The sequence below is a fragment of the Mesoplodon mirus genome (assembly GCF_964341445.2).
Source record: "Mesoplodon mirus genome assembly, contig: HAP1_SCAFFOLD_248, whole genome shotgun sequence".
NCBI lineage: Eukaryota > Metazoa > Chordata > Mammalia > Artiodactyla > Ziphiidae > Mesoplodon > Mesoplodon mirus.
In genome coordinates this window covers 666,256-810,434 of record NW_028295662.1, presented here as the reverse complement: position 1 = coordinate 810,434, position 144,179 = coordinate 666,256, and the positions used below count along the sequence as shown (strand labels likewise).

The window sequence follows — 144,179 nt, the reverse complement described above, 5'->3', positions numbered from 1 at the left end:
GTCAGTTGATATTCAAAATCATTGCAGGCCTGTAAATGACACCTGCCCTGAAAACAAATCCTGGGGTCACATATCGACCAAAATATTCAAAGGACGTCCATATTTCAAAACGACCGTTTCAAAAGGCATATTTTACGCACATTAGTGTTCTGCTTCTTTTCCTTTCTTTCCTTTTTTGTTCAAAAAACACGGGAATGGAAAAAGGCATCCCTCAGAATGGGCGAAAATCGTTGCAGACGAATCAATGGACAGAGGTTTAATCTCCAATATATATAAACAGCTCATGCAGCTTAATATTAAAAAAAACAAACAACCCAAAAAAATGGCCAGAAGATCTAAAGAGACGTTTCTTCAAAGGAGACACAGAGATGGCCAAGACGCACATGAAAAGCTGCTCAACAGCACTAATTATCAGAGAAATGCAAATCAAAACTACAATGAGGTTTCACCTCACACCTGTTAGAATCGGCATCATCAGAAAATCTACAAACAACCAATTCTGGGGAGGGTGTGGACAAAAGGAGCCCTCTTCCACTATTGGTGGGAATGTAAATTGATACAGTCACTATGGAGAACAGTATGGAGTTTCCTTAAAAAAACTAGAAATAGAATTACCATCTGATCCAGCAATCCCACTTCTGGGCATATACCCAGAGAAAACCGTACATCAAAAAGGCACATTCACCACAATGTTCATTGCAGCACTATTTACAATAGCCAGGTAATGGAAGCAACCTAAATGCCCACAGACAGATGAATGGATAAAGATGTGGTACATATATGAAATGGAATATTACTCGGCCATAAAAAGGAATGAAACTGGGTCATTTGTAGAGACATCGATGGATCGAGAGACTGTCATACAGAATGAAGTAAGTCAGAAAGAGGAAAACAAATATTGTATATTAATGCATATATGTGGAGCCTAGAAATGGTACAGATGAACTGGTTTGCAGGGAAGGAATAGAGACACAGAGGTAGAGAACAAACGTATGGACACCAAGTGTGGGAAGCCATGGGGTGGTGGTGGTGGGATGAGTTGGGAGTTTGGGATTGACCTGTGTACATGTATATGCATAAAATACATAACTAATAATAACGTGCTATATAAAAAAAATAAATAAAATTAAATTTCAAAATTTTAAAAAATAAAATTTAAAATAAAACAGAAAAAAGTTCTTCCCGTCACACAGATGTATTTATAGGAATGAATTATTTCCATGCTTATATCTATAAATACATAAAAGAGGAATAAAATCTAACTTGAACCATAAAAGAAAAGAAAACCTGAACCCACGAGTTATACAGAGGAAAACCCTATCAGGGCACTTGCTCCAGTGGTAAACAATTCTGAAATTGGTCAAAGGTGGGGAACCATCTCCCATACAGCCATCAACCCACCCCCCACGCAAGGAGCGTCCTCATTGCAAAGCTGGGGGACCGTGCCGAGGTTCTCTGAGTAAACGTGAGCTGAGCCCCAGGCCAGCTGCTGCTGAACTGTTCCCACCCTTTCCAGGTAAAACACCTGAATATGTACAAGGGCTTGAAAGCCTAGAGGAAGGACCGTGGAGCCACACCAGCGACAGCACGCAGGCCAACTTGGTGCCTGCAGGCCAGCCAGGGTGGTCCTGGCCCCGGGCGCTCTTCCAGAAGCTTTCCATTGTCCTGCCTGAGATACCCCTCCTGTCCCGGCCCCCACTGCTTTTTTCCTTCCTCACCTCTGTCCGGAGAGAAATTCCAGCGGAAGGTATGGGTGACACAACCTCTTCTTTACAGGCGGCAGCCTGGCAACTCCTGCAGAAAGGCCAGCAGAACCCCACTCACACCGGGCCACCCACAAAGCTGTGGCCCCTCACTCCCTCCCACCAGCACAGCCCCGAGACTGCTGACGGGGCAGAGAATATGGAGTCAGGCACAGCTTCAGGGGCTATTGCTGCCTGGAGCGCTGTTTATATTGACCTCAACGAGGCACACCTGGGGAGGGCGGGCCGGCAGGGTAAGGCTGCCCAGGTCAGCTAATCCACAACCCTCAGGGAATCACATTGTTGAAAATGGACCCCGCTAAGGCAGAAGAGAAGCCAAGGGAAAAAAGGACACAATGCCATTTGCAGCACCGTAGATGAGTCTAGAAGTAATCACGTGACTTGTAGTAAGTCAGAAAGTGAAAGACACATATCATATCATATCACTTATAGGTGTTACCTAAAAATGGATACCAGGGCAGATATTTCCACGGAGAAGGGCAATCACAGATTCATTAAACAAACTTATGGTTCACCAAAGGAAAGGTGTGAGGATTGGTTTCATTACGATATCGGGGTTAACAGACATCTACAAACACAGGTGACATATATAATCACCAAAGACCTACAGAATACCAAGAGAGGACTACTCAACATTCTGTCATAACGTACATGGGAAAAGGATCCCAGGAAGAACAGACATGTGTATATGTGTAAAAGAACCACATCTTCCACACCTACAACAAGCCAAACATTGTAATCAAACTTGCTGTAAGAAAAAATAAAAAATTAAATTAAAAACACGAACAAGAAGTAGTGAGACAAACGTGAGGGGCTTTCTCCTGGCACATTCCATTCTAAACTCCAATCTAGAACACCACTTCCACTGAGGCTCTCTTGCCCTAGTAACCAGATTTGGTAAGGGTGAACTGCTGCCACCTTGTGGCCGTTTCACACAACAGCAGCTTTAATCCCAACGCTAATGGTCAGTTGATATTCAAAATCATTGCAGGCCTGTAAATGACACCTGCCCTGAAAACAAATCCTGGGGTCACATATCGACCAAAATATTCAAAGGACGTCCATATTTCAAAACGACCGTTTCAAAAGGCATATTTTACGCACATTAGTGTTCTGCTTCTTTTCCTTTCTTTCCTTTTTTGTTCAAAAAACACGGGAATGGAAAAAGGCATCCCTCAGAATGGGCGAAAATCGTTGCAGACGAATCAATGGACAGAGGTTTAATCTCCAATATATATAAACAGCTCATGCAGCTTAATATTAAAAAAAACAAACAACCCAAAAAAATGGCCAGAAGATCTAAAGAGACGTTTCTTCAAAGGAGACACAGAGATGGCCAAGACGCACATGAAAAGCTGCTCAACAGCACTAATTATCAGAGAAATGCAAATCAAAACTACAATGAGGTTTCACCTCACACCTGTTAGAATCGGCATCATCAGAAAATCTACAAACAACCAATTCTGGGGAGGGTGTGGACAAAAGGAGCCCTCTTCCACTATTGGTGGGAATGTAAATTGATACAGTCACTATGGAGAACAGTATGGAGTTTCCTTAAAAAAACTAGAAATAGAATTACCATCTGATCCAGCAATCCCACTTCTGGGCATATACCCAGAGAAAACCGTACATCAAAAAGGCACATTCACCACAATGTTCATTGCAGCACTATTTACAATAGCCAGGTAATGGAAGCAACCTAAATGCCCACAGACAGATGAATGGATAAAGATGTGGTACATATATGAAATGGAATATTACTCGGCCATAAAAAGGAATGAAACTGGGTCATTTGTAGAGACATCGATGGATCGAGAGACTGTCATACAGAATGAAGTAAGTCAGAAAGAGGAAAACAAATATTGTATATTAATGCATATATGTGGAGCCTAGAAATGGTACAGATGAACTGGTTTGCAGGGAAGAAATAGAGACACAGAGGTAGAGAACAAACGTATGGACACCAAGTGTGGGAAGCCATGGGGTGGTGGTGGTGGGATGAGTTGGGAGTTTGGGATTGACCTGTGTACATGTATATGCATAAAATACATAACTAATAATAACGTGCTATATAAAAAAAACTAAATAAAATTAAATTTCAAAATTTTAAAAAATAAAATTTAAAATAAAACAGAAAAAAGTTCTTCCCGTCACACAGATGTATTTATAGGAATGAATTATTTCCATGCTTATATCTATAAATACATAAAAGAGGAATAAAATCTAACTTGAACCATAAAAGAAAAGAAAACCTGAACCCACGAGTTATACAGAGGAAAACCCTATCAGGGCACTTGCTCCAGTGGTAAACAATTCTGAAATTGGTCAGAGGTGGGGAACCATCTCCCATACAGCCATCAACCCACCCCCCACGCAAGGAGCGTCCTCATTGCAAAGCTGGGGGACCGTGCCGAGGCATCTCTGAGTAAACGTGAGCTGAGCCCCAGGCCAGCTGCTGCTGAACTGTTCCCACCCTTTCCAGGTAAAACACCTGAATATGTACAAGGGCTTGAAAGCCTAGAGGAAGGACCGTGGAGCCACACCAGCGACAGCACGCAGGCCAACTTGGTGCCTGCAGGCCAGCCAGGGTGGTCCTGGCCCCGGGCGCTCTTCCAGAAGCTTTCCATTGCCCTGCCTGAGATACCCCTCCTGTCCCGGCCCCCACTGCTTTTTTCCTTCCTCACCTCTGTCCGGAGAGAAATTCCAGCGGAAGGTATGGGTGACACAACCTCTTCTTTACAGGCGGCAGCCTGGCAACTCCTGCAGAAAGGCCAGCAGAACCCCACTCACACCGGGCCACCCACAAAGCTGTGGCCCCTCACTCCCTCCCACCAGCACAGCCCCGAGACTGCTGACGGGGCAGAGAATATGGAGTCAGGCACAGCTTCAGGGGCTATTGCTGCCTGGAGCGCTGTTTATATTGACCTCAACGAGGCACACCTGGGGAGGGCGGGCCGGCAGGGTAAGGCTGCCCAGGTCAGCTAATCCACAACCCTCAGGGAATCACATTGTTGAAAATGGACCCCGCTAAGGCAGAAGAGAAGCCAAGGGAAAAAAGGACACAATGCCATTTGCAGCACCGTAGATGAGTCTAGAAGTAATCACGTGACTTGTAGTAAGTCAGAAAGTGAAAGACACATATCATATCATATCACTTATAGGTGTTACCTAAAAATGGATACCAGGGCAGATATTTCCACGGAGAAGGGCAATCACAGATTCATTAAACAAACTTATGGTTCACCAAAGGAAAGGTGTGAGGATTGGTTTCATTACGATATCGGGGTTAACAGACATCTACAAACACAGGTGACATATATAATCACCAAAGACCTACAGAATACCAAGAGAGGACTACTCAACATTCTGTCATAACGTACATGGGAAAAGGATCCCAGGAAGAACAGACATGTGTATATGTGTAAAAGAACCACATCTTCCACACCTACAACAAGCCAAACATTGTAATCAAACTTGCTGTAAGAAAAAATAAAAAATTAAATTAAAAACACGAACAAGAAGTAGTGAGACAAACGTGAGGGGCTTTCTCCTGGCACATTCCATTCTAAACTCCAATCTAGAACACCACTTCCACTGAGGCTCTCTTGCCCTAGTAACCAGATTTGGTAAGGGTGAACTGCTGCCACCTTGTGGCCGTTTCACACAACAGCAGCTTTAATCCCAACGCTAATGGTCAGTTGATATTCAAAATCATTGCAGGCCTGTAAATGACACCTGCCCTGAAAACAAATCCTGGGGTCACATATCGACCAAAATATTCAAAGGACGTCCATATTTCAAAACGACCGTTTCAAAAGGCATATTTTACGCACATTAGTGTTCTGCTTCTTTTCCTTTCTTTCCTTTTTTGTTCAAAAAACACGGGAATGGAAAAAGGCATCCCTCAGAATGGGCGAAAATCGTTGCAGACGAATCAATGGACAGAGGTTTAATCTCCAATATATATAAACAGCTCATGCAGCTTAATATTAAAAAAAACAAACAACCCAAAAAAATGGCCAGAAGATCTAAAGAGACGTTTCTTCAAAGGAGACACAGAGATGGCCAAGACGCACATGAAAAGCTGCTCAACAGCACTAATTATCAGAGAAATGCAAATCAAAACTACAATGAGGTTTCACCTCACACCTGTTAGAATCGGCATCATCAGAAAATCTACAAACAACCAATTCTGGGGAGGGTGTGGACAAAAGGAGCCCTCTTCCACTATTGGTGGGAATGTAAATTGATACAGTCACTATGGAGAACAGTATGGAGTTTCCTTAAAAAAACTAGAAATAGAATTACCATCTGATCCAGCAATCCCACTTCTGGGCATATACCCAGAGAAAACCGTACATCAAAAAGGCACACTCACCACAATGTTCATTGCAGCACTATTTACAATAGCCAGGTAATGGAAGCAACCTAAATGCCCACAGACAGATGAATGGATAAAGATGTGGTACATATATGAAATGGAATATTACTCGGCCATAAAAAGGAATGAAACAGGGTCATTTGTAGAGACATCGATGGATCGAGAGACTGCCATACAGAATGAAGTAAGTCAGAAAGAGGAAAACAAATATTGTATATTAATGCATATATGTGGAGCCTAGAAATGGTACAGATGAACTGGTTTGCAGGGAAGAAATAGAGACACAGAGGTAGAGAACAAACGTATGGACACCAAGTGTGGGAAGCCATGGGGTGGTGGTGGTGGGATGAGTTGGGAGTTTGGGATTGACCTGTGTACATGTATATGCATAAAATACATAACTAATAATAACGTGCTATATAAAAAAGTAAATAAAATTAAATTTCAAAATTTTAAAAAATAAAATTTAAAATAAAACAGAAAAAAGTTCTTCACGTCACACAGATGTATTTATAGGAATGAATTATTTCCATGCTTATATCTATAAATACATAAAAGAGGAATAAAATCTAACTTGAACCATAAAAGAAAAGAAAACCTGAACCCACGAGTTATACAGAGGAAAACCCTATCAGGGCACTTGCTCCAGTGGTAAACAATTCTGAAATTGGTCAGAGGTGGGGAACCATCTCCCATACAGCCATCAACCCACCCCCCACGCAAGGAGCGTCCTCATTGCAAAGCTGGGGGACCGTGCCGAGGCATCTCTGAGTAAACGTGAGCTGAGCCCCAGGCCAGCTGCTGCTGAACTGTTCCCACCCTTTCCAGGTAAAACACCTGAATATGTACAAGGGCTTGAAAGCCTAGAGGAAGGACCGTGGAACCACACCAGCGACAGCACGCAGGCCAACTTGGTGCCTGCAGGCCAGCCAGGGTGGTCCTGGCCCCGGGCGCTCTTCCAGAAACTTTCCATTGTCCTGCCTGAGATACCCCTCCTGTCCCGGCCCCCACTGCTTTTTTCCTTCCTCACCTCTGTCCGGAGAGAAATTCCAGCGGAAGGTATGGGTGACACAACCTCTTCTTTACAGGCGGCAGCCTGGCAACTCCTGCAGAAAGGCCAGCAGAACCCCACTCACACCGGGCCACCCACAAAGCTGTGGCCCCTCACTCCCTCCCACCAGCACAGCCCCGAGACTGCTGACGGGGCAGAGAATATGGAGTCAGGCACAGCTTCAGGGGCTATTGCTGCCTGGAGCGCTGTTTATATTGACCTCAACGAGGCACACCTGGGGAGGGCGGGCCGGCAGGGTAAGGCTGCCCAGGTCAGCTAATCCACAACCCTCAGGGAATCACATTGTTGAAAATGGACCCCGCTAAGGCAGAAGAGAAGCCAAGGGAAAAAAGGACACAATGCCATTTGCAGCACCGTAGATGAGTCTAGAAGTAATCACGTGACTTGTAGTAAGTCAGAAAGTGAAAGACACATATCATATCATATCACTTATAGGTGTTACCTAAAAATGGATACCAGGGCAGATATTTCCACGGAGAAGGGCAATCACAGATTCATTAAACAAACTTATGGTTCACCAAAGGAAAGGTGTGAGGATTGGTTTCATTACGATATCGGGGTTAACAGACATCTACAAACACAGGTGACATATATAATCACCAAAGACCTACAGAATACCAAGAGAGGACTACTCAACATTCTGTCATAACGTACATGGGAAAAGGATCCCAGGAAGAACAGACATGTGTATATGTGTAAAAGAACCACATCTTCCACACCTACAACAAGCCAAACATTGTAATCAAACTTGCTGTAAGAAAAAATAAAAAAATTAAATTAAAAACACGAACAAGAAGTAGTGAGACAAACGTGAGTGGCTTTCTCCTGGCACATTCCATTCTAAACTCCAATCTAGAACACCACTTCCACTGAGGCTCTCTTGCCCTAGTAACCAGATTTGGTAAGGGTGAACTGCTGCCACCTTGTGGCCGTTTCACACAACAGCAGCTTTAATCCCAACGCTAATGGTCAGTTGATATTCAAAATCATTGCAGGCCTGTAAATGACACCTGCCCTGAAAACAAATCCTGGGGTCACATATCGACCAAAATATTCAAAGGACGTCCATATTTCAAAACGACCGTTTCAAAAGGCATATTTTACGCACATTAGTGTTCTGCTTCTTTTCCTTTCTTTCCTTTTTTGTTCAAAAAACACGGGAATGGAAAAAGGCATCCCTCAGAATGGGCGAAAATCGTTGCAGACGAATCAATGGACAGAGGTTTAATCTCCAATATATATAAACAGCTCATGCAGCTTAATATTAAAAAAAACAAACAACCCAAAAAAATGGCCAGAAGATCTAAAGAGACGTTTCTTCAAAGGAGACACAGAGATGGCCAAGACGCACATGAAAAGCTGCTCAACAGCACTAATTATCAGAGAAATGCAAATCAAAACTACAATGAGGTTTCACCTCACACCTGTTAGAATCGGCATCATCAGAAAATCTACAAACAACCAATTCTGGGGAGGGTGTGGACAAAAGGAGCCCTCTTCCACTATTGGTGGGAATGTAAATTGATACAGTCACTATGGAGAACAGTATGGAGTTTCCTTAAAAAAACTAGAAATAGAATTACCATCTGATCCAGCAATCCCACTTCTGGGCATATACCCAGAGAAAACCGTACATCAAAAAGGCACATTCACCACAATGTTCATTGCAGCACTATTTACAATAGCCAGGTAATGGAAGCAACCTAAATGCCCACAGACAGATGAATGGATAAAGATGTGGTACATATATGAAATGGAATATTACTCGGCCATAAAAAGGAATGAAACAGGGTCATTTGTAGAGACATCGATGGATCGAGAGACTGCCATACAGAATGAAGTAAGTCAGAAAGAGGAAAACAAATATTGTATATTAATGCATATATGTGGAGCCTAGAAATGGTACAGATGAACTGGTTTGCAGGGAAGAAATAGAGACACAGAGGTAGAGAACAAACGTATGGACACCAAGTGTGGGAAGCCATGGGGTGGTGGTGGTGGGATGAGTTGGGAGTTTGGGATTGACCTGTGTACATGTATATGCATAAAATACATAACTAATAATAACGTGCTATATAAAAAAATAAATAAAATTAAATTTCAAAATTTTAAAAAATAAAATTTAAAATAAAACAGAAAAAAGTTCTTCCCGTCACACAGATGTATTTATAGGAATGAATTATTTCCATGCTTATATCTGTAAATACATAAAAGAGGAATAAAATCTAACTTGAACCATAAAAGAAAAGAAAACCTGAACCCACGAGTTATACAGAGGAAAACCCTATCAGGGCACTTGCTCCAGTGGTAAACAATTCTGAAATTGGTCAGAGGTGGGGAACCATCTCCCATACAGCCATCAACCCACCCCCCACGCAAGGAGCGTCCTCATTGCAAAGCTGGGGGACCGTGCCGAGGCATCTCTGAGTAAACGTGAGCTGAGCCCCAGGCCAGCTGCTGCTGAACTGTTCCCACCCTTTCCAGGTAAAACACCTGAATATGTACAAGGGCTTGAAAGCCTAGAGGAAGGACCGTGGAGCCACACCAGCGACAGCACGCAGGCCAACTTGGTGCCTGCAGGCCAGCCAGGGTGGTCCTGGCCCCGGGCGCTCTTCCAGAAGCTTTCCATTGTCCTGCCTGAGATACCCCTCCTGTCCCGGCCCCCACTGCTTTTTTCCTTCCTCACCTCTGTCCGGAGAGAAATTCCAGCGGAAGGTATGGGTGACACAACCTCTTCTTTACAGGCGGCAGCCTGGCAACTCCTGCAGAAAGGCCAGCAGAACCCCACTCACACCGGGCCACCCACAAAGCTGTGGCCCCTCACTCCCTCCCACCAGCACAGCCCCGAGACTGCTGACGGGGCAGAGAATATGGAGTCAGGCACAGCTTCAGGGGCTATTGCTGCCTGGAGCGCTGTTTATATTGACCTCAACGAGGCACACCTGGGGAGGGCGGGCCGGCAGGGTAAGGCTGCCCAGGTCAGCTAATCCACAACCCTCAGGGAATCACATTGTTGAAAATGGACCCCGCTAAGGCAGAAGAGAAGCCAAGGGAAAAAAGGACACAATGCCATTTGCAGCACCGTAGATGAGTCTAGAAGTAATCACGTGACTTGTAGTAAGTCAGAAAGTGAAAGACACATATCATATCATATCACTTATAGGTGTTACCTAAAAATGGATACCAGGGCAGATATTTCCACGGAGAAGGGCAATCACAGATTCACTAAACAAACTTATGGTTCACCAAAGGAAAGGTGTGAGGATTGGTTTCATTACGATATCGGGGTTAACAGACATCTACAAACACAGGTGACATATATAATCACCAAAGACCTACAGAATACCAAGAGAGGACTACTCAACATTCTGTCATAACGTACATGGGAAAAGGATCCCAGGAAGAACAGACATGTGTATATGTGTAAAAGAACCACATCTTCCACACCTACAACAAGCCAAACATTGTAATCAAACTTGCTGTAAGAAAAAATAAAAAATTAAATTAAAAACACGAACAAGAAGTAGTGAGACAAACGTGAGGGGCTTTCTCCTGGCACATTCCATTCTAAACTCCAATCTAGAACACCACTTCCACTGAGGCTCTCTTGCCCTAGTAACCAGATTTGGTAAGGGTGAACTGCTGCCACCTTGTGGCCGTTTCACACAACAGCAGCTTTAATCCCAACGCTAATGGTCAGTTGATATTCAAAATCATTGCAGGCCTGTAAATGACACCTGCCCTGAAAACAAATCCTGGGGTCACATATCGACCAAAATATTCAAAGGACGTCCATATTTCAAAACGACCGTTTCAAAAGGCATATTTTACGCACATTAGTGTTCTGCTTCTTTTCCTTTCTTTCCTTTTTTGTTCAAAAAACACGGGAATGGAAAAAGGCATCCCTCAGAATGGGCGAAAATCGTTGCAGATGAATCAATGGACAGAGGTTTAATCTCCAATATATATAAACAGCTCATGCAGCTTAATATTAAAAAAAACAAACAACCCAAAAAAATGGCCAGAAGATCTAAAGAGACGTTTCTTCAAAGGAGACACAGAGATGGCCAAGACGCACATGAAAAGCTGCTCAACAGCACTAATTATCAGAGAAATGCAAATCAAAACTACAATGAGGTTTCACCTCACACCTGTTAGAATCGGCATCATCAGAAAATCTACAAACAACCAATTCTGGGGAGGGTGTGGACAAAAGGAGCCCTCTTCCACTATTGGTGGGAATGTAAATTGATACAGTCACTATGGAGAACAGTATGGAGTTTCCTTAAAAAAACTAGAAATAGAATTACCATCTGATCCAGCAATCCCACTTCTGGGCATATACCCAGAGAAAACCGTACATCAAAAAGGCACATTCACCACAATGTTCATTGCAGCACTATTTACAATAGCCAGATAATGGAAGCAACCTAAATGCCCACAGACAGATGAATGGATAAAGATGTGGTACATATATGAAATGGAATATTACTCGGCCATAAAAAGGAATGAAACTGGGTCATTTGTAGAGACATCGATGGATCGAGAGACTGTCATACAGAATGAAGTAAGTCAGAAACAAGAAAACAAATATTGCATATTAATGCATATATGTGGAGCCTAGAAATGGTACAGATGAACTGGTTTGCAGGGAAGAAATAGAGACACAGAGGTAGAGAACAAACGTATGGACACCAAGTGTGGGAAGCCATGGGGTGGTGGTGGTGGGATGAGTTGGGAGTTTGGGATTGACCTGTGTACATGTATATGCATAAAATACATAACTAATAATAACGTGCTATATAAAAAATAAATAAAATTAAATTTCAAAATTTTAAAAAATAAAATTTAAAATAAAACAGAAAAAAGTTCTTCCCGTCACACAGATGTATTTATAGGAATGAATTATTTCCATGCTTATATCTATAAATACATAAAAGAGGAATAAAATCTAACTTGAACCATAAAAGAAAAGAAAACCTGAACCCACGAGTTATACAGAGGAATACGCTATTACGGCACTTGCTCCAGCGGTAAACAATTCTGAAATTGGTCAGAGGTGGGGAACCATCTCCCATACATCCAGCAACCCACCCCCCACGCAAGGAGCATCCTCATTGCAAAGCTGGGGGACCGTGCCGAGGCATCTGTGAGTAAACGTGAGCTGAGCCCCAGGCCAGCTGCTGCTGAACTGTTCCCACCCTTTCCAGGTAAAACACCTGAATATGTACAAGGGCTTGAAAGCCTAGAGGAAGGACCTTAGAGCCACACCAGCGACAGCACGCAGGCCAACTTGGTGCCTGCAGGCTAGCCAGGGTGGTCCTGGCCCCAGGCGCACTTCCAGAAGCTTTCCACTGCCCTGCCTGAGATACCCCTCCTGTCCCGGCCCCCACTGCTTTTTTCCTTCCTCACCTCTGTCCGGAGAGAAATTCCAGCGGAAGGTATGCGTGACACCTGCTCTTCTTTACAGGCGGCAGCCTGGCAACTCCTGCAGAAAGGCCAGCAGAACCCCACTCACACCGGGCCACCCACAAAGCTGTGGCCCCTCACTCCCTCCCACCAGCACAGCCCCGAGACTGCTGACGGGGCAGAGAATATGGAGTCAGGCACAGCTTCAGGGGCTATTGCTGCCTGGAGCTCTGTTTATATTGACCTCAACGAGGCACACCTGGGGAGGGCGGGCCGGCAGGGTAAGGCTGCCCAGGTCAGCTAATCCACAACCCTCAGGGAATCACATTGTTGAAAATGGACCCCGCTAAGGCAGAAGAGAAGCCAAGGAAAAAAAGGACACAATGCCATTTGCAGCACCGTAGATGAGTCTAGAAGTAATCACGTGACTTGTAGTAAGTCAGAAAGTGAAAGACACATATCCTATCATATCACTTATAGGTGTTACCTAAAAATGGATACCAGGGCAGATATTTCCATGGAGAAGGGCAATCACAGATTCATTAAACAAACTTATGGTTCACCAATGGAAAGGTTTGAGGATTGGTTTCATTACGATATCGGCATTAACAGACATATACAAACACAGGTGACATATATAATCACCAAAGTCCTACAGAATACCAAGAGAGGACTACTCAACATTCTGTCATAACGTACATGGGAAAAGGATCCCAGGAAGAACAGACATCTGTATATGTTTAAAAGAACCACATCTTCCACACCTACAACAAGCCAAACATTGTAATCAAACTTGCTGTAATAAAAAATAAAAAATTAAATTAAAAACACGAACAAGAAGTAGTGAGACAAACGTGAGGGGCTTTCTCCTGGCACATTCCATTCTAAACTCCAATCTAGAACACGACATCCACTGAGGCTCTCTTGACCTAGTAACCATATTTGGTAAGGGAGAACTGCTGCCACCTTGTGGCCGTTTCACACAACAGCAGCTTTAATCCCAGCGCTAATGGTCAGTTGATATTCAAAATCATTGCAGGCCTGTAAATGACACCTGCCCTGAAAACAAATCCTGGGGTCACATATCGACCAAAAAATTCAAAGGACGTCCATATTTCAAAACGACCGTTTCAAAAGGCATATTTTACGCCCATTAGTGTTCTGCTTCTTTTCCTTTCTTTCCTTTTTTGTTAAAAAACACGGGAATGGAAAAAGGCATCCCTCAGAATGGGCCAAAATCGTTGCAGACGAATCAATGGACAGAGGTTTAATCTCCAATATATATAAACAACACATGCAGCTTAATATTAAAAAAACAAACAACCCAATACAAAAATGGGCAGATGATCTAAAGAGACGTTTCTTCAAAGAAGGCACAGAGATGGCCAAGACACACATGAAAAGCTGCTCAACAGCACTAATTATTAGAGAAATGCAAATCAAAACTACAATGAGGTATCACCTCACACCTGTTAGAATCGGCATCATCAGAAAATCTACAAAGAACCAATTCTGGGGAGGGTGTGGACAAAAGGAGCCCTCTTCCACTATTGGTGGGAATGGAAATTGATACAGTCACTATGGAGAACAGTATGGAGTTTCCTTAAAAAAACTAGAAATAGAATTACCATCTGATCCAGCAATCCCACTTCTGGGCATATACCCAGAGAAAACCGTATTTCAAAAAGGCACATTCACCACAATGTTCGTTGCAGCACTATTTACAATAGCCAGGTAATGGAAGCAACCTAAATGCCCACAGACAGATGAATCGATAAAGATGTGGTACATATATAAAATGGAATATTACTCGGCCATTAAAAGGAATGAAACTGGGTCATTTGTAGAGACATCGATGGATCGAGAGACTGTCATACAGAATGAAGTAAGTCAGAAAGAGGAAAACAAATATTGTATATTAACGCATATATGTGGAGCCTAAAAATGGTACAGATGAACTGGTTTGCAGGGAAGAAATAGAGACACAGAGGCAGAGAACAAACGTATGGACACCAAGTGTGGGAAGCCATGGGGTGGTGGTGGTGGGATGAGTTGGGAGTTTGGGATTGACCTGTATACATGTATATGCATAAAATACATAACTAATAATAACGTGCTGTATAAAAAAAAAATAAAACTAAATTTCAACATTTTAAAAAATAAAACTTAAAAATAAAACAGAAAAAAGTTCTTCCAGTCACACAGATGTATCTATAGCAATGAATTATTTCCATGCTTATATCTATAAATACATAAAAGAGGAATAAAATCTAACTTGAACCATAAAAGAAAAAAAAATCCTGAACCCACGAGTTATACAGAGGAAAACCCTATCAGGGCACTTGCTCCAGTGGTAAACAATTCTGAAATAGGTCAGAGGTGGGGAATCATCTCCCATACAGCCAGCAACCCACACCCCACGCAAGGAGCGTCCTCATTGCAAAGCTGGGGGACCGTGCCGAGGCATCTGTGAGTAAACGTGAGCTGAGCCCCAGGCCAGCTGCTGCTGAACTGTTCCCACCCTTTCCAGGTAAAACACCTGAATATGTACAAGGGCTTGAAAGCCTAGAGGAAGGACCGTGGAGCCACACCAGCAACAGCACGCAGGCCAACTTGGTGCCTGCAGGCCAGCCAGGGTGGTCCTGGACCCTGGCGCTCTTCCAGAAGCTTTCCATTGCCCTGCCTGAGATACCCCTCCTGTCCCGGCCCCCACTGCTTTTTTCCTTCCTCACCTCTGTCCGGAGAGAAATTCCAGCGGAAGGTATGGGTGACACATCCTCTTCTTTATAGGCGGCAGCCTGGCAACTCCTGCAGAAAGGCCAGCAGAACCCCACTCACACCGGGCCACCCACAAAGCTGTGGCCCCTCACTCCCTCCCACCAGCACAGCCCCGAGACTGCTGACGGGGCAGAGAATATGGAGTCAGGCACAGCTTCAGGGGCTATTGCTGCCTGGAGCGCTGTTTATATTGACCTCAATGAGGCACACGTGGGGAGGGCCGGCTGGCAGGGTAAGGCTGCCCAGGTCAGCTAATCCACAACCCTCAGGGAATCACATTGTTGAAAATGGACCCCGCTAAGGTAGAAGAGAAGCCAAGGAAAAAAAGGACACAATGCCATTTGCAGCACCGTAGATGAGTCTAGAAGTAATCACGTGACTTGTAGTAAGTCAGAAAGTGAAAGACACATATCCTATCATATCACTTATAGGTGTTACCTAAAAATGGATACCAGGGCAGATATTTCCACGGAGAAGGGCAATCACAGATTCATTAAACAAACTTATGGTTCACCAATGGAAAGGTGTGAGGATTGGTTTCATTATGATATCGGGGTTAACAGACATATACAAACACAGGTGACATATTTAATCACCAAAGACCTACAGAATACCAAGAGAGGACTACTCAACATTCTGTCATAACATACATGGGAAAACGATCCCAGGAAAACAGACATCTGGATATGTGTAAAAGAACCACATCTTCCACACCTACAACAAGCCATATATTGTAATCAAACTTGCTGTAATAAAAAATAAAAAATTAAATTAAAAACACGAACAAGAAGTAGTGAGACAAACGTGAGGGGCTTTCTCCTGGCACATTCCATATTAAACTCCAATCTAGAACACCACTTCCCATGAGGCTCTCTTGCCCTAGTAAGCAGATTTGGTAAGGGTGAACTGCTGCCACCTTGTGGCCGTTTCACACAACAGCAGCTTTAATCCCAACGCTAATGGTCAGTTAATATTCAAAATCATTGCAGGCCTGTAAATGACACCTGCCCTGAAAACAAATCCTGGGGTAACATATCGACCAAAAAATTCAAAGGACGTCCATATTTCAAAAGGACCGTTTCAAAAGGCATATTTTAGGCACATTAGTGTTCTGCTTCTTTTCCTTTCTTTCCTTTTTTGTTAAAAAAAAACGGGAATGGAAAAAAGCATCCCTCACAATGGGCGAAAATCGTTGCAGACGAATCAATGGACAGAGGTTTAATCTCCAATATATATAAACAGCTCATGCAGCTTAATATTAAAAATACAAACAACCCCCTAAAAAATGGGCAGAAGATCTAAAGAGACGTTTCTTCAAAGGAGACACAGAGATGGCCAAGACGCACATGAAAAGCTGCTCAACAGCACTAATTATTAGAGAAATGCAAATCAAAACTACAATGAGGTTTCACCTCAAACCTGTTAGAATCGGCATCATCAGAAAATCTACAAACAACCAATTCTGGGGAGGGTGTGGACAAAAGGAGCCCTCTTCCACTATTGGTGGGAATGTAAATTGATACAGTCACTATGGAGAACAGTATGGAGTTTCCTTAAAAAAACTAGAAATAGAATTACCATCTGATCCAGCAATCCCACTTTTGGGCATATACACAGAGAAAACCGTATTTCAAGAAGGCACATTCACCACAATGTTCGTTGCAGCACTATTTACAATAGCCAGGTAATGGAAGCAACCTAAATGCCCACAGACAGATGAATCGATAAAGATGTGGTACATATATGAAATGGAATATTCCTCGGCCATAAAAAGGAATGAAACTGGGTCATTTGTAGAGACATCGATGGATCGAGAGACTGTCATACAGAATGTAGTAAGTCAGAAACAGGAAAACAAATATTGTATATTAATGCATATATGTGGAACCTAAAAAAATGGTACAGATGAACTGGTTTGCAGGGAAGAAATAGAGACACAGAGGTAGAGAACAAACGTATGGACACCAAGTGTGGGAAGCCATGGGTTGGTGGTGGTGTGATGATTTGGGAGTTTGGGATTGACCTGTGTACATGTATATGCATAAAATACATAACTAATAATAACCTGCTGTATAAAAACATAAATAAAATTAAATTTCAAAATTTTAAAAAATAAAATTTAAAAATTAAACAGAAAATATTCTTGCCGTCACACAGATGTATTTATAGGAATGAATTATTTCCATGCTTATATTTATAAATACATAAAAGAGGAATAAAATCTAACGTGAACCATAAAAGAAAAAAAAAGTGAACCCACGAGTTATACAGAGGAAAACCCTATCACGGCACTTGCTCCAGCGGTAAACAATTCTGAAATTGGTCAGAGGTGGGGAACCATCTCCCATACAGCCATCAACCCACCCCCCACGCAAGGAGCATCCTCATTGCAAAGCTGGGGGACCGTGCCGAGGCATCTGTGAGTAAACGTGAGCTGAGCCTCAGGCCAGCTGCTGCTGAACTGTTCCCACCCTTTCCAGGTAAAACACCTGAATATGTACAAGGGCTTGAAAGCCTAGAGGAAGGACCGTGGAGCCACACCAGCAACAGCACGCAGGCCAACTTGGTGCCTGCAGGCCAGCCAGGGTGGTCTTGGTCCCTGGCGCTCTTCCAGAAGCTTTCCATTGCCCTGCCTGAGATACCCCTCCTGTCCCGGCCCCCACTGCTTTTTTCCTTCCTCACCTCTGTCCGGACAGAAATTCCAGCGGAAGGTATGGGTGACACATCCTCTTCTTTACAGGCGGCAGCCTGGCAACTCCTGCAGAAAGGCCAGCAGAACCCCACTCACACCGGGCCACCCACAAAGCTGTGGCCCCTCACTCCCTCCCACCAGCACAGCCCCGAGACTGCTGACGGGGCAGAGAATATGGAGTCAGGCACAGCTTCAGGGGCTATTGCTGCCTGGAGCGCTGTTTATATTGACCTCAACGAGGCACACCTGGGGAGGGCGGGCCGGCAGGGTAAGGCTGCCCAGGTCAGCTAATCCACAACCCTCAGGGAATCACATTGTTGAAAATGGACCCCGCTAAGGCAGAAGAGAAGCCAAGGAAAAAAAGGACACAATGCCATTTGCAGCACCGAGATGAGGCTAGAAGTAATCACGTGACTTGTAGTAAGTCAGAAAGTGAAAGACACATATCATATCATATCACTTATAGGTGTTACCTAAAAATGGATACCAGGGCAGATATTTCCACGGAGAAGGGCAATCACAGATTCATTAAACAAACTTATGGTTCACCAATGGAAAGGTGTGAGGATTGGTTTCATTACGATATCGGGGTTAAGAGACATATACAAACACAGGTGACATATATAATCACCAAAGACCTACAGAATACCAGGAGAGGACTACTCAACATTCTGTCATAACGTACATGGGAAAAGGATCCCAGGAAGAACAGACATCTGTATATGTTTAAAAGAACCACATCTTCCACACCTACAACAAGCCAAACATTGTAATCAAACTTGCTGTAATAAAAAATAAAAAATTAAATTAAAAACACGAACAAGAAGTAGTGAGACAAACGTGAGGGGCTTTCTCCTGGCACATTCCATTCTAAACTCCAATCTAGAACACCACTTCCACCAAGGCTCTCTTGCCCTAATAACCAGATTTGGTAAGGGTGAACTGCTGCCACCTTGTGGCCGTTACACACAACAGCAGCTTTAATCCCAAAGCTAATGGTCAGTTGATATTCAAAATCATTGCAGGCCTGTAAAAGACACCTGCCCTGAAAACAAATCCTGGGGTCACATATCGACCAAAAAATTCAAAAGACGTCCATATTTCAAAACGACCGTTTCAAAAGGCATATTTTACGCACATTAGAGTTCTGCTTCTTTTCCTTTCTTTCCTTTTTTGTTAAAAAACACGGGAATGGAAAAAGGCATCCCTCAGAATGGGTGAAAATCGTTGCAAATGAATCAATGGACAGAGGTTTAATCTCCAATATATATAAACAGCACATGCAGCTTAATATTAAAAAAACAAACAACCCCCCCAAAAATGGGCAGAAGATCTAAAGAGACGTTTCTTCAAAGGAGACACAGAGATGGCCAAGACACACATGAAAAGCTGCTCAACAGCACTAATTATTAGAGAAATGCAAATCAAAACTACAATGAGGTTTCACCTCACACCAGTTAGAATCGGCATCATCAGAAAATCTACAAACAACCAATTCTGGGGAGGGCGTGGACAAAAGGAGCCCTCTTCCACTACTGGTGGGAATGTAAATTGATACAGTCACTATGGAGAACAGTATGGAGTTTCCTTAAAAAAACTAGAAATAGAATTACCATCTGATCCAGCAATCCCACTTCTGGGCATATACCCAGAGAAAACCGTATTTCAAAAAGGCACATTCACCACAATGTTCGTTGCAGCACTATTTACAATAGCCAGGTAATGGAAGCAACCTAAATGCCCACAGACAGATGAATGGATAATGATGTGGTACATATATAAAATGGAATATTTCTCGGCCATAAAAAGGAATGAAACTGGGTCATTTGTAGAGACATCGATGGATCGAGAGACTGTCATACAGAATGAAGTAAGTCAGAAAGAGGAAAACAAATATTGTATATTAATGCATATATGTGGAGCCTAAAAATGGTACAGATGAACTGGTTTGAAGGGAAGAAATAGAGACACAGAGGTAGAGAACAAACGTATGGACACCAAGTGTGGGAAGCCATGGGGTGGTGGTGGTGGGATGAGTTGGGAGTTTGGGATTGACCTCTATACATGTATATGCATAAAATACATAACTAATAATAACCTGCAGTATAAAAAATATAAATAAAACTAAATTTCAAAATTTTAAAAAATAAAATTTAAAAATAAAACAGAAAAAATTCTTCCCGTCACACAGATGTATTTATAGGAATGAATTATTTCCATGCTTATATTTATAAATACATAAAAGAGGAATAAAATCTAAATTGAACCATAAAAGAAAAAAAAATTGAACCCACGAGTTATACAAAGGAATACGCTATTACGGCACTTGCTCCAGCGGTAAACAATTCTGAAATTGGTCAGAGGTGGGGAACCATCTCCCATACATCCAGCAACCCACCCCCCACGCAAGGAGCATCCTCATTGCAAAGCTGGGGGACCGTGCCGAGGCATCTGTGAGTAAACGTGAGCTGAGCCCCAGGCCAGCTGCTGCTGAACTGTTCCCACCCTTTCCAGGTAAAACACCTGAATATGTACAAGGGCTTGAAAGCCTAGAGGAAGGACAATGGAGCCACACCAGCGACAGCACGCAGGCCAACTTGGTGCCTGCAGGCTAGCCAGGGTGGTCCTGGCCCCAGGCGCACTTCCAGAAGCTTTCCACTGCCCTGCCTGAGATACCCCTCCTGTCCCGGCCCCCACTGCTTTTTTCCTTCCTCACCTCTGTCCGGAGAGAAATTCCAGCGGAAGGTATGCGTGACACCTGCTCTTCTTTACAGGCGGCAGCCTGGCAACTCCTGCAGAAAGGCCAGCAGAACCCCACTCACACCGGGCCACCCACAAAGCTGTGGCCCCTCACTCCCTCCCACCAGCACAGCCCCGAGACTGCTGACGGGGCAGAGAATATGGAGTCAGGCACAGCTTCAGGGGCTATTGCTGCCTGGAGCTCTGTTTATATTGACCTCAACGAGGCACACCTGGGGAGGGCGGGCCGGCAGGGTAAGGCTGCCCAGGTCAGCTAATCCACAACCCTCAGGGAATCACATTGTTGAAAATGGACCCCGCTAAGGCAGAAGAGAAGCCAAGGAAAAAAAGGACACAATGCCATTTGCAGCACCGTAGATGAGTCTAGAAGTAATCACGTGACTTGTAGTAAGTCAGAAAGTGAAAGACACATATCCTATCATATCACTTATAGGTGTTACCTAAAAATGGATACCAGGGCAGATATTTCCATGGAGAAGGGCAATCACAGATTCATTAAACAAACTTATGGTTCACCAATGGAAAGGTGTGAGGATTGGTTTCATTACGATATCGGCATTAACAGACATATACAAACACAGGTGACATATATAATCACCAAAGTCCTACAGAATACCAAGAGAGGACTACTCAACATTCTGTCATAACGTACATGGGAAAAGGATCCCAGGAAGAACAGACATCTGTATATGTGTAAAAGAACCACATCTTCCGCACCTACAACAAGCCAAACATTGTAATCAAACTTGCTGTAATAAAAAATAAAAAATTAAATTAAAAACACGAACAAGAAGTAGTGAGACAAACGTGAGGGGCTTTCTCCTGGCACATTCCATTCTAAACTCCAATCTAGAACACGACTTCCACTGAGGCTCTCTTGCCCTAGTAACCATATTTGGTAAGGGAGAACTGCTGCCACCTTGTGGCCGTTTCACACAACAGCAGCTTTAATCCCAGCGCTAATGGTCAGTTGATATTCAAAATCATTGCAGGCCTGTAAATGACACCTGCCCTGAAAACAAATCCTGGGGTCACATATCGACCAAAAAATTCAAAGGACGTCCATATTTCAAAACGACCGTTTCAAAAGGCATATTTTACGCCCATTAGTGTTCTGCTTCTTTTCCTTTCTTTCCTTTTTTGTTAAAAAACACGGGAATGGAAAAAGGCATCCCTCAGAATGGGCCAAAATCGTTGCAGACGAATCAATGGACAGAGGTTTAATCTCCAATATATATAAACAACACATGCAGCTTAATATTAAAAAAACAAACAACCCAATACAAAAATGGGCAGATGATCTAAAGAGACGTTTCTTCAAAGAAGGCACAGAGATGGCCAAGACACACATGAAAAGCTGCTCAACAGCACTAATTATTAGAGAAATGCAAATCAAAACTACAATGAGGTATCACCTCACACCTGTTAGAATCGGCATCATCAGAAAATCTACAAACAACCAATTCTGGGGAGGGTGTGGACAAAAGGAGCCCTCTTCCACTATTGGTGGGAATGGAAATTGATACAGTCACTATGGAGAACAGTATGGAGTTTCCTTAAAAAAACTAGAAATAGAATTACCATCTGATCCAGCAATCCCACTTCTGGGCATATACCCAGAGAAAACCGTATTTCAAAAAGGCACATTCACCACAATGTTCGTTGCAGCACTATTTACAATAGCCAGGTAATGGAAGCAACCTAAATGCCCACAGACAGATGAATGGATAAAGATGTGGTACATATATAAAATGGAATATTACTCGGCCATAAAAAGGAATGAAACTGGGTCATTTGTAGAGACATCGATGGATCGAGAGACTATCATACAGAATGAAGTAAGTCAGAAAGAGGAAAACAAATATTGTATATTAATGCATATATGTGGAGCCTAAAAATGGTACAGATGAACTGGTTTGCAGGGAAGAAATAGAGACACAGAGGTAGAGAACAAACGTATGGACACCAAGTGTGGGAAGCCATGGGGTGGTGGTGGTGGGATGAGTTGGGAGTTTGGGATTGACCTGTATACATGTATATGCATAAAATACATAACTAATAATAACGTGCTGTATAAAAAAATAAATAAAACTAAATTTCAAAATTTTAAAAAATAAAATTTAAAAATAAAACAGAAAAAAGTTCTTCCTGTCACACAGATGTATTTATAGGAATGAATTATTTCCATGCTTATATCTATAAATACATAAAAGAGGAATAAAATCTAACTTGAACCATAAAAGAAAAAAAAAACCTGAACCCACCAGTTATACACAGGAAAACCCTATCAGGGCACTTGCTCCAGTGGTAAACAATTCTGAAATTGTTCAGAGGTGGGGAATCATCTCCCATACAGCCAGCAACACCCCCCCATGCAAGGAGCGTCCTCATTGCAAAGCTGGGGGACCATGCCGAGGCATCTGTGAGTAAACGTGAGCTGAGCCCCAGGCCAGCTGCTGCTGAACTGTTCCCACCCTTTCCAGGTAAAACACCTGAATATGTACAAGGGCTTGAAAGCCTAGAGGAAGGACCGTGGAGCCACACCAGCGACAGCACGAAGGCCAACTTGGTGCCTGCAGGCCAGCCAGGGTGGTCCTGGCCCCGGGCGCTCTTCCAGAAGCTTTCCATTGCCCTGCCTGAGATACCCCTCCTGTCCCGGCCCCCACTGCTTTTTTTCCTTCCTCACCTCTGTCCGGAGAGAAATTCCAGCGGAAGGTATGGGTGACACAACCTCTTCTTTACAGGCGGCAGCCTGGCAACGCCTGCAGAAAGGCCAGCAGAACCCCACTCACACCGGGCCACCCACAAAGCTGTGTCCCCTCACTCCCTCCCACCAGCACAGCCCCGAGACTGCTGACGGGGCAGAGAATATGGAGTCAGGCACAGCTTCAGGGGCTATTGCTGCCTGGAGCGCTGATTATATTGACCTCAATGAGGCACACCATGGGAGGGCGGGCCGGCAGGGTAAGGCTGCCCAGGTCAGCTAATCCACAACCCTCAGGGAATCACATTGTTGAAAATGGACCCCGCTAAGGCAGAAGAGAAGCCAAGGAAAAAAAGGACACAATGCCATTTGCAGCAGCGTAGATGAGTCTAGAAGTAATCACGTGACTTGTAGTAAGTCAGAAAGTGAAAGACACATATCCTATCATATCACTTATAGGTGTTACCTAAAAATGGATACCAGGGCAGATATTTCCACGGAGAAGGGCAATCACAGATTCATTAAACAAACTTATGGTTCACCAATGGAAAGGTGTGAGGATTGGTTTCATTACTATATCGGGGTTAACAGACATATACAAACACAGGTGACATATATAATCACCAAAGACCTACAGAATACCAAGAGAGGACTACTCAACATTCTGTCATAACGTACATGGGAAAAGGATCCCAGGAAGAACAGACATCTGTATATGTTTAAAAGAACCACATCTTCCACACCTACAACAAGCCAAACATTGTAATCAAACTTGCTGTAATAAAAAATAAAAAAAAATTAAATTAAAAACACGAACAAGAAGTAGTGAGACAAACGTGAGGGGCTTTCTCCTGGCACATTCCATTCTAAATTCCAATCTAGAACACGACTTCCACTGAGGCTCTCTTTCCCTAATAACCAGATTTGGTAAGGGTGAACTGCTGCCACCTTGTGGCCGTTTCACACAACAGCAGCTTTAATCCCAGCGCTAATGGTCAGTTGATATTCAAAATCATTGCAGGCCTGTAAATGACACCTGCCCTGAAAACAAATCCTGGGGTCACATATCGACCAAAAAATTCAAAGGACGTCCATATTTCAAAACGACCGTTTCAAAAGGCATATTTTACGCCCATTAGTGTTCTGCTTCTTTTCCTTTCTTTCCTTTTTTGTTAAAAAACACGGGAATGGAAAAAGGCATCCCTCAGAATGGGCCAAAATCGTTGCAGACGAATCAATGGACAGAGGTTTAATATCCAATATATATAAACAGCTCATGCAGCTTAATATTAAAAAAAACAAACAACCCCAAAAAAATGGGCAGAAGATCTAAAGAGACGTTTCTTCAAAGGAGACACAGAGATGGCCAAGACGCACATGAAAAGCTGCTCAACAGCACTAATTATTAGAGAAATGCAAATCAAAACTACAATGAGGTTTCACCTCACACCTGATAGAATCGGCATCATCAGAAAATCTAAAAACAAACAATTCTGGGGAGGGTGTGGACAAAAGGAGCCCTCTTCCACTATTGGTGGTAATGTAAATTGATACAGTCACTATGGAGAACAGTATGGAGTTTCCTTAAAAAAACTAGAAATAGAATTACCATCTGATCCAGCAATCCCACTTCTGGGCATATACCCAGAGAAAACCGTATTTCAAAAAGGCACTTTCACCACAATGTTCGTTGCAGCACTATTTACAATAGCCAGGTAATGGAAGCAACCTACATGCCCACAGACAGATGAATGGATAAAGATGTGGTACATATATAAAATGGAATATTACTCGGCCATTAAAAGGAATGAAACTGGGTCATTTGTAGAGACATCGATGGATCGAGAGACTGTCATACAGAATGAAGTAAGTCAGAAAGAGGAAAACAAATATTGTATATTAATGCATATATGTGGAGCCTATAAATGGTACAGATGAACTGGTTTGCAGGGAAGAAATAGAGACACAGAGGTAGAGAACAAACGTATGGACACCAAGTGTGGGAAGCCATGGGGTGGTGGTGGTGGGATGAGTTGGGAGTTTGGGATTGACCTGTGTACATGTATATGCATAAAATACATAACTAATAATAACGTGCTGTATGAAAAAAATAAATAAAATTAAATTTCAAAATTTTAAAAAATAAAATTTAAAAATAAAACAGAAAAAAGTTCTTCCCGTCACACAGATGTATTTATAGGAATGAATTATTTCCATGCTTATATTTATAAATACATAAAAGAGGAATAAAATCTAACTTGAACCATAAAAGAAAAAAAAAACCTGAACCCACGAGTTATACAGAGGAAAACCCTATCAGGGCACTTGCTCCAGTGGTAAACAATTCTGAAATTGGTCAGAGGTGGGGAACCATCTCCCATACAGCCATCAACCCACCCCCCACGCAAGGAGCGTCCTCATTGCAAAGCTGGGGGACCGTGCCGAGGCATCTGTGAGTAAACGTGAGCTGAGCCCCAGGCCAGCTGCTGCTGAACTGTTCCCACCCTTTCCAGGTAAAACACCTGAATATGTACAAGGGCTTGAAAGCCTAGAGGAAGGCCCGTGGAGCCACACCAGCGACAGCACGCAGGCCAACTTGGTGCCTGCAGGCCAGCCAGGGTGGTCCTGGGGCCTGGCGCTCTTCCAGAAGCTTTCCATTGCCCTGCCTGAGATACCCCTCCTGTCCCGGCCCCCACTGCTTTTTTCCTTCCTCACCTCTGTCCGGAGAGAAATTCCAGTGGAAGTTATGGGTGACACAACCTCTTCTTTACAGGCGGCAGCCTGGCAACTCCTGCAGAAAGGCCAGCAGAACCCCACTCACACCGGGCCACCCACAAAGCTGTGGCCCCTCACTCCCTCCCACCAGCACAGCCCCGAGACTGCTGACGGGGCAGAGAATATGGAGTCAGGCACAGCTTCAGGGGCTATTGCTGCCTGGAGCGCTGTTTATATTGACCTCAATGAGGCACACCTGGGGAGGGCTGGCTGGCAGGGTAAGGCTGCCCAGGTCAGCTAATCCACAACCCTCAGGGAATCACATTGTTGAAAATGGACCCCGCTAAGGCAGAAGAGAAGCCAAGGGAAAAAAGGACACAATGCCATTTGCAGCACCGTAGATGAGTCTAGAAGTAATCACGTGACTTGTAGTAAGTCAGAAAGTGAAAGACACATATCCTATCATATCACTTATAGGTGTTACCTAAAAATGGACACCAGGGCAGATATTTCCACGGAGAAGGGCAATCACAGATTCATTAAACAAACTTATGGTTCACCAATGGAAAGGTGTGAGGATTGGTTTCATTATGATATCGGGGTTAACAGACATATACAAACACAGGTGACATATATAATCACCAAAGACCTACAGAATACCAAGAGAGGACTACTCAACATTCTGTCATAACATACATGGGAAAAGGATCCCAGGAAGAACAGACATCTGGATATGTGTAAAAGAACCACATCTTCCACACGTACAACAAGCCAAACATTGTAATCAAACTTGCTGTAATAAAAAATAAAAAATTAAATTAAAAACACGAACAAGAAGTAGTGAGACAAACGTGAGGGGCTTTCTCCTGGCACATTCCATATTAAACTCCAATCTAGAACACCACTTCCACTGAGGCTCTCTTGCCCTAGTAACCAGATTTGGTAAGGGTGAACTGCTGCCACCTTGTGGCCGTTTCACACAACAGCAGCTTTAATCCCAACGCTAATGGTCAGTTGATATTCAAAATCATTGCAGGCCTGTAAATGACACCTGCCCTGAAAACAAATCCTGGGGTCACATATCGACCAAAAAATTCAAAGGACGTCCATATTTCAAAACGAACGTTTCAAAAGGCATATTTTACGCACATTAGTGTTCTGCTTCTTTTCCTTTCTTTCCTTTTTTGTTAAAAAACACGGGAATGGAAAAAGGCATCCCTCAGAATGGGCGAAAATCGTTGCAGACGAATCAATGGACAGAGGTTTAATCTCCAATATATATAAACAGCTCATGCAGCTTAATATTAAAAAAACAAACAACCCCCCAAAAATGGGCAGAAGATCTAAAGAGACGTTTCTTCAAAGGAGACACAGAGATGGCCAAGACGCACATGAAAAGCTGCTCAACAGCACTAAATATTAGAGAAATGCAAATCAAAACTACAATGAGGTATCACCTCACACCTGTTAGAATCGGCATCATCAGAAAATCTACAAACAACCAATTCTGGGGAGGGTGTGGACAAAAGGAGCCCTCTTCCACTATTGGTGGGAATGTAAATTGATACAGTCACTATGGAGAACAGTATGGAGTTTCCTTTAAAAAACTAGAAATAGAGTTACCATCTGATCCAGCAATCCCACTTCTGGGCATATACCCAGAGAAAACCGTATTTCAAAAAGGCACATTCACCACAATGTTCGTTGCAGCACTATTTACAATAGCCAGGTAATGGAAGCAACCTACATGCCCACAGACAGATGAATGGATAAAGATGTGGTACATATATAAAATGGAATATTACTCGGCCATTAAAAGGAATGAAACTGGGTCATTTGTAGAGACATCGATGGATCGAGAGACTGTCATACAGAATGAAGTAAGTCAGAAAGAGGAAAACAAATATTGTATATTAATGCATATATGTGGAGCCTATAAATGGTACAGATGAACTGGTTTGCAGGGAAGAAATAGAGACACAGAGGTAGAGAACAAACGTATGGACACCAAGTGTGGGAAGCCATGGGGTGGTGGTGGTGGGATGAGTTGGGAGTTTGGGATTGACCTGTGCACATGTATATGCATAAAATACATAACTAATAATAACGTGCTGTATAAAAAAAATAAATAAAATTAAATTTCAAAATTTTAAAAAATAAAATTTAAAAATAAAACAGAAAAAAGTTCTTCCCGTCACACAGATGTATTTATAGGAATGAATTATTTCCATGCTTATATCTATAAATACATAAAAGAGGAATAAAATCTAACTTGAACCATAAAAGAAAAAAAAACCTGAACCCACGAGTTTTACAGAGGAAAACCCTATCAGGGCACTTGCTCCAGTGGTAAACAATTCTGAAATTGGTCAGAGGTGGGGAACCATCTCCCATACAGCCATCAACCCACCCCCCACACAAGGAGCGTCCTCATTGCAAAGCTGGGGGACCGTGCCGAGGCATCTGTGAGTAAACGTGAGCTGAGCCCCAGGCCAGCTGCTGCTGAACTGTTCCCACCCTTTCCAGGTAAAACACCTGAATATGTACAAGGGCTTGAAAGCCTAGAGGAAGGACCGTGGAGCCACACCAGCGACAGCACGCAGGCCAACTTGGTGCCTGCAGGCCAGCCAGGGTGGTCCTGGCCCCGGGCGCTCTTCCAGAAGCTTTCCATTGCCCTGCCTGAGATACCCCTCCTGTCCCGGCCCCCACTGCTTTTTTCCTTCCTCACCTCTGTCCGGAGAGAAATTCCAGCGGAAGGTATGGGTGACACAACCTCTTCTTTACAGGCGGCAGCCTGGCAACTCCTGCAGAAAGGCCAGCAGAACCCCACTCACACCGGGCCACCCACAAAGCTGTGGCCCCTCACTCCCTCCCACCAGCACAGCCCCGAGACTGCTGACGGGGCAGAGAATATGGAGTCAGGCACAGCTTCAGGGGCTATTGCTGCCTGGAGCGCTGTTTATATTGACCTCAACGAGGCACACCTGGGGAGGGCGGGCCGGCAGGGTAAGGCTGCCCAGGTCAGCTAATCCACAACCCTCAGGGAATCACATTGTTGAAAATGGACCCCGCTAAGGCAGAAGAGAAGCCAAGGGAAAAAAGGACACAATGCCATTTGCAGCAGCGTAGATGAGTCTAGAAGTAATCACGTGACTTGTAGTAAGTCAGAAAGTGAAAGACACATATCCTATCATATCACTTATAGGTGTTACCTAAAAATGGATACCAGGGCAGATATTTACACGGAGAAGGGCAATCACAGATTCATTAAACAAAGTTATGGTTCACCAATGGAAAGGTGTGAGGATTGGTTTCATTACGATATCGGGGTTAACAGACATATACAAACACAGGTGACATATATAATCACCAAAGACCTACAGAATACCAAGAGAGGACTACTCAACATTCTGTCATAACGTACATGGGAAAAGGATCCCAGGAAGAACAGACATGTGTATATGTGTAAAAGAACCACATCTTCCACACCTACAACAAGCCAAACATTGTAATCAAACTTGCTATAATAAAAAATAAAAATAAATAAATTAAAAACACGAACAAGATGGAGTGAGACAAACTTGAGGGGCTTTCTCCTGGCACATTCCATTCTAAATTCCAATCTAGAACAGGAATTCCATTGAGGCTCTGTTGCCCTCTTAACCAGATTTGGTAAGGGAGATCTGCTGCCACCTTGTGGCCGTTTCACACAACAGCAGCTTTAATCCCAGCGCTAATGGTCCATTGATATTCAAAATCATTGCAGGCCTGTAAATCACACCTGCCCTGAAAACAAATCCTGGGGTGACATATCAACCAAAAAATTCAAAGGACGTTCCTATTTCAAAACGACCATTTCAAAAGGCATATTTTACGCACATTAGTGTTCTGCTTCTTTTCCTTTCTTTCCTTTTTTGTTAAAAAACACGGGAATGGAAAAAGGCATCCCTCAGAATGGGCGAAAATCGTTGCAGACGAATCAATGGACAGAGGTTTAATCTCCAATATATATAAACAGCTCATGCAGCTTAATATTAAAAAAACAAACAACCCCCCAAAAATGGGCAGAAGATCTAAAGAGACGTTTCTTCAAAGGAGACACAGAGATGGCCAAGACGCACATGAAAAGCTGCTCAACAGCACTAATTATGAGAGAAATGCAAATCAAAACTACAATGAGGTTTCACCTCACACCTGTTAGAATCGGCATCATCAGAAAATCTACAAACAACCAATTCTGGGGAGGGTGTGGACAAAAGGAGCCCTCTTCCACTATTGGTGGGAATGTAAATTGATACAGTCACTATGGAGAACAGTATGGAGTTTCCTTAAAAAAACTAGAAATAGAATTACCATCTGATCCAGCAATCCCACTTCTGGGCATATGCCCAGAGAAAACCGTATTTCAAAAAGGCACATTCACCACAATGTTCGTTGCAGGACTATTTACAATAGCCAGGTAATGGAAGCAACCTAAATGCCCACAGACAGATGAATGGATAAAGATGTGGTACATGTATAAAATGGAATATTACTCGGCCATAAAATGAAATAAAATGAAACAGGGTCATTTGTAGAGACATCGATGGATCAAGAGACTGTCACACAGAATGAAGTAAGTCAGAAAGAGGAAAACAAATATTGTATATTAATGCATATATGTGGAGCCTAAAAATGGTACAGATGAACTGGTTTGCAGGGAAGAAATAGAGACACAGAGGTAGAGAACAAACGTATGGACACCAAGTGTGGGAAGCCATGGGGTGGTGGTGGTGGGATGAGTTGGGAGTTTGGGATTGACCTGTGTACATGTATATGCATAAAATACATAACTAATAATAACGTGCTGTATAAAAAAATAAATAAAATTAAATTTCAAAATTTTAAAAAATAAAATTTAAAAATAAAACAGAAAAAAGTTCTTCCCGTCACACAGATGTATTTATAGGAATGAATTATTTCCATGCTTATATCTATAAATATATAAAAGAGGAATAAAATCTAACTTGAACCATCTAGAGAAAAAAAAACCTGAACCCACGAGTTATACAGAGGAAAACCCTATCAGGGCACTTTCTCCAGTGGTAAACAATTCTGAAATTGGTCAGAGGTGGGGAAGCATCTCCCATACAGCCATCAACCCACCCCCCACGCAAGGAGCGTCCTCATTGCAAAGCTGGGGGACCGTGCCGAGGCATCTGTGAGTAAACGTGAGCTGAGCCCCAGGCCAGATGCTGATGAACTGTTCCCACCCTTTCCAGGTAAAACACCTGAATATGTACAAGGGCTTGAAAGCCTAGAGGAAGGACTGTGGAGCCACACCAGCGACAGCACACAGGCCAACTTGGTGCCTGCAGGCCAGCCAGGGTGGTCCTGTCCCCGGGCGCTCTTCCAGAAGATTACCATTGCCCTGCCTGAGATACCCCTCCTGTCCCGGCCCCCACTGCTTTTTTCCTTCCTCACCCCTGTCCGGAGAGAAATTCCAGCGGAAGGTATGGGTGACACAACCTCTTCTTTACAGGCGGCAGCCTGGCAACTCCTGCAGAAAGGCCAGCAGTACCCCACTCACACCGGGCCACCCACAAAGCTGTGGCCCCTCATTCCCTCCCACCAGCACAGCCCCGAGACTGCTGACGGGGCAGAGAATATGGAGTCAGGCACAGCTTCAGGGGCTATTGCTGCCTGAAGCGCTGTTTATATTGACCTCAAAGAGGCACACCTGGGGAGGGCGGGCTGGCAGGGTAAGGCTGCCCAGGTCAGCTAATCCACAACCCTCAGGGAATCACATTGTTGAAAATGGACCCCGCTAAGGCAGAAGAGAAGCCAAGGGAAAAAAGGACACAATGCCATTTGCAGCACCGTAGATGAGTCTAGAAGTAATCACGTGACTTGTAGTAAGTCAGAAAGTGAAAGACACATATCCTATCATATCACTTATAGGTGTTACCTAAAAATGGATACCAGGGCAGATATTTCCACGGAGAAGGGCAATCACAGATTCATTAAACAAAGTTATGGTTCACCAATGGAAAGGTGTGAGGATTGGTTTCATTACGATATCGGGGTTAACAGACATATACAAACACAGGTGACATATATAATCACCAAAGACCTACAGAATACCAAGAGAGGACTACTCAACATTCTGTCATAACGTACATGGGAAAAGGATCCAAGGAAGAACAGACATGTGTATATGTGTAAAAGAACCACATCTTCCACACCTACAACAAGCCAAACATTGTAATCAAACTTGCTATAATAAAAAATAAAAATAAATAAATTAAAAACACGAACAAGATGTAGTGAGACAAACTTGAGGGGCTTTCTCCTGGCACATTCCATTCTAAATTCCAATCTAGAACAGGAATTCCATTGAGGCTCTGTTGCCCTCTTAACCAGATTTGGTAAGGGAGAACTGCTGCCACCTTGTGGCCGTTTCACACAACAGCAGCTTTAATCCCAGCGCTAATGGTCCATTGATATTCAAAATCATTGCAGGCCTGTAAATCACACCTGCCCTGAAAACAAATCCTGGGGTGACATATCAACCAAAAAATTCAACAGACGTTCCTATTTCAAAGCGACCGTTTCAAAAGGCATATTTTACACACATTAGTATTCTGCTTCTTTTCCTTTCTTTCCTTTTTTCTTAAAAAACACGGGAATGGAAAAAGGCATCCCTCAGAATGGGCGAAAATCGTTGCAGACGAATCAATGGACAGAGGTTTAATCTCCAATATATATAAACAGCTCATGCAGCTTAATATTAAAAAAACAAACAACCCCCAAAAAATGGGCAGAAGATCTAAAGAGACGTTTCTTCAAAGGAGACACAGAGATGGCCAAGACCCACATGAAAAGCTGCTCAACAGCACTAATTATTAGAGAAATGCAAATCAAAACTACAATGAGGTTTCACCTCACACCTGTTAGAATCGGCATCATCAGAAAATCTACAAACAACCAATTCTGGGGAGGGTGTGGACAAAAGGAGCCCTCTTCCACTATTGGTGGGAATGTAAATTGATACAGTCACTATGGAGAACAGTATGGAGTTTCCTTAAAAAAACTAGAAATAGAATTACCATCTGATCCAGCAATCCCACTTCTGGGCATATACCCAGAGAAAACCGTATTTCAAAAAGGCACATTCACCACAATGTTCGTTGCAGGACTATTTACAATAGCCAGGTAATGGAAGCAACCTAAATGCCCACAGACAGATGAATGGATAAAGATGTGGTACATATATAAAATGGAATATTACTCGGCCATAAAATGAAATAAAATGAAACAGGGTCATTTGTAGAGACATCGATGGATCGAGAGACTGTCATACAGAATGAAGTAAGTCAGAAAGAGGAAAACAAATATTGTATATTAATGCATATATGTGGAGCCTAAAAATGGTACAGATGAACTGGTTTGCAGGGAAGAAATAGAGACACAGAGGTAGAGAACAAACGTATGGACACCAAGTGTGGGAAGCCATGGGGTGGTGGTGGTGGGATGAGTTGGGAGTTTGGGATTGACCTGTGTACATGTATATGCATAAAATACATAACTAATAATAACGTGCTGTATAAAAAAAATAAATAAAATTAAATTTCAAAATTTTAAAAAATAAAATTTAAAAATGAAACAGAAAAAAGTTCTTCCCGTCACACAGATGTATTTATAGGAATGAATTATTTCCATGCTTATATCTATAAATACATAAAAGAGGAATAAAATCTAACTTGAACCATAAAAGAAAAAAAAACCTGAACCCACGAGTTATACAGAGGAAAACCCTATCAGGGCACTTGCTCCAGTGGTAAACAATTCTGAAATTGGTCAGAGGTGGGGAAGCATCTCCCATACAGCCATCAAACCACCCCCACGCAAGGAGCGTCCTCATTGCAAAGCAGGGGGACCGTGCCGAGGCATCTGTGAGTAAACGTGAGCTGAGCCCCAGGCCAGCTGCTGCTGAACTGTTCCCACCCTTTCCAGGTAAAACACCTGAATATGTACAAGGGCTTGAAAGCCTAGAGGAAGGACCGTGGAGCCACACCAGCGACAGCACGCAGGCCAACTTGGTGCCTGCAGGCCAGCCAGGGTGGTCCTGGCCCCGGGCGCTCTTCCAGAAGCTTTCCATTGCCCTGCCTGAGATACCCCTCCTGTCCCGGCCCCCACTGCTTTTTTCCTTCCTCACCTCTGTCCGGAGAGAAATTCCAGCGGAAGGTATGGGTGACACAACCTCTTCTTTACAGGCGGCAGCCTGGCAACTCCTGCAGAAAGGCCAGCAGAACCCCACTCACACCGGGCCACCCACAAAGCTGTGGCCCCTCACTCCCTCCCACCACCACAGCCCCGAGACTGCTGATGGGGCAGAGAATATGGAGTCAGGCACAGCTTCAGGGTCTATTGCTGCCTGGAGTGCTGTTTATATTGACCTCAACGAGGCACACCTGGGGAGGGCGGGCCGGCAGAGTAAGGCTGCCCAGGTCAGCTAATCCACAACCCTCAGGGAATCACATTGTTGAAAATGGACCCCGCTAAGGCAGAAGAGAAGCCAAGGGAAAAAAGGACACAATGCCATTTGCAGCACCGTAGATGAGTCTAGAAGTAATCACGTGACTTGTAGTAAGTCAGAAAGTGAAAGACACATATCCTATCATATCACTTATAGGTGTTACCTAAAAATGGATACCAGGGCAGATATTTCCACGGAGAAGGGCAATCACAGATTCATTAAACAAACTTATGGTTCACCAATGGAAAGGTGTGAGGATTGGTTTCATTACTATATCGGGGTTAACAGACATATACAAACACAGGTGACATATATAATCACCAAAGACCTACAGAATACCAAGAGAGGACTACTCAACATTCTGTCATAACGTACATGGGAAAAGGATCCCAGGAAGAACAGACATCTGTATATGTTTAAAAGAACCACATCTTCCACACCTACAACAAGCCAAACATTGTAATCAAACTTGCTGTAATAAAAAATAAAAAAAATTAAATTAAAAACACGAACAAGAAGTAGTGAGACAAACGTGAGGGGCTTTCTCCTGGCACATTCCATTCTAAATTCCAATCTAGAACACGACTTCCACTGAGGCTCTCTTGCCCTAATAACCAGATTTGGTAAGGGTGAACTGCTGCCACCTTGTGGCCGTTTCACACAACAGCAGCTTTAATCCCAGCGCTAATGGTCAGTTGATATTCAAAATCATTGCAGGCCTGTAAATGACACCTGCCCTGAAAACATATCCTGGGGTCACATATCGACCAAAAAATTCAAAGGACGTCCATATTTCAAAACGACCGTTTCAAAAGGCATATTTTACGCATATTAGTGTTCTGCTTCTTTTCCTTTCTTTCCTTTTTTGTTAAAAAACACGGGAATGGAAAAAGGCATCCCTCAGAATGGGCCAAAATCGTTGCAGACGAATCAATGGACAGAGGTTTAATCTCCAATATATATAAACAACTCATGCAGCTTAATATTAAAAAAACAATCAACCCAATACAAAAATGGGCAGAAGATCTAAAGAGACGTTTCTTCAAAGAAGGCACAGAGATGGCCAAGACGCACATGAAAAGCTGCTCAACAGCACTAATTATTAGAGAAATGCAAATCAAAACTACAATGAGGTATCACCTCACACCTGTTAGAATCGGCATCATCAGAAAATCTACAAACAACCAATTCTGGGGAGGGTGTGGACAAAAGGAGCCCTCTTCCACTATTGGGGGGAATGTAAATTGATACAGTCACTATGGAGAACAGTATGGAGTTTCCTTAAAAAAACTAGAAATAGAATTACCATCTGATCCAGCAATCCCACTTCTGGGCATATACCCAGAGAAAACCGTATTTCAAAAAGGCACATTCACCACAATGTTCGTTGCAGAACTATTTACAATAGCCAGGTAATGGAAGCAACCTAAATGCCCACAGACAGATGAATGGATAAAGATGTGGTACATATATAAAATGGAATATTACTCGGCCATAAAAAGGAATGAAACTGGGTCATTTGTAGAGACATCGATGGATCGAGAGACTGTCATACAGAATGAAGTAAGTCAGAATGTGGAAAACAAATATTGTATATTAACGCATATATGTGGAGCCTAAAAATGGTACAGATGAACTGGTTTGCAGGGAAGAAATAGAGACACAGAGGTAGAGAACAAACGTATGGACACCAAGTGTGGGAAGCCATGGGGTGGTGGTGGTGGGATGAGTTGGGAGTTTGGGATTGACCTGTATACATGTATATGCATAAAATACATAACTAATAATAACGTGCTGTATAAAAAAATAAATAAAATTAAATTTCAACATTTTAAAAAATAAAATTTAAAAATAAAACAGAAAAAAGTTCTTCCAGTCACACAGAAGTATCTATAGCAATGAATTATTTCCATGCTTATATCTATAAATACATAAAAGAGGAATAAAAGCTAACTTGAACCATAAAAGAAAAAAAAATCCTGAACCCACGAGTTATACAGAGAAAAACCCTATCAGGGCACTTGCTCCAGTGGTAAACAATTCTGAAATAGGTCAGAGGTGGGGAATCATCTCCCATACAGCCAGCAACCCACCCCCCACGCAAGGAGCGTCCTCATTGCAAAGCTGGGGGACCGTGCCGAGGCATCTGTGAGTAAACGTGAGCTGAGCCCCAGGCCAGCTGCTGCTGAACTGTTCCCACCCTTTCCAGGTAAAACACCTGAATATGTACAAGGGCTTGAAAGCCTAGAGGAAGGACTGTGGAGCCACACCAGCAACAGCACGCAGGCCATCTTGGTGCCTGCAGGCCAGCCAGGGTGGTCCTGGACCCTGGCGCTCTTCCAGAAGCTTTCCATTGCCCTGCCTGAGATACCCCTCCTGTCCCGGCCCCCACTGCTATTTTCCTTCCTCACCTCTGTCCGGACAGATATTCCAGCGGAAGGTATGGGTGACACATCCTCTTCTTTATAGGCGGCAGCCTGGCAACTCCTGCAGAAATGCCAGCAGCACCCCACTCACACCGGGCCACCCACAAAGCTGTGGCCCCTCACTCCCTCCCACCAGCACAGCCCCGAGACTGCTGACGGGGCAGAGAATATGGAGTCAGGCACAGCTTCATGGGCTATTTCTGCCTGGAGCACTGTTTATATTGACCTCAATGAGGCACACCTGGGGAGGGCGGGCTGGCAGGGTAAGGCTGCCCAGGTCAGCTAATCCACAACCCTCAGGGAATCACATTGTTGAAAATGGACCCCGCTAAGGCAGAAGAGAAGCCATGGGAAAAAAGGACACAATGCCATTTGCAGCACCGTAGATGAGTCTAGAAGTAATCACGTGACTTGTAGTAAGTCAGAAAGTGAAAGACACATATCCTATCATATCACTTATAGGTGTTACCTAAAAATGGACACCAGGGCAGATATTTCCACGGAGAAGGGAAATCACAGATTCATTAAACAAACTTATGGTTCACCAATGGAAAGGTGTGAAGATTGGTTTCATTATGATATCGGGGTTAACAGACATATACAAACACAGGTGACATATATAATCACCAAAGACCTACAGAATACCAAGAGAGGACTACTTAACATTCTGTCATAACATACATGGGAAAACGATCCCAGGAAGAACAGACATCTGGATATGTGTAAAAGAACCACATCTTCCACACCTACAACAAGCCAAACATTGTAATCAAACTTGCTGTAATAAAAAATAAAAAATTAAATTAAAAACACGAACAAGAAGTAGTGAGACAAACGTGAGGGGCTTTCTCCTGGAACATTCCATATTAAACTCCAATCTAGAACACCACTTCCACTGAGGCTCTCTTGCCCTAGTAAGCAGATTTGTAAGGGTGAACTGCTGCCACCTTGTGGCCGTTTCACACAACAGCAGCTTTAATCCCAGCGCTAATGGTCAGTTGATATTCAAAATCATTGCAGGCCTGTAAATGACACCTGCCCTGAAAACAAATCCTCGGGTCACATATCGACCAAAAATTTCAAAAGACGTCCATATTTCAAAACGCCCGTTTCAAAAGGCATATTTTACGCACATTAGTGTTCTGCTTCTTTTCCTTTCTTTCCTTTTTTCTTAAAAAACACGGGAATGGAAAAAGGCATCCCTCAGAATGGGTGAAAATCGTTGCAAACGAATCAATGGACAGAGGTTTAATCTCCAATATATATAAACAGCTCATGCAGCTTAATATTAAAAAAACAAACAACCCCCCAAAAAATGTGCAGAAGATCTAAAGACAGGTTTCTTCAAAGGAGACACAGAGATGGCCAAGACGCACATGAAAAGCTGCTCAACAACACTAATTATTAGAGAAATGCAAATCAAATCTACAATGAGGTATCACCTCACACATCTTAGAATCGGCATCATCAGAAAATCTACAAACAACCAATTCTGGGGAGGGTGTGGACAAAAGGAGCCCTCTTCCACTATTGGTGGGAATGTAAATTGATACAGTCACTATGGAGAACAGTATGGAGTTTCCTTAAAAAAACTAGAAATAGAATTACCATCTGATCCAGCAATCCCACTTCTGGGCATATACCCAGAGAAAACCGTATTTCAAAAAGGCACATTCACCACAATGTTCGTTGCAGCACTATTTACAATAGCCAGGTAATGGAAACAACCTAAATGCCCACAGACAGATGAATGGATAAAGATGTGGTACATATATAAAATGGAATATTACTCTGCCATAAAAAGGAATGAAACTGGGTCATTTGTAGAGACATCGATGGATCGAGAGACTGTCATACAGAATGAAGTAAGTCAGAAAGAGGAAAACAAATATTGTATATTAATGCATATATGTGGAGCCTAAAAATGGTACAGATGAACTGGTTTGCAGGGAAGAAATAGAGACACAGAGGTAGAGAACAAACGTATGGACACCGAGTGTGGGAAGCCATGGGGTGGTGGTGGTGGGATGAGTTGGGAGATTGGGATTGACCTGTATACATGTATATGCATAAAATACATAACTAATAATAACCTGCAGTATAAAAAAAATAAATAAAACTAAATTTCAAAATTTTAAAAAATAAAATTTAAAAATAAAACAGAAAAAATTCTTCCCGTCACACAGATGTATATATAGGAATGAATTATTTCCATGCTTATATTTATAAATACATAAAAGAGGAATAAAACCTAAATTGAACCATAAAAGAAAAAAAAAGTGAACCCACGAGTTATACAGAGGAATACGCTATTACGGCACTTGCTCCAGCGGTAAACAATTCTGAAATTGGTCAGAGGTGGGGAACCATCTCCCATACATCCAGCAACCCACCCCCCACGCAAGGAGCGTCCTCATTGCAAAGCTGTGGGACCGTGCCGAGGCATCTGTGAGTAAACGTGAGCTGAGCCCCAGGCCAGCTGCTGCTGAACTGTTCCCACCCTTTCCAGGTAAAACACCTGAATATGTACAAGGGCTTGAAAGCCTAGAGGAAGGACAGTGGAGCCACACCAGCGACAGCACGCAGGCCAACTTGGTGCCTACAGGGTAGCCAGGGTGGTCCTGGCCCCGGGCGCACTTCCAGAAGCTTTCCACTGCCCTGCCTGAGATACCCCTCCTGTCCCGGCCCCCACTGCTTTTTTCCTTCCTCACCTCTGTCCGGAGAGAAATTCCAGCGGAAGTTATGGGTGACACATCCTCTTCTTTACAGGCGGCAGCCTGGCAACTCCTGCAGAAAGGGCAGCAGAACCCCACTCACACCGGGCCACCCACAAAGCTGTGGCCCCTCACTCCCTCCCACCAGCACAGCCCCGAGACTGCTGACGGGGCAGAGAATATGGAGTCAGGCACAGCTTCAGGGGCTATTGCTGCCTGGAGCGCTGTTTATATTGACCTCAACGAGGCACACCTTGGGAGGGCGGGCCGGCAGGGTAAGGCTGCCCAGGTCAGCTAATCCACAACCCTCAGGGAATCACATTGTTGAAAATGGACCCCGCTAAGGCAGAAGAGAAGCCAAGGGAAAAAAGGACACAATGCCATTTGCAGCACCGAGATGAGACTAGAAGTAATCACGTGACTTGTAGTAAGTCAGAAAGTGAAAGACACATATCATATCATATCACTTATAGGTGTTACCTAAAAATGGATACCAGGGCAGATATTTCCACGGAGAAGGGCAATCACAGATTCATTAAACAAACTTATGGTTCACCAATGGAAAGGTGTGAGGATTGGTTTCATTACGATATCGGGGTTAAGAGACATATACAAACACAGGTGACATATATAATCACCAAAGACCTACAGAATACCAAGAGAGGACTACTCAACATTCTGTCATAACGTACATGGGAAAAGGATCCCAGGAAGAACAGACATCTGTATATGTGTAAAAGAACCACATCTTCCACACCTACAACAAGCCAAACATTGTAATCAAACTTGCTGTAATAAAAAATAAAAAAATTAAATTAAAAACACGAACAAGAAGTAGTGAGACAAACGTGAGGGGCTTTCTCCTGGCACATTCCATATTAAACTCCAATCTAGAACACCACTTCCACTGAGGCTCTCTTGCCCTAGTAAGCAGATTTGGTAAGGGTGAACTGCTGCCACCTTGTGGCCGTTTCACACAACAGCAGCTTTAATCCCAGCGCTAATGGTCAGTTGATATTCAAAATCATTGCAGGCCTGTAAATGACACCTGCCCTGAAAACAAATCCTGGGGTCACATATCGACCAAAAAATTAAAAGGACGTCCATATTTCAAAACGACCGTTTCAAAAGGTATATTTTTCGCACATTAGTGTTCTTCATCTTAACCTTTCTTTCCTTTTTTGTTAAAAAACACGGGAATGGAAAAAGGCATCCCTCAGAATGGGCGAAAATCGTTGTAGACGAATCAATGGACAGAGGTTTAATCTCCAATATATATAAACAACTCATGCAGCTCAATATTAAAAAAAAACAAACAACCCAATACAAAAATGAGCAGAAGATCTAAAGAGACGTTTCTTCAAAGGAGACACAGAGATGGCCAAGACGCACATGAAAAGCTGCTCAACAGCACTAATTGTTAGAGAAATGCAAATCAAAACTACAATGAGGTATCACCTCACACATGTTAGAATCGGCATCATCAGAAAATCTACAAACAACCAATTCTGGGGAGGGTGTGGACAAAAGGAGCCCTCTTCCACTATGGTGGGAATGGAAATTGATACAGTCACTATGGAGAACAGTATGGAGTTTCCTTAAAAAAACTAGAAATAGAATTACCATCTGATCCAGCAGTCCCACTTCTGGGCATATACCCAGAGAAAACCGTAAATCAAAAAGGCACATTCACCACAATGTTCATTGCAGCACTATTTACAATAGCCAGGTAATGGAAGCAACCTAAATGCCCACAGACAGATGAATGGATAAAGAAGTGGTACATATATAAAATGGAATATTACTCGGCCATAAAAAGGAATGAAACTGGGTCATTTGTAGAGACATCGATGGATAGAGAGACTGTCATACAGAATGAAGTAAGTCAGAAAGAGGAAAACAAATATTGTATATTAATGCATATATGTGGAGCCTAAAAATGGTACAGATGAACTGGTTTGCAGGGAAGAAATAGAGACACAGAGATAGAGAACAAACGTATGGACACCAAGTGTGGGAAGCCATGGGGTGGTGGTGGTGGGATGAGTTGGGAGTTTGGGATTGACCTGTGTACATGTATATGCATAAAATACATAACTAATAATAACGTGCTGTATAAAAAAAATAAATAAAACTAAATTTCAAAATTTTAAAAAATAAAATTTAAAAATAAAACAGAAAAAAGTTTTTCCTGTCACACAGATGTATTTATAGGAATGAATTATTTCCATGCTTATATCTATAAATACATAAAAGAGGAATAAAATCTAACTTGAACCATAAAAGAAAAAAAAAATCCTGAACCCACGAGATATACACAGGAAAACCCTAGCAGGGCACTTGCTCCAGTGGTAAACAATTCTGAAATTGGTCAGAGGTGGGGAATCATCTCCCATACAGCCAGCAACACACCCCCCACGCAAGGAGCGTCCTCATTGCAAACCTGGGGGACCATGCCGAGGCATCTGTGAGTAAACGTGAGCTGAGCCCCAGGCCAGCTGCTGCTGAACTGTTCCCACCCTTTCCAGGTAAAACACCTGAATATGTACAAGGGCTTGAAAGCCTAGAGGAAGGACCGTGGAGCCACACCAGCGACAGCACGCAGGCCAACTTGGTGCCTGCAGGCCAGCCAGGGTGGTCCTGGGCCCTGGCCCTCTTCCAGAAGCTTTCCATTGCCCTGCCTGAGATACCCCTCCTGTCCCGGCCCCCACTGCTTTTTTCCTTCCTCACCTCTGTCCGGAGAGAAATTCCAGCGGAAGGTATGGGTGACACAACCTCTTCTTTACAGGCGGCAGCCTGGCAACTCCTGCAGAAAGGCCAGCAGAACCCCACTCACACCGGGCCACCCACAAAGCTGTGGCCCTTCACTCCCTCCCACCAGCACAGCCCCGAGACTGCTGACGGGGCAGAGAATATGGAGTCAGGCACAGCTTCAGGGGCTATTGCTGCCTGGAGCGCTGTTTATATTGACCTCAATTAGGCACACCTGGGGAGGGCGGGCTGGCAGGGTAAGGCTGCCCAGGTCAGCTAATCCACAACCCTCAGGGAATCACATTGTTGAAAATGGACCCCGCTAAGGCAGAAGAGAAGCCAAGGGAAAAAAGGACACAATGCCATTTGCAGCACCGTAGATGAGTCTAGAAGTAATCACGTGACTTGTAGTAAGTCAGAAAGTGAAAGACACATATCCTATCATATCACTTATAGGTGTTACCTAAAAATGGATACCAGGGCAGATATTTCCACGGAGAAGGGCAATCACAGATTCATTAAACAAAGTTATGGTTCACCAATGGAAAGGTGTGAGGATTGGTTTCATTATGATATCGGGGTTAACAGACATATACAAACACAGGTGACATATATAATCACCAAAGACCTACAGAATACCAAGAGAGGACTACTCAACATTCTGTCATAACATACATGGGAAAAGGATCCCAGGAAGAACAGGCATCTGGATATGTGTAAAAGAACCACATCTTCCACACCTACAACAAGCCAAACATTTTAATCAAACTTGCTGTAATAAAAAATAAAATATTAAATTAAAAACACGAACAAGAAGTAGTGAGACAAACGTGAGGGGCTTTCTCCTGGCACATTCCATATTAAACTCCAATCTAGAACACCACTTCCACTGAGGCTCTCTTGCCCTAGTAACCAGATTTGGTAAGGGTGAACTGCTGCCACCTTGTGGCCGTTTCACACAACAGCAGCTTTAATCCCAACGCTAATGGTCAGTTGATATTCAAAATCATTGCAGGCCTGTAAATGACACCTGCCCTGAAAACAAATCCTGGGGTCACATATCAACCAAAAAATTCAAAGGACGTCCATATTTCAAAATGACCGTTTCAAAAGGCATATTTTAGGCCCATTAGTGTTCTGCTTCTTTTCCTTTCTTCCCTTTTTTGTTAAAAAAACGGGAATGGAAAAAGGAATCCCTCACAATGGGCGAAAATCGTTGCAGACGAATCAATGGACAGAGGTTTAATCTCAAATATATATGAACAGCTCATGCAGCTTAATATTAAAAAAACAAACAACCCCAAAAAAATGGGCAGAAGATCTAAAGAGACGTTTCTTCAAAGGAGACACAGAGATGGCCAAGACGCACATGAAAAGCTGCTCAATAGCACTAATTATTAGAGAAATGCAAATCAAAACTACAATGAGGTTTCACCTCACACCTGTTAGAATCGGCATCATCAGAAAATCTACAAACAACCAATTCTGGGGAGGGTGTGGACAAAAGGAGCACTCTTCCACTATTGGTGGGAATGTAAATTGATACAGTCACTATGGAGAACAGTATGGAGTTTCTTTAAAAAAAAACTAGAAATAGAATTACCATCTGATCCAGCAATCCCACTTTTGGGCATATACACAGAGAAAACCGTATTTCAAAAAGGCACATTCACCACAATATTCGTTGCAGCACTATTTACAATAGCCAGGTAATGGAAGCAACCTAAATGCCCACAGACAGATGAATGGATAAAGATGTGGTACATATATGAAATGGAATATTCCTTGGCCATAAAAAGGAATGAAACTGGGTCATTTGTAGAGACATCGATGGATCAAGAGACTGTCATACAGAATGAAGTAAGTCAGAAACAGAAAAACAAATATTGTATATTAATGCATATATGTGGAGCCTAAAAATGGTACAGATGAACTGGTTTGCAGGGAAGAAATAGAGACACAGAGGTAGAGAACAAACGTATGGACACCAAGTGTGGGAAGCCATGGGGTGGTGGTGGTGGGATGATTTGGGAGTTTGGGATTGACCTGTGTACATGTATATGCATAAAATACATAACTAATAATAACCTGCTGTATAAAAACATAAATAAAATTAAATTTCAAAATTTTAAAAAATAAAATTTAAAAATAAAACAGAAAATATTCTTCCCGTCACACAGATGTATTTATAGGAATGAATTATTTCCATGCTTATATTTATAAATACATAAAAGAGGAATAAAATCTAACTTGAACCATAAAAGAAAAAAAAAGTGAACCCACGAGTTATACAGAGCAAAACCCTATCACGGCACTTGCTCCAGCGGTAAACAATTCTGAAATTGGTCAGAGGTGGGGAACCATCTCCCATACAGCCAGCAACCCACCCCCCACGCAAGGAGCGTCCTCATTGCAAAGCTGGGGGACCGTGCCGAGGCATCTGTGAGTAAACGTGAGCTGAGCCTCAGGCCAGCTGCTGCTGAGCTGTTCCCACCCTTTCCAGGTAAAACACCTGAATATGTACAAGGGCTTGAAAGCCTAGAGGAAGGACCGTGGAGCCACACCAGCGACAGCACGCAGGCCATCTTGGTGCCTGCAGGCCAGCCAGGGTGGTTCTGAGCCCTGCCGCTCTTCCAGAAGCTTTCCATTGACCTGCCTGAGATACCCCTCCTGTCCCGGCCCCCACTGCTTTTTTCCTTCCTCACCTCTGTCCGGAGAGAAATTCCAGCGGAAGGTATGGGTGACACAACCTCTTCTTTACAGGCGGCAGCCTGGCAACTCCGGCAGAAAGGCCAGCAGAACCCCATTCACACCGGGCCACCCACAAAACTGTGGCCTCTCACTCCCTCCCACCAGCACAGCCCCGAGACTGCTGACGGGGCAGAGAATATGGAGTCAGGCACAGCTTCAGGGGCTATTGCTGCCTGGAGCGCTGTTTATATTGACCTCAATGAGGCACACCTGGGGAGGGCGTGCCGGCAGGGTAAGGCTGCCCAGGTCAGCTAATCCACAACCCTCAGGGAATCACATTGTTGAAAATGGACCTCGCTAAGGCAGAATAGAAGCCAAGGGAAAAAAGGACACAATGCCATTTGCAGCACCGTAGATGAGTCTAGAAGTAATCACGTGACTTGTAGTAAGTCAGCAAGTGAAAGACACATATCATATCATATCACTTATAGGTGTTACCTAAAAATGGATACAGGGCAGATATTTCCACGGAGAAGGGCAATCACAGATTCATTAAACAAAGTTATGGTTCACCAATGGAAAGGTGTGAGGATTGGTTTCATTACGATATCGGGGTTAACAGACATATACAAACACTGGTGACATATATAATCACCAAAGACCTACAGAATACCAAGAGAGGACTACTCAACATTCTGTCATAACGTACATGGGAAAAGGATCCCAGGAAGAACAGACATCTGTATATGTGTAAAAGAACCACATCTTCCACACCTACAACAAGCCAAACATTGTAATCAAACTTGCTGTAATAAAAAATAAAAAAATAAATTAAAAACACGAACAAGAAGTAGTGAGACAAACGTGAGGGGCTTTCTCCTGGCACATTCCATTCTAAATTCCAATGTAGAACACCACTTCCACTGTGGCTCTCTTGCCCTATTAACCAGATTTGGTAAGGGTGAACTGCTGCCACCTTGTGGCCGTTTCACACAACAGCAGCTTTAATCCCAGCGCTAATGGTCAGTTGATATTCAAAATCATTGCAGGCCTGTAAATGACACCTGCCCTGAAAACAAATCCTGGGGTCACATATCAACCAAAAAATTCAAAGGACGTCCATATTTCAAAATGACCGTTTCAAAAGGCATATTTTAGGCCCATTAGTGTTCTGCTTCTTTTCCTTTCTTCCCTTTTTTGTTAAAAAAACGGGAATGGAAAAAGGAATCCCTCACAATGGGCGAAAATCGTTGCAGACGAATCAATGGACAGAGGTTTAATCTCAAATATATATGAACAGCTCATGCAGCTTAATATTAAAAAAACAAACAACCCCAAAAAAATGGGCAGAAGATCTAAAGAGACGTTTCTTCAAAGGAGACACAGAGATGGCCAAGACGCACATGAAAAGCTGCTCAACAGCACTAATTATTAGAGAAATGCAAATCAAAACTACAATGAGGTTTCACCTCACACCTGTTAGAATCGGCATCATCAGAAAATCTACAAACAACCAATTCTGGGGAGGGTGTGGACAAAAGGAGCACTCTTCCACTATTGGTGGGAATGTAAATTGATACAGTCACTATGGAGAACAGTATGGAGTTTCTTTAAAAAAAAACTAGAAATAGAATTACCATCTGATCCAGCAATCCCACTTTTGGGCATATACACAGAGAAAACCGTATTTCAAAAAGGCACATTCACCACAATATTCGTTGCAGCACTATTTACAATAGCCAGGTAATGGAAGCAACCTAAATGCCCACAGACAGATGAATGGATAAAGATGTGGTACATATATGAAATGGAATATTCCTTGGCCATAAAAAGGAATGAAACTGGGTCATTTGTAGAGACATCGATGGATCAAGATACTGTCATACAGAATGAAGTAAGTCAGAAACAGGAAAACAAATATTGTATATTAATGCATATATGTGGAGCCTAAAAATGGTACAGATGAACTGGTTTGCAGGGAAGAAATAGAGACACAGACGTAGAGAACAAACGTATGGACACCAAGTGTGGGAAGCCATGGGGTGGTGGTGGTGGGATGATTTGGGAGTTTGGGATTCACCTGTGTACATGTATATGCATAAAATACATAACTAATAATAACCTGCTGTATAAAAACATAAATAAAATTAAATTTCAAAATTTTAAAAAATAAAATTTAAAAATAAAACAGAAAATATTCTTCCCGTCACACAGATGTATTTATAGGGATGAATAATTTCCATTCTTATATCTATAAATACATAAAAGAGGAATAAAATCTAAATTGAACCATAAAAGAAAAAAAAAGTGAACCCACGAGTTATACAGAGGAATACGCTATTACGGCACTTGCTCCAGCGGTAAACAATTCTGAAATTGGTCAGAGGTGGGGAACCATCTCCCATACAGCCAGCAACCCAACCCCCACGCAAGGAGCGTCCTCATTGCAAAGCTGGTGGACACTGCCGAGGCATCTGTGAGTAAACGTGAGCTGAGCCCCAGGCCAGCTGCTGCTGAACTGTTCCCACCCTTTCCAGGTAAAACACCTGAATATGTACAAGGGCTTGAAAGCCTAGAGGAAGGACCGTGGAGCCACACCAGCGACAGCACGCAGGCCAACTTGGTGCCTGCAGGCCAGCCAGGGTGGTCCTGGCCCTGGGCGCTCTTCCAGAAGCTTTCCATTGCCCTGCCTAAGATACCCCTCCTGTCCCGGCCCCCACTGCTTTTTTCCTTCCTCACCTCTGTCCGGAGAGAAATTCCAGCGGAAGGTATGGGTGACACATCCTCTTCTTTACAGGCGGCAGCCTGGAAACTCCTGCAGAAAGGCCAGCAGAACCCCACTCACACCGGGCCACCCACAAAGCTGTGGCCCCTCACTCCCTCCCACAAGCACAGCCCCGAGACTTCTGACGAGGCAGAGAATATGGATTCAGGCACAGCTTCAGGGGCTATTGCTGCCTGGAGCGCTGTTTATATTGACCTCAAAGAGGCACACCTGGTGAGGGCGGGCCGGCAGGGTAAGGCTGCCCAGGTCAGCTAATCCACAACCCTCAGGGAATCACATTGTTGAAAATGGACCCCGCTAAGGCAGAAGAGAAGCCAAGGGAAAAAAGGACACAATGCCATTTGCAGCACCGTAGATGAGTCTAGAAGTAATCACGTGACTTGTAGTAAGTCAGAAAGTGAAAGACACATATCATATCATATCACTTATAGGTGTTACCTAAAAATGGATACCAGGGCAGATATTTCCACGGAGAAGGGCAATCACAGATTCATTAAACAAACTTATTGTTCACCAATGGAAAGGTGTGAGGATTGGTTTCATTACGATATCGGGGTTAACAGACATATACAAACACAGGTGACATATATAATCACCAAAGACCTACAGAATACCAAGAGATAACTACTCAACATTCTGTTATAACGTACATGGGAAAAGGATCCCAGGAAGAACAGACATCTGTATATGTGTAAAAGAACCACATCTTCCACACCTACAACAAGCCAAACATTGTAATCAAACTTGCTGTAATAAAAAATAAAAAAATTAAATTAAAAACTAGAACAAGAAGTAGTGAGACAAACGTGAGGGGCTTTCTCCTGGCACATCCCATTCTAAACTCCAATCTAGAACACCACTTCCACTGAGGCTCTCTTGCCCTAGTAACCAGATTTGGTAAGGGTGAACTGCTGCCACCTTGTGGCCGTTTCACACAACAGCAGCTTTAATCCCAACGCTAATGGTCAGTTGATATTCAAAATCATTGCAGGCCTGTAAATGACACCTGCCCTGAAAACAAATCCTGGGGTCACATATCGACCAAAAAATTCAAAGGACGTCCATATTTCAAAACGAACGTTTCAAAAGGCATATTTTAGGCACATTAGTGTTCTGCTTCTTTTCCTTTCTTTCCTTTTTTGTTAAAAAACACGGGAATGGAAAAAGGCATCCCTCAGAATGGGCGAAAATCGTTGCAGACGAATCAATGGACAGAGGTTTAATCTCCAATATATATAATCAGCTCATGCAGCTTAATATTAAAAAAACAAACAACCCAAAAAAAATGGGCAGAAGATCTAAAGAGACGTTTCTTCAAAGGAGACACAGAGATGGGCAAGACGCACATGAAAAGCTGCTCAACAGCACTAATTATTGGAGAAATGCAAATCAAAACTACAATGAGGTATCACCTCACACCTGTTAGAATCGGCATCATCAGAAAATCTACAAACAACCAATTCTGGGGAGGGTGTGGACAAAAGGAGCCCTCTTCCAATATTGGTGGGAATGTAAATTGATACAGTCACTATGGAGAACAGTATGGAGTTTCCTTAAAAAAACTAGAAATAGAATTACCATCTGATCCAGCAATCCCACTTCTGGGCATATACCCAGAGAAAACCGTATTTCAAAAAGGCACATTCACCACAATGTTCGTTGCAGCACTATTTACAATAGCCAGGTAATGGAAGCAACCTAAATGCCCACAGACAGATGAATGGATAAAGATGTGTAACATATATAAATTGGAATATTACTCGGCCATAAAAGGGAATGAAACTGGGTCATTTGTAGAGACATCGAAGGATCGAGAGACTATCATACAGAATGAAGTAAGTCAGAAAGGGGAAAACAAATATTGTATATTAATGCATATATGTGGAGCCTAAAAATGGTACAGATGAACTGGTTTGCAGGGAAGAAATAGAGACACAGGGGTAGAGAACAATCGTATGGACACCAAGTGTGGGAAGCCATGGGGTGGTGGTGATGGGATGAGTTGGGAGATTGGGATTGACCTGTATACATGTATATGCATAAAATACATAACTAATAATAATGTGCTGTATAAAAAAATAAATAAAATTAAATTTCAAAATTTTAAAAAATAAAATTTAAAAATAAAACAGAAAAAAGTTCTTCCCGTCACACAGATGTATTTATAGGAATGAATTATTTCCATGCTTATATCTATAAATACATAAAAGAGGAATAAAATCTAACTTGAACCATAAAATAAAAAAAAAACCTGAACCCACGAGTTATACAGAGGAAAACCCTATCAGGGCACTTTCTCCAGTGGTAAACAATTCTGAAATTGGTCAGGGGTGGGGAACCATCTCCCATACAGCCAGCAACCCAACCCCCACGCAAGGAGCGTCCTCATTGCAAAGCTGGTGGACCCTGCCGAGGCATCTGTGAGTAAACGTGAGCTGAGCCCCAGGCCAGCTGCTGCTGAACTGTTCCCACCCTTTCCAGGTAAAACACCTGAATATGTACAAGGGCTTGAAAGCCTAGAGGAAGGACCGTGGAGCCACACCAGCGACAGCACGCAGGCCAACTTGGTGCCTGAAGGCCAGCCAGCGTGGGCCTGGCCCCAGGCGCTCTTCCAGAAGCTTTCCATTGCCCTGCCTGAGATACCCCTCCTGTCCCGGCCCCCACTGCTTTTTTCCTTCCTCACCTCTGTCCGGAGAGAAATTCCAGCGGAAGGTATGGGTGACACATCCTCTTCTTTACAGGCGGCAGCCTGGCAACTCCTGCAGAAAGGCCAGCAGAACCCCACTCACAACGGGCCACCCACAAAGCTGTGGCCCCTCACTCCCTCCCACCAGCACAGCCCCGAGACTGCTGACGAGGCAGAGAATATGGATTCAGGCACAGCTTCAGGGGCTATTGCTGCCTGGAGCGCTGTTTATATTGACCTCAAAGAGGCACACCTGGTGAGGGCGGGCCGGCAGGGTAAGGCTGCCCAGGTCAGCTAATCCACAACCCTCAGGGAATCACATTGTTGAAAATGGACCCCGCTAAGGCAGAAGAGAAGCCAAGGGAAAAAAGGACACAATGCCATTTGCAGCACCGTAGATGAGTCTAGAAGTAATCACGTGACTTGTAGTAAGTCAGAAAGTGAAAGACACATATCATATCATATCACTTATAGGTGTTACCTAAAAATGGATACCAGGGCAGATATTTCTACAGAGAAGGGCAATCACAGATTCATTAAACAAACTTATTGTTCACCAATGGAAAGGTGTGAGGATTGTTTTCATTATGATATCGGGGTTAACAGACATATACAAACACAGGTGACATATATAATCACCAAAGACCTACAGAATACCAAGAGAGGACTACTCAACTTTCTGTCATAACGTACATGGGAAAAGGATCCCAGGAAGAACAGACATCTGTATATGTGTAAAAGAACCACATCTTCCACACCTACAACAAGCCAAACATTGTAATCAAACTTGCTGTAATAAAAAATAAAAAATTAAATTAAAAACACGAACAAGAAGCAGTGAGACAAACGTGAGGGGATTTCTCCTGGCACATTCCATTCTAAACTCCAATCTAGAACACCACTTCCACTGAGGCTCTCTTGCCCTAGTAACCAGATTTGGTAAGGGTGAACTGCTGCCACCTTGTGGCCGTTTCACACAACAGCAGCTTTAATCCCAATGCTAATGGTCAGTTGATATTCAAAATCATTGCAGGCCTGTAAATGACACCTGCCCTGAAAACAAATCCTGGGGTCACATATCGACCAAAAAATTCAAAGGACCTCCATATTTCAAAACGACCATTTCAAAAGGCATATTTTACACACATTAGTGCTCTGCTTCTTTTCCTTTCTTTCCTTTTTTGTTAAAAAACACAGGAATGGAAAAAGGCATCCCTCAGAATGGGCGAAAATCGTTGCAGACGAATCAATGGACAGAGGTTTAATCTCCAATATATATAAACAGCTCATGCAGCTTAATATTAAAAAAACAAACAACCCAAAAAAAATGGGCAGAAGATCTAAAGAGACGTTTCTTCAAAGGAGACACAGAGATGGCCAAGACGCACATGAAAAGCTGCTCAACAGCACTAATTATTGGAGAAATGCAAATCAAAACTACAATGAGGTATCACGTCACACCTGTTAGAATCAGCATCAACAGAAAATCTACAAACAACCAATTCTGGGGAGGGTGGGGACAAAAGGAGCCCTCTTCCACTATTGGGGGGAATGTAAATTGATACAGTCACTATGGAGAACAGTATGGAGTTTCCTTAAAAAAACTAGAAATAGAATTACCATCTGATCCAGCAATCCCACTTCTGGGCATATACCCAGAGAAAACCGTATTTCAAAAAGGCACATTCACCACAATGTTCGTTGCAGCACTATTTACAATAGCCAGGTAATGAAAGCAACCTAAATGCCCACAGACAGATGAATGGATAAAGATGAGGTACATATATAAAATGGAATATTATTCGGCCATAAAAAGGTATGAAACTGGGTCATTTGTAGAGACATCGATGGATCGAGAGACTGTCATACAGAATGAAGTAAGTCAGAAAGAGGAAAACAAATATTGTATATTAATGCATATATGTGGAGCCTAAAAATGGTACAGATGAACTGGTTTGCAGGGAAGAAATAGAGACACAGAGATAGAGAACAAACGTATGGACACCAAGTGTGGGAAGCCATGGGGTGGTGGTGGTGGGATGAGTTGGGAGTTTGGGATTGACCTGTATACATGTATATGCAAACAATACATAACTAATAATAACGTGCTGTATAAAAAAATAAATAAAATTAAATTTCAAAATTTTAAAAAATAAAATTTAAAAATAAAACAGAAAAAAGTTCTTCCCCTCACACAGATGTATTTATAGGAATGAATTATTTCCATGCTTATATCTATAAATACATAAAAGGGGAATAAAATCTAACTTGAACCATAAAAGAAAAAAAAAACCTGAACCCACGAGTTATACAGAGCAAATCCCTATCAGGGCACTTGCTCCAGTGTTAAACAATTCTGAAATTGGTCAGAGGTGGGGAACCATCTCCCATACAGCCAGCAACCAACCCCCCACGCAAGGAGCGTCCTCATTGCAAAGCTGGTGGACCCTGCCGAGGCATCTGTGAGTAAACGTGAGCTGAGCCCCAGGCCAGCTGCTGCTGAACTGTTCCCACCCTTTCCAGGTAAAACACCTGAATATGTACAAGGGCTTGAAAGCCTAGAGGAAGGACCGTGGAGCCACACCAGCGACAGCACGCAGGGCAACTTGGTGCCTGCAGGCCAGCCAGGGTGGTCCTGGCCCTGGGCGCTCTTCCAGAAGCTTTCCATTGCCCTGCCTGAGATACCCCTCCTGTCCCGGCCCCCACTGCATTTTTCCTTCCTCACCTCTGTCCGGAGAGAAATTCCAGCGGAAGGTATGGGTGACACATCCTCTTCTTTACAGGCGGCAGCCTGGCAACTCCTGCAGAAAGGCCAGCAGAACCCCACTCACACCGGGCCACCCACAAAGCTGTGGCCCCTCACTCCCTCCCACCAGCACAGCCCCGAGACTGCTGACGAGGCAGAGCATATGGATTCAGGCACAGCTTCAGGGGCTATTGCTGCCTGGAGCGCTGTTTATATTGACTTCAAAGAGGCACACCTGGGGAGGGCGGGCCGGCAGGGTAAGGCTGCCCAGGTCAGCTAATCCACAACCCTCAGGGAATCACATTGTTGAAAATGGACCCCGCTAAGGCAGAAGAGAAGCCAAGGGAAAAAAGGACACAATGCCATTTGCAGCACCGTAGATGAGTCTAGAAGTAATCACGTGACTTGTAGTAAGTCAGAAAGTGAAAGACACATATCATATCATATCACTTATAGGTGTTACCTAAAAATGGATACCAGGGCAGATATTTCCACAGAGAAGGGCAATCACAGATTCATTAAACAAACTTATTGTTCACCAATGGAAAGGTGTGAGGATTGGTTTCATTATGATATCGGGGTTAACAGACATATACAAACACAGGTGACATATATAATCACCAAAGACCTACAGAATACCAAGAGAGGACTACTCAACATTCTGTCATAACGTACATGGGAAAAGGATCCCAGGAAGAACAGACATCTGTATATGTGTAAAAGAACCACATCTTCCACACCTACAACAAGCCAAACATTGTAATCAAACTTGCTGTAATAAAAAATAAAAAAATAAATTAAAAACACGAACAAGAAGCAGTGAGACAAACGTGAGGGGCTTTCTCCTGGCACATTCCATTCTAAACTCCAATCTAGAACACCACTTCCACTGAGGCTCTCTTGCCCTAGTAACCAGATTTGGTAAGGGTGAACTGCTGCCACCTTGTGGCCGTTTCACACAACAGCAGCTTTAATCCCAACGCTAATGGTCAGTTGATATTCAAAATCATTGCAGGCCTGTAAATGACACCTGCCCTGAAAACAAATCCTGGGGTCACATATCGACCAAAAAATTCAAAGGACCTCCATATTTCAAAACGACCGTTTCAAAAGGCATATTTTACACACATTAGTGCTCTGCTTCTTTTCCTTTCTTTCCTTTTTTGTTAAAAAACACAGGAATGGAAAAAGGCATCCCTCAGAATGGGCGAAAATCGTTGCAGACGAATCAATGGACAGAGGTTTAATCTCCAATATATATAAACAGCTCATGCAGCTTAATATTAAAAAAACAAACAACCCCAAAAAAAATGGGCAGAAGATCTAAAGAGACGTTTCTTCAAAGGAGACACAGAGATGGCCAAGACGCACATGAAAAGCTGCTCAACAGCACTAATTATTGGAGAAATGCAAATCAAAACTACAATGAGGTATCACGTCACACCTGTTAGAATCAGCATCAACATAAAATCTACAAACAACCAATTCTGGGGAGGGTGTGGACAAAAGGAGCCCTCTTCCACTATTGGGGGGAATGTAAATTGATACAGTCACTATGGAGAACAGTATGGAGTTTCCTTAAAAAAACTAGAAATAGAATTACCATCTGATCCAGCAATCCCACTTCTGGGCATATACCCAGAGAAAACCGTATTTCAAAAAGGCACATTCACAACAATGTTCGTTGCAGCACTATTTACAATAGCCAGGTAATGAAAGCAACCTAAATGCCCACAGACAGATGAATGGATAAAGATGAGGTACATATATAAAATGGAATATTATTCGGCCATAAAAAGGAATGAAACTGGGTCATTTGTAGAGACATCGATGGATCGAGAGACTGTCATACAGAATGAAGTAAGTCAGAAAGAGGAAAACAAATATTGTATATTAATGCATATATGTGGAGCCTAAAAATGGTACAGATGAACTGGTTTGCAGGGAAGAAATAGAGACACAGAGGTAGAGAACAAACGTATGGACACCAAGTGTGGGAAGCCATGGGGTGGTGGTGGTGGGATGAGTTGGGAGTTTGGGATTGACCTGTATACATGTATATGCAAACAATACATAACTAATAATAACGTGCTGTATAAAAAAATAAATAAAATTAAATTTCAAAATTTTAAAAAATAAAATTTAAAAATAAAACAGAAAAAAGTTCTTCCCGTCACACAGATGTATTTATAGGAATGAATTATTTCCATGCTTATATCTATAAATACATAAAAGGGGAATAAAATCTAACTTGAACCATAAAAGAAAAAAAAAAACCTGAACCCACGAGTTATACAGAGCAAATCACTATCAGGGCACTTGCTCCAGTGTTAAACAATTCTGAAATTGGTCAGAGGTGGGGAACCATCTCCCATACAGCCAGCAACCCAACCCCCACGCAAGGAGCGTCCTCATTGCAAAGCTGGTGGACCCTGCCGAGGCATCTGTGAGTAAACGTGAGCTGAGCCCCAGGCCAGCTGCTGCTGAACTGTTCCCACCCTTTCCAGGTAAAACACCTGAATATGTACAAGGGCTTGAAAGCCTAGAGGAAGGACCTTAGAGCCACACCAGCGAAAGCACGCAGGCCAACTTGGTGCATGCAGGCCTGTCAGGGATTTCCTGGCCCCGGGTGCTCTTCCAGAATCTTTCCATTGCCCTGCCTGAGATACCCCTCCTGTCCCGGCCCCCACTGCTTTTTTCCTTCCTCACCTCTGTCCGGAGAGAAATTCCAGGGGAAGGTATGGGTGACACAACCTCTTCTTTACAGGCGGCAGCCGGGCAACTCCTGCAGAAAGGCCAGCAGAACCCCACTCACACCGGGACACCCACAAAGCTGTGGCCCCTCACTCCCTCCCACCAGCACAGCCCCGAGACTGCTGACGGGGCAGAGAATATGGTGTCAGACACAGCTTCAGGGGCTATTGCTGCCTGGAGCGCTGTTTATATTGACCTCAACGAGGCACACCTGGTGAGGGCGGGCCGGCAGGGTAAGGCTGCCCAGGTCAGCTAATCCACAACCCTCAGGGAATCACATTGTTGAAAATGGACCCCGCTAAGGCAGAAGAGAAGCCAAGGGAAAAAAGGACACAATGCCATTTGCAGCAGCGTAGATGAGTCTAGAAGTAATCACGTGACTTGTAGTAAGTCAGAAAGTGAAAGACACATATCCTATCATATCACTTATAGGTGTTACCTAAAAATGGATACCAGGGCAGATATTTCCACGGAGAAGGGCAATCACAGATTCATTAAACAAACTTATGGTTCACCAATGGAAAGGTGTGAGGATTGGTTTCATTACAATATCGGGGTTAACACACATATACAAACACAGGTGACATATATAATCACCAAAGACCTATGGAATACCAAGAGAGGACTACTCAACATTCTGTCATAACGTACATGGGAAAAGGATCCCAGGAAGAACAGACATCTGTATATGTGTAAAAGAACCACATCTTCCACACCTACAACAAGCCAAACATTGTAATCAAACTTGCTGTAATAAAAAATAAAAAAAATTAAATTAAAAACACGAACAAGAAATAGTGAGACAAACGTGAGGGGCTTTCTCCTGGCATATTCCATTCTAAACTCCAATCTAGAACAGGACTTCCACTGAGGCTCTCTTGCCCTAGTAACCAGATTTGGTAAGGGTGAACTGCTGCCACCTTGTGGCCGTTTCACACAACAGCAGCTTTAATCCCAACGCTAATGGTCAGTTGATATTCAAAATCATTGCAGGCCTGTAAATGACACCTGCCCTGAAAACAAATCCTGGGGTCACATATCGAACAAAAAATTCAAAGGACGTCCATATTTCAAAACGACCGTTTCAAAAGGCATATTTTACGCACATTAGTGTTCTGCTTCTTTTCCTTTCTTTCCTTTTTTGTTAAAAAACACGGGAATGGAAAAAGGCATCCCTCAGAATGGGCGAAAATCGTTGCAGACGAATCAATGGACAGAGGTTTAATCTCCAATATATATAAACAGCTCATGCAGCTTAATATTTAAAAAAACAAACAACCCAAAAAAATGGGCAGAAGATCTAAAGAGACGTTTCTTCAAAGAGACACAAAGATGGCCAAGACGCACATGAAAAGCTGCTCAACAGCACTAATTATTGGAGAAATGCAAATCAAAACTAAAATGAGGTATCACCTCACACCTGTTAGAATCGGCATCATCAGAAAATCTACAAACAACCAATTCTGGGGAGGGTGTGGACAAAAGGAGCCCTCTTCCACTATTGGTGGGAATGTAAATTGATACAGTCACTATGGAGAACAGTATGGAGTTTCCTTAAAAAAATTAGAAATAGAATTACCATCTGATCCAGCAATCCCACTTCTGGGCATATACCCAGAGAAAACCGTATTTCAAAAAGGCACATTCACCACAATGTTCGTTGCAGCACTATTTACAATAGCCATGTAATGGAAGCAACCTAAATGCCCACAGACAGATGAATGGATAAAGATGTGGTACATATATAAATTGGAACATTACTCGGCCATAAAAAGGAATGAATCTGGGTCTTTTGTAGAGACATCGATGGATCGAGAGACTGTCATACAGAATGAAGTAAGTCAGAAAGAGGAAAACAAATATTGTATATTAATGCATATATGTGGAGCCTAAAAATGGTACAGATGAACTGGTTTGCAGGGAAGAAATAGAGACACAGAGTTAGAGAACAAACGTATGGACACCAAGTGTGGGAAGCCATGGGGTGGTGGTGGTTGGATGAGTTGGGAGTTTGGGATTGACCTGTATACATGTATATGCCTAAAATACATAACTAATAATAACGTGCTGTATAAAAAAATAAATAAAATTAAATTTCAAAATTTTAAAAAATAAAATTTAAAAATAAAACAGAAAAATGTTCTTCCCGTCACACAGATGTATTTATAGGAATGAATTATTTCCATGCTTATATCTATAAATACATAAAAGAGGAATAATATCTAACTTGAACCATAAAATAAAAAAAAACCTGAACCCACGAGTTATACAGAGGAAAACCCTATTAGGGCACTTTCTCCAGTGGTAAACAATTCTGAAATTGGTCAGAGGTGGGGAACCATCTCCCATACAGCCATCAACCCACCCCCCACGCAAGGAGCGTCCTCATTGCAAAGCTGGGGGACCGTGCCGAGGCATCTGTGAGTAAACGTGAGCTGAGCCCCAGGCCAGCTGCTGCTGAACTGTTCCCACCCTTTCCAGGTAAAACACCTGAATATGTACAAGGGCTTGAAAGCCTAGAGGAAGGACCGTGGAGCCACACCAGCGACAGCACGCAGGCCAACTTGGTGCCTGCAGGCCAGCCAGGGTGGTCCTGGCCCTGGGCGCTCTTCCAGAAGCTTTCCATTGCCCTGCCTGAGATACCCCTCCTGTCCCGGCCCCCACTGCTTTTTTCCTTCCTCACCTCTGTCCGGAGAGAAATTCCAGCGGAAGGTATGGGTGACACATCCTCTTCTTTACAGGCGGCAGCCTGGCAACTCCTGCAGAAAGGCCAGCAGAACCCCACTCACACTGGGCCACCCACAAAGCTGAGGCCCCTCACTCCCTCCCACCAGCAAAGCCCCGAGACTGCTGACGAGGCAGAGCATATGGAGTCAGGCACAGCTTCAGGGGCTATTGCTGCCTGGAGCTCTGTTTATATTGACCTCAACGAGGCACACCTGGGGAGGGCGGGCCGGCAGGGTAAGGCTGCCCAGGTCAGCTAATCCACAACCCTCAGGGAATCACATTGTTGAAAATGGACCCCGCTAAGGCAGAAGAGAAGCCAAGGGAAAAAAGGACACAATGCCATTTGCAGCACCGTAGATGAGTCTAGAAGTAATCACGTGACTTGTAGTAAGTCAGAAAGTGAAAGACACATATCCTATCATATAACTTATAGGTGTTACCTAAAAATGGATACCAGGGCAGATATTTCAATGGAGAAGGGCAATCTCCGATTCATTAAACAAACTTATGTTTCACCAATGGAAAGGTGTGAGGATTGGTTTCATTACGATATCGGCGTTAACAGACATATACAAACACAGGTGACATATATAATCACCAAAGACCTACAGAATACCAAGAGAGGACTACTCAACATTCTGTCATAACGTACATGGGAAAAGGATCCCAGGAAGAACAGACATCTGTATATGTGTAAAAGAACCACATCTTCCACACCTACAACAAGCCAAACATTGTAATCAAACTTGCTGTAATAAAAAATAAAAAATTAAATTAAAAACACGAACAAGAAGTAGTGAGACAAACGTGAGGGGCTTTCTCCTGGCACATTCCATTCTAAACTCCAATCTAGAACACGACTTCCACTGAGGCTCTCTTGCCCTAATAACCAGATTTGGTAAGGGTGAACTGCTGCCACCTTGTGGCCGTTTCACACAACAGCAGCTTTAATCCCAGCGCTAATGGTCAGTTGATACTCAAAATCATTGCAGGCCTGTAAATGACACCTGCCCTGAAAACAAATCCTGGGGTCACATATCGACCAAAAAATTCAAAGGACGTCCATATTTCAAAACGACCGTTTCAAAAGGCATATTTTACGCCCATTAGTGTTCTGCTTCTTTTCCTTTCTATCCTTTTTTGTTAAAAAACACGGGAATGGAAAAAGGCATCCCTCAGAATGGGCCAAAATCGTTGCAGACGAATCAATGGACAGAGGTTTAATCTCCAATATATATAAACAACTCATGCAGCTTAATATTAAAAAAACAAACAGCCCAATACAAAAATGGGCAGAAGATCTAAAGAGACGTTTCTTCAAAGAACGCACAGAGATGGCCAAGACGCACATGAAAAGCTGCTCAACAGCACTAATTATTAGAGAAATGCAAATCAAAACTACAATGAGGTATCACCTCACACCTGTTAGAATCGGCATCATCAGAAAATCTACAAACAACCAATTCTGGGGAGGGTGTGGACAAAAGGAGCCCTCTTCCACTATTGGTGGGAATGTAAATTGATACAGTCACTATGGAGAACAGTATGGAGTTTCCTTAAAAAAACTAGAAATAGAATTACCATCTGATCCAGCAATCCCACTTCTGGGCATATACCCAGAGAAAACCGTATTACAAAAAGGCACATTCACCACAGTGTTCGTTGCAGCACTATTTACAATAGCCAGGTAATGGAAGCAACCTAAATGCCCACAGACAGATGAATCGATAAAGATGTGGTACATATATAAAATGAAATATTACTCGGCCATAAAAAGGAATGAAACTGGGTCATTTGTAGAGACATCGATGGATCGAGAGACTGTCATACAGAATGAAGTAAGTCAGAAAGAGGAAAACAAATATTGTATATTAACGCATATATGTGGAGCCTAAAAATGGTACAGATGAACTGGTTTGCAGGGAAGAAATAGAGACACAGAGGCAGAGAAAAAACGTATGGACACCAAGTGTGGGAAGCCATGGGGTGGTGGTGGTGGGATGAGTTGGGAGTTTGGGATTGACCTGTATACATGTATATGCATAAAATACATAACTAATAATAACGTGCTGTATAAAAAAATAAATAAAACTAAATTTCAACATTTTAAAAAATAAAACTTAAAAATAAAACAGAAAAAAGTTCTTCCAGTCACACAGATGTATCTATAGCAATGAATTATTTCCATGCTTATATATATAAATACATAAAAGAGGAATAAAATCTAACTTGAACCATAAAAGAAAAAAAAATCCTGAACCCACGAGTTATACAGAGGAAAACCCTATCAGGGCACTTGCTCCAGTGGTAAACAATTCTGAAATTGTTCAGAGGTGGGGAATCATCTCCCATACAGCCAGCAACACACCCCCCATGCAAGGAGCGTCCTCATTGCAAAGCTGGGGGACCATGCCGAGGCATCTGTGAGTAAACGTGAGCTGAGCCCCAGGCCAGCTGCTGCTGAACTGTTCCCACCCTTTCCAGGTAAAACACCTGAATATGTACAAGGGCTTGAAAGCCTAGAGGAAGGACCGTGGAGCCACACCAGCAACAGCACGCAGGCCAACTTGTTGCCTGCAGGCCAGCCAGGGTGGTCCTGGACCCTGGCGCTCTTCCAGAAGCTTTCCATTGCCCTGCCTGAGATACCCCTCCTGTCCCGGCCCCCACTGCTTTTTTCCTTCCTCACCTCTGTCCGGAGAGAAATTCCAGCGGAAGGTATGGGTGACACATCCTCTTCTTTATAGGCGGCAGCCTGGCAACTCCTGCAGAAAGGCCAGCAGAACCCCACTCACACCGGGCCACCCACAAAGCTGTGGCCCCTCACTCCCTCCCACCAGCACAGCCCCGAGACTGCTGACGGGGCAGAGAATATGGAGTCAGGCACAGCTTCAGGGGCTATTGCTGCCTGGAGCGCTGTTTATATTGACCTCAATGAGGCACACGTGGGGAGGGCCGGCTGGCAGGGTAAGGCTGCCCAGGTCAGCTAATCCACAACCCTCAGGGAATCACATTGTTGAAAATGGACCCCGCTAAGGCAGAAGAGAAGCCAAGGAAAAAAAGGACACAATGCCATTTGCAGCACCGTAGATGAGTCTAGAAGTAATCACGTGACTTGTAGTAAGTCAGAAAGTGAAAGACACATATCCTATCATATCACTTATAGGTGTTACCTAAAAATGGATACCAGGGCAGATATTTCCACGGAGAAGGGCAATCACAGATTCATTAAACAAACTTATGGTTCACCAATGGAAAGGTGTGAGGATTGGTTTCATTATGATATCGGGGTTAACAGACATATACAAACACAGGTGACATATTTAATCACCAAAGACCTACAGAATACCAAGAGAGGACTACTCAACATTCTGTCATAACATACATGGGAAAACGATCCCAGGAAAACAGACATCTGGATATGTGTAAAAGAACCACATCTTCCACACCTACAACAAGCCATACATTGTAATCAAACTTGCTGTAATAAAAAATAAAAAATTAAATTAAAAACACGAACAAGAAGTAGTGAGACAAACGTGAGGGGCTTTCTCCTGGCACATTCCATATTAAACTCAAATCTAGAACACCACTTCCCATGAGGCTCTCTTGCCCTAGTAAGCAGATTTGGTAAGGGTGAACTGCTGCCACCTTGTGGCCGTTTCACACAACAGCAGCTTTAATCCCAACGCTAATGGTCAGTTAATATTCAAAATCATTGCAGGCCTGTAAATGACACCTGCCCTGAAAACAAATCCTGGGGTAACATATCGACCAAAAAATTCAAAGGACGTCCATATTTCAAAAGGACCGTTTCAAAAGGCATATTTTAGGCACATTAGTGTTCTGCTTCTTTTCCTTTCTTCCCTTTTTTGTTAAAAAAAAACGGGAATGGAAAAAAGCATCCCTCACAATGGGCGAAAATCGTTGCAGACGAATCAATGGACAGAGGTTTAATCTCCAATATATATAAACAGCTCATGCAGCTTAATATTAAAAATACAAACAACCCCCCAAAAAATGGGCAGAAGATCTAAAGAGACGTTTCTTCAAAGGAGACACAGAGATGGCCAAGACGCACATGAAAAGCTGCTCAACAGCACTAATTATTAGAGAAATGCAAATCAAAACTACAATGAGGTTTCACCTCAAACCTGTTAGAATCGGCATCATCAGAAAATCTACAAACAACCAATTCTGGGGAGGGTGTGGACAAAAGGAGCCCTCTTCCACTATTGGTGGGAATGGAAATTGATACAGTCACTATGGAGAACAGTATGGAGTTTCCTTAAAAAAACTAGAAATAGAATTACCATCTGATCCAGCAATCCCACTTTTGGGCATATACACAGAGAAAACCGTATTTCAAGAAGGCACATTCACCACAATGTTCGTTGCAGCACTATTTACAATAGCCAGGTAATGGAAGCAACCTAAATGCCCACAGACAGATGAATCGATAAAGATGTGGTACATATATGAAATGGAATATTCCTCGGCCATAAAAAGGAATGAAACTGGGTCATTTGTAGAGACATCGATGGATCGAGAGACTGTCATACAGAATGTAGTAAGTCAGAAACAGGAAAACAAATATTGTATATTAATGCATATATGTGGAACCTAAAAAAATGGTACAGATGAACTGGTTTGCAGGGAAGAAATAGAGACACAGAGGTAGAGAACAAACGTATGGACACCAAGTGTGGGAAGCCATGGGTTGGTGGTGGTGTGATGATTTGGGAGTTTGGGATTGACCTGTGTACATGTATATGCATAAAATACATAACTAATAATAACCTGCTGTATAAAAACATAAATAAAATTAAATTTCAAAATTTTAAAAAATAAAATTTAAAAATTAAACAGAAAATATTCTTGCCGTCACACAGATGTATTTATAGGAATGAATTATTTCCATGCTTATATTTATAAATACATAAAAGAGGAATAAAATCTAACTTGAAACATAAAAGAAAAATAAAGTGAACCCACGAGTTATACAGAGGAAAACCCTATCACGGCACTTGCTCCAGCGGTAAACAATTCTGAAATTGGTCAGAGGTGGGGAACCATCTCCCATACAGCCATCAACCCACCCCCCACGCAAGGAGTGTCCTCATTGCAAAGCTGGGGGACCGTGCCGAGGCATCTGTGAGTAAACGTGAGCTGAGCCTCAGGCCAGCTGCTGCTGAACTGTTCCCACCCTTTCCAGGTAAAACACCTGAATATGTACAAGGGCTTGAAAGCCTAGAGGAAGGACCGTGGAGCCACACCAGCAACAGCACGCAGGCCAACTTGGTGCCTGCAGGCCAGCCAGGGTGGTCTTGGTCCCTGGCGCTCTTCCAGAAGCTTTCCATTGCCCTGCCTGAGATACCCCTCCTGTCCCGGCCCCCACTGCTTTTTTCCTTCCTCACCTCTGTCCGGACAGAAATTCCAGCGGAAGGTATGTGTGACACATCCTCTTCTTTACAGGCGGCAGCCTGGCAACTCCTGCAGAAAGGGCAGCAGAACCCCACTCACACCGGGCCACCCACAAAGCTGTGGCCCCTCACTCCCTCCCACCAGCACAGCCCCGAGACTGCTGACGGGGCAGAGAATATGGAGTCAGGCACAGCTTCAGGGGCTATTGCTGCCTGGAGCGCTGTTTATATTGACCTCAACGAGGCACACCTGGGGAGGGCGGGCCGGCAGGGTAAGGCTGCCCAGGTCAGCTAATCCACAACCCTCAGGGAATCACATTGTTGAAAATGGACCCCGCTAAGGCAGAAGAGAAGCCAAGGAAAAAAAGGACACAATGCCATTTGCAGCACCGAGATGAGTCTAGAAGTAATCACGTGACTTGTAGTAAGTCAGAAAGTGAAAGACACATATCCTATCATATCACTTATAGGTGTTACCTAAAAATGGATACCAGGGCAGATATTTCCACGGAGAAGGGCAATCACAGATTCATTAAACAAACTTATGGTTCACCAATGGAAAGGTGTGAGGATTGGTTTCATTACGATATCGGGGTTAAGAGACATATACAAACACAGGTGACATATATAATCACCAAAGACCTACAGAATACCAAGAGAGGACTACTCAACATTCTGTCATAACGTACATGGGAAAAGGATCCCAGGAAGAACAGACATGTGTATATGTGTAAAAGAACCACATCTTCCACACCTACAACAAGCCAAACATTGTAATCAAACTTGCTGTAAGAAAAAATAAAAAATTAAATTAAAAACACGAACAAGAAGTAGTGAGACAAACGTGAGGGGCTTTCTCCTGGCACATTCCATTCTAAACTCCAATCTAGAACACCACTTCCACCAAGGCTCTCTTGCCCTAGTAACCAGATTTGGTAAGGGTGAACTGCTGCCACCTTGTGGCCGTTACACACAACAGCAGCTTTAATCCCAAAGCTAATGGTCAGTTGATATTCAAAATCATTGCAGGCCTGTAAAAGACACCTGCCCTGAAAACAAATCCTGGGGTCACATATCGACCAAAAAATTCAAAAGACGTCCATATTTCAAAACGACCGTTTCAAAAGGCATATTTTACGCCCATTAGTGTTCTGCTTCTTTTCCTTTCTTTCCTTTTTTGTTAAAAAACACGGGAATGGAAAAAGGCATCCCTCAGAATGGGCCAAAATCGTTGCAGACGAATCAATGGACAGAGGTTTAATCTCCAATATATATAAACAACACATGCAGCTTAATATTAAAAAAACAAACAACCCAATACAAAAATGGACAGATGATCTAAAGAGACGTTTCTTCAAAGAAGGCACAGAGATGGCCAAGACACACATGAAAAGCTGCTCAACAGCACTAATTATTAGAGAAATGCAAATCAAAACTACAATGAGGTATCACCTCACACCTGTTAGAATCGGCATCATCAGAAAATCTACAAACAACCAAATCTGGGGAGGGTGTGGACAAAAGGAGCCCTCTTCCACTATTGGTGGGAATGGAAATTGATACAGTCACTATGGAGAACAGTATGGAGTTTCCTTAAAAAAACTAGAAATAGAATTACCATCTGATCCAGCAATCCCACTTCTGGGCATATACCCAGAGAAAACCGTATTTCAAAAAGGCACATTCACCACAATGTTCGTTGCAGCACTATTTACAATAGCCAGGTAATGGAAGCAACCTAAATGCCCACAGACAGATGAATCGATAAAGATGTGGTACATATATAAAATGGAATATTACTCGGCCATAAAAAGGAATGAAACTGGGTCATTTGTAGAGACATCGATGGATCGAGAGACTGTCATACAGAATGAAGTAAGTCAGAAAGAGGAAAACAAATATTGTATATTAATGCATATATGTGGAGCCTAAAAATGGTACAGATGAACTGGTTTGCAGGGAAGAAATAGAGACACAGAGGTAGAGAACAAACGTATGGACACCAAGTGTGGGAAGCCATGGGGTGGTGGTGGTGGGATGAGTTGGGAGTTTGGGATTGACCTGTATACATGTATATGCATAAAATACATAACTAATAATAACGTGCTGTATAAAAAAATAAATAAAACTAAATTTCAAAATTTTAAAAAATAAAATTTAAAAATAAAACAGAAAAAAGTTCTTCCTGTCACACAGATGTATTTATAGGAATGAATTATTTCCATGCTTATATCTATAAATACATAAAAGAGGAATAAAATCTAACTTGAACCATAAAAGAAAAAAAAAACCTGAACCCACCAGTTATACACAGGAAAACCCTAGCAGGGCACTTGCTCCAGTGGTAAACAATTCTGAAATTGTTCAGAGGTGGGGAATCATCTCCCATACAGCCAGCAACACACCCCCCATGCAAGGAGCGTCCTCATTGCAAAGCTGGGGGACCATGCCGAGGCATCTGTGAGTAAACGTGAGCTGAGCCCCAGGCCAGCTGCTGCTGAACTGTTCCCACCCTTTCCAGGTAAAACACCTGAATATGTACAAGGGCTTGAAAGCCTAGAGGAAGGACCGTGGAGCCACACCAGCGACAGCACGAAGGCCAACTTGGTGCCTGCAGGCCAGCCAGGGTGGTCCTGGCCCCGGGCGCTCTTCCAGAAGCTTTCCATTGCCCTGCCTGAGATACCCCTCCTGTCCCGGCCCCCACTGCTTTTTTTCCTTCCTCACCTCTGTCCGGAGAGAAATTCCAGCGGAAGGTATGGGTGACACAACCTCTTCTTTACAGGTGGCAGCCTGGCAACGCCTGCAGAAAGGCCAGCAGAACCCCACTCACACCGGGCCACCCACAAAGCTGTGTCCCCTCACTCCCTCCCACCAGCACAGCCCCGAGACTGCTGACGGGGCAGAGAATATGGAGTCAGGCACAGCTTCAGGGGCTATTGCTGCCTGGAGCGCTGATTATATTGACCTCAATGAGGCACACCATGGGAGGGCGGGCCGGCAGGGTAAGGCTGCCCAGGTCAGCTAATCCACAACCCTCAGGGAATCACATTGTTGAAAATGGACCCCGCTAAGGCAGAAGAGAAGCCAAGGAAAAAAAGGACACAATGCCATTTGCAGCAGCGTAGATGAGTCTAGAAGTAATCACGTGACTTGTAGTAAGTCAGAAAGTGAAAGACACATATCCTATCATATCACTTATAGGTGTTACCTAAAAATGGATACCAGGGCAGATATTTCCACGGAGAAGGGCAATCACAGATTCATTAAACAAACTTATGGTTCACCAATGGAAAGGTGTGAGGATTGGTTTCATTACTATATCGGGGTTAACAGACATATACAAACACAGGTGACATATATAATCACCAAAGACCTACAGAATACCAAGAGAGGACTACTCAACATTCTGTCATAACGTACATGGGAAAAGGATCCCAGGAAGAACAGACATCTGTATATGTTTAAAAGAACCACATCTTCCACACCTACAACAAGCCAAACATTGTAATCAAACTTGCTGTAATAAAAAATAAAAAAAAATTAAATTAAAAACACGAACAAGAAGTAGTGAGACAAACGTGAGGGGCTTTCTCCTGGCACATTCCATTCTAAATTCCAATCTAGAACACGACTTCCACTGAGGCTCTCTTTCCCTAATAACCAGATTTGGTAAGGGTGAACTGCTGCCACCTTGTGGCCGTTTCACACAACAGCAGCTTTAATCCCAGCGCTAATGGTCAGTTGATATTCAAAATCATTGCAGGCCTGTAAATGACACCTGCCCTGAAAACAAATCCTGGGGTCACATATCGACCAAAAAATTCAAAGGACGTCCATATTTCAAAACGACCGTTTCAAAAGGCATATTTTACGCCCATTAGTGTTCTGCTTCTTTTCCTTTCTTTCCTTTTTTGTTAAAAAACACGGGAATGGAAAAAGGCATCCCTCAGAATGGGCCAAAATCGTTGCAGACGAATCAATGGACAGAGGTTTAATATCCAATATATATAAACAGCTCATGCAGCTTAATATTAAAAAAAACAAACAACCCCAAAAAAATGGGCAGAAGATCTAAAGAGACGTTTCTTCAAAGGAGACACAGAGATGGCCAAGACGCACATGAAAAGCTGCTCAACAGCACTAATTATTAGAGAAATGCAAATCAAAACTACAATGAGGTTTCACCTCACACCTGATAGAATCGGCATCATCAGAAAATCTAAAAACAAACAATTCTGGGGAGGGTGTGGACAAAAGGAGCCCTCTTCCACTATTGGTGGTAATGTAAATTGATACAGTCACTATGGAGAACAGTATGGAGTTTCCTTAAAAAAACTAGAAATAGAATTACCATCTGATCCAGCAATCCCACTTCTGGGCATATACCCAGAGAAAACCGTATTTCAAAAAGGCACTTTCACCACAATGTTCGTTGCAGCACTATTTACAATAGCCAGGTAATGGAAGCAACCTAAATGCCCACAGACAGATGAATGGATAAAGATGTGGTACATATATAAAATGGAATATTACTCGGCCATTAAAAGGAATGAAACTGGGTCATTTGTAGAGACATCGATGGATCGAGAGACTGTCATACAGAATGAAGTAAGTCAGAAAGAGGAAAACAAATATTGTATATTAATGCATATATGTGGAGCCTATAAATGGTACAGATGAACTGGTTTGCAGGGAAGAAATAGAGACACAGAGGTAGAGAACAAACGTATGGACACCAAGTGTGGGAAGCCATGGGGTGGTGGTGGTGGGATGAGTTGGGAGTTTGGGATTGACCTGTGTACATGTATATGCATAAAATACATAACTAATAATAACGTGCTGTATGAAAAAAATAAATAAAATTAAATTTCAAAATTTTAAAAAATAAAATTTAAAAATAAAACAGAAAAAAGTTCTTCCCGTCACACAGATGTATTTATAGGAATGAATTATTTCCATGCTTATATTTATAAATACATAAAAGAGGAATAAAATCTAACTTGAACCATAAAAGAAAAAAAAAACCTGAACCCACGAGTTATACAGAGGAAAACCCTATCAGGGCACTTGCTCCAGTGGTAAACAATTCTGAAATTGGTCAGAGGTGGGGAACCATCTCCCATACAGCCATCAACCCACCCCCCACGCAAGGAGCGTCCTCATTGCAAAGCTGGGGGACCGTGCCGAGGCATCTGTGAGTAAACGTGAGCTGAGCCCCAGGCCAGCTGCTGCTGAACTGTTCCCACCCTTTCCAGGTAAAACACCTGAATATGTACAAGGGCTTGAAAGCCTAGAGGAAGGACCGTGGAGCCACACCAGCGACAGCACGCAGGCCAACTTGGTGCCTGCAGGCCAGCCAGGGTGGTCCTGGGCCCTGGCGCTCTTCCAGAAGCTTTCCATTGCCCTGCCTGAGATACCCCTCCTGTCCCGGCCCCCACTGCTTTTTTCCTTCCTCACCTCTGTCCGGAGAGAAATTCCAGTGGAAGGTATGGGTGACACAACCTATTCTTTACAGGCGGCAGCCTGGCAACTCCTGCAGAAAGGCCAGCAGAACCCCACTCACACCGGGCCACCCACAAAGCTGTGGCCCCTCACTCCCTCCCACCAGCACAGCCCCGAGACTGCTGACGGGGCAGAGAATATGGAGTCAGGCACAGCTTCAGGGGCTATTGCTGCCTGGAGCGCTGTTTATATTGACCTCAATGAGGCACACCTGGGGAGGGCGGGCTGGCAGGGTAAGGCTGCCCAGGTCAGCTAATCCACAACCCTCAGGGAATCACATTGTTGAAAATGGACCCCGCTAAGGCAGAAGAGAAGCCAAGGGAAAAAAGGACACAATGCCATTTGCAGCACCGTAGATGAGTCTAGAAGTAATCACGTGACTTGTAGTAAGTCAGAAAGTGAAAGACACATATCCTATCATATCACTTATAGGTGTTACCTAAAAATGGATACCAGGGCAGATATTTCCACGGAGAAGGGCAATCACAGATTCATTAAACAAACTTATGGTTCACCAATGGAAAGGTGTGAGGATTGGTTTCATTATGATATCGGGGTTAACAGACATATACAAACACAGGTGACATATATAATCACCAAAGACCTACAGAATACCAAGAGAGGACTACTCAACATTCTGTCATAACATACATGGGAAAAGGATCCCAGGAAGAACAGACATCTGGATATGTGTAAAAGAATCACATCTTCCACACGTACATCAAGCCAAACATTGTAATCAAACTTGCTGTAATAAAAAATAAAAAATTAAATTAAAAACACGAACAAGAAGTAGTGAGACAAACGTGAGGGGCTTTCTCCTGACACATTCCATATTAAACTCCAATCTAGAACACCACTTCCACTGAGGCTCTCTTGCCCTAGTAACCAGATTTGGTAAGGGTGAACTGCTGCCACCTTGTGGCCGTTTCACACAACAGCAGCTTTAATCCCAACGCTAATGGTCAGTTGATATTCAAAATCATTGCAGGCCTGTAAATGACACCTGCCCTGAAAACAAATCCTGGGGTCACATATCGACCAAAAAATTCAAAGGACGTCCGTATTTCAAAACGACCGTTTCAAAAGGCATATTTTACGCACATTAGTGTTCTGCTTCTTTTCCTTTCTTTCCTTTTTTGTTAAAAAACACGGGAATGGAAAAAGGCATCCCTCAGAATGGGCGAAAATCGTTGCAGACGAATCAATGGACAGAGGTTTAATCTCCAATATATATAAACAGCTCATGCAGCTTAATATTAAAAAAACAAACAACCCCCCAAAAATGGGCAGAAGATCTAAAGAGACGTTTCTTCAAAGGAGACACAGAGATGGCCAAGACGCACATGAAAAGCTGCTCAACAGCACTAAATATTAGAGAAATGCAAATCAAAACTACAATGAGGTATCACCTCACACCTGTTAGAATCGGCATCATCAGAAAATCTACAAACAACCAATTCTGGGGAGGGTGTGGACAAAAGGAGCCCTCTTCCACTATTGGTGGGAATGTAAATTGATACAGTCACTATGGAGAACAGTATGGAGTTTCCTTAAAAAAACTAGAAATAGAGTTACCATCTGATCCAGCAATCCCACTTCTGGGCATATACCCAGAGAAAACCGTATTTCAAAAAGGCACATTCACCACAATGTTCGTTGCAGCACTATTTACAATAGCCAGGTAATGGAAGCAACCTACATGCCCACAGACAGATGAATGGATAAAGATGTGGTACATATATAAAATGGAATATTACTCGGCCATTAAAAGGAATGAAACTGGGTCATTTGTAGAGACATCGATGGATCGAGAGACTGTCATACAGAATGAAGTAAGTCAGAAAGAGGAAAACAAATATTGTATATTAATGCATATATGGGGAGCCTATAAATGGTACAGATGAACTGGTTTGCAGGGAAGAAATAGAGACACAGAGGTAGAGAACAAACGTATGGACACCAAGTGTGGGAAGCCATGGGGTGGTGGTGGTGGGATGAGTTGGGAGTTTGGGATTGACCTGTGTACATGTATATGCATAAAATACATAACTAATAATAACGTGCTGTATAAAAAAAATAAATAAAATTAAATTTCAAAATTTTAAAAAATAAAATTTAAAAATAAAACAGAAAAAAGTTCTTCCCGTCACACAGATGTATTTATAGGAATGAATTATTTCCATGCTTATATCTATAAATACATAAAAGAGGAATAAAATCTAACTTGAACCATAAAAGAAAAAAAAACCTGAACCCACGAGTTATACAGAGGAAAACCCTATCAGGGCACTTGCTCCAGTGGTAAACAATTCTGAAATTGGTCAGAGGTGGGGAAGCATCTCCCATACAGCCATCAAATCACCCCCACGCAAGGAGCGTCCTCATTGCAAAGCTGGGGGACCGTGCTGAGGCATCTGTGAGTAAACGTGAGCTGAGCCCCAGGCCAGCTGCTGCTGAACTGTTCCCACCCTTTCCAGGTAAAACACCTGAATATGTACAAGGGCTTGAAAGCCTAGAGGAAGGACCGTGGAGCCACACCAGCGACAGCACGCAGGCCAACTTGGTGCCTGCAGGCCAGCCAGGGTGGTCCTGGCCCCGGGCGCTCTTCCAGAAGCTTTCCATTGCCCTGCCTGAGATACCCCTCCTGTCCCGGACCCCACTGCTTTTTTCCTTCCTCACCTCTGTCCGGAGAGAAATTCCAGCGGAAGGTATGGGTGACACATCCTCTTCTTTACAGGCGGCAGCCTGGCAACTCCTGCAGAAAGGCCAGCAGAACCCCACTCACACCGGGCCACCCACAAAGCTGTGGCCCCTCACTCCCTCCCACCACCCAGCCCCGAGACTGCTGACGGGGCAGAGAATATGGAGTCAGGCACAGCTTCAGGGGCTATTGCTGCCTGGAGCTCTGTTTATATTGACCTCAACGAGGCACACCTGGGGAGGGCGGGCCGGCAGGGTAAGGCTGCCCAGGTCAGCTAATCCACAACCCTCAGGGAATCACATTGTTGAAAATGGACCCCGCTAAGGCAGAAGAGTAGCCAAGGGAAAAAAGGACACAATGCCATTTGCAGCACCGTAGATGAGACTAGAAGTAATCACGTGACTTGTAGTAAGTCAGAAAGTGAAAGACACATATCATATCATATCACTTATAGGTTTTACCTAAAAATGGATACCAGGGCAGATATTTCCACGGAGAAGGGCAATCACAGATTCATTAAACAAACTTATGGTTCACCAATGGAAAGGTGTGAGGATTGGTTTCATTACGATATCGGGGTTAAGAGACATATACAAACACAGGTGACATATATAATCACCAAAGACCTACAGAATACCAAGAGAGGACTACTCAACATTCTGTCATAACGTACATGGGAAAAGGATCCCAGGAAGAACAGACATGTGTATATGTGTAAAAGAACCACATCTTCCACACCTACAACAAGCCAAACATTGTAATCAAACTTGCTGTAATAAAAAATAAAAAATTAAATTAAAAACACGAAGAAGAAGTAGTGAGACAAACGTGAGGGGCTTTTTCCTGGCACATTCCATTCTAAACTCCAATCTAGAACACCACTTCCACTGAGGCTCTCTTGCCCTTGTAACCAGATTTGGTAAGGGTGAACTGCTGCCACCTTGTGGCCGTTACACACAACAGCAGCTTTAATCCCAACGCTAATGGTCAGTTGATATTCAAAATCATTGCAGGCCTGTAAATGACACCTGCCCTGAAAACAAATCCTGGGGTCACATATCGACCAAAAAATTCAAAGGACGTCCATATTTCAAAACGACCGTTTCAAAAGGCATATTTTTCGCACATTAGTGTTCTTCATCTTAACCTTTCTTTCCTTTTTTGTTAAAAAACACGGGAATGGAAAAAGGCATCCCTCAGAATGGGCGAAAATCGTTGTAGACGAATCAATGGACAGAGGTTTAATCTCCAATATATATAAACAACTCATGCTGCTCAATATTAAAAAAAAACAAACAACCCAATACAAAAATGGGCAGAAGATCTAAAGAGACGTTTCTTCAAAGGAGACACAGAGATGGCCAAGACGCACATGAAAAGCTGCTCAACAGCACTAATTATTAGAGAAATGCAAATCAAAACTACAATGAGGTATCACCTCACACCTGTTAGAATCGGCATCATCAGAAAATCTACAAACAACCAATTCTGGGGAGGGTGTGGACAAAAGGAGCCCTCTTCCACTATTGGTGGGAATGGAAATTGATACAGTCACTATGGAGAACAGTATGGTGTTTCCTTAAAAAAACTAGAAATAGAATTACCATCTGATCCAGCAATCCCACTTCTGGGCATATACCCAGAGAAAACCGTACATCAAAAAGGCACATTCACCACAATGTTCATTGCAGCACTATTTACAATAGCCAGGTAATGGAAGCAACCTAAATGCCCACAGACAGATGAATGGATAAAGATGTGGTACATATATAAAATGGAATATTACTCTGCCATAAAAAGGAATGAAACAGGGTCATTTGTAGAGACATCGATGGATCGAGAGACTGTCATACAGAATGAAGTAAGTCAGAAAGAGGAAAACAAATATTGTATATTAATGCATATATGTGGAACCTAAAAAAATGGTACAGATGAACTGGTTTGCAGGGAAGAAATAGAGACACAGAGGTAGAGAACAAAGGTATGGACACCAAGTGTGGGAAGCCATGGGTTGGTGGTGGTGGGATGAGTTGGGAGATTGGTATTGACCTGTGTACATGTATATGCATAAAATACATAACGAATAATAACGTGCTGTATAAAAACATAAATAAAATTAAATTTCAAAATTTTAAAAAATAAAATTTAAAAATAAAACAGAAAATATTCTTCCCGTCACACAGATGTATTTATAGGAATGAATTATTTCCATGCTTATATCTATAAATACATAAAAGAGGAATAAAATCTAACTTGAACCATAAAAGAAAAAAAAAGTGAACCCACGAGTTATACAGAGGAAAACCCTATCACGGCACTTGCTCCAGCGGTAAACAATTCTGAAATTGGTCAGAGGTGGGGAATCATCTCCCATACAGCCAGCCACCCAGCCCCCACGCAAGGAGCGTCCTCATTGCAAAGCTGGGGGACCATGCCGAGGCATCTGTGAGTAAACGTGAGCTGAGCCCCAGGCCAGCTGCTGCTGAACTGTTCCCAACCATTCCAGGTAAAACACCTGAATATGTAGAAGGGCTTGAAAGCCTAGAGGAAGGACCGTGGAGCCACACCAGCGACAGCACGCAGGCCAACTTGGTGCCTGCAGGCCAGCCAGGGTGGTCCTGGCCTCGGGCGCTCTTCCAGAAGCTTTCCATTGCCCTGCCTGTGATACCCCTCCTGTCCGGCCCCCACTGCTTTTTTCCTTCCTCACCTGTGTCCGGAGAGAAATTCCAGCGGAAGGTATGGGTGACACATCCTCTTCTTTACAGGCGGCAGCCTGGCAACTCCTGCAGAAAGGCCAGCAGAACCCCACTCACACCAGGCCACCCACAAAACTGTGGCCCCTCACTCCCTCCAACCAGCACAGCCCCGAGACTGCTGACGCGGCAGAGAATATGGAGTCAGGCACAGCTTCAGGGGCTATTGCTGCCTGGAGCGCTGTTTATATTGACCTCAACGAGGCACACCTGGGGAGGGCGGGCCGGCAGGGTAAGGCTGCCCAGGTCAGCTAATCCACAACCCTCAGGGAATCACATTGTTGAAAATGGACCCCGCTAAGGCAGAAGAGAAGCCAAGGGAAAAAAGGACACAATGCCATTTGCAGCACCGTAGATGAGTCTAGAAGTAATCACGTGACTTGTAGTAAGTCAGAAAGTGAAAGACACATATCATATCATATCACTTATAGGTGTTACCTAAAAATGGATACCAGGGCAGATATTTCCACGGAGAAGGGCAATCACAGATTCATTAAACAAACTTATGGTTCACCAATGGAAAGGTGTGAGGATTGGTTTCATTACGATATCGGGGTTAACAGACATATACAAACACAGGTGACATATATAATCACCAAAAACCTACAGAATACCAAGAGAGGACTACTCAACATTCTGTCATAACGTACATGGGAAAAGGATCCCAGGAAGAACAGACATGTGTATATGTGTAAAAGAACCACATCTTCCACACCTGCAACAAGCCAAACATTGTAATCAAACTTGCTGTAATAAAAAATAAAAAATTAAATTAAAAACACGAACAAGAAGTAGTGAGACAAACGTGAGGGGCTTTCTCCTGGCACATTCCATTCTAAACTCCAATCTAGAACACCACTTCCACTGAGGCTCTCCTGCCCTAGTAACCAGATTTGGTAAGGGTGAACTGCTGCCACCTTGTGGCCGTTTCACGCAACAGCAGCTTTAATCCCAACGCTAATGGTCAGTTGATATTCAAAATCATTGCAGGACTGTAAATGACACCTGCCCTGAAAACAAATCCTGGGGTCACATATCGACCAAAAAATTCAAAGGACGTCCGTATTTCAAAACGACCGTTTCAAAAGGCATATTTTAGGCACATTAGTGTTCTGCTTCTTTTCCTTTCTTCCCTTTTTTGTTAAAAAAAAACGGGAATGGAAAAAAGCATCCCTCAGAATGGCTGAAAATCGTTGCAGACGAATCAATGTACAGAGGTTTAATCTCCAATATATATAAACAGCTCATGCAGGTTAATATTAAAAAAACAAACAACCCCCCAAAAAATGGGCAGAAGATCTAAAGAGACGTTTCTTCAAAGGAGACACAGAGATGGCCAAGACGCACAGAAAAGCTGCTCAACAGCACTAATTATTAGAGAAATGCAAATCAAAACTACAATGAGGTATCACCTCACACCTGTTAGAATCGGCATCATCAGAAAATCTACAAACAACCAATTCTGGGGAGGGTGTGGACAAAAGGAGCCCTCTTCCACTATTGGTGGGAATGTAAATTGATACAGTCACTATGGAGAACAGTATGGAGTTTCCTTAAAAAAACTAGAAATAGAATTACCATCTGATCCAGCAATCCCACTTCTGGGCATATACCCAGAGAAAACCGTATTTCAAAAAGGCACATTCACCACAATGTTCGTTGCAGCACTATTTACAATAGCCAGGTAATGGAAGCAACCTAAATGCCCACAGACACATGAATGGATAAAGATGTGGTACATATATAAAATGGAATATTACTCGGCCATATAAAGGAATGAAACTGGGTCATTTGTAGAGACATCGATGGATCGAGAGACTGTCATACAGAATGAAGTAAGTCAGAAAGAGGAAAACAAATATTGTATATTAATGCATATATGTGGAGCCTAAAAATGGTACAGATGAACTGGTTTGCAGGGAAGAAGTAGAGACACAGAGGTAGAGAACAAACGTATGGACACCAAGTGTGGGAAGCCATGGGGTGGTGGTGGTGGGATGAGTTGGGAGTTTGGGATTGACCTGTATACATGTATATGCATAAAATACATAACTAATAATAACGTGGTGTATAAAAAATAAATAAAATTAAATTTCAAAATTTTAAAATATAAAATTTAAAAATAAAACAGAAAAAAGTTCTTCCCGTCACACAGATGTATTTATAGGAATGAATTATTTCCATGCTTATATCTATAAATACATAAAAGAGGAATAAAATCTAACTTGAACCATAAAAGAGAAAAAAACCTGAACCCACGAGTTATAGAGAGGAAAACCCTATCAGGGCACTTGCTCCAGTGGTAAACAATTCTGAAATTGGTCACAGGTGGGGAACCATCTCCCATACAGCCATCAACCCACCCCCCACGCAAGGAGCATCCTCATTGCAAAGCTGGGGGACCGTGCCGAGGCATCTCTGAGTAAACGTGAGCTGAGCCCCAGGCCAGCTGCTGCTGAACTGTTCCCACCCTTTCCAGGTAAAACACCTGAATATGTACAAGGGCTTGAAAGCCTAGAGGAAGGACCGTGGAGCCACACCAGGGACAGCACGCAGGCCAACTTGGTGCCTGCAGGCCAGCCAGGGTGGTCCTGGCCTCGGGCTCTCTTCCAGAAGCTTTCCATTCCCCTGCCTGTGATACGCCTCCTGTCCGGCCCCCACTGCTTTTTTCCTTCCTCACCTCTGTCCGGAGAGAAATTCCAGCAGAAAGTATGGGTGACACATCCTCTTCTTTACAGGCGGCAGCCTGGCAACTCCTGCAGAAAGGCCAGCAGAACCCCACTCACACCGGGCCACCCACAAAGCTGTGGCCCCTCACTCCCTCCCACCAGCACAGCCCCGAGACTGCTGACGCGGCAGAGAATATGGTGTCAGGCACAGCTTCAGGGGCTATTGCTGCCTGGAGCGCTGTTTATATTGACCTCAACGAGGCACACCTGGGGAGAGCGGGCCGGCAGGGTAAGGCTGCCCAGGTCAGCTAATCCACAACCCTCAGGGAATCACATTGTTGAAAATGGACCCCGCTAAGGCAGAAGAGAAGCCAAGGGAAAAAGGGACACAATGCCATTTGTAGCACCGTAGATGAGTCTAGAAGTAATCACGTGACTTGTAGTAAGTCAGAAAGTGAAAGACACATATCATATCATATCACTTATAGGTGTTACCTAAAAATGGATACCAGGGCAGATATTTCCACGGAGAAGGGCAATCACAGATTCGTTAAACAAACTTATGGTTCACCAATGGAAAGGTGTGAGGAGTGGTTTCATTACGATATTGGGGTTAACAGACATATACAAACACAGGTGACATATATAATCACCAAAGACCTACAGAATACCAAGAGAGGACTACTCAACATTCTGTCATAACGTACATGGGAAAAGGATCCCAGGAAGAACAGACATCTGTATATGTGTAAAAGAACCACATCTTCCACACCTACAACAAGCCAAACATTGTAATCAAACTTGCTGTAAGAAAAAATAAAAAATTAAATTAAAAACACGAACAAGAAGTAGTGAGACAAACGTGAGGGGCTTTCTCCTGGCACATTCCATTCTAAACTCCAATCTAGAACACCATTTCCACTGAGGCTCTCTTGCCCTAGTAACCAGATATGGTAAGTGTGAACTGCTGCCACCTTGTGGCCGTTTCACACAACAGCAGCTTTAATCCCAACGCTAATGGTCAGTTGATATTCAAAATCATTGCAGGCCTGTAAATGACACCTGCCCTGAAAACAAATCCTGGGGTCACATATCGACCAAAAAATTCAAAGGACGTCCATATTTCAAAACGACCGTTTCAAAAGGCATATTTAAGCACATTAGTGTTCTGCTTCTTTTCCTTTCTTTCCTTTTTTGTTAAAAAACACGGGAATGGAAAAAGGCATCCCTCAGAATGGGCGAAAATCGTTGCAGACGAATCAATGGACAGAGGATTAATCTCCAATATATATAAACAGCTCATGCAGCTTAATATTAAAAAAACAAACAACCCAAAAAAAATGGGCAGAAGATCTAAAGAGACGTTTCTTCAAAGGAGACACAGAGATGGCCAAGACGCACATGAAAAGCTGCTCAACAGCACTAATTATTGGAGAAATGCAAATCAAAACTACAATGAGGTTTCACCTCACACCTGTTAGAATCGGCATCATCAGAAAATCTACAAACAACCAATTCTGGGGAGGGTGTGGACAAAAGGAGCCCTCTTCCACTATTGGTGGGAATGTAAATTGATACAGTCACTATGGAGAACAGTATGGAGTTTCCTTAAAAAAACTAGAAATAGAATTACCATCTGATCCAGCAATCCCACTTCTGGGCATATACCCAGAGAAAACCGTATTTCAAAAAGGCACATTCACCACAATGTTCGTTGCAGCACTATTTACAATAGCCAGGTAATGGAAGCAACCTAAATGCCCACAGACAGATGAATGGATAAAGATGTGGTACATATATAAAATGGAATATTACTCGGCCATAAAAAGGAATGAAACTGGGTCATTTGTAGAGACATCGATGGATCGAGAGACTGTCATACAGAATGAAGTAAGTTAGAAAGAGGAAAACAAATATTGTATATTAACGCATATATGTGGAGCCTAAAAATGGTACAGATGAACTGGTTTGCAGGGAAGAAATAGAGATACAGAGGTAGAGAACAAACGTATGGACACCAAGTGTGGGAAGCCATGGGGTGGTAGTGGTGGGATGAGTTGGGAGTTTGGGATTGACCTGTATACATGTATATGCATAAAATACATAACTAATAATAACGTGGTGTATAAAAAAATAAATAAAATTAAATTTCAAAATTTTAAAAAATAAAATTTAAAAATAAAACAGAAAAAAGTTCTTCCCGTCACACAGATGTATTTATAGGAATGAATTATTTCCATGCTTATATCTATAAATACGTAAAAGAGGAATAAAATCTAACTTGAACCATAAAAGAAAAAAAAAGTGAACCCACGAGTTATACAGAGGAATACGCTATTACGGCACTTGCTCCAGCGGTAAACAATTCTGAAATTGGTCAGAGGTGGGGAACCATCTCCCATAGAGCCAGCAACCCACACCCCACGCAAGGAGCATCCTCATTGCAAAGGTGGGGGACCGTGCCGAGGCATCTGTGAGTAAACGTGAGCTGAGCCCCAGGCCAGCTGCTGCTGAACTGTTCCCACCCTTTCCAGGTAAAACACCTGAATATGTAGAAGGGCTTGAAAGCCTAGAGGAAGGACCGTGGAGCCACACCAGCGACAGCACGCTGGCCAAATTGGTGCCTGCAGGCCAGCCAGGGTGGTCCTGGCCTCGGGCGCTCTTCCAGAAGCTTTCCATTGCCCTGCCTATGATACCCCTCCTGTCCGGCCCCCACTGCTTTTTTCCTTCCTCACCTCTGTCCGGAGAGAAATTCCAGCAGAAGGTATGGGTGACACATCCTCTTCTTTAGAGGCGGCAGCCTGGCAACTCCTGCAGAAAGGCCAGCAGAACCCCACTCACACCGGGCCACCCACAAAGCTGTGGCCCCTCACTCCCTCCCACCAGCACAGCCCCGAGACTGATGACGAGGCAGAAAATATGGTGTCAGGCACAGCTTCAGGGGCTATTGCTGCCTGGAGCGCTGTTTATATTGACCTCAACGAGGCACACCTGGGGAGGGCGGGCCGGCAGGGTAAGGCTGCCCAGGTCAGCTAATCCACAACCCTCAGGGAATCACATTGTTGAAAATGGACCCCGCTAAGGCAGAAGAGAAGCCAAGGGAAAAAGGGACACAATGCCATTTGTAGCACCGTAGATGAGTCTAGAAGTAATCACGTGACTTGTAGTAAGTCAGAAAGTGAAAGACACATATCATATCATATCACTTATAGGTGTTACCTAAAAATGGATACCAGGGCAGATATTTCCACGGAGAAGGGCAATCACAGATTCATTAAACAAACTTATGGTTCACCAATGGAAAGGTGTGAGGATTGGTTTCATTACGATATTGGGGTTAACAGACATATACAAACACAGGTGACATATATAATCACCAAAGACCTACAGAATACCAAGAGAGGACTACTCAACATTCTGTCATAACGTACATGGGAAAAGGATCCCAGGAAGGACAGACATCTGTATATGTGTAAAAGAACCATATCTTCCACACCTACAACAAGCCAAACATTGTAATCAAACTTGCTGTAATAAAAAATAAAAAATTAAATTAAAAACACGAACAAGAAGTAGTGAGACAAACGTGAGGGGCTTTCTCCTGGCACATTCCATTCTAAACTCCAATCTAGAACACCATTTCCACTGAGGCTCTCTTGCCCTAGTAACCAGATATGGTAAGTGTGAACTGCTGCCACCTTGTGGCCGTTTCACACAACAGCAGCTTTATCCCAACGCTAATGGTCAGTTGATATTCAAAATCATTGCAGGCCTGTAAATGACACCTGCCCTGAAAACAAATCCTGGGGTCACATATCGACCAAAAAATTCAAAGGACGTCCATATTTCAAAACGACCGTTTCAAAAGGCATATTTTACGCACATTAGTGTTCTGCTTCTTTTCCTTTCTTTCCTTTTTTGTTAAAAAACACGGGAATGGAAAAAGGCATCCCTCAGAATGGGCGAAAATCGTTGCAGACGAATCAATGGACAGAGGTTTAATCTCCAATATATATAAACAGCTCATGCAGCTTAATATTAAAAAAACAAACAACCCAAAAAAATGGGCAGAAGATCTAAAGAGACGTTTCTTCAAAGGAGACACAGAGATGGCCAAGACGCACATGAAAAGCTGCTCAACAGCACTAATTATTGGAGAAATGCAAATCAAAACTACAATGAGGTATCACCTCACACCTGTTAGAATCGGCATCATCAGAAAATCTACAAACAACCAATTCTGGGGAGGGTGTGGACAAAAGGTGCCCTCTTCCACTATTGGTGGGAATGTAAATTGATACAGTCACTATGGAGAACAGTATGGAGTTTCCTTAAAAAAACTAGAAATAGAATTACCATCTGATCCAGCAATCCCACTTCTGGGCATATACCCAGAGAAAACCGTATTTCAAAAAGGCACATTCACCACAATGTTCGTTGCAGCACTATTTACAATAGCCAGGTAATGGAAGCAACCTAAATGCCCACAGACAGATGAATGGATAAAGATGTGGTACATATATAAAATGGAATATTACTCGGCCATAAAAAGGAATGAAACTGGGTCATTTGTAGAGACATCGATGGATCGAGAGACTGTCATACAGAATGAAGTAAGTCAGAAAGAGGAAAACAAATATTGTATATTAACGCATATATGTGGAGCCTAAAAATGGTACAGATGAACTGGTTTGCATGGAAGAAGTAGAGACACAGAGTTAGAGAACAAACGTATGGACACCAAGTGTGGGAAGCCATGGGGTGGTGGTGGTGGGATGAGTTGGGAGTTTGGGATTGACCTGTATACATGTATATGCATAAAATACATAACTAATAATAACGTGGTGTATAAAAAATAAATAAAATTAAATTTCAAAATTTTAAAATATAAAATTTAAAAATAAAACAGAAAAAAGTTCTTCCCGTCACACAGATGTATTTATAGGAATGAATTATTTCCATGCTTATATCTATAAATACATAAAAGAGGAATAAAATCTAACTTGAACCATAAAAGAAAAAAAAAAATCCTGAACCCACGAGTTATACAGAGGAAAACCCTATCAGGGCACTTGCTCCAGTGGTAAACAATTCTGAAATAGGTCAGAGGTGGGGAATCATCTCCCATACAGCCAGCAACCCACCCCCCACGCAAGGAGCGTCCTCATTGCAAAGCTGGGGGACCGTGCCGAGTCATCTGTGAGGAAACGTGAGCTGAGCCCCAGGCCAGCTGCTGCTGAACTGTTCCCACCCTTTCCAGGTAAAACACCTGAATATGTACAAGGGCTTGAAAGCCTAGAGGAAGGACCGTGGTGCCACACCAGCGACAGCACGCAGGCCAACTTGTTGCCTGCAGGGCAGCCAGGGTGGTCATGGACCCGGGCGCTCTTCCAGAAGCTTTCCATTGCCATGCCTGAGATACCCCTCCTGTCCCGGACCCCACTGCTTTTTTCCTTCCTCACCTCTGTCCGGAGAGAAATTCCAGCGGAAGGTATGGGTGACACATCCTCTTGTTTACAGGCGGCAGCCTGGCAACTCCTGCAGAAAGGCCAGCAGAACCCCACTCACACCGGGCCACCCACAAAGCTGTGGCCCCTCACTCCCTCCCACCAGCACAGCCCCGAGACTGCTGACGGGGCAGAGAATATGGAGTCAGGCACAGATTCAGGGGCTATTGCTGCCTGGAGCGCTGTTTATATTGACCTCAATGAAGCACACCTTGGGAGGGCGGGCCGGCAGGGTAAGGCTGCCCAGGTCAGCTAATCCACAACCCTCAGGGAATCACATTGTTGAAAATGGACCCCGCTAAGGCAGAAGAGAAGCCAAGGGAAAAAAGGACACAATGCCATTTGCAGCACCGTAGATGAGTCTAGAAGTAATCACGTGACTTGTAGTAAGTCAGAAAGTGAAAGACACATATCATATCACTTATAGGTGTTACCTAAAAATGGATACCAGGGCAGATATTTCCACGGAGAAGGGCTATCACAGTTTCATTAAACAAACTTATATTTCACCAATGGAAAGGTGTGAGGATTTGTTTCATTACGATATCGGGGTTAACAGACATATACAAACACAGGTGACATATATAATCACCAAAGACCTACAGAATACCAAGAGAGGACTACTCAACATTCTGTCATAACGTACATGGGAAAAGGATCCCAGGAAGAACAGACATCTGTATATGTGTAAAAGAACCACATCTTCCACACCTACAACAAGCCAAACATTGTAATCAAACTTGCTGTAATAAAAAATAAAAAATTAAATTAAAAACACGAACAAGAAGTAGTGAGACAAACGTGAGGGTCTTTCTCCTGGCACATTCCATTCTAAACTCCAATCTAGAACACCACTTCCACTGAGGCTCTCTTGCCCTAGTAACCAGATTTGGTAAGGGTGAACTGCTGCCACCTTGTGGCCGTTTCACACAACAGCAGCTTTAATCCCAACGCTAATGGTCAGTTGATATTCAAATTCATTGCAGGCCTGTAAATGACACCTGCCCTGAAAACAAATCCTGGGGTCACATATCGACCAAAATATTCAAAGGACGTCCATATTTCAAAACGACCGTTTCAAAACGCATATTTTACGCACATTAGTGTTCTGCTTCTTTTCCTTTCTTTCCTTTTTTGTTAAAAAGCACGGGAATGGAAAAAGGCATCCCTCAGAATGGGCGAAAATCGTTGCAGACGAATCAATGGACAGAGGTTTAATCTCCAATATATATAAACAGCTCATGCAGCTTAATATTAAAAAAACAAACAACCCAAAAAAATGGGCAGAAGATCTAAAGAGACGTTTCTTCAAAGGAGACACAGAGATGGCCAAGACGCACATGAAAAGCTGCTCAACAGCACTAATTATTGGAGAAATGCAAATCAAAACTACAATGAGGTATCACCTCACACCTGTTAGAATCGGCATCATCAGAAAATCTACAAACAACCAATTCTGGGGAGGGTGTGGACAAAAGGAGCCCTCTTCCACTATTGGTGGGAATGTAAATTGGTACAGTCACTATGGAGAACAGTATGGTGTTTCCTTAAAAAAAACTAGAAATAGAATTACCATCTGATCCAGCAATCCCACTTCTGGGCATATACCCAGAGAAAACAGTATTTCAAAAAGGCACATTCACCACAATGTTCGTTGCAGCACTATTTACAATAGCCAGGTAATGGAAGCAAACTAAATGCCCACAGACAGACGAATGGATAATGATGTGGTACATATATAAAATGGAATATTACTCGGCCATAAAAAGGAATGAACCTGGGTCATTTGTAGAGACATCGATGGATCGAGAGACTGTCATACAGAATGAAGTAAGTCAGAAAGAGGAAAACAAATATTGTATATTAACGCATATATGTGGAGCCTAAAAATGGTACAGATGAACTGGTTTGCAGGGAAGAAATAGAGACACAGAGGTAGAGAACAAACGTATGGACACCAAGTGTGGGAAGCCATGGGGTGGTGGTGGTGGGATGAGTTGGGAGTTTGGGATTGAACTGTATACATGTATATGCATAAACTACATAACTAATAATAACGTGCTGTATAAAAAATAAATAAAATTAAATTTCTAAATTTTAAAATATAAAATTTAAAAATAAAACAGAAAAAAGTTCTTCCCGGCAAACAGATGTATTTATAGGAATGAATTATTTCCATGCTTATATCTATAAATACATAAAAGAGGAATAAAATCTAACTTGAAACATAAAAGAGAAAAAAACCTGTACCCACGAATTATACAGAGGAAAACCCTATCAGGGCACTTGCTCCAGTGGTAAACAATTCTGAAATTGGTCAGAGGTGGGGAACCATCTCCCATACAGCCATCAACCCACCCCCCACGCAAGGAGCATCCTCATTGCAAAGCTGGGGGACCGTGCCGAGGCATCTGTGAGTAAACGTGAGCTGAGCCCCAGGCCAGCTGCTGCTGAACTGTTCCCACCCTTTCCAGGTAAAACACCTGAATATGTACAAGGGCTTGAAAGCCTAGAGGAAGGACCGTAGAGCCACACCAGCGACAGCACGCAGGCCAACTTTGTGCCTGCAGGCCAGCCAGGGTGGTCATGGACCCGGGCGCTCTTCCAGAAGCTTTCCATTGCCATGCCTGAGATACCCCTCCTGTCCCGGACCCCACTGCTTTTTTCCTTCCTCACCTCTGTCTGGAGAGAAATTCCAGCGGAAGGTATGGGTGACACATCCTCTTGTTTACAGGCGGCAGCCTGGCAACTCCTGCAGAAAGGCCAGCAGAACCCCACTCACACTGGGCCACCCACAAAGCTGAGGCCCCTCACTCCCTCCCACCAGCACAGCCCCGAGACTGCTGACAGGGCAGAGAATATGGTGTCAGGCACAGCTTCAGGGGCTATTGCTGCCTGGAGCGCTGTTTATATTGACCTCAATGAGGCACACCTTGGGAGGGCGGGCCGGCAGGGTAAGGCTGCCCAGGTCAGCTAATCCACAACCCTCAGGGAATCACATTGTTGAAAATGGACCCCGCTAAGGCAGAAGAGAAGCCAAGGGAAAAAAGGACACAATGCCATTTGCAGCACCGTAGATGAGTCTAGAAGTAATCACGTGACTTGTAGTAAGTCAGAAAGTGAAAGACACATATCATATCATATCACTTATAGGTGTTACCTAAAAATGGATACCAGGGCAGATATTTCCACGGAGAAGGGCAATCACAGATTCATTAAACAAACTTATGGTTCACCAATGGAAAGGTGTGAGGATTGGTTTCATTACGATATCGGGGTTAACAGACATATACAAACACAGGTGACATATATAATCACCAAAGACCTACAGAATACCAAGAGAGGACTACTCAACATTCTGTCATAACGTACATGGGAAAAGGATCCCAGGAAGAACAGACATCTGTATATGTGTAAAAGAACCATATCTTCCACACCTACAACAAGCCAAACATTGTAATCAAACTTGCTGTAATAAAAAATAAAAAATTAAATTAAAAACACGAACAAGATGTAGTGAGACAAACGTGAGGGGCTTTCTCCTGGCACATTCCATTCTAAACTCCAATCTAGAACACCATTTCCACTGAGGCTCTCTTGCCCTAGTAACCAGATTTGTTAAGGGTGAACTGCTGCCACCTTGTGGCCGTTTCACACAACAGCAGCTTTAATCCCAACGCTAATGGTCAGTTGATATTCAAAATCATTGCAGGCCTGTAAATGACACCTGCCCTGAAAACAAATCCTGGGGTCACATATCGACCAAAATATTCAAAGGACGTCCATATTTCAAAACGACCGTTTCAAAACGCATATTTTACGCACATTAGTGTTCTGCTTCTTTTCCTTTCTTTCCTTTTTTGTTAAAAAGCACGGGAATGGAAAAAGGCATCCCTCAGAATGGGCGAAAATCGTTGCAGACGAATCAATGGACAGAGGTTTAATCTCCAATATATATAAACAGCTCATGCAGCTTAATATTAAAAAAACAAACAACCCAAAAAAATGGGCAGAAGATCTAAAGAGACGTTTCTTCAAAGGAGACACAGAGATGGCCAAGACGCACATGAAAAGCTGCTCAACAGCACTAATTATTGGAGAAATGCAAATCAAAACTACAATGAGGTATCACCTCACACCTGTTAGAATCGGCATCATCAGAAAATCTACAAACAACCAATTCTGGGGAGGGTGTGGACAAAAGGAGCACTCTTCCACTATTGGTGGGAATGTAAATTGGTACAGTCACTATGGAGAACAGTATGGTGTTTCCTTAAAAAAACTAGAAATAGAATTACCATCTGATCCAGCAATCCCACTTCTGGGCATATACCCAGAGAAAACAGTATTTCAAAAAGACACATTCACCACAATGTTCGTTGCAGCACTATTTACAATAGCCAGGTAATGGAAGCAAACTAAATGCCCACAGACAGATGAATGGATAATGATGTGGTACATATATAAAATGGAATATTACTCGGCCATAAAAAGGAATGAAACTGGGTCATTTGTAGAGACATCGATGGATCGAGAGACTGTCATACAGAATGAAGTAAGTCAGAAAGAGGAAAACAAATATTGTATATTAACGCATATATGTGGAGCCTAAAAATGGTACAGATGAACTGGTTTGCAGGGAAGAAATAGAGACACAGAGGTAGAGAACAAACGTATGGACACCAAGTGTGGGAAGCCATGGGGTGGTGGTGGTGGGATGAGTTGGGAGTTTGGGATTGAACTGTATACATGTATATGCATAAACTACATAACTAATAATAACGTGCTGTATAAAAAATAAATAAAATTAAACTTCAAAATTTTAAAATATAAAATTTAAAAATAAAACAGAAAAAAGTTCTTCCCGTCACACAGATATATTTATAGGAATGAATTATTTCCATGCTTATATCTATAAATACATAAAAGAGGAATAAAATATAACTTGAACCATAATAGAAAAAAAAATTGAACCCACGAGTTATACAGAGGAAAACCCTATCACGGCACTTGCTCCAGCGATAAACAATTCTGAAATTGGTCAGAGGTGGGGAACCATTTCCCATACAGCCAGCCACACACCCCACACACAAGGAGCGTCCTCATTGAAAAGCTGAGGGACCGTGCCGAGGCATCTGTGAGTAAACGTGAGCTGAGCCCCAGGCCAGCTGCTGCTGATCTGTTCCCACCCTTACCAGGTAAATCACCTGAATATGTACAAGGGCTTGAAAGCCTAGAGGAAGGACCGTGGAGCCACACCAGCGACAGCACGCAGGCCAACTTGGTGCCTGAAGGCCAGCCAGCGTGGGCCTGGCCCCAGGCGCTCTTCCAGAAGATTTCCATTGCCCTGCCTGAGATACCCCTCCTATCCCGGCCCCCACTGCTTTTTTCCTTCCTCACCTCTGTCCGGAGAGAAATTCCAGCGGAAGGTATGGGTGACACATCCTCTTCTTTACAGGCGGCAGCCTGGCAACTCCTGCAGAAAGGCCAGCAGAACCCCACTCACACCAGGCCACCCACAAAGCTGTGGCCCCTCACTCCCTCCCACCAGCACAGCCCCGAGACTGCTGACGGGGCAGAGAATATGGAGTCAGGTACAGCTTCAGGGGCTATTGCTGCCTGGAGCGCTGCTTATATTGACCTCAATGAAGCACACCTTGGGAGGGCGGGCCGGCAGGGTAAGGCTGCCCAGGTCAGCTAATCCACAACCCTCAGGGAATCACATTGTTGAAAATGGACCCCGCTAAGGCAGAAGAGAAGCCAAGGGAAAAAAGGACACAATGCCATTTGCAGCACCGTAGATGAGTCTAGAAGTAATCACGTGACTTGTAGTAAGTCAGAAAGTGAAAGACACATATCATATCACTTATAGGTGTTACCTAAAAATGGATACCAGGGCAGATATTTCCACGGAGAAGGGCAATCACAGTTTCATTAAACAAACTTATATTTCACCAATGGAAAGGTGTGAGGATTTGTTTCATTACGATATCGGGGTTAACAGACATATACAAACACAGGTGACATATATAATCACCAAAGACCTACAGAATACCAAGAGAGGACTACTCAACATTCTGTCATAACGTACATGGGAAAAGGATCCCAGGAAGAACAGACATCTGTATATGTGTAAAAGAACCACATCTTCCACACCTACAACAAGCCAAACATTGTAATCAAACTTGCTGTAATAAAAAATAAAAAATTAAATTAAAAACACGAACAAGAAGTAGTGAGACAAACGTGAGGGTCTTTCTCCTGGCACATTCCATTCTAAACTCCAATCTAGAACACCACTTCCACTGAGGCTCTCTTGCCCTAGTAACCAGATTTGGTAAGGGTGAACTGCTGCCACCTTGTGGCCGTTTCACACAACAGCAGCTTTAATCCCAGCGCTAATGGTCAGTTGATATTCAAATTCATTGCAGGCCTGTAAATGACACCTGCCCTGAAAACAAATCCTGGGGTCACATATCGACCAAAAAATACAAAGGACGTCCATATTTCAAAACGACCGTTTCAAAACGCATATTTTACGCACATTAGTGTTCTGCTTCTTTTCCTTTCTTTCCTTTTTTTGTTAAAAAGCACGGGAATGGAAAAAGGCATCCCTCAGAATGGGCGAAAATCGTTGCAGACGAATCAATGGACAGAGGTTTAATCTCCAATATATATAAACAGCTCATGCAGCTTAATATTAAAAAAACAAACAACCCAAAAAAATGGGCAGAAGATCTAAAGAGACGTTTCTTCAAAGGAGACACAGAGATGGCCAAGACGCACATGAAAAGCTGCTCAACAGCACTAATTATTGGAGAAATGCAAATCAAAACTACAATGAGGTATCACCTCACACCTGTTAGAATCGGCATCATCAGAAAATCTACAAACAACCAATTCTGGGGAGGGTGTGGACAAAAGGAGCCCTCTTCCACTATTGGTGGGAATGTAAATTGGTACAGTCACTATGGAGAACAGTATGGTGTTTCCTTAAAAAAACTAGAAATAGAATTACCATCTGATCCAGCAATCCCACTTCTGGGCATATACCCAGAGAAAACAGTATTTCAAAAAGGCACATTCACCACAATGTTCGTTGCAGCACTATTTACAATAGCCAGGTAATGGAAGCAAACTAAATGCCCACAGACAGATGAATGGATAATGATGTGGTACATATATAAAATGGAATATTACTCGGCCATAAAAACGAATGAACCTGGGTCATTTGTAGAGACATCGATGGATCGAGAGACTGTCATACAGAATGAAGTAAGTCAGAAAGAGGAAAACAAATATTGTATATTAACGCATATATGTGGAGCCTAAAAATGGTACAGATGAACTGGTTTGCAGGGAAGAAATAGAGACACAGAGGTAGAGAACAAACGTATGGACACCAAGTGTGGGAAGCCATGGGGTGGTGGTGGTGGGATGAGTTGGGAGTTTGGGATTGAACTGTATACATGTATATGCATAAACTACATAACTAATAATAACGTGCTGTATAAAAAATAAATAAAATTAAATTTCTAAATTTTAAAATATAAAATTTAAAAATAAAACAGAAAAAAGTTCTTCCCGGCACACAGATGTATTTATAGGAATGAATTATTTCCATGCTTATATCTATAAATACATAAAAGAGGAATAAAATCTAACTTGAAACATAAAAGAGAAAAAAACCTGAACCCACGAATAATACAGAGGAAAACCCTATCAGGGCACTTGCTCCAGTGGTAAACAATTCTGAAATTGGTCAGAGGTGGGGAACCATCTCCCATACAGCCAGCAACCCACCCCCCACGCAAGGAGCGTCCTCATTGCAAAGCTGGGGGACCGTGCCAAGGCATCTGTGAGTAAACGTGAGCTGAGCCCCAGGCCAGCTGCTGCTGAACTGTTCCCACCCTTTCCAGGTAAAACACCTGAATATGTACAAGGGCTTGAAAGCCTAGAGGAAGGACCGTGGAGCCACACCAGCGACAGCACGCAGGCCAACTTGGTGCCTGCAGGCCAGCCAGGGTGGTACTGGTCCCTGGCGCTCTTCCAGAAGCTTTCCATTGCCCTGCCTGAGATACCCCTCCTGTCCCGGCCCCCACTGCTTTTTTCCTTCCTCACCTCTGTCCGGAGAGAAATTCCAGCGGAATGTATGGGTGACACATCCTCTTTTTTACAGGCGGCAGCCTGGCAACTCCTGCAGAAAGGCCAGCAGAACCCCACTCACACCGGGCCACCCACAAAGCTGTGGCCCCTCACTCCCTCACACCAGCACAGCCCCGAGACTGCTGACGGGGCAGAGAATATGGAGTCAGGCACAGCTTCAGGGGCTATTGCTGCCTGGAGCTCTGTTTATATTGACCTCAACGAGGCACACCTGGGGAGGGCGGGCCGGCAGGGTAAGGCTGCCCAGGTCAGCTAATCCACAACCCTCAGGGAATCACATTGTTGAAAATGGACCCCGCTAAGGCAGAAGAGAAGCCAAGGGAAAAAAGGACACAATGCCATTTGCAGCACCGTAGATGAGTCTAGAAGTAATCACGTGACTTGTAGTAAGTCAGAAAGTGAAAGACACATATCATATCATTTCACCTAAAGGTGTTACCTAAAAATGGATACCAGGGCAGATATTTCCACGGAGAAGGGCAATCACAGATTCATTAAACAAACTTATGGTTCACCAATGGAAAGGTGTGAGGATTGGTTTCATTACGATATCGGGGTTAACAGACATATCCAAACACAGGTGACATATATAATCACCAAAGACCTAGAGAATACCAAGAGAGGACTACTCAACATTCTGTCATAACGTACATGGGAAAAGAATCCCAGGAAGAACAGTCATCTGTATATGTGTAAAAGAACCACATCTTCCACACCTACAACAAGCCAAACATTGTAATCAAACTTGCTGTAATAAAAAATAAAAAATTAAATTAAAAACACGAACAAGAAGTAGTGAGACAAACGTGAGCGGCTTTCTCCTGGTACATTCCATTCTAAACTCCAATCTAGAACACCACTTCCACTGAGGCTCTCTTGCCCTAGTAACCAGATTTGGTAAGGGTGAACTGCTGCCACCTTGTGGCCGTTTCACACAACAGCAGCTTTAATCCCAAAGCTAATGGTCAGTTGATATTCAAAATCATTGCATGCCTGTAAATGACACCTGCCCTGAAAACAAATCCTGGGGTCACATATCGACCAAAAAATTCAAAGGACGTCCATATTTCAAAACGACCATTTCAAAAGGCATATTTTACGCACATTAGTGTTCTGCTTCTTTTCCTTTCTTTCCTTTTTTGTTAAAAAAAACGGGAATGGAAAAAGGCATCCCTCAGGATGGGTGAAAATCGTTGCAAATGAATCAATGGACACAGGTTTAATCTCCAATATATATAAACAGCTCATGCAGCTTAATATTAAAAAAACAAACAACCCAAAAAAAATGGGCAGAAGATCTAAAGAGACGTTTCTTCAAAGGACACACAGAGATGGCCAAGACGCACATGAAAAGCTGCTCAACAGCACTAATTATTGGAGAAATGCTAATCAAAACTACAATGAGGTATCACCTCACACCTGTTAGAATCGGCATCATCAGAAAATCTACAAACAACCAATTCTGGGGAGGGTGTGGACAAAAGGAGCCCTCTTCCACTATTGGTGGGAATGTAAATTGATACAGTCACTATGGAGAACAGTATGGAGTTTCCTTAAAAAAATTAGAAATAGAATTACCATCTGATCCAGCAATCCCACTTCTGGGCATATACCCAGAGAAAACCGTATTTCAAAAAGGCACATTCAGCACAATGTTCGTTGCAGCACTATTTACAATAGCCAGGTAATGGAAGCAACCTAAATGCCCACAGACAGATGAGTGGATAAAGATGTGGTACATATATAAAATGGAATATTACTCGGCCATAAAAAGGAATGAAACTGGGTCATTTGTAGAGACATCGATGGATCGAGAGACAGTCATACAGAATGAAGTAAGTCAGAAAGAGGAAAACAAATATTGTATATTAATGCATATATGTGGAGCCTAAAAATGGTACAGATGAACTGGTTTGCAGAGAAGAAATAGAGACACAGAGGTAGAGAACAAACGTATGGACACCAAGTGTGGGAAGCCATGGGGTGGTGGTGGTGGGATGAGTTGGGAGTTTGGCATTGACCTGTATACATGTATATGCATAAAATACATAACTAATAATAACCTGCTGTATAAAAACATAAATGAAATTAAATTTCAAAATTTTAAAAAATAAAATTTAAAAATAAAACAATAAAAATTATTCCCGTCACACAGATGTATTTATAGGAATGAATTATTTCCATGCTTATATTTATAAATACATGAAAGAGGAATAAAATCTAACTTGAACTATAAAAGAAAAAAAAATTGAACCCACGTGTTATACAGAGGACAACCCTATCACGACAATTGCTCCAGCGGTAAACAATTCTGAAATTGGTCAGAGGTGGGGAACCATCTCCCATACAGCCAGCCACCCACCCCCCACGCAAGGAGCGTCCTCATTGCAAAGCTGGGGGACCGTGCCGAGGCATCTGTGAGTAAACGTGAGCTGAGCCCCAGGCCAGCTGCTGCTGAACTGTTCCCACCGTTTCCAGGTAAAACACCTGAATATGTACAAGGGCTTGAAAGCCTAGAGGAAGGACCGTGGAGCCACACCAGCGACAGCACGCAGGCCAACTTGGTGCCTGCAGGCCAGCCAGGGTGGTTCTGGTCCCTGGCGCTCTTCCAGAAGCTTTCCATTGCCCTGCCTGAGATACCCCTCCTGTCCCAGCCCCCACTGCTTTTTTCCTTCCTCACCTCTGTCCGGAGAGAAATTCCAGCGGAAGGTATGGGTGACACATCCTCTTCTTTACAGGCGGCAGCCTGGCAACTCCTGCAGAAAGGCCAGCAGAACCCCACTCACACCGGGCCACCCACAAAGCTGTGGCCCCTCACTCCCTCCCACCAGCACAGCCCCGAGACTGCTGACGGGGCAGAGAATATGGAGTCAGGCACAGCTTCAGGGGCTATTGCTGCCTGGAGCTCTGTTTATATTGACCTCAACGAGGCACACCTGGGGAGGGCGGGCCGGCAGGGTAAGGCTGCCCAGGTCAGCTAATCCACAACCCTCAGGGAATCACATTGTTGAAAATGGACCCCGCTAAGGCACAAGAGAAGCCAAGGGAAAAAAGGACACAATGCCATTTGCAGCACCGTAGATGAGTCTAGAAGTAATCACGTGACTTGTAGTAAGTCAGAAAGTGAAAGACACATATCATATCATATCACCTATAGGTGTTACCTAAAAATGGATACCAGGGCAGATATTTCCACGGAGAAGGGCAATCACAGATTCATTAAACAAACTTATGGTTCACCAATGGAAAGGTGTGAGGATTGGTTTCATTACGATATCGGGGTTAACAGACATATACAAACACAGGTGACATATATAATCACCAAAGACCTACAGAATACCAAGAGAGGACTACTCAACATTCTGTCATAACGTACATGGGAAAAGAATCCCAGGAAGAACAGTCATCTGTATATGTGTAAAAGAACCACATCTTCCACACCTACAACAAGCCAAACATTGTAATCAAACTTGCTGTAATAAAAAATAAAAACTTAAATTAAAAACACGAACAAGAAGTAGTGAGACAAACGTGAGCGGCTTTCTCCTGGTACATTCCATTCTAAACTCCAATCTAGAACACCACTTCCACTGAGGCTCTCTTGCCCTAGTAACCAGATTTGGTAAGGGTGAACTGCTGCCACCTTGTGGCCGTTTCACACAACAGCAGCTTTAATCCCAACGCTAATGGTCAGTTGATATTCAAAATCATTGCAGGCCTGTAAATGACACCTGCCCTGAAAACAAATCCTGGGGTCACATATCGAACAAAAAATTCAAAGGACGTCCATATTTCAAAACGACCATTTCAAAAGGCATATTTTACGCACATTAGTGTTCTGCTTCTTTTCCTTTCTTTCCTTTTTTGTTAAAAAAAACGGGAATGGAAAAAGGCATCCCTCAGGATGCGTGAAAATCGTTGCAAACGAATCAATGGACACAGGTTTAATCTCCAATATATATAAACAGCTTATGCAGCTTAATATTAAAAAAAACAAACAACCCAAAAAAAATGGGCAGAAGATCTAAAGAGACGTTTCTTCAAAGGAGACACACAGATGGCCAAGACGCAGAGAAAAGCTGCTCAACAGCACTAATTATTAGAGAAATGCAAATCAAAACTACAATGAGGTATCACCTCACACCTGTTAGAATCGGCATCATCAGAAAATATACAAACAACCAATTCTGGGGAGGGTGTGGACAAAAGGAGCCCTCTTCCACTATTGGTGGGAATGTAAATTGATACAGTCACTATGGAGAACAGTATGGAGTTTCCTTAAAAAATCTAGAAATAGAATTACCATCTGATCCAGCAATCCCACTTCTGGGCATATACACAGAGAAAACCGTATTTCAAAAAGGCACATTCAGCACAATGTTCGTTGCAGCACTATTTACAATAGCCAGGTAATGGAAGCAACCTAAATGCCCACAGACAGATGAGTGGATAAAGATGTGGTACATATATAAAATGGAATATTACTCGGCCATAAAAAGGAATGAAACTGGGTCATTTGTAGAGACATCGATGGATCGAGAGACTGTCATACAGAATGAAGTAAGTCAGAAAGAGGAAAACAAATATTGTATATTAATGCATATATGTGGAGCCTAAAAATGGTACAGATGAACTGGTTTGCAGGGAAGAAATAGAGACACAGACGTAGAGAACAAACGTATGGACACCAAGTGTGGGAAGCCATGGGGTGGTGGTGGTGGGATGAGTTGGGAGATTGGGATTGACCTGTATACATGTATATGCATAAAATACATAACTAATAATAACCTGCTGTATAAAAACATAAATGAAATTAAATTTCAAAATTTTAAAAAATAAAATTTAAAAATAAAACAATACAAATTCTTCCCGTCACACAGATGTATTTATAGGAATGAATTATTTCCATGCTTATATTTATAAATACATAAAAGAGGAATAAAATCTAACTTGAACCATAAAAGAAAAAAAAATTGAACCCACGAGTTATACAGAGGAAAACCCTATCACGACACTTGCTCCAGCGGTAAACAGTTCTGAAATTGGTCAGAGGTGGGGAACCATCTCCCATACAGCCAGCCACCCACCCCCCACGCAAGGAGCGTCCTCATTGCAAAGCTGGGGGACCGTGCCGAGGCATCTGTGAGTAAACGTGAGCTGAGCCCCAGGCCAGCTGCTGCTGAACTGTTCCCACCCTTTCCAGGTAAAACACCTGAATATGTACAAGGGCTTGAAAGCCTAGAGGAAGGACCGTGGAGCCACACCAGCGACAGCACGCAGGCCAACTTGGTGCCTGCAGGCCAGCCAGTGTGGTCCTGGCCCCGAGCGCTCTTCCAGAAGCTTTCTATTGGCCTGCCTGAGATACCCCTCCTGTCCCGGACACCACTGCTTTTTTCCTTCCTCACCTCTGTCCGGAGAGAAATTCCAGCGGAAGGTATGGGTGACACAACTTCTTCTTTACAGGCGGCAGCCTGGCAACTCCTGCAGAAAGGCCAGCAGAACCCCACTCACACCGGGCCACCCACAAAGCTGTGGCCCCTCATTCCCTCCCACCAGCAAAGCCCTGAGACTGCTGACGAGGCAGAGAATATGGAGTCAGGCACAGCTTCAGGGGCTATTGCTGCCTGGAGCGCTGTTTATATTGACCTCAAAGAGGCACACCTGGGGAGGGCGGGCGGGCAGGGTAAGGCTGCCCAGGTCAGCTAATCCACAACCCTCAGGGAATCACATTGTTGAAAATGGACCCCGCTAAGGCAGAAGAGAAGCCAAGGGAAAAAAGGACACAATGCCATTTGCAGCACCGTAGATGAGTCTAGAAGTAATCACGTGACTTGTAGTAAGTCAGAAAGTGAAAGACACATATCATATCATATCACTTATAGGTGTTACCTAAAAATGGATACCAGGGCAGATATTTCCACGGAGAAGGGCAATCACAGATTCATTAAACAAACTTATGGTTCACCAAAGGAAAGGTGTGAGGATTGGTTTCATTACGATATCGGGGTTAACAGACATCTACAAACACAGGTGACATATATAATCACCAAACACCTACAGAATACCAAGAGAGGACTACTCAACATTCTGTCATAACGTACATGGGAAAAGGATCCCAGAAAGAACAGACATGTGTATATGTGTAAAAGAACCACATCTTCCACACCTACAACAAGCCAAACGTTGTAATCAAACTTGCTGTAAGAAAAAATAAAAAATTAAATTAAAAACACGAACAAGAAGTAGTGAGACAAACGTGAGGGGCTTTCTCCTGGCACATTCCATTCTAAACTCCAATCTAGAACACCACTTCCACTGAGGCTCTCTTGCCCTAGTAACCAGATTTGGTAAGGGTGAAATGCTGCCACCTTGTGGCCGTTTCACACAACAACAGCTTTAATCACAACGCTAATGGTCAGTTGATATTCAAAATCATTGCAGGCCTGTAAATGACACCTGCCCTGAAAACAAATCCTGGGGTCACATATCGACCAAAAAATTCAAAGGACGTCCATATTTCAAAACGACCGTTTCAAAAGGCATATTTTACGCACATTAATGTTCTGCTTCTTTTCCTTTCTTTCCTTTTTTGTTAAAAAAAACGGGAATGGAAAAAGGCATCCCTCAGGATGGGTGAAAATCGTTGCAAATGAATCAATGGACACAGGTTTAATCTCCAATATATATAAACAGCTCATGCAGCTTAATATTAAAAAAACAAACAACCCAAAAAAAATGGGCAGAAGATCTAAAGAGACGTTTCTTCAAAGGAGACACAGAGATGGCCAAGACGCACATGAAAAGCTGCTCAACAGCACTAATTATTAGAGAAATGCAAAGCAAAACTACAATGAGGTTTCACCTCACACCTGTTAGAATCGGCATCATCAGAAAATATACAAACAACCAATTCTGGGGAGGGTGTGGACAAAAGGAGTCCTCTTCCACTATTAGTGGGAATGTAAATTGATACAGTCACTATGGAGAACAGTATGGAGTTTCCTTAAAAAAATTAGAAATAGAATTACCATCTGATCCAGCAATCCCACTTCTGGGCATATACCCAGAGAAAACCGTATTTCAAAAAGGCACATTCAGCACAATGTTCGTTGCAGCACTATTTACAATAGCCAGGTAATGGAAGCAACCTAAATGCCCACAGACAGATGAGTGGATAAAGATGTGGTACATATATAAAATGGAATATTACTCGGCCATAAAAAGGAATGAAACTTGGTCATTTGTAGAGACATCAATGGATCGAGAGACTGTCATACAGAATGAAGTAAGTCAGAAAGAGGAAAACAAATATTGTATATTAATGCATATATGTGGAGCCTAAAAATGGTACAGATGAACTGGTTTGCAGGGAAGAAATAGAGACACAGAGGTAGAGAACAAACGTATGGACACCAAGTGTGGGAAGCCATGGGGTGGTGGTGGTGGGATGAGTTGGGAGATTGGGATTGACCTGTATACAGGTATATGCATAAAATACATAACTAATAATAACCTGCTGTATAAAAACATAAATGAAATTAAATTTCAAAATTTTAAAAAATAAAATTTAAAAATAAAACAGAAAAAAGTTCTTCCCGTCACACAGATGTATTTATAGGAATGAATTATTTCCATGCTTATATCAATGAATACATAAAAGAGGAATAAAATCTAACTTGAACCATAAAAGAAAAAAAAATCATGAACCCACGAGTTATACAGAGGAAAACCCTATCACGACACTTGCTCCAGCGGTAAACAATTCTGAAATTGGTCAGAGGTGGGGAATCATCTCCCATACAGCCAGCAACCCACCCCCCATGCAAGGAGCGTCCTCATTGCAAAGCTGGGGGACCGTGCCGAGGCATCTGTGAGTAAACGTGAGCTGAGCCCCAGGCCAGCTGCTGCTGAACTGTTCCCACCCTTTCCAGGTAAAACACCTGAATATGTACAAGGGCTTGAAAGCCTAGAGGAAGGACCGTGGAGCCACACCAGCGACAGCACGCAGGCCAACTTGGTGCCTGCAGGCCAGCCAGGGTGTTACTGGTCCCTGGCGCTCTTCCAGAAGCTTTCCATTGCCCTGCCTGAGATACCCCTCCTGTCCCAGCCCCCACTGCTTTTTTCCTTCCTCACCTCTGTCTGGAGAGAAATTCCAGCGGAATGTATGGGTGACACATCCTCTTTTTTACAGGCGGCAGCCTGGCAACTCCTGCAGAAAGGCCAGCAGAACCCCACTCACACCGGGCCACCCACAAAGCTGTGGCCCCTCACTCCCTCACACCAGCACAGCCCCGAGACTGCTGACGGGGCAGAGAATATGGAGTCAGGCACAGCTTCAGGGGCTATTGCTGCCTGGAGCTCTGTTTATATTGACCTCAACGAGGCACACCTGGGGAGGGCGGGCCGGCAGGGTAAGGCTGCCCAGGTCAGCTAATCCACAACCCTCAGGGAATCACATTGTTGAAAATGGACCCCGCTAAGGCAGAAGAGAAGCCAAGGGAAAAAAGGACACAATGCCATTTGCAGCACCGTAGATGAGTCTAGAAGTAATCACGTGACTTGTAGTAAGTCAGAAAGTGAAAGACACATATCCTATCATATCACTTATAGGTGTTACCTAAAAATGGATACCAGGGCAGATATTTCCACGGAGAAGCGCAATCACAGATTCATTAAACAAACTTATGGTTCACCAATGGAAAGGTGTGAGGATTGGTTTCATTACGATATCGGGGTTAACAGACATATCCAAACACAGGTGACATATATAATCACCAAAGACCTAGAGAATACCAAGAGAGGACTACTCAACATTCTGTCATAACGTACATGGGAAAAGAATCCCAGGAAGAACAGTCATCTGTATATGTGTAAAAGAACCACATCTTCCACACCTACAACAAGCCAAACATTGTAATCAAACTTGCTGTAATAAAAAATAAAAAATTAAATTAAAAACACGAACAAGAAGTAGTGAGACAAACGTGAGCGGCTTTCTCCTGGTACATTCCATTCTAAACTCCAATCTAGAACACCACTTCCACTGAGGCTCTCTTGCCCTAGTAACCAGATTTGGTAAGGGTGAACTGCTACCACCTTGTGGCCGTTTCACACAACAGCAGCTTTAATCCCAACGCTAATGGTCAGTTGATATTCAAAATCATTGCAGGCCTGTAAATGACACCTGCCCTGAAAACAAATCCTGGGGTCACATATCGACCAAAAAATTCAAAGGACGTCCATATTTCAAAACGACCGTTTCAAAAGGCATATTTTACGCACATTAGTGTTCTGCTTCTTTTCCTTTCTTTCCTTTTTTGTTAAAAAAAACGGGAATGGAAAAAGGCATCCCTCAGGATGGGTGAAAATCGTTGCAAACGAATCAATGGACACAGGTTTAATCTCCAATATATATAAACAGCTAATGCAGCTTAATATTAAAAAAACAAACAACCCCAAAAAAATGGGCAGAAGATCTAAAGAGACGTTTCTTCAAAGGAGACACAGAGATGGCCAAGACGCACAGAAAAGCTGCTCAACTGCACTAATTATTAGAGAAATGCAAATCAAAACTACAATGAGGTATCACCTCACACCTGTTAGAATCGGCATCATCAGAAAATATACAAACAACCAATTCTGGGGAGGGTGTGGACAAAAGGAGCCCTCTTCCACTATTGGTGGGAATGTAAATTGATACAGTCACTATGGAGAACAGTATGGAGTTTCCTTAAAAAATCTAGAAATAGAATTACCATCTGATCCAGCAATCCCACTTCTGGGCATATACCCAGAGAAAACCGTATTTCAAAAAGGCACATTCAGCACAATGTTCGTTGCAGCACTATTTACAATAGCCAGGTAATGGAAGCAACCTAAATGCCCACAGACAGATGAGTGGATAAAGATGTGGTACATATATAAAATGGAATATTACTCGGCCATAAAAAGGAATGAAACTGGGTCATTTGTAGAGACATCGATGGATCGAGAGACTGTCATACAGAATGAAGTAAGTCAGAAAGAGGAAAACAAATATTGTATATTAATGCATATATGTGGAGCCTAAAAATGGTACAGATGAACTGGTTTGCAGGCAAGAAATAGAGACACAGAGGTAGAGAACAAACGTATGGACACCAAGTGTGGGAAGCCATGGGGTGGTGGTGGTGGGATGAGTTGGGAGATTGGGATTGACCTGTATACATGTATATGCATAAAATACATAACTAATAATAACCTGCTGTATAAAAACATAAATGAAATTAAATTTCAAAATTTTAAAAAATAAAATTTAAAAATATAACAATAAATATTCTTCCCGTCACACAGATGTATTTATAGGAATGAATTATTTCTATGCTTATATTTATAAATACATAAAAGAGGAATAAAATCTAACTTGAACCATAAAAGAAAAAAAAATTGAACCCACGAGTTATACAGAGGAAAACCCTATCACGACACTTGCTCCAGCGGTAAACAATTCTGAAATTGGTCAGAGGTGGGGAACCATCTCCCATACAGCCAGCCACCCACCCCCGACGCAAGGAGCGTCCTCATTGCAAAGCTGGGGGACAGTGCCGAGGCATCTGTGAGTAAACGTGAGCTGAGCCCCAGGCCAGCTGCTGCTGAACTGTTCCCACCCTTTCCAGGTAAGACACCTGAATATGTACAAGGGCTTGAAAGCCTAGAAGAAGGACCGTGGAGCCACACCAGCGACAGCACGCAGGCCAACTTGGTGCCTGCAGGCCAGCCAGGTTGGTCCTGGCCCCCGGCGCTCTTCCAGAATCTTTCCATTGCCCTGCCTGAGATACCCCTCCTGTCCCGCCCCCCACTGCTTTTTTCCTTCCTCACCTCTGTCCGGAGAGAAATTCCAGCGGAATGTATGGGTGACACATCCTCTTCTTTACAGGCGGCAGCCTGGCAACTCCTGCAGAAAGGCCAGCAGAACCCCACTCACACCGGGCCACCCACAAAGCTGTGGGCCCTCACTCCCTCCCACCAGCACAGCCCCGAGACTGCTGACAGGGCAGAGAATATGGAGTCAGGCACAGCTTCAGGGGCTATTGCTGCCTGGAGCTCTGTTTATATTGACCTCAACGAGGCACACCTGGGGAGGGCGGGCCGGCAGTGTAAGGCTGCCCAGGTCAGCTAATCCACAACCCTCAGGGAATCACATTGTTGAAAATGGACCCCGCTAAGGCAGAAGAGAAGCCAAGGGATAAAAGGACACAATGCCATTTGCAGCACCGTAGATGAGTCTAAAAGTAATCACGTGACTTGTAGTAAGTCAGAAAGTGAAAGACACATATCCTATCATATCACTTATAGGTGTTACCTAAAAGTCGATACCAGGGCAGATATTTCCACGGAGAAGGGCAATCACAGATTCATGAAACAAACTTATGGTTCACCAATGGAAAGGTGTGAGGATTGGTTTCATTACTATATCGGGGTTCACAGACATATCCAAACACAGGTGACATATATAATCACCAAAGACCTACAGAATACCAAGAGAGGACTACTCAACATTCTGTCATAACGTACATGGGAAAAGAATCCCAGGAAGAACAGTCATCTGTATATGTGTAAAAGAACCACATCTTCCACACCTACAACAAACCAAACATTGTAATCAAACTTGCTGTAATAAAAAATAAAAAATTAAATTAAAAACACGAACAAGAAGTAGTGAGACAAACGTGAGCGGCTTTCTCCTGGTACATTCCATTCTAAACTCCAATCTAGAACACCACTTCCACTGAGGCTCTCTTGCCCTAGTAACCAGATTTGGTAAGGGTGAACTGCTGCCACCTTGTGGCCGTTTCACACAACAGCAGCTTTAATCCCAAAGCTAATGGTCAGTTGATATTCAAAATCATTGCATGCCTGTAAATGACACCTGCCCTGAAACCAAATCCTGGGGTCACATATCGACCAAAAAATTCAAAGGACGTCCATATTTCAAAACGACCATTTCAAAAGGCATATTTTACGCACATTAGTGTTCTGCTTCTTTTCCTTTCTTTCCTTTTTTGTTAAAAAAAACGGGAATGGAAAAAGGCATCCCTCAGGATGGGTGAAAATCGTTGCAAATGAATCAATGGACACAGGTTTAATCTCCAATATATATAAACAGCTCATGCAGCTTAATATTAAAAAAACAAACAACCCAAAAAAAATGGGCAGAAGATCTAAAGAGACGTTTCTTCAAAGGAGACACAGAGATGGCCAAGACGCACATGAAAAGCTGCTCAACAGCACTAATTATTGGAGAAATGCAAATCAAAACTACAATGAGGTATCACCTCACACCTGTTAGAATCGGCATCATCAGAAAATCTACAAACAACCAATTCTGGGGAGGGTGTGGACAAAAGGAGCCCTCTTCCACTATTGGTGGGAATGTAAATTGATACAGTCACTATGGAGAACAGTATGGAGTTTCCTTAAAAAAATTAGAAATAGAATTACCATCTGATCCAGCAATCCCACTTCTGGGCATATACCCAGAGAAAACCGTATTTCACAAAGGCACATTCAGCACAATGTTCGTTGCAGCACTATTTACAATAGCCAGGTAATGGAAGCAACCTAAATGCCCACAGACAGATGAGTGGATAAAGATGTGGTACATATATAAAATGGAATATTACTCGGCCATAAAAAGGAATGAAACTGGGTCATTTGTAGAGACATCGATGGATCGAGAGACTGTCATACAGAATGAAGTAAGTCAGAAAGAGGAAAACAAATATTGTATATTAATGCATATATGTGGAGCCTAAAAATGGTACAGATGAACTGGTTTGCAGAGAAGAAATAGAGACACAGAGGTAGAGAACAAACGTATGGACACCAAGTGTGGGAAGCCATGGGGTGGTGGTGGTGGGATGAGTTGGGAGTTTGGCATTGACCTGTATACATGTATATGCATAAAATACATAACTAATAATAACCTGCTGTATAAAAACATAAATGAAATTAAATTTCAAAATTTTAAAAAATAAAATTTAAAAATAAAACAATAAAAATTATTCCCGTCACACAGATGTATTTATAGGAATGAATTATTTCCATGCTTATATTTATAAATACATGAAAGAGGAATAAAATCTAACTTGAACTATAAAAGAAAAAAAAATTGAACCCACGTGTTATACAGAGGACAACCCTATCACGACACTTGCTCCAGCGGTAAACAATTCTGAAATTGGTCAGAGGTGGGGAACCATCTCCCATACAGCCAGCCACCCACCCCCCACGCAAGGAGCGTCCTCATTGCAAAGCTGGGGGACCATGCCGAGGCATCTGTGAGTAAACGTGAGCTGAGCCCCAGGCCAGCTGCTGCTGAACTGTTCCCACCGTTTCCAGGTAAAACACCTGAATATGTACAAGGGCTTGAAAGCCTAGAAGAAGGACCGTGGAGCCACACCAGCGACAGCAGGCAGGCCAACTTGGTGCCTGCAGGCCAGCCAGGGTGGTTCTGGTCCCTGGCGCTCTTCCAGAAGCTTTCCATTGCCCTGCCTGAGATACCCCTCCTGTCCCAGCCCCCACTGCTTTTTTCCTTCCTCACCTCTGTCCGGAGAGAAATTCCAGCGGAAGGTATGGGTGACACATCCTCTTCTTTACAGGCGGCAGCCTGGCAACTCCTGCAGAAAGTCCAGCAGAACCCCACTCACACCGGGCCACCCACAAAGCTGTGGCCCCTCACTCCCTCCCACCAGCACAGCCCCGAGACTGCTGACGGGGCAGAGAATATGGAGTCAGGCACAGCTTCAGGGGCTATTGCTGCCTGGAGCTCTGTTTATATTGACCTCAACGAGGCACACCTGGGGAGGGCGGGCCGGCAGGGTAAGGCTGCCCAGGTCAGCTAATCCACAACCCTCAGGGAATCACATTGTTGAAAATAGACCCCGCTAAGGCACAGGAGAAGCCAAGGGAAAAAAGGACACAATGCCATTTGCAGCACCGTAGATGAGTCTAGAAGTAATCACGTGACTTGTAGTAAGTCAGAAAGTGAAAGACACATATCATATCATATCACCTATAGGTGTTACCTAAAAATGGATACCAGGGCAGATATTTCCACGGAGAAGGGCAATCACAGATTCATTAAACAAACTTATGGTTCACCAATGGAAAGGTGTGAGGATTGGTTTCATTACGATATCGGGGTTAACAGACATATACAAACACAGGTGACATATATAATCACCAAAGACCTACAGAATACCAAGAGAGGACTACTCAACATTCTGTCATAACGTACATGGGAAAAGAATCCCAGGAAGAACAGTCATCTGTATATGTGTAAAAGAACCACATCTTCCACACCTACAACAAGCCAAACATTGTAATCAAACTTGCTGTAATAAAAAATAAAAAATTAAATTAAAAACACGAACAAGAAGTAGTGAGACAAACGTGAGCGGCTTTCTCCTGGTACATTCCATTCTAAACTCCAATCTAGAACACCACTTCCACTGAGGCTCTCTTGCCCTAGTAACCAGATTTGGTAAGGGTGAACTGCTGCCACCTTGTGGCCGTTTCACACAACAGCAGCTTTAATCCCAACGCTAATGGTCAGTTGATATTCAAAATCATTGCAGGCCTGTAAATGACACCTGCCCTGAAAACAAATCCTGGGGTCACATATCGACCAAAAAATTCAAAGGACGTCCATATTTAAAAACGACCGTTTCAAAAGGCATATTTTACGCACATTAGTGTTCTGCTTCTTTTCCTTTCTTTCCTTTTTTGTTAAAAAAAACGGGAATGGAAAAAGGCATCCCTCAGGATGTGTGAAAATCGTTGCAAACGAATCAATGGACACAGGTTTAATCTCCAATATATATAAGCAGCTCATGCAGCTTAATATTAAAAAAACAAACAACCCCAAAAAAATGGGCAGAAGATCTAAAGAGACGTTTCTTCAAAGGAGACACACAGATGGCCAAGACGCAGAGAAAAGCTGCTCAACAGCACTAATTATTAGAGAAATGCAAATCAAAACTACAATGAGGTATCACCTCACACCTGTTAGAATCGGCATCATCAGAAAATATACAAACAACCAATTCTGGGGAGGGTGTGGACAAAAGGAGCCCTCTTCCACTATTGGTGGGAATGTAAATTGATACAGTCACTATGGAGAACAGTATGGAGTTTCCTTAAAAAAATTAGAAATAGAATTACCATCTGATCCAGCAATCCCACTTCTGGGCATATACCCAGAGAAAACCGTATTTCAAAAAGGCACATTCAGCACAATGTTCGTTGCAGCACTATTTACAATAGCCAGGTAATGGAAGCAACCTAAATGCCCACAGACAGATGAGTGGATAAAGATGTGGTACATATATAAAATGGAATATTACTCGGCCATAAAAATGAATGAAACTGGGTCATTTGTAGAGACATCGATGGATCGAGAGACTGTCATACAGAATGAAGTAAGTCAGAAAGAGGAAAACAAATATTGTATATTAATGCATATATGTGGAGCCTAAAAATGGTACAGATGAACTGGTTTGCAGGGAAGAAATAGAGACACAGACGTAGAGAACAAACGTATGGACACCAAGTGTGGGAAGCCATGGGGTGGTGGTGGTGGGATGAGTTGGGAGATTGGGATTGACCTGTATACATGTATATGCATAAAATACATAACTAATAATAACCTGCTGTATAAAAACATAAATGAAATTAAATTTCAAAATTTTAAAAAATAAAATTTAAAAATAAAACAATACAAATTCTTCCCGTCACACAGATGTATTTATAGGAATGAATTATTTCCATGCTTATATTTATAAATACATAAAAGAGGAATAAAATCTAACTTGAACCATAAAAGAAAAAAAAATTGAACCCACGAGTTATACAGAGGAAAACCCTATCACGACACTTGCTCCAGCGGTAAACAATTCTGAAATTGGTCAGAGGTGGGGAACCATCTCCCATACAGCCAGCCACCCACCCCCGACGCAAGGAGCGTCCTCATTGCAAAGCTGGGGGACCGTGCCGAGGCATCTGTGAGTAAACGTGAGCTGAGCCCCAGGCCAGCTGCTGCTGAACTGTTCCCACCCTTTCCAGGTAAAACACCTGAATATGTACAAGGGCTTGAAAGCCTAGAGGAAGGACCGTGGAGCCACACCAGCGACAGCACGCAGGCCAACTTGGTGCCTGCAGGCCAGCCAGTGTGGTCCTGGCCCCGAGCGCTCTTCCAGAAGCTTTCTATTGGCCTGCCTGAGATACCCCTCCTGTCCCGGACACCACTGCTTTTTTCCTTCCTCACCTCTGTCCGGAGAGAAATTCCAGCGGAAGGTATGGGTGACACAACTTCTTATTTACAGGCGGCAGCCTGGCAACTCCTGCAGAAAGGCCAGCAGAACCCCACTCACAACGGGCCACCCACAAAGCTGTGGCCCCTCATTCCCTCCCACCAGCAAAGCCCTGAGACTGCTGACGAGGCAGAGAATATGGAGTCAGGCACAGCTTCAGGGGCTATTGCTGCCTGGAGCGCTGTTTATATTGACCTCAAAGAGGCACACCTGGGGAGGGCGGGCGGGCAGGGTAAGGCTGCCCAGGTCAGCTAATCCACAACCCTCAGGGAATCACATTGTTGAAAATGGACCCCGCTAAGGCAGAAGAGAAGCCAAGGGAAAAAAGGACACAATGTCATTTGCAGCACCGTAGATGCGTCTAGAAGTAATCACGTGACTTGTAGTAAGTCAGAAAGTGAAAGACACATATCATATCATATCACTTATAGGTGTTACCTAAAAATGGATACCAGGGCAGATATTTCCACGGAGAAGGGCAATCACAGATTCATTAAACAAACTTATGGTTCACCAAAGGAAAGGTGTGAGGATTGGTTTCATTACGATATCGGGGTTAACAGACATCTACAAACACAGGTGACATATATAATCACCAAACACCTACAGAATACCAAGAGAGGACTACTCAACATTCTGTCATAACGTACATGGGAAAAGGATCCCAGAAAGAACAGACATGTGTATATGTGTAAAAGAACCACATCTTCCACACCTACAACAAGCCAAACGTTGTAATCAAACTTGCTGTAAGAAAAAATAAAAAATTAAATTAAAAACACGAACAAGAAGTAGTGAGACAAACGTGAGGGCCTTTCTCCTGGCACATTCCATTCTAAACTCCAATCTAGAACACCACTTCCACTGAGGCTCTCTTGCCCTAGTAACCAGATTTGGTAAGGGTGAAATGCTGCCACCTTGTGGCCGTTTCACACAACAACAGCTTTAATCACAACGCTAATGGTCAGTTGATATTCAAAATCATTGCAGGCCTGTAAATGACACCTGCCCTGAAAACAAATCCTGGGGTCACATATCGACCAAAAAATTCAAAGGACGTCCATATTTCAAAACGACCGTTTCAAAAGGCATATTTTACGCACATTAGTGTTCTGCTTCTTTTCCTTTCTTTCCTTTTTTGTTAAAAAAAACGGGAATGGAAAAAGGCATCCCTCAGGATGGGTGAAAATCGTTGCAAATGAATCAATGGACACAGGTTTAATCTCCAATATATATAAACAGCTCATGCAGCTTAATATTAAAAAAACAAACAACCCAAAAAAAATGGGCAGAAGATCTAAAGAGACGTTTCTTCAAAGGAGACACAGAGATGGCCAAGACGCACATGAAAAGCTGCTCAACAGCACTAATTATTAGAGAAATGCAAAGCAAAACTACAATGAGGTTTCACCTCACACCTGTTAGAATCGGCATCATCAGAAAATATACAAACAACCAATTCTGGGGAGGGTGTGGACAAAAGGAGTCCTCTTCCACTATTAGTGGGAATGTAAATTGATACAGTCACTATGGAGAACAGTATGGAGTTTCCTTCAAAAAATTAGAAATAGAATTACCATCTGATCCAGCAATCCCACTTCTGGGCATATACCCAGAGAAAACCGTATTTCAAAAAGGCACATTCAGCACAATGTTCGTTGCAGCACTATTTACAATAGCCAGGTAATGGAAGCAACCTAAATGCCCACAGACAGATGAGTGGATAAAGATGTGGTACATATATAAAATGGAATATTACTCGGCCATAAAAAGGAATGAAACTTGGTCATTTGTAGAGACATCAATGGATCGAGAGACTGTCATACAGAATGAAGTAAGTCAGAAAGAGGAAAACAAATATTGTATATTAATGCATATATGTGGAGCCTAAAAATGGTACAGATGAACTGGTTTGCAGGGAAGAAATAGAGACACAGAGGTAGAGAACAAACGTATGGACACCAAGTGTGGGAAGCCATGGGGTGGTGGTGGTGGGATGAGTTGGGAGATTGGGATTGACCTGTATACAGGTATATGCATAAAATACATAACTAATAATAACCTGCTGTATAAAAACATAAATGAAATTAAATTTCAAAATTTTAAAAAATAAAATTTAAAAATAAAACAGAAAAAAGTTCTTCCCGTCACACAGATGTATTTATAGGAATGAATTATTTCCATGCTTATATCAATGAATACATAAAAGAGGAATAAAATCTAACTTGAACCATAAAAGAAAAAAAAATCCTGAACCCACGAGTTATACAGAGGAAAACCCTATCACGACACTTGCTCCAGCGGTAAACAATTCTGAAATTGGTCAGAGGTGGGGAACCATCTCCCATACAGCCAGCCACCCACCCCCGACGCAAGGAGCGTCCTCATTGCAAAGCTGGGGGACAGTGCCGAGGCATCTGTGAGTAAACGTGAGCTGAGCCCCAGGCCAGCTGCTGCTGAACTGTTCCCACCCTTTCCAGGTAAGACACCTGAATATGTACAAGGGCTTGAAAGCCTAGAGGAAGGACCGTGAAGCCACACCAGCGACAGCACGCAGGCCAACTTGGTGCCTGCAGGCCAGCCAGTTTGGTCCTGGCCCCCGGCGCTCTTCCAGAATCTTTCCATTGCCCTGCCTGAGATACCCCTCCTGTCCCGCCCCCCACTGCTTTTTTCCTTCCTCACCTCTGTCCGGAGAGAAATTCCAGCGGAATGTATGGGTGACACATCCTCTTCTTTACAGGCGGCAGCCTGGCAACTCCTGCAGAAAGGCCAGCAGAACCCCACTCACACCGGGCCACCCACAAAGCTGTGGGCCCTCACTCCCTCCCACCAGCACAGCCCCGAGACTGCTGACGGGGCAGAGAATATGGAGTCAGGCACAGCTTCAGGGGCTATTGCTGCCTGGAGCTCTGTTTATATTGACCTCAACGAGGCACACCTGGGGAGGGCGGGCCGGCAGTGTAAGGCTGCCCAGGTCAGCTAATCCACAACCCTCAGGGAATCACATTGTTGAAAATGGACCCCGCTAAGGCAGAAGAGAAGCCAAGGGATAAAAGGACACAATGCCATTTGCAGCACCGTAGATGAGTCTAAAAGTAATCACGTGACTTGTAGTAAGTCAGAAATTGAAAGACACATATCCTATCATATCACTTATAGGTGTTACCTAAAAATCGATACCAGGGCAGATATTTCCACGGAGAAGGGCAATCACAGATTCATGAAACAAACTTATGGTTCACCAATGGAAAGGTGTGAGGATTGGTTTCATTACTATATCGGGGTTCACAGACATATCCAAACACAGGTGACATATATAATCACCAAAGACCTACAGAATACCAAGAGAGGACTACTCAACATTCTGTCATAACGTACATGGGAAAAGAATCCCAGGAAGAACAGTCATCTGTATATGTGTAAAAGAACCACATCTTCCACACCTACAACAAACCAAACATTGTAATCAAACTTGCTGTAATAAAAAATAAAAAATTAAATTAAAAACACGAACAAGAAGTAGTGAGACAAACGTGAGCGGCTTTCTCCTGGTACATTCCATTCTAAACTCCAATCTAGAACACCACTTCCACTGAGGCTCTCTTGCCCTAGTAACCAGATTTGGTAAGGGTGAACTGCTGCCACCTTGTGGCCGTTTCACACAACAGCAGCTTTAATCCCAAAGCTAATGGTCAGTTGATATTCAATATCATTGCATGCCTGTAAATGACACCTGCCCTGAAACCAAATCCTGGGGTCACATATCGACCAAAAAATTCAAAGGACGTCCATATTTCAAAACGACCATTTCAAAAGGCATATTTTACGCACATTAGTGTTCTGCTTCTTTTCCTTTCTTTCCTTTTTTGTTAAAAAAAACGGGAATGGAAAAAGGCATCCCTCAGGATGGGTGAAAATCGTTGCAAATGAATCAATGGACACAGGTTTAATCTCCAATATATATAAACAGCTCATGCAGCTTAATATTAAAAAAACAAACAACCCAAAAAAAATGGGCAGAAGATCTAAAGAGACGTTTCTTCAAAGGAGACACAGAGATGGCCAAGACGCACATGAAAAGCTGCTCAACAGCACTAATTATTGGAGAAATGCAAATCAAAACTACAATGAGGTATCACCTCACACCTGTTAGAATCGGCATCATCAGAAAATCTACAAACAACCAATTCTGGGGAGGGTGTGGACAAAAGGAGCCCTCTTCCACTATTGGTGGGAATGTAAATTGATACAGTCACTATGGAGAACAGTATGGAGTTTCCTTAAAAAAATTAGAAATAGAATTACCATCTGATCCAGCAATCCCACTTCTGGGCATATACCCAGAGAAAACCGTATTTCAAAAAGGCACATTCAGCACAATGTTCGTTGCAGCACTATTTACAATAGCCAGGTAATGGAAGCAACCTAAATGCCCACAGACAGATGAGTGGATAAAGATGTGGTACATATATAAAATGGAATATTACTCGGCCATAAAAAGGAATGAAACTGGGTCATTTGTAGAGACATCGATGGATCGAGAGACTGTCATACAGAATGAAGTAAGTCAGAAAGAGGAAAACAAATATTGTATATTAATGCATATATGTGGAGCCTAAAAATGGTACAGATGAACTGGTTTGCAGAGAAGAAATAGAGACACAGAGGTAGAGAACAAACGTATGGACACCAAGTGTGGGAAGCCATGGGGTGGTGGTGGTGGGATGAGTTGGGAGTTTGGCATTGACCTGTATACATGTATATGCATAAAATACATAACTAATAATAACCTGCTGTATAAAAACATAAATGAAATTAAATTTCAAAATTTTAAAATATAAAATTTAAAAATAAAACAATAAAAATTATTCCCGTCACACAGATGTATTTATAGGAATGAATTATTTCCATGCTTATATTTATAAATACATGAAAGAGGAATAAAATCTAACTTGAACTATAAAAGAAAAAAAAATTGAACCCACGTGTTATACAGAGGACAACCCTATCACGACACTTGCTCCAGCGGTAAACAATTCTGAAATTGGTCAGAGGTGGGGAACCATCTCCCATACAGCCAGCCACCCACCCCCCACGCAAGGAGCGTCCTCATTGCAAAGCTGGGGGACCGTGCCGAGGCATCTGTGAGTAAACGTGAGCTGAGCCCCAGGCCAGCTGCTGCTGAACTGTTCCCACCGTTTCCAGGTAAAACACCTGAATATGTACAAGGGCTTGAAAGCCTAGAGGAAGGACCGTGGAGCCACACCAGCGACAGCACGCAGGCCAACTTGGTGCCTGCAGGCCAGCCAGGGTGGTTCTGGTCCCTGGCGCTCTTCCAGAAGCTTTCCATTGCCCTGCCTGAGATACCCCTCCTGTCCCAGCCCCCACTGCTTTTTTCCTTCCTCACCTCTGTCCGGAGAGAAATTCCAGCGGAAGGTATGGGTGACACATCCTCTTCTTTACAGGCGGCAGCCTGGCAACTCCTGCAGAAAGGCCAGCAGAACCCCACTCACACCGGGCCACCCACAAAGCTGTGGCCCCTCACTCCCTCCCACCAGCACAGCCCCGAGACTGCTGACGGGGCAGAGAATATGGAGTCAGGCACAGCTTCAGGGGCTATTGCTGCCTGGAGCTCTGTTTATATTGACCTCAACGAGGCACACCTGGGGAGGGCGGGCCGGCAGGGTAAGGCTGCCCAGGTCAGCTAATCCACAACCCTCAGGGAATCACATTGTTGAAAATAGACCCCGCTAAGGCACAAGAGAAGCCAAGGGAAAAAAGGACACAATGCCATTTGCAGCACCGTAGATGAGTCTAGAAGTAATCACGTGACTTGTAGTAAGTCAGAAAGTGAAAGACACATATCATATCATATCACCTATAGGTGTTACCTAAAAATGGATACCAGGGCAGATATTTCCACGGAGAAGGGCAATCACAGATTCATTAAACAAACTTATGGTTCACCAATGGAAAGGTGTGAGGATTGGTTTCATTACGATATCGGGGTTAACAGACATATACAAACACAGGTGACATATATAATCACCAAAGACCTACAGAATACCAAGAGAGGACTACTCAACATTCTGTCATAACGTACATGGGAAAAGAATCCCAGGAAGAACAGTCATCTGTATATGTGTAAAAGAACCACATCTTCCACACCTACAACAAGCCAAACATTGTAATCAAACTTGCTGTAATAAAAAATAAAAAATTAAATTAAAAACACGAACAAGAAGTAGTGAGACAAACGTGAGCGGCTTTCTCCTGGTACATTCCATTCTAAACTCCAATCTAGAACACCACTTCCACTGAGGCTCTCTTGCCCTAGTAACCATATTTGGTAAGGGTGAACTGCTGCCACCTTGTGGCCGTTTCACACAACAGCAGCTTTAATCCCAACGCTAATGGTCAGTTGATATTCAAAATCATTGCAGGCCTGTAAATGACACCTGCCCTGAAAACAAATCCTGGGGTCACATATCGAACAAAAAATTCAAAGGACGTCCATATTTCAAAACGACCATTTCAAAAGGCATATTTTACGCACATTAGTGTTCTGCTTCTTTTCCTTTCTTTCCTTTTTTGTTAAAAAAAACGGGAATGGAAAAAGGCATCCCTCAGGATGCGTGAAAATCGTTGCAAACGAATCAATGGACACAGGTTTAATCTCCAATATATATAAACAGCTTATGCAGCTTAATATTAAAAAAAACAAACAACCCAAAAAAAATGGGCAGAAGATCTAAAGAGACGTTTCTTCAAAGGAGACACAGAGATGGCCAAGACGCAGAGAAAAGCTGCTCAACAGCACTAATTATTAGAGAAATGCAAATCAAAACTACAATGAGGTATCACCTCACACCTGTTAGAATCGGCATCATCAGAAAATATACAAACAACCAATTCTGGGGAGGGTGTGGACAAAAGGAGCCCTCTTCCACTATTGGTGGGAATGTAAATTGATACAGTCACTATGGAGAACAGTATGGAGTTTCCTTAAAAAATCTAGAAATAGAATTGCCATCTGATCCAGCAATCCCACTTCTGGGCATATACACAGAGAAAACCGTATTTCAAAAAGGCACATTCAGCACAATGTTCGTTGCAGCACTATTTACAATAGCCAGGTAATGGAAGCAACCTAAATGCCCACAGACAGATGAGTGGATAAAGATGTGGTACATATATAAAATGGAATATTACTCGGCCATAAAAAGGAATGAAACTGGGTCATTTGTAGAGACATCGATGGATCGAGAGACTGTCATACAGAATGAAGTAAGTCAGAAAGAGGAAAACAAATATTGTATATTAATGCATATATGTGGAGCCTAAAAATGGTACAGATGAACTGGTTTGCAGGGAGGAAATAGAGACACAGACGTAGAGAACAAACGTATGGACACCAAGTGTGGGAAGCCATGGGGTGGTGGTGGTGGGATGAGTTGGGAGATTGGGATTGACCTGTATACATGTATATGCATAAAATACATAACTAATAATAACCTGCTGTATAAAAACATAAATGAAATTAAATTTAAAAATTTTAAAAAATAAAATTTAAAAATAAAACAATAAAAATTCTTCCCGTCACACAGATGTATTTATAGGAATGAATTATTTCCATGCTTATATTTATAAATACATAAAAGAGGAATAAAATCTAACTTGAACCATAAAAGAAAAAAAAATTGAACCCACGAGTTATACAGAGGAAAACCCTATCACGACACTTGCTCCAGCGGTAAACAATTCTGAAATTGGTCAGAGGTGGGGAACCATCTCCCATACAGCCAGCCACCCACCCCCGACGCAAGGAGCGTCCTCATTGCAAAGCTGGGGGACCGTGCCGAGGCATCTGTGAGTAAACGTGAGCTGAGCCCCAGGCCAGCTGCTGCTGAACTGTTCCCACCCTTTCCAGGTAAAACACCTGAATATGTACAAGGGCTTGAAAGCCTAGAGGAAGGACCGTGGAGCCACACCAGCGACAGCACGCAGGCCAACTTGGTGCCTGCAGGCCAGCCAGTGTGGTCCTGGCCCCGAGCGCTCTTCCAGAAGCTTTCTATTGGCCTGCCTGATATACCCCTCCTGTCCCGGACACCACTGCTTTTTTCCTTCCTCACCTCTGTCCGGAGAGAAATTCCAGCGGAAGGTATGGGTGACACAACCTCTTCTTTACAGGCGGCAGCCTGGCAACTCCTGCAGAAAGGCCAGCAGAACCCCACTCACACCGGGCCACCCACAAAGCTGTGGCCCCTCACTCCCTCCCAGCAGCACAGCCCCGAGACTGCTGACGGGGCAGAGAATATGGAGTCAGGCACAGCTTCAGGGGCTATTGCTGCCTGGAGCGCTGTTTATATTGACCTCAACGAGGCACACCTGGGGAGGGCGGGCCGGCAGGGTAAGGCTGCCCAGGTCAGCTAATCCACAACCCTCAGTGAATCACATTGTTGAAAATGGACCCCGCTAAGGCAGAAGAGAAGCCAAGGGAAAAAAGGACACAATGCCATTTGCAGCACCGTAGATGAGTCTAGAAGTAATCACGTGACTTGTAGTAAGTCAGAAAGTGAAAGACACATATCATATCATATCACTTATAGGTGTTACCTAAAAATGGATACCAGGGCAGATATTTCCACGGAGAAGGGCAATCACAGATTCATTAAACAAACTTATGGTTCACCAATGGAAAGGTGTGAGGATTGGTTTCATTACGATATCGGGGTTAACAGACATATACAAACACAGGTGACATATATAATCACCAAAGACCTACGGAATACCAAGAGAAGACTACTCAACATTCTGTCATAACGTACATGGGAAAAGGATCCCAGGAAGAACAGACATGTGTATATGTGTAAAAGAACCACATCTTCCACACCTACAACAAGCCAAACATTGTAATCAAACTTGCTGTAATAAAAAATAAAAAATTAAATTAAAAACACGAACAAGAAGTAGTGAGACAAACGTGAGGGGCTTTCTCCTGGCACATTCCATTCTAAACTCCAATCTAGAACACCACTTCCACTGAGGCTCTCTTGCCCTAGTAACCAGATTTGGTAAGGGTGAACTGCTGCCAACTTGTGGCCGTTTCACACAACAGCAGCTTTAATCCCAAAGCTAATGGTCAGTTGATATTCAAAATCATTGCAGGCCTGTAAATGACACCTGCCCTGAAAACAAATCCTGGGGTCACATATCAACCAAAATATTCAAAGGACGTCCATATTTCAAAACGACCGTTTCAAAAGGCATATTTTACGCACATTAGTGTTCTGCTTCTTTTCCTTTCTTTCCTTTTTTGTTAAAAAAAACGGGAATGGAAAAAGGCATCCCTCAGAATGGGCGAAAATCGTTGCAGACGAATCAATGGACAGAGGTTTAATCTCCAATATATATAAACAACTCTTGCAGCTTAATATTAAAAAAAACAAACAACCCAATACAAAAATGGGCAGAAGATCTAAAGAGACGTTTCTTCAAAGGAGACACAGAGATGGCCAAGACGCACATGAAAAGCTGCTCAACAGCACTAATTATCAGAGAAATGCAAATCAAAACTACAATGAGGTTTCACCTCACACCTGTTAGAATCGGCATCATCAGAAAATCTACAAACAACCAATTCTGGGGAGGGTGTGGACAAAAGGAGCCCTCTTCCACTATTGGTGGGAATGTAAATTGATACAGTCACTATGGAGAACAGTATGGAGTTTCCTTAAAAAAACTAGAAATAGAATTAGCATCTGATCCAGCAATCCCACTTCTGGGCATATACCCAGAGAAAACCGAAAAACAAAAAGGCACATTCACCACAATGTTCGTTGCAGCACTATTTACAATAGCCAGGTAATGGAAGCAACCTAAATGCCCACAGACAGATGAATGGATAAAGATGTGGTACATATATGAAATGGAATATTACTCGGCCATAAAAAGGAATGAAACTGGGTCATTTGTAGAGACATCGATGGATCGAGAGAGTGTCATACAGAATGAAGAAAGTCAGAAAGAGGAAAACAAATATTGTATATTAATGCATATATGTGGAGCCTAAAAATGGTACAGATGAACTGGTTTGCAGGGCAGAAATAGAGACACAGAGGTAGAGAACAAACGTATGGACACCAAGTGTGGGAAGCCATGGGGTGGTGGTGGTGGGATGAGTTGGGAGTTTGGGATTGACCTGTGTACATGTATATGCATAAAATACATAACTAATAATAACGTGCTGTATAAAAAAATAAATAAAATTAAATTTCAAAATTTTAAAAACTAAAATTTAAAAATAAAACAGAAAAAAGTTCTTCCCGTCACACAGATGTATTTATAGGAATGAATTATTTCCATGCTTATATCTATAAATACATAAAAGAGGAATAAAATCTAACTTGAACCATAAAAGAAAAAAAAACCTGAACCCATGAGTTATACAGAGGAAAACCCTATCAGGGCACTTGCTCCAGTGGTAAACAATTCTGAAATTGGTCAGATGTGGGGAACCATCTCCCATACAGCCATCAACCCACCCCCCACGCAAGGAGCGTCCTCATTGCAAAGCTGGGGGACCGTGCCGAGGCATCTGTGAGTAAACGTGAGCTGAGCCCCAGGCCAGCTGCTGCTGAACTGTTCCCACCCTTTCCAGGTAAAACACCTGAATATGTACAAGGGCTTGAAAGCCTAGAGGAAGGACCGTGGAGCCACACCAGTGACAGCACACAGGACAACTTGGTGCCTGCAGGCCAGCCAGGGTGGTCCTGGCCCCGGGCGCGATTCCGGAAGCTTTCCATTGCCCTGCCTGAGATACCCCTCCTGTCCCGGCCCCCACTGCTTTTTCCTTCCTCACCTCTGTCCGGAGAGAAATTCCAGCGGAAGGTATGAGTGACACATCCTCTTCTTTACAGGCGGCAGCCTGGCAACTCCTGCAGAAAGGCCAGCAGAACCCCACTCACACCGGGCCACCCACAAAGCTGTGGCCCCTCACTCCCTCCCACCAGCACAGCCCCGAGACTGCTGACGGGGCAGAGAATATGGAAGCAGGCACAGCTTCAGGGGCTATTGCTGCCTGGAGCGCTGTTTATATTGACCTCAACGAGGCACACCTGGGGAGGGCGGGCCGGCAGTTTAAGGCTGCCCAGGTCAGCTAATCCACAACCCTCAGGGAATCACATTGTTGAAAATGGACCCCGCTAAGGCAGAAGAGAAGCCAAGGGAAAAAAGGACACAATGCCATTTGCAGCACCGTAGATGAGTCTAGAAGTAAGCACGTGACTTGTAGTAAGTCAGAAAATGAAAGACACATATCCTATCATATCACTTATAGGTGTTACCTAAAAATGGATACCAGGGCAGATATTTCCACGGAGAAGGGCAATCACAGATACATTAAACAGACTTATGGTTCACCAATGGAAAGGTGTTAGTATTGGTTTCATTACGATATCGGGGTTAACATACATATACAAACACAGGTGACATATATAATCACCAAAGACCTACAGAATACCAAGAGAGGACTACTCAACATTCTGTCATAACGTACATGGGAAAAGGATCCCAGGAAGAACAGACATGTGTATATGTGTAAAAGAACCACATCTTCCACACCTAACAAGCCAAACATTGTAATCAAACTTGCTGTAAGAAAAAATAAAAAATTAAATTAAAAACACGAACAAGAAGTAGTGAGACAAACGTGAGGGGCTTTCTCCTGGCACATTCCATTCTAAACTCCAATCTAGAACACCACTTCCACTGAGGCTCTCTTGCCCTAGTAACCAGATTTGGTAAGGGTGAACTGCTGCCACCTTGTGGCCTTTTCACACAACAGCAGCTTTAATCCCAACACTAATGGTCAGTTGATATTCAAAATCATTGCAGGCCTGTAAATGACACCTGCCCTGAAAACAAATCCTGGGGTCACATATCGACCAAAAAATTCAAAGGACGTCCATATTTCAAAACGACCGTTTCAAAAGGCATATTTTACGCACATTAGTGTTCTGCTTCTTTTCCTTTCTTTCCTTTTTTGTTAAAAAACACGGGAATGGAAAAAGGCATCCCTCAGAATGGGCGAAAATCGTTGCAGACGAATCAATGGACAGAGGTTTAATCTCCAATATATATAAACAGCTCATGCAGCTTAATATTAAAAAAACAAACAACCCAAAAATAATGGGCAGAAGATCTAAAGAGACGTTTCTTCAAAGGACACACAGAGATGGCCAAGACACACATGAAAAGCTGCTCAACAGCACTAATTATTAGAGAAATGCAAAGCAAAACTACAATGAGGTATCTCCTCACACCTGTTAGAATCGGCCTCATCAGAAAATCTACAAACAACCAATTCTGGGGAGGGTGTGGACAAAAGGAGCCCTCTTCCACTATTGGTGGGAATGTAAATTGATACAGTCACTATGGAGAACAGTATGGAGTTTCCTTAAAAAAATTAGAAATAGAATTACCATCTGATCCAGCAATCCCACTTCTGGGCATATACCCAGAGAAAACCGTATTTCAAAAAGGCACATTCAGCACAATGTTCGTTGCAGCACTATTTACAATAGCCAGGTAATGGAAGCAACCTAAATGCCCACAGACAGATGAGTGGATAAAGATGTGGTACATATATAAAATGGAATATTACTCGGCCATAAAAAGGAATGAAACTGGGTCATTTGTAGAGACATCGATGGATCGAGAGACTGTCATACAGAATGAAGTATGTCAGAAAGAGGAAAACAAATATTGTATATTAATGCATATATGTGGAGCCTAAAAATGGTACAGATGAACTGGTTTGCAGGGAAGAAATAGAGACACAGACGTAGAGAACAAACGTATGGACACCAAGTGTGGGAAGCCATGGGGTGGTGGTGGTGGGATGAGTTGGGAGATTGGGATTGACCTGTATACATGTATATGCATAAAATACATAACTAATAATAACCTGCTGTATAAAAACATAAATGAAATTAAATTTCAAAATTTTAAAAAATAAAATTTAAAAATAAAACAATAAAAATTATTCCCGTCACACAGATGTATTTATAGGAATGAATTATTTCCATGCTTATATTTATAAATACATGAAAGAGGAATAAAATCTAACTTGAACCGTAAAATAAAAAAAAATTGGACCCACGAGTTATACAGAGGAAAACCCTATCACGACACTTGCTCCAGCGGTAAACAATTCTGAAATTGGTCAGAGGTGGGGAACCATCTCCCATACAGCCAGCCACCCACCCCCCACGCAAGGAGCGTCCTCATTGCAAAGCTTGGGGACCGTGCCGAGGCATCTGTGAGTAAACGTGAGCTGAGCCCCAGGCCAGCTGCTGCTGAACTGTTCCCACCCTTTCCAGGTAAAACACCTGAATATGTACAAGGGCTTGAAAGCCTAGAGGAAGGACCGTGGAGCCACACCAGCGACAGCACGCAGGCCAACTTGGTGCCTGCAGGCCAGCCAGGGTGGTACTGGTCCCTGGCGCTCTTGCAGAAGCTTTCCATTGCCCTGCCTGAGATACCCCTCCTGTCCCAGCCCCCACTGCTTTTTTCCTTCCTCTCCTCTGTCCGGAGAGAAATTCCAGCGGAATGTATGGGTGACACATCCTCTTCTTTACAGGCGGCAGCCTGGCAACTCCTGCAGAAAGGCCAGCAGAACCCCACTCACACCGGGCCACCCACAAAGCTGTGGCCCCTCACTCCCTCCCACCAGCACAGCCCCGAGACTGCTGACGGGGCCGAGAATATGGAGGCAGGCACAGCTTCAGGGGCTATTGCTGCCTGGAGCTCTGTTTATATTGACCTCAACGAGGCACACCTGGGGAGGTTGGGCCGGCAGGGTAAGGCTGCCCAGGTCAGCTAATCCACAACCCTCAGGGAATCACATTGTTGAAAATGGACCCCGCTAAGGCAGAAGAGAAGCCAAGGGAAAAAAGGACACAATGCCATTTGCAGCACCGTAGATGAGTCTAGAAGTAATCACGTGACTTGTAGTAAGTCAGAAAGTGAAAGACACATATCCTATCATATCACTTATAGGTGTTACCTAAAAATGGATACCAGGGCAGATATTTCCACAGAGAAGGGCAATCACAGATTCATGAAACAAACTTATGGTTCACCAATGGAAAGGTGTGAGGATTGGTTTCATTACGATATCGGGGTTAACAGACATATACAAACACAGGTGACATATATAATCACCAAAGACCTACAGAATACCAAGAGAGGACTACTCAACATTCTGTCATAACGTACATGGGAAAAGGATCCCAGGAAGAACAGACATCTGTATATGTGTAAAAGAACCACATCTTCCACACCTACAACAAGCCAAACATTGTAATCAAACTTGCTGTAATAAAAAATAAAAAATTAAATTAAAAACACGAACAAGAAGTAGTGAGACAAACGTGAGGGGCTTTCTCCTGGCACATTCCATTCTAAACTCCAATCTAGAACACCACTTCCACTGAGGCTCTCTTGCCCTAGTAACCAGATTTGGTAAGGGTGAACTGCTGCCACTTGTGGCCGTTTCACACAACAGCAGCTTTAATCCCAACGCTAATGGTCAGATGATATTCAAAATCATTGCAGGCCTGTAAATGACACCTGCCCTGAAAACAAATCCTGGGGTCACATATCGACCAAAAAATTCAAAGGACGTCCATATTTCAAAACGACCGTTTCAAAAGGCATATTTTACGCACATTAGTGTTCTGCTTCTTTTCCTTTCTTTCCTTTTTTGTTAAAAAAAACGGGAATGGAAAAAGGCATCCCTCAGGATGGGTGAAAATCGTTGCAAATGAATCAATGGACACAGGTTTAATCTCCAATATATATAAGCAGCTCATGCAGCTTAATATTAAAAAAACAAACAACCGAAAAAAAATGGGCAGAAGATCTAAAGAGACGTTTCTTCAAAGGAGACACAGAGATGGCCAAGACGCACATGAAAAGCTGCTCAACAGCACTAATTATTAGAGAAATGCAAATCAAAACTACAATGAGGTATCACCTCACACCTGTTAGAATCGGCATCATCAGAAAATCTACAAACAACCAATTCTGGGGAGGGTGTGGACAAAAGGAGCCCTCTTCCACTATTGGTGGGAATGTAAATTGATACAGTCACTATGGAGAACAGTATGGAGTTTCCTTAAAAAAAATTAGAAATAGAATTACCATCTGATCCAGCAATCCCACTTCTGGGCATATACCCAGAGAAAACCGTATTTCAAAAAGGCACATTTAGGGGCTTCCCTGGTGGCGCAGTGGTTGAGAGTCCGCCTGCCGATGCGGGGGACACGGGTTCGTGCCCCGATCCCGGAGGATCCCACATGCCGCGGAGCGGCTGGGTCCGCGAGCCATGGCCGCGGAGCCTGTGTGTCCGGAGCCTGTGCTCCGCAACGGGAGAGGCCACAGCAGTGAGAGGCCCACGTACAGCAAAAAAAAAAAAAAAAAAGGCACATTCAGCACAATGTTCGTTGCAGCACTACTTACAATAGCCAGGTAATGGAAGCAACCTAAATGCCCACAGACAGATGAGTGGATAAAGATGTGGTACATATATAAAATGGAATATTACTCGGCCATAAAAAGGAATGAAACTGGGTCATTTGTAGAGACATCGATGGATCGAGAGACTGTCATACAGAATGAAGTAAGTCAGAAAGAGGAAAACAAATATTGTATATTAATGCATATATGTGGAGCCTAAAAATGGTACAGATGAACTGGTTTGCAGGGAAGAAATAGAGACACAGAGGTAGAGAACAAACGTATGGACACCAAGTGTGGGAAGCCATGGGGTGGTGGTGGTGGGATGAGTTGGGAGTTTGGCATTGACCTGTATACATGTATATGCATAAAATACATAACTAATAATAACCTGCTGTATAAAAACATAAATGAAATTAAATTTCAAAATTTTAAAAAATAAAATTTAAAAATAAAACAATAAAAATTCTTCCCGTCACACAGATGTATTTATAGGAATGAATTATTTCCATGCTTATATTTATAAATACATGAAAGAGGAATAAAATCTAACTTGAACTATAAAAGAAAAAAAAATTGAACCCACGTGTTATACAGAGGACAACCCTATCACGACACTTGCTCCAGCGGTAAACAATTCTGAAATTGGTCAGAGGTGGGGAACCATCTCCCATACAGCCAGCCACCCACCCCCCACGCAAGGAGCGTCCTCATTGCAAAGCTGGGGGACCGTGCCGAGGCATCTGTGAGTAAACGTGAGCTGAGCCCCAGGCCAGCTGCTGCTGAACTGTTCCCACCGTTTCCACGTAAAACACCTGAATATGTACAAGGGCTTGAAAGCCTAGAGGAAGGACCATGGAGCCACACCAGCGACAGCACGCAGGCCAACTTGGTGCCTGCAGGCCAGCCAGGGTGGTTCTGGTCCCTGGCACTCTTCCAGAAGCTTTCCATTGCCCTGCCTGTGATACCCCTCCTGTCCCAGCCCCCACTGCTTTTTTCCTTCCTCACCTCTGTCCGGAGAGAAATTCCAGCGGAAGGTATGGGTGACACATCCTCTTCTTTACAGGCGGCAGCCTGGCAACTCCTGCAGAAAGGCCAGCAGAACCCCACTCACACCGGGCCACCCACAAAGCTGTGGCCCCTCACTCCCTCCCACCAGCACAGCCCCGAGACTGCTGACGGGGCAGAGAATATGGAGTCAGGCACAGCTTCAGGGGCTATTGCTGCCTGGAGCTCTGTTTATATTGACCTCAACGAGGCACACCTGGGGAGGGCGGGCCGGCAGGGTAAGGCTGCCCAGGTCAGCTAATCCACAACCCTCAGGGAATCACATTGTTGAAAATGGACCCCGCTAAGGCACAAGAGAAGCCAAGGGAAAAAAGGACACAATGCCATTTGCAGCACCGTAGATGAGTCTAGAAGTAATCACGTGACGTAGTAAGTCAGAAAGTGAAAGACACATATCATATCATATCACCTATAGGTGTTACCTAAAAATGGATACCAGGGCAGATATTTCCACGGAGAAGGGCAATCACAGATTCATTAAACAAACTTATGGTTCACCAATGGAAAGGTGTGAGGATTGGTTTCATTACGATATCGGGGTTAACAGACATATACAAACACAGGTGACATATATAATCACCAAAGACCTACAGAATACCAAGAGAGGACTACTCAACATTCTGTCATAACGTACATGGGAAAAGAATCCCAGGAAGAACAGTCATCTGTATATGTGTAAAAGAACCACATCTTCCACACCTACAACAAGCCAAACATTGTAATCAAACTTGCTGTAATAAAAAATAAAAAATTAAATTAAAAACACGAACAAGAAGTAGTGAGACAAACGTGAGCGGCTTTCTCCTGGTACATTCCATTCTAAACTCCAATCTAGAACACCACTTCCACTGAGGCTCTCTTGCCCTAGTAACCAGATTTGGTAAGGGTGAACTGCTGCCACCTTGTGGCCGTTTCACACAACAGCAGCTTTAATCCCAACGCTAATGGTCAGTTGATATTCAAAATCATTGCAGGCCTGTAAATGACACCTGCCCTGAAAACAAATCCTGGGGTCACATATCGAACAAAAAATTCAAAGGACGTCCATATTTCAAAACGACCATTTCAAAAGGCATATTTTACGCACATTAGTGTTCTGCTTCTTTTCATTTCTTTCCTTTCTTGTTAAAAAAAACGGGAATGGAAAAAGGCATCCCTCAGGATGCGTGAAAATCGTTGCAAACGAATCAATGGACAGAGGTTTAATCTCCAATATATATAAACAGCTTATGCAGCTTAATATTAAAAAAAACAAACCACCCAAAAAAAATGGGCAGAAGATCTAAAGAGACGTTTCTTCAAAGGAGACATAGAGATGGCCAAGACGCAGAGAAAAGCTGCTCAACAGCACTAATTATTAGAGAAATGCAAATCAAAACTACAATGAGGTATCACCTCACACCTGTTAGAATCGGCATCATCAGAAAATATACAAACAACCAATTCTGGGGAGGGTGTGGACAAAAGGAGCCCTCTTCCACTATTGGTGGGAATGTAAATTGATACAGTCACTATGGAGAACAGTATGGAGTTTCCTTAAAAAATCTAGAAATAGAATTACCATCTGATCCAGCAATCCCACTTCTGGGCATATACCCAGAGAAAACCGTATTTCAAAAAGGCACATTCAGCACAATGTTCGTTGCAGCACTATTTACAATAGCCAGGTAATGGAAGCAACCTAAATGCCCACAGACAGATGAGTGGATAAAGATGTGGTACATATATAAAATGGAATATTACTCGGCCATAAAAAGGAATGAAACTGGGTCATTTGTAGAGACATCGATGGATCGAGAGACTGTCATACAGAATGAAGTAAGTCAGAAAGAGGAAAACAAATATTGTATATTAATGCATATATGTGGAGCCTAAAAATGGTACAGATGAACTGGTTTGCAGGGAAGAAATAGAGACACAGACGTAGAGAACAAACGTATGGACACCAAGTGTGGGAAGCCATGGGGTGGTGGTGGTGGGATGAGTTGGGAGATTGGGATTGACCTGTATACATGTATATGCATAAAATACATAACTAATAATAACCTGCTGTATAAAAACATAAATGAAATTAAATTTCAAAATTTTAAAAAATAAAATTTAAAAATAAAACAATAAAAATTCTTCCCGTCACACAGATGTATTTATAGGAATGAATTATTTCCATGCTTATATTTATAAATACATAAAAGAGGAATAAAATCTAACTTGAACCATAAAAGAAAAAAAAATTGAACCCACGAGTTATACAGAGGAAAACCCTATCACGACACTTGCTCCAGCGGTAAACAATTCTGAAATTGGTCAGAGGTGGGGAACCATCTCCCATACAGCCAGCCACCCACCCCCGACGCAAGGAGCGTCCTCATTGCAAAGCTGGGGGACCGTGCCGAGGCATCTGTGAGTAAACGTGAGCTGAGCCCCAGGCCAGCTGCTGCTGAACTGTTCCCACCCTTTCCAGGTAAAACACCTGAATATGTACAAGGGCTTGAAAGCCTAGAGGAAGGACCGTGGAGCCACACCAGCGACAGCACGCAGGCCAACTTGGTGCCTGCAGGCCAGCCAGTGTGGTCCTGGCCCCGAGCGCTCTTCCAGAAGCTTTCTATTGGCCTGCCTGAGATACCCCTCCTGTCCCGGACACCACTGCTTTTTTCCTTCCTCACCTCTGTCCGGAGAGAAATTTCAGCGGAAGGTATGGGTGACACAACCTCTCCTTTACAGGCGGCAGCCTGGCAACTCCTGCAGAAAGGCCAGCAGAACCCCACTCACACCGGGCCACCCACAAAGCTGTGGCCCCTCATTCCCTCCCACCAGCAAAGCCCTGAGACTGCTGACGAGGCAGAGAATATGGAGTCAGGCACAGCTTCAGGGGCTATTGCTGCCTGGAGCGCTGTTTATATTGACCTCAAAGAGGCACACCTGGGGAGGGCGGGCGGGCAGGGTAAGGCTGCCCAGGTCAGCTAATCCACAACCCTCAGGGAATCACATTGTTGAAAATGGACCCCGCTAAGGCAGAAGAGAAGCCAAGGGAAAAAAGGACACAATGCCATTTGCAGCACCGTAGATGAGTCTAGAAGTAATCACGTGACTTGTAGTAAGTCAGAAAGTGAAAGACACATATCATATCATATCACTTATAGGTGTTACCTAAAAATGGATACCAGGGCAGATATTTCCACGGAGAAGGGCAATCACAGATTCATTAAACAAACTTATGGTTCACCAATGGAAATGTGTGAGGATTGGTTTCATTACGATATCGGGGTTAACAGACATCTACAAACACAGGTGACATATATAATCACCAAACACCTACAGAATACCAAGAGAGGACTACTCAACATTCTGTCATAACGTACATGGGAAAAGGATCCCAGGAAGAACAGACATGTGTATATGTGTAAAAGAACCACATGTTCCACACCTACAACAAGCCAAACGTTGTAATCAAACTTGCTGTAAGAAAAAATAAAAAATTAAATTAAAAACACGAACAAGAAGTAGTGAGACAAACGTGAGGGGCTTTCTCCTGGCACATTCCATTCTAAATTCCAATCTAGAACACGACTTCCACTGAGGCTCTCTTGCCCAGGTAACCAGATTTGGTAAGGGTGAAATGCTGCCACCTTGTGGCCGTTTCGCACAACAGCAGCTTTAATCCCAACGCTAATGGTCAGTTGATATTCAAAATCATTGCAGGCCTGTAAATGACACCTGCCCTGAAAACAAATCCTGGGGTCACATATCGACCAAAATATTCAAAGGACGTCCATATTTCAAAACGTCCGTTTCAAAAGGCATATTTTACGCACATTAGTTTTCTGCTTCTTTTCCTTTCTTTCCTTTTTTGTTAAAAAAAAAAGGGAATGGATAAAGGCATCCCTCAGAATGGGCGAAAATCGTTGCAGATGAATCAATGGACAGAGGTTTAATCTCCAATATATATAAACAGCTCATGCAGCTTAATATTAAAAAAATCAAACAACCCAAAAAAATGGCCAGAAGATCTAAAGAGACGTTTCTTCAAAGGACACACAGAGATGGCCTAGACGCACATGAAAAGCTGCTCAACAGCACTAATTATCAGAGAAATGCAAATCAAAACTACATTGAGGTTTCCCCTCACACCTGTTAGAATCGGCATCATCAGAAAATCTACAAACAACCAATTCTGGGGAGGGTGTGGACAAAAGGAGCCCTCTTCCTCTATTGGTGGGAATGTAAATTGATACAGTCACTATGGAGAACAGTATGGAGTTTCCTTAAAAAAACTAGAAATAGAATTACCATCTGATCCAGCAATCCCACTTCTGGGCATATACCCAGAGAAAACCGTAAATCAAAAAGGCACATTCACCACAATATTCATTGCAGCACTATTTACAATAGCCAGGTAAAGGAAGCAACCTAAATGCCCACAGACAGATGAATGGATAAAGATGTGGTACATATATGAAATGGAATATTACTCGGCCATAAAAAGGAATGAAACTGGGTCATTTGTAGAGACATCGATGGATCGAGAGACTGTCATACAGAATGAAGTAAGTCAGAAAGAGGAAAACAAATATTGTATATTAAGGCATATATGTGGAGCCTAAAAATGGTACAGATGAACTGGTTTGCAGGGAAGAAATAGAGACACAGAGGTAGAGAACAAACGTATGGACACCAAGTGTGGGAAGCCATGGGGTGGTGGTGGTGGGATGAGTTGGGAGATTGGGATTGACCTGTATACATGTATATGCATAAAATACATAACTAATAATAACCTGCTGTATAAAAACATAAATGAAATTAAATTTCAAAATTTTAAAAAATAAAATTTAAAAATAAAACAATAAAAATTCTTCCCGTCACACAGATGTATTTATAGGAATGAATTATTTCCATGCTTATATTTATAAATACATGAAAGAGGAATAAAATCTAACTTGAACCATAAAAGAAAAAAAAATTGAACCCACGAGTTATACAGAGGAAAACCCTATCACGACACTTGCTCCAGCGGTAAACAATTCTGAAATTGGTCAGAGGTGGGGAACCATCTGCCATACAGCCAGCCACCCACCCCCCACGCAAGGAGCGTCCTCATTGCAAAGCTGGGGGACCGTGCCGAGGCATCTGTGAGTAAACGTGAGCTGAGCCCCAGGCCAGCTGCTGCTGAACTGTTCCCACCCTTTCCAGGTTAAACACCTGAATATGTACAAGGGCTTGAAAGCCTAGAGGAAGGACCGTGGAGCCACACCAGCGACAGCACGCAGGCCAACTTGGTGCCTGCAGGCCAGCCAGGGTCGTACTGGTCCCTGGCGCTCTTCCAGAAGCTTTCCATTGCCCTGCCTGAGATACCCCTCCTGTCCCAGCCCCCACTGCTTTTTTCCTTCCTCACCTCTGTCCGGAGAGAAATTCCAGCGGAATGTATGGGTGACACATCCTCTTCTTTACAGGCGGCAGCCTGGCAACTCCTGCAGAAAGGCCAGCAGAACCCCACTCACACCGGGCCACCCACAAAGCTGTGGCCCCTCACTCCCTCCCACCAGCACAGCCCCGAGACTGCTGACGGGGCCGAGAATATGGAAGCAGGCACAGCTTCAGGGGCTATTGCTGCCTGGAGCTCTGTTTATATTGACCTCAACGAGGCACACCTGGGGAGGGCGGGCCGGCAGGGTAAGGCTGCCCAGGTCAGCTAATCCACAACCCTCAGGGAATCACATTGTTGAAAATGGACCCCGCTAAGGCAGAAGAGAAGCCAAGGGAAAAAAGGACACAATGCCATTTGCAGCACCGTAGATGAGTCTAGAAGTAATCACGTGACTTGTAGTAAGTCAGAAAGTGAAAGACACATATCCTATCATATCACTTATAGGTGTTACCTAAAAATGGATACCAGGGCAGATATTTCCACGGAGAAGGGCAATCACAGATTCATTAAACAAACTTATGGTTCACCAATGGAAAGGTGTGAGGATTGGTTTCATTACGATATCGGGGTTAACAGACATATCCAAACACAGGTGACATATATAATCACCAAAGACCTAGAGAATACCAAGAGAGGACTACTCAACATTCTGTCATAACGTACATGGGAAAAGAATCCCAGGAAGAACAGTCATCTGTATATGTGTAAAAGAACCACATCGCCCACACCTACAACAAGCCAAACATTGTAATCAAACTTGCTGTAATAAAAAATAAAAAATTAAATTAAAAACACGAATAAGAAGTAGTGAGACAAACGTGAGGGTCTTTCTCCTGGCACATTCCATTCTAAATTCCAATCTAGAACACCACTTCCACTGAGGCTCTCTTGCCCTAGTAACCAGATTTGGTAAGGGTGAACTGCTGCCACCTTGTGGCCTTTTCACACAACATCAGCTTTAATCCCAACGCTAATGGTCAGTTGATATTCAAAATCATTGCAGGCCTGTAAATGACACCTGCCCTGAAAACAAATCCTGGGGTCACATATCGACCAAAAAATTCAAAGGACGTCCATATTTCAAAACGACCGTTTCAAAAGGCATATTTTACGCACATTAGTGTTCTGCTTCTTTTCCTTTCTTTCCTTTTTTGTTAAAAAAAACGGGAATGGAAAAAGGCATCCCTCAGGATGGGTGAAAATCGTTGCAAATGAATCAATGGACACAGGTTTAATCTCCAATATATATAAACAGCTCATGCAGCTTAATATTAAAAAAACAAACAACCCAAAAAAAATGGGCAGAAGATCTAAAGAGACGTTTCTTCAAAGGACACACAGAGATGGCCAAGACGCAAATGAAAAGCTGCTCAACAGCACTAATTATTAGAGAAATGCAAAGCAAAACTACAATGAGGTATCTCCTCACACCTGTTCGAATCGGCCTCATCAGAAAATCTACAAACAACCAATTCTGGGGAGGGTGTGGACAAAAGGAGCACTCTTCCACTATTGGTGGGAATGTAAATTGATACAGTCACTATGGAGAACAGTATGGAGTTTCCTTAAAAAAATTAGAAATAGAATTACCATCTGATCCAGCAATCCCACTTCTGGGCATATACCCAGAGAAAACCGTATTTCAAAAAGGCACATTCAGCACAATGTTCGTTGCAGCACTATTTACAATAGCCAGGTAATGGAAGCAACCTAAATGCCCACAGACAGATGAGTGGATAAAGATGTGGTACATATATAAAATGGAATATTACTCGGCCATAAAAAGGAATGAAACTGGGTCATTTGTAGAGACATCGATGGATCGAGAGACTGTCATACAGAATGAAGTAAGTCAGAAAGAGGAAAACAAATATTGTATATTAATGCATATATGTGGAGCCTAAAAATGGTACAGATGAACTGGTTTGCAGGGAAGAAATAGAGACACAGAGGTAGAGAACAAACGTATGGACACCAAGTGTGGGAAGCCATGGGGTGGTGGTGGTGGGATGAGTTGGGAGATTGGGATTGACCTGTATACATGTATATGCATAAAATACATAACTAATAATAACCTGCTGTATAAAAACATAAATGAAATTAAATTTCAAAATTTTAAAAAATAAAATTTAAAAATAAAACAATAAAAATTCTTCCCGTCACACAGATGTATTTATAGGAATGAATTATTTCCATGCTTATATTTATAAATACATGAAAGAGGAATAAAATCTAACTTGAACCGTAAAATAAAAAAAAAATTGAACCCACGAGTTATACAGAGGAAAACGCTATCACGACACTTGCTCCAGCGGTAAACAATTCTGAAATTGGTCAGAGGTGGGGAACCATCTCCCATACAGCCAGCCACCCACCCCCCACGCAAGGAGCGTCCTCATTGCAAAGCTGGGGGACCGTGCCGAGGCATCTGTGAGTAAACGTGAGCTGAGCCCCAGGCCAGCTGCTGCTGAACTGTTCCCACCCTTTCCAGGTAAAACACCTGAATATGTACAAGGGCTTGAAAGCCTAGAGGAAGGACCGTGGAGCCACACCAGCGACAGCACGCAGGCCAACTTGGTGCCTGCAGGCCAGCCAGGGTCATAATGGTCCCTGGCGCTCTTGCAGAAGCTTTCCATTGCCCTGCCTGAGATACCCCTCCTGTCCCAGCCCCCACTGCTTTTTTCCTTCCTCACCTCTGTCCGGAGAGAAATTCCAGCGGAAGGTATGGGTGACACATCCTCTTCTTTACAGGCGGCAGCCTGGCAACTCCTGCAGAAAGGCCAGCAGAACCCCACTCACACCGGGCCACCCACAAAGCTGTGGCCCCTCACTCCCTCCCACCAGCACAGCCCCGAGACTGCTGACGGGGCCGAGAATATGGAGGCAGGCACAGCTTCAGGGGCTATTCCTGCCTGGAGCTCTGTTTATATTGACCTCAACGAGGCACACCTGGGGAGGGTGGTCCGGCAGGGTAAGGCTGCCCAGGTCAGCTAATCCACAACCCTCAGGGAATCACATTGTTGAAAATGGACCCCGCTAAGGCAGAAGAGAAGCCAAGGGAAAAAAGGACACAATGCCATTTGCAGCACCGTAGATGAGTCTAGAAGTAATCACGTGACTTGTAGTAAGTCAGAAAGTGAAAGACACATATCCTATCATATCACTTATAGGTGTTACCTAAAAATGGATACCAGGGCAGATATTTCCACGGAGAAGGGCAATCACAGATTCATTAAACAAACTTATGGTTCACCAATGGAAAGGTGTGAGGATTGGTTTCATTACGATATCGGGGTTAACAGACATATACAAACACAGGTGACATATATAATCACCAAAGACCTACAGAATACCAAGAGAGGACTACTCAACATTCTGTCATAACGTACATGGGAAAAGGATCCCAGGAAGAACAGACATCTGTATATGTGTAAAAGAACATCATCTTCCACACCTACAACAAGCCAAACATTGTAATCAAACTTGCTGTAATAAAAAATAAAAAATTAAATTAAAAACACGAACAAGAAGTAGTGAGACAAACGTGAGGGGCTTTCTCCTGGCATATTCCATTCTAAACTCCAATCTAGAACACCACTTCCACTGAGGCTCTCTTGCCCTAGTAACCAGATTTGGTAAGGGTGAACTGCTGCCACCTTGTGGCCGTTTCACACAACAGCAGCTTTAATCCCAACGCTAATGGTCAGATGATATTCAAAATCATTGCAGGCCTGTAAATGACACCTGCCCTGAAAACAAATCCTGGGGTCACATATCGACCAAAAAATTCAAAGGACGTCCATATTTCAAAACGACCGTTTCAAAAGGCATATTTTACGCACATTAGTGTTCTGCTTCTTTTCCTTTCTTTCCTTTTTTGTTAAAAAAAACGGGAATGGAAAAAGGCATCCCTCAGGATGGGTGAAAATCGTTGCAAATGAATCAATGGACACAGGTTTAATCTCCAATATATATAAACAGCTCATGCAGCTTAATATTAAAAAAACAAACAACCCAAAAAAAATGGGCAGAAGATCTAAAGAGACGTTTCTTCAAAGGAGACACAGAGATGGCCAAGACGCACATGAAAAGCTGCTCAACAGCACTAATTATTAGAGAAATGCAAAGCAAAACTACAATGAGGTATCACCTCACACCTGTTAGAATCGGCATCATCAGAAAATATACAAACAACCAATTCTGGGGAGGGTGTGGACAAAAGGAGTCCTCTTCCACTATTAGTGGGAATGTAAATTGATACAGTCACTATGGAGAACAGTATGGAGTTTCCTTAAAAAAAATTAGAAATAGAATTACCATCTGATCCAGCAATCCCACTTCTGGGCATATACACAGAGAAAACCGTATTTCAAAAAGGCACATTCAGCACAATGTTCGTTGCAGCACTATTTACAATAGCCAGGTAATGGAAGCAACCTAAATGCCCACAGACAGATGAGTGGATAAAGATGTGGTACATATATAAAATGGAATATTACTCGGCCATAAAAAGGAATGAAACTTGGTCATTTGTAGAGACATCAATGGATCGAGAGACTGTCATACAGAATGAAGTAAGTCAGAAAGAGGAAAACAAATATTGTATATTAATGCATATATGTGGAGCCTAAAAATGGTACAGATGAACTGGTTTGCAGGGAAGAAATAGAGACACAGAGGTAGAGAACAAACGTATGGACACCAAGTGTGGGAAGCCATGGGGTGGTGGTGGTGGGATGAGTTGGGAGATTGGGATTGACCTGTATACAGGTATATGCATAAAATACATAACTAATAATAACCTGCTGTATAAAAACATAAATGAAATTAAATTTCAAAATTTTAAAAAATAAAATTTAAAAATAAAACAGAAAAAAGTTCTTCCCGTCACACAGATGTATTTATAGGAATGAATTATTTCCATGCTTATATCAATGAATATATAAAAGAGGAATAAAATCTAACTTGAACCATAAAAGAAAAAAAAATCCTGAACCCACGAGTTATACAGGGGAAAACCCTATCACGACACTTGCTCCAGCGGTAAACAATTCTGAAATTGGTCAGAGGTGGGGAATCATCTCCCATACAGCCAGTAACCCACCCCCCACGCAAGGAGCGTCCTCATTGCAAAGCTGGGGGACCGTGCCAAGGCATCTGTGAGTAAACGTGAGCTGAGCCCCAGGCCAGCTGCTGCTGAACTGTTCCCACCCTTTCCAGGTAAAACACCTGAATATGTACAAGGGCTTGAAAGCCTAGAGGAAGGACCGTGGAGCCACACCAGCGACAGCACGCAGGCCAACTTGGTGCCTGCAGGCCAGCCAGGGTGGTACTGGTCCCTGGCGCTCTTCCAGAAGCTTTCCATTGCCCTGCCTGAGATACCCCTCCTGTCCCGGCCCCCACTGCTTTTTTCCTTCCTCACCTCTGTCCGGAGAGAAATTCCAGCGGAATGTATGGGTGACACATCCTCTTCTTTACAGGCGGCAGCCTGGCAACTCCTGCAGAAAGGCCAGCAGAACCCCACTCACACCGGGCCACCCACAAAGCTGTGGCCCCTCACTCCCTCACACCAGCACAGCCCCGAGACTGCTGACGGGGCAGAGAATATGGAGTCAGGCACAGCTTCAGGGGCTATTGCTGCCTGGAGCTCTGTTTATATTGACCTCAATGAGGCACACCTGGGGAGGGCGGGCCGGCAGGGTAAGGCTGCCCAGGTCAGCTAATCCACAACCCTCAGGGAATCACATTGTTGAAAATGGACCCCGCTAAGGCAGAAGAGAAGCCAAGGGAAAAAAGGACACAATGCCATTTGCAGCACCGTAGATGAGTCTAGAAGTAATCACGTGACTTGTAGTAAGTCAGAAAGTGAAAGACACATATCATATCATTTCACCTAAAGGTGTTACCTAAAAATGGATACCAGGGCAGATATTTCCACGGAGAAGGGCAATCACAGATTCATTAAACAAACTTATGGTTCACCAATGGAAAGGTGTGAGGATTGGTTTCATTACGATATCGGGGTTAACAGACATATCCAAACACAGGTGACATATATAATCACCAAAGACCTAGAGAATACCAAGAGAGGACTACTCAACATTCTGTCATAACGTACATGGGAAAAGAATCCCAGGAAGAACAGTCATCTGTATATGTGTAAAAGAACCACATCTTCCACACCTACAACAAGCCAAACATTGTAATCAAACTTGCTGTAATAAAAAATAAAAAAATAAATTAAAAACACGAACAAGAAGTAGTGAGACAAACGTGAGCGGCTTTCTCCTGGTACATTCCATTCTAAACTCCAATCTAGAACACCACTTCCACTGAGGCTCTCTTGCCCTAGTAACCAGATTTGGTAAGGGTGAACTGCTGCCACCTTGTGGCCGTTTCACACAACAGCAGCTTTAATCCCAACGCTAATGGTCAGTTGATATTCAAAATCATTGCAGGCCTGTAAATGACACCTGCCCTGAAAACAAATCCTGGGGTCACATATCGAACAAAAAATTCAAAGGACGTCCATATTTCAAAACGACCGTTTCAAAAGGCATATTTTACGCACATTAGTGTTCTGCTTCTTTTCCTTTCTTTCCTTTTTTGTTAAAAAAAACGGGAATGGAAAAAGGCATCCCTCAGGATGTGTGAAAATCGTTGCAAACGAATCAATGGACACAGGTTTAATCTCCAATATATATAAGCAGCTCATGCAGCTTAATATTAAAAAAACAAACAACCCCAAAAAAATGGGCAGAAGATCTAAAGAGACGTTTCTTCAAAGGAGACACAGAGATGGCCAAGACGCACATGAAAAGCTGCTCAACAGCACTAATTATTAGAGAAATGCAAATCAAAACTACAATGAGGTATCACCTCACACCTGTTAGAATCGGCATCATCAGAAAATCTACAAACAACCAATTCTGGGGAGGGTGTGGACAAAAGGAGCCCTCTTCCACTATTGGTGGGAATGTAAATTGATACAGTCACTATGGAGAACAGTATGGAGTTTCCTTAAAAAAATTAGAAATAGAATTAGCATCTGATCGAGCAATCCCACTTCTGGGCATATACCCAGAGAAAACCGTATTTCAAAAAGGCACATTCAGCACAATGTTCGTTGCAGCACTATTTACAATAGCCAGGTAATGGAAGCAACCTAAATGCCCACAGACAGATGAGTGGATAAAGATGTGGTACATATATAAAATGGAATATTACTCGGCCATAAAAAGGAATGAAACTGGGTCATTTGTAGAGACATCGATGGATCGAGAGACTGTCATACAGAATGAAGTAAGTCAGAAAGAGGAAAACAAATATTGTATATTAATGCATATATGTGGAGCCTAAAAATGGTACAGATGAACTGGTTTGCAGAGAAGAAATAGAGACACAGAGGTAGAGAACAAACGTATGGACACCAAGTGTGGGAAGCCATGGGGTGGTGGTGGTGCGATGAGTTGGGAGTTTGGCATTGACCTGTATACATGTATATGCATAAAATACATAACTAATAATAACCTGCTGTATAAAAACATAAATGAAATTAAATTTCAAAATTTTAAAAAATAAAATTTAAAAATAAAACAATAAAAATTGTTCCCGTCACACAGATGTATTTATAGGAATGAATTATTTCCATGCTTATATTTATAAATACATGAAAGAGGAATAAAATCTAACTTGAACTATAAAAGAAAAAAAAATTGAACCCACGTGTTATACAGAGGAAAACCCTATCACGACACTTGCTCCAGCGGTAAACAATTCTGAAATTGGTCAGAAGTGGGGAACCATCTCCCATACAGCCAGCCACCCACCCCCCACGCAAGGAGCGTCCTCATTGCAAAGCTGGGGGACCGTGCCGAGGCATCTGTGAGTAAACGTGAGCTGAGCCCCAGGCCAGCTGCTGCTGAACTGTTCCCACCGTTTCCAGGTAAAACACCTGAATATGTACAAGGGCTTGAAAGCCTAGAGGAAGGACCATGGAGCCACACCAGCGACAGCACGCAGGCCAACTTGGTGCCTGCAGGCCAGCCAGGGTGGTTCTGGTCCCTGGCGCTCTTCCAGAAGCTTTCCATTGCCCTGCCTGAGATACCCCTCCTGTCCCAGCCCCCACTGCTTTTTTCCTTCCTCACCTCTGTCCGGAGAGAAATTCCAGCGGAAGGTATGGGTGACACATCCTCTTCTTTACAGGCGGCAGCCTGGCAACTCCTGCAGAAAGGCCAGCAGAACCCCACTCACACCGGGCCACCCACAAAGCTGTGGCCCCTCACTCCCTCCCACCAGCACAGCCCCGAGACTGCTGACGGGGCAGAGAATATGGAGTCAGGCACAGCTTCAGGGGCTATTGCTGCCTGGAGCTCTGTTTATATTGACCTCAACGAGGCACACCTGGGGAGGGCGGGCCGGCAGGGTAAGGCTGCCCAGGTCAGCTAATCCACAACCCTCAGGGAATCACATTGTTGAAAATGGACCCCGCTAAGGCACAAGAGAAGCCAAGGGAAAAAAGGACACAATGCCATTTGCAGCACCGTAGATGAGTCTAGAAGTAATCACGTGACTTGTAGTAAGTCAGAAAGTGAAAGACACATATCATATCATATCACCTATAGGTGTTACCTAAAAATGGATACCAGGGCAGATATTTCCACGGAGAAGGGCAATCACAGATTCATTAAACAAACTTATGGTTCACCAATGGAAAGGTGTGAGGATTGGTTTCATTACGATATCGGGGTTAACAGACATATCCAAACACAGGTGACATATATAATCACCAAAGACCTAGAGAATACCAAGAGAGGACTACTCAACATTCTGTCATAACGTACATGGGAAAAGAATCCCAGGAAGAACAGTCATCTGTATATGTGTAAAAGAACCACATCTTCCACACCTACAACAAGCCAAACATTGTAATCAAACTTGCTGTAATAAAAAATAAAAAATTAAATTAAAAACACGAACAAGAAGTAGTGAGACAAACGTGAGCGGCTTTCTCCTGGTACATTCCATTCTAAACTCCAATCTAGAACACCACTTCCACTGAGGCTCTCTTGCCCTAGTAACCAGATTTGGTAAGGGTGAACTGCTGCCACCTTGTGGCCGTTTCACACAACAGCAGCTTTAATCCCAACGCTAATGGTCAGTTGATATTCAAAATCATTGCAGGCCTGTAAATGACACCTGCCCTGAAAACAAATCCTGGGGTCACATATCGAACAAAAAATTCAAAGGACGTCCATATTTCAAAACGACCATTTCAAAAGGCATATTTTACGCACATTAGTGTTCTGCTTCTTTTCCTTTCTTTCCTTTTTTGTTAAAAAAAACGGGAATGGAAAAAGGCATCCATCAGGATGCGTGAAAATCGTTGCAAACGAATCAATGGACACAGGTTTAATCTCCAATATATATAAACAGCTTATGCAGCTTAATATTAAAAAAAACAAACAACCCAAAAAAAATGGGCAGAAGATCTAAAGAGACGTTTCTTCAAAGGAGACACAGAGATGACCAAGACGCACATGAAAAGCTGCTCAACAGCACTAATTATTAGAGAAATGCAAAGCAAAACTACAATGAGGTATCACCTCACACCTGTTAGAATCGGCATCATCAGAAAATATACAAACAACCAATTCTGGGGAGGGTGTGGACAAAAGGAGTCCTCTTCCACTATTAGTGGGAATGTAAATTGATACAGTCACTATGGAGAACAGTATGGAGTTTCCTTAAAAAAAATTAGAAATAGAATTACCATCTGATCCAGCAATCCCACTTCTGGGCATATACCCAGAGAAAACCGTATTTCAAAAAGGCACATTCAGCACAATGTTCGTTGCAGCACTATTTACAATAGCCAGGTAATGGAAGCAACCTAAATGCCCACAGACAGATGAGTGGATAAAGATGTGGTACATATATAAAATGGAATATTACTCGGCCATAAAAAGGAATGAAACTTGGTCATTTGTAGAGACATCAATGGATCGAGAGACTGTCATACAGAATGAAGTAAGTCAGAAAGAGGAAAACAAATATTGTATATTAATGCATATATGTGGAGCCTAAAAATGGTACAGATGAACTGGTTTGCAGGGAAGAAATAGAGACACAGAGGTAGAGAACAAACGTATGGACACCAAGTGTGGGAAGCCATGGGGTGGTGGTGGTGGGATGAGTTGGGAGATTGGGATTGACCTGTATACAGGTATATGCATAAAATACATAACCAATAATAACCTGCTGTATAAAAACATAAATGAAATTAAATTTCAAAATTTTAAAAAATAAAATTTAAAAATAAAACAGAAAAAAGTTCTTCCCGTCACACAGATGTATTTATAGGAATGAATTATTTCCATGCTTATATCAATGAATATATAAAAGAGGAATAAAATCTAACTTGAACCATAAAAGAAAAAAAAATCCTGAACCCACGAGTTATACAGGGGAAAACCCTATCACGACACTTGCTCCAGCGGTAAACAATTCTGAAATTGGTCAGAGGTGGGGAATCATCTCCCATACAGCCAGCAACCCACCCCCCACGCAAGGAGCGTCCTCATTGCAAAGCTGGGGGACCGTGCCAAGGCATCTGTGAGTAAACGTGAGCTGAGCCCCAGGCCAGCTGCTGCTGAACTGTTCCCACCCTTTCCAGGTAAAACACCTGAATATGTACAAGGGCTTGAAAGCTTAGAGGAAGGACCGTGGAGCCACACCAGCGACAGCACGCAGGCCAACTTGGTGCCTGCAGGCCAGCCAGGGTGGTACTGGTCCCTGGCGCTCTTCCAGAAGCTTTCCATTGCCCTGCCTGAGATACCCCTCCTGTCCCGGCCCCCACTGCTTTTTTCCTTCCTCACCTCTGTCCGGAGAGAAATTCCAGCGGAATGTATGGGTGACACATCCTCTTTTTTACAGGCGGCAGCCTGGCAACTCCTGCAGAAAGGCCAGCAGAACCCCACTCACACCGGGCCACCCACAAAGCTGTGGCCCCTCACTCCCTCACACCAGCACAGCCCCGAGACTGCTGACGGGGCAGAGAATATGGAGTCAGGCACAGCTTCAGGGTCTATTGCTGCCTGGAGCTCTGTTTATATTGACCTCAATGAGGCACACCTGGGGAGGGCGGGCCGGCAGGGTAAGGCTGCCCAGGTCAGCTAATCCACAACCCTCAGGGAATCACATTGTTGAAAATGGACCCCGGTAAGGCAGAAGAGAAGCCAAGGGAAAAAAGGACACAATGCCATTTGCAGCACCGTAGATGAGTCTAGAAGTAATCACGTGACTTGTAGTAAGTCAGAAAGTGAAAGACACATATCATATCATTTCACCTAAAGGTGTTACCTAAAAATGGATACCAGGGCAGATATTTCCACGGAGAAGGGCAATCACAGATTCATTAAACAAACTTATGGTTCACCAATGGAAAGGTGTGAGGATTGGTTTCATTACGATATCGGGGTTAACAGACATATCCAAACACAGGTGACATATATAATCACCAAAGACCTAGAGAATACCAAGAGAGGACTACTCAACATTCTGTCATAACGTACATGGGAAAAGAATCCCAGGAAGAACAGTCATCTGTATATGTGTAAAAGAACCACATCTTCCACACCTACAACAAGCCAAACATTGTAATCAAACTTGCTGTAATAAAAAATAAAAAATTAAATTAAAAACACGAACAAGAAGTAGTGAGACAAACGTGAGCGGCTTTCTCCTGGTACATTCCATTCTAAACTCCAATCTAGAACACCACTTCCACTGAGGCTCTCTTGCCCTAGTAACCAGATTTGGTAAGGGTGAACTGCTGCCACCTTGTGGCCGTTTCACACAACAGCAGCTTTAATCCCAACGCTAATGGTCAGTTGATATTCAAAATCATTGCAGGCCTGTAAATGACACCTGCCCTGAAAACAAATCCTGGGGTCACATATCGACCAAAAAATTCAAAGGACGTCCATATTTCAAAACGACCGTTTCAAAAGGCATATTTTACGCACATTAGTGTTCTGCTTCTTTTCCTTTCTTTCCTTTTTTGTTAAAAAAAACGGGAATGGAAAAAGGCATCCCTCAGGATGTGTGAAAATCGTTGCAAACGAATCAATGGACACAGGTTTAATCTCCAATATATATAAGCAGCTCATGCAGCTTAATATTAAAAAAACAAACAACCCCAAAAAAATGGGCAGAAGATCTAAAGAGACGTTTCTTCAAAGGAGACACAGAGATGGCCAAGACGCACATGAAAAGCTGCTCAACAGCACTAATTATTAGAGAAATGCAAATCAAAACTACAATGAGGTATCACCTCACACCTGTTAGAATCGGCATCATCAGAAAATCTACAACCAACCAATTCTGGGGAGGGTGTGGACAAAAGGAGCCCTCTTCCACTATTGGTGGGAATGTAAATTGATACAGTCACTATGGAGAACAGTATGGAGTTTCCTTAAAAAAATTAGAAATAGAATTACCATCTGATCCAGCAATCCCACTTCTGGGCATATACCCAGAGAAAACCGTATTTCAAAAAGGCACATTCAGCACAATGTTCGTTGCAGCACTATTTACAATAGCCAGGTAATGGAAGCAACCTAAATGCCCACAGACAGATGAGTGGATAAAGATGTGGTACATATATAAAATGGAATATTACTCGGCCATAAAAAGGAATGAAACTGGGTCATTTGTAGAGACATCGATGGATCGAGAGACTGTCATACAGAATGAAGTAAGTCAGAAAGAGGAAAACAAATATTGTATATTAATGCATATATGTGGAGCCTAAAAATGGTACAGATGAACTGGTTTGCAGAGAAGAAATAGAGACACAGAGGTAGAGAACAAACGTATGGACACCAAGTGTGGGAAGCCATGGGGTGGTGGTGGTGGGATGAGTTGGGAGTTTGGCATTGACCTGTATACATGTATATGCATAAAATACATAACTAATAATAACCTGCTGTATAAAAACATAAATGAAATTAAATTTCAAAATTTTAAAAAATAAAATTTAAAAATAAAACAATACAAATTCTTCCCGTCACACAGATGTATTTATAGGAATGAATTATTTCCATGCTTATATTTATAAATACATAAAAGAGGAATAAAATCTAACTTGAACCATAAAAGAAAAAAAAATTGAACCCACGAGTTATACAGAGGAAAACCCTATCACGACACTTGCTCCAGCGGTAAACAATTCTGAAATTGGTCAGAGGTGGGGAACCATCTCCCATACAGCCAGCCACCCACCCCCGACGCAAGGAGCGTCCTCATTGCAAAGCTGGGGGACCGTGCCGAGGCATCTGTGAGTAAACGTGAGCTGAGCCCCAGGCCAGCTGCTGCTGAACTGTTCCCACCCTTTCCAGGTAAAACACCTGAATATGTACAAGGGCTTGAAAGCCTAGAGGAAGGACCGTGGAGCCACACCAGCGACAGCACGCAGGCCAACTTGGTGCCTGCAGGCCAGCCAGTGTGGTCCTGGCCCCGAGCGCTCTTCCAGAAGCTTTCTATTGGCCTGCCTGAGATACCCCTCCTGTCCCGGACACCACTGCTTTTTTCCTTCCTCACCTCTGTCCGGAGAGAAATTCCAGCGGAAGGTATGGGTGACACAACTTCTTCTTTACAGGCGGCAGCCTGGCAACTCCTGCAGAAAGGCCAGCAGAACCCCACTCACACCGGGCCACCCACAAAGCTGTGGCCCCTCATTCCCTCCCACCAGCAAAGCCCTGAGACTGCTGACGAGGCAGAGAATATGGAGTCAGGCACAGCTTCAGGGGCTATTGCTGCCTGGAGCGCTGTTTATATTGACCTCAAAGAGGCACACCTGGGGAGGGCGGGCGGGCAGGGTAAGGCTGCCCAGGTCAGCTAATCCACAACCCTCAGGGAATCACATTGTTGAAAATGGACCCCGCTAAGGCAGAAGAGAAGCCAAGGGAAAAAAGGACACAATGCCATTTGCAGCACCGTAGATGAGTCTAGAAGTAATCA

General features: G+C 43.1%; 1 long non-coding RNA gene across 1 annotated transcript; it reads left to right on the top strand.

Annotated features, from left to right (window-relative positions):
- The first annotated feature begins 47,294 nt into the window (after positions 1–47,294).
- On the top strand, positions 47,295–140,428 carry LOC309797335. The gene is made up of 2 exons (XR_016039663.1): positions 47,295–47,441; positions 140,361–140,428. It is a non-coding gene; the product is annotated as an uncharacterized lncRNA (long non-coding RNA).
- Positions 140,429–144,179: the final 3,751 nt, after the last annotated feature.